Source organism: Pseudonaja textilis, chromosome 2, assembly GCF_049901715.1.
Source record: "Pseudonaja textilis isolate UNSWEBS1 chromosome 2, rPseTex1.2, whole genome shotgun sequence".
Classification (NCBI taxonomy): domain Eukaryota; kingdom Metazoa; phylum Chordata; class Lepidosauria; order Squamata; family Elapidae; genus Pseudonaja; species Pseudonaja textilis.
In genome coordinates, this window is record NC_141991.1 from 147,263,123 (window position 1) to 147,392,388 (window position 129,266).

General features: G+C 40.3%; 3 protein-coding genes and 1 long non-coding RNA gene across 10 annotated transcripts; 1 reads left to right on the top strand and 3 right to left on the bottom strand.

The window, feature by feature from the left end:
• Window positions 1-4,695: 4,695 nt before the first annotated feature.
• On the bottom strand, window positions 4,696-12,165 carry LOC148127154 (uncharacterized). Of its 2 annotated transcripts, none has more exons than XR_015741986.1 (3): window positions 12,028-12,165; window positions 6,883-6,948; window positions 4,696-4,768 (listed from the first exon to the last, which is right to left on the bottom strand). It is a non-coding gene; the product is annotated as an uncharacterized LOC148127154 (long non-coding RNA). The 2 variants fall into 2 exon arrangements; XR_015741987.1 differs by lacking the exon at window positions 4,696-4,768 and adding an exon at window positions 5,465-6,129.
• A 10,403-nt stretch (window positions 12,166-22,568) lies between these two features.
• On the bottom strand, window positions 22,569-78,009 carry CACNA1F (calcium voltage-gated channel subunit alpha1 F). Of its 5 annotated transcripts, none has more exons than XM_087925807.1 (46): window positions 77,749-78,009; window positions 77,555-77,660; window positions 75,825-75,964; window positions 74,374-74,516; window positions 73,755-73,907; window positions 72,910-73,106; window positions 72,680-72,783; window positions 71,892-72,058; window positions 70,235-70,315; window positions 68,880-68,970; window positions 67,200-67,226; window positions 66,958-67,118; window positions 62,752-62,977; window positions 61,718-61,925; window positions 60,220-60,340; window positions 59,708-59,789; window positions 58,934-58,988; window positions 57,172-57,235; window positions 54,944-55,073; window positions 54,084-54,213; window positions 53,866-53,925; window positions 52,624-52,730; window positions 52,367-52,454; window positions 51,944-52,051; window positions 49,547-49,599; window positions 48,847-48,993; window positions 47,237-47,438; window positions 45,292-45,450; window positions 44,735-44,845; window positions 43,568-43,651; window positions 39,736-39,864; window positions 39,455-39,520; window positions 38,845-38,936; window positions 37,513-37,672; window positions 36,236-36,363; window positions 35,197-35,293; window positions 35,002-35,104; window positions 34,294-34,395; window positions 33,768-33,898; window positions 33,396-33,536; window positions 28,394-28,605; window positions 28,136-28,267; window positions 26,958-27,121; window positions 26,282-26,394; window positions 24,654-24,968; window positions 22,569-23,976 (listed from the first exon to the last, which is right to left on the bottom strand). In XM_087925807.1, exons 2-46 carry the CDS (start codon window positions 77,636-77,638, stop codon window positions 23,665-23,667), a joined length of 5,880 nt encoding a protein of 1,959 aa, XP_087781933.1. In that variant the 5' UTR covers window positions 77,639-77,660; window positions 77,749-78,009; the 3' UTR covers window positions 22,569-23,664. The 5 variants fall into 5 exon arrangements, with proteins under 5 accessions (XP_087781933.1, XP_087781931.1, XP_087781932.1 ...); XM_087925805.1 differs by having other exon boundaries at window positions 57,187-57,235; window positions 77,749-77,846; XM_087925806.1 differs by lacking the exon at window positions 70,235-70,315 and having other exon boundaries at window positions 77,749-77,846.
• Window positions 78,010-81,524: 3,515 nt separating this feature from the next.
• On the top strand, window positions 81,525-103,129 carry CCDC22 (CCC complex scaffolding subunit CCDC22). Of its 2 annotated transcripts, XM_026711654.2 has the most exons (18): window positions 81,525-82,032; window positions 87,187-87,266; window positions 88,960-89,137; window positions 89,486-89,618; window positions 89,715-89,821; window positions 90,421-90,505; window positions 91,230-91,399; window positions 92,606-92,815; window positions 93,027-93,083; window positions 94,984-95,103; window positions 95,550-95,669; window positions 96,237-96,353; window positions 96,458-96,559; window positions 97,147-97,254; window positions 99,344-99,439; window positions 99,524-99,583; window positions 101,002-101,076; window positions 102,703-103,129. In XM_026711654.2, exons 2-18 carry the CDS (start codon window positions 87,217-87,219, stop codon window positions 102,814-102,816), a joined length of 1,902 nt encoding a protein of 633 aa, XP_026567439.1. In that variant the 5' UTR covers window positions 81,525-82,032; window positions 87,187-87,216; the 3' UTR covers window positions 102,817-103,129. The 2 variants fall into 2 exon arrangements, with proteins under 2 accessions (XP_026567439.1, XP_087781937.1); XM_087925811.1 differs by lacking the exons at window positions 101,002-101,076; window positions 102,703-103,129 and adding an exon at window positions 100,493-100,701 and having other exon boundaries at window positions 81,889-82,032.
• Window positions 103,130-103,161: 32 nt separating this feature from the next.
• On the bottom strand, window positions 103,162-120,123 carry LOC113443443 (forkhead box protein P3-like). The gene is made up of 9 exons (XM_026711655.2): window positions 120,050-120,123; window positions 113,971-114,106; window positions 111,762-111,867; window positions 111,550-111,676; window positions 106,398-106,476; window positions 105,637-105,805; window positions 104,906-104,982; window positions 104,399-104,497; window positions 103,162-103,543 (listed from the first exon to the last, which is right to left on the bottom strand). The coding sequence occupies exons 2-9, from the start codon at window positions 114,088-114,090 to the stop codon at window positions 103,304-103,306; spliced, it is 1,017 nt and encodes a 338-aa protein (XP_026567440.2). The 5' UTR covers window positions 114,091-114,106; window positions 120,050-120,123; the 3' UTR covers window positions 103,162-103,303.
• Between the last annotated feature and the right edge of the window lie 9,143 nt (window positions 120,124-129,266).

The window sequence follows — 129,266 nt, forward strand, 5'->3', positions numbered from 1 at the left end:
AACATTTGTGATGTTGAATTCCCTGCCACCCAAATATTTTAAAGACCTTTCTCATAAACATGCCAATTAATTTCTGGCCCAGTCATCTAAGTAAAAATATTAGAACCTGGAGGTGGAGGTCTTCTCATTGGTACCTTATCCTAGTTCCTTAGAGTAATAGGTTAAAATGAGTTCATGTTTTGTTAGCTCTGTTGGATAGTTAGATAATGATTGATTGATACGCAAGGACATGATTTGGCTGCTGGCATTTGTCCTCCATGATTGGTCAACTGAATAGTCCATTAATAGCTCATGTTATAGAAAAGAACGGAGTGGGGTGAGGAGAATAAAATTTCCTGAGATTTTTTTTTGTTTGCAAGAATTTGGGTGGTGAAAATGGTGAAATTGCTCTTAGATACAATCAATTTTTTACTATTGCATATTTAAATATTTTAGTTCTTTAGTATGTTTTTTTTTAAACCAATCAGCTGGGTTGACTATCACAGGGATCTGAAGGACAAACTATTACAATAAAAATGCATGCAATATTTTTCCCAAAGAAACCTTAAAAAAAAAACAGATTTAGCAGGCTTCAGACTAGAGTGGATGGTACTTAACCTTTTTTTCTATAATCCTTTTTTCCCTAGTCAGAATCCTCTCAAACTACTTTCTCCCCTCAATAAGGATTAGCACAAGGGTCTTCAAACTTGGCAAGTTGAAGACTTCCGGACTTCAACTCCCAGAATTCCTGAGCTAACATGACTGGAGGAGGAATTCTGGGAGTTGGTCCACGTTTGAAGACCCCTGGATTAGCATCTAATTTGAATTTTTATTTTAAAAGGACCACATTTTGAACAATGATTGCAGTTCAGCTAAAAAATAACATTGAAAAGTTACAGGCAGTTGCTCTACTATATTGCAAACATTCATCAAATTTATACAATTAAAAAAATATAGATTCCAATGAAGGAATCTGGGAATTTTAATTTGGTGAAGGCTATATTGTCTAGGTTTAATAATATATGAAAGGACTGCGGTAGTTGTGGATTCATCCTCATACAATGTAATTTTTTTCTTTGAAGAGTTTTATATAAATTTAATCACTATATTTTATTGTATATCATTGTTTTATTTTTGTCTGTTAAATGAGACGGACATTTAAAAGCATTAAAAAATGTTAGTCTCCTATGATTCTAGAGATCTCTTAGCTTATAACTTCCACTCTAAATATGGGAATTCCCAGGTTCATAATGAAGAAATACATGTTAAACTAGTTATATGTTTTTTACGGGATTAGAAATGAATCATAATCCATGGGTGGAGTTTGTAGAATTCAGAAGAGTTTAATCTCATCTCAATTTTTTTTCATCCTATGTTATACAGCTTCCGCTGTTATGCCTATGAGAAGTTTTGGTGTACAGAAATTGCCTAATGTGGCACTGTCCAGTTGTAAAAGGTACAAGCCAGTTGCAGATTTCCTACCTCAATGAAAACTAGGGACTTGAAAAGAAAACTAGTAGGCATTTAGCACCCATAATTTCTCCAAGCCAATTTGAAGTATATTTGAGCTGAGGCATATGACGCTGCATTCTGCTGAACCTTGTGCCGCTTTGTGTGGAAATATCTATTTGAAACGCTTTATGACCCCAATGTGGCTTCAAAAGATTTTATATTTCTACAAAGCACATCTTTTCTCATAGGTGGCCCTTTCTCTCAGTTGATGCCAACACATCTCCATTTCTAGCAAGACAACCTCTCGATAATGAGCAATGCCTGCACCCATATGAGTCACAGGGCTATTTCAGTCTTCCAGAGCAGTAGAGCGCGGGGGTTGGGGAAGTAAATGCTGTTGGGTTCACTTGGGCCAGCAGGGGGCACTCTAGGAAGAAAACCAGCTGATGAAGGGATCATCTTAGCCTTTGCTCAGGATGGCGGGGCCAGGGGTACTGGTGGTGGCAGGAGGCATTTGGTTTATTGTCATCGTGGATCAGCTGAGAAATCACTGTGTGATCATAGATATTTTTAGAGCAAAATTTGCCATAGGAAGAGCTGGAGAATGAGGGTAGGCGAGAGCGTGCCTTATCCCTCTCTTAATCTCTTCCTCCCAGCATCTAATCAGGGAGGGACCAGATATTAACCCAGCCCTGACCCACTTTGCTGCCTACCACCCAGGAAGCCACCATTTCCTGCCTGGGCTCAGCCCACAGAACAGAAGAGACAGCAGAGATGCCTGCTTTAAAGACCTGCTATATACAGTGATTGCTATTGGAAGGCTTTTAAATTATGCTGCTATGAAGTAGATTGTGAGGAGCTTAAATCCCTTTAATGAAATGGCTTCTAAAGGCAGAGGGCAAGTAAAGAACTATAATAAAAAGGAACAGCATGCTATTCAGGGTTCCAGCCAGCTGGCTGGGGTTATTTCTCCTGGATCCTCCATTCCACGGTACGGCATTCGGTGTCTATTGGATGTGTGCAGTCCTCGTTAATCTGATTTGAAATCCCCCCCCCCCCACCAGAATTCCCTTCCCCCAGATGGTTTTGTGCTGGGGATAACATGCTCCCTTGGAATACTGATAGGGCAGAAGGGCCCTTGCAACAGAACAAGCTTACTAGAGGTCCCACAGACAAATAAATACAAATGGTGATAAATTAATCTGGTTCAAGATTAATGCAGAGCTCATCTTTTTGTGCGTGCATGTGTGTGGACCCCTGAGTTTCTAAGTTATTTGTGTGGCTTGGTGTGAAGTTCATGTATCAAGGTAGTTCAAGTTTACTAACTCAGGGATGTTTTCAACTAAGCTAGCAATTCAAGCTTGGGGCACAAGTGGAAGATTGTGCCGTTTGAAAGTAATATGTCAACCTTTTTTTTTTTCAACACGCCCCACTGCAGCCAACTGTGAGGCTGACTAGGAAAAGCAGCTTCGCAGCCACAGTCAAGACACATGACTCCTGAGTTTGCAAGTGCCACGGAAAGCTTTACCTAGAAAAATGTGGGGTGCACCACTGCAAAATAGTGAAGTAATGCATCTAAGGAAACAAAATAGAGCCTTTTTGGTCTGAGAACAAATCTGTTCCAAAGGCTGATCCCCTTCTCTGTGGAAAGCTCTGGAGACACAAGAGGAAAATTTGCTGGGGTCTCCAAAGGCAGGACTTCGCAGCACTTCACAAATCACAGTGCAAATGTTCTTCCAGACTAGTCTTTGCAAAATGCGTAATAAAAAGTGGATTAATAAGTGCTGGTGAACCTGACAGATAAAGGGATTTAGGATTTATTTAAAGCCTTTGAGGCCAGGATATGCATCTAAGAAAGAACAACCAGAGGAAACCGGCTTTGAGGCCTTGGTATGCTGCAGGCTATGCTGGAAGAAGGGTTTAGTTCCAATCCATCCCTGTGTCTTTTTACTACACGTTCTGTAAGATGTCCAGGAGGCAGCAATCTGCACAAGATACTTTTTTGAGCCCAGCAAGCTATTACATTTAACCTTTTTTTAAAATCCATTATCTTTTTTTTTCAAAATAGGAAGCCTGTATGTTGCAGAGCAAAGCATGCCTTAAGCATAACCCGTATTTGCAGTGACAGAGGCATTCTTAGAAAATGGGATGGTGAATAGGGCTGAAGGCAAGTTCTTCATTTGATTTTTAGTAAATAGAAGTGTTTGAGTCTGGCCACATCTCCCATGGCAACCATTGTTGCAAAAATACCTGCATATCCAAACATGCCCATTGGCTGGAATCTTTGCTCTACCCTACTCTACAAGGGTCCTTTTATGACTTGTGGACTCCAACTCCCAGAATTCCTGAGCCAGCCAAATCATAAAAAGGCCATCATTTCCCACCTCTACACTACCCAGTTAGGAATAACTGACCTCCAAAATTTCCCAGGAAAAGATATCCCAAACTGTCAAGGTCAGGTGGAATCATATTTTTCAGCTTCCAAAATCCAGGATGGCTTCAGCCACAAGGGTTTTATATTTGCAGTTGTGTCTCATCCCATCAGTGGCTTCCCGGTTCAAAATTCTGTACATAAATTTTCTTTTTGTGTGTGTGACTTAATGATGATACCAAAAGAAAATGTTTATAATGGGTATGTTCTTTTGCAGGAATTGAAATAATTAGGTTAAGTTTAATAACCAAAATACAAAGCAATTTTCATGAGCCTGGAGTTCTCCAGATACATTATAACACGAGGCCCATAATCACCAGGCACTGTGAGAACTGTAGCCTAACCTATTGGGAAGGCAGTAGGGAGAAAGCTATTTTAATGTGCTTACCTATGGGGGTTTGGGGGAAAGTAAACCACCCTGAGAGAATAAGAAGTTTAACCCTTGGCTGCCATCCAATGGTTATCTGAGATATTACAGCCCATGTATGATGGAGGGGAGGTTCTAAAGCTCCTCATCTTGACACCCCCTCCCCAATCTATCTATGGGGCACTCTTTTTTCTCCTTCCTTTCTCTTCAATCCTCCAAACTCAATTTTTTAAATTGGGTATTGTTTTGTGTGTGTGTGTGTTGTTTTGTTTAACTGACTACTGTGTTTACCCTACATTCTTGGTGGTTAAACTACAGTTTATAAAAATAATAACTGGACTGTCTTAATATTTCAGGTAAGGGCTGTATTTCTTCTGAATTTCAGCTGGACTTACTTTTGAGGAGCTCCACCACTGCACTGGAAGTATAATTCCTATTGGCTCAGTGTTAGTTTTCACTGGTATCTTGATGATACCATATAGTAGCAGATAAGTTCTTTTCCAAATCAGTTTGGCTCATTGTGACTTCGGGGACACATTCTGGAGACAGAAATACAGAAGTGTATTTGTGCCTCTTACAGAGTGTTTTAATTTTTCACTCTAGCCTGCCGCCCTGGGCATTCCTCGAAATCTCTAATTTGAATACTAATGAGGCCTAAACCCTGTTTACCAGGTTTCAGAGGCACAGAGATATAGAGAACTTATTCTGGGCACCAACAAATGTTCCTGCACATATTCCAGTTCTTGTTGTGTTCTAATATAGCTACCAACATTGCAATAAAACAGGCAAATTCCCTATGGCGTGCGCTCTCAGTTAATTAGGGGAAGCACCTGAATTTTCCATCTCAAGTGCCCTGATTGCTCCTGAGTTTTCTAAAGTCTGTTTTTATTTTAGATTTCATTGTGTGTGCTCTAAAATACTTGCTGTTTCTTACAACAGAATTAAATGAAAGGGGGGGGGGAAGGGCACTCACATCATTAGGGCCAAAAAGATATTTGAAACTGTTGGCTTGTTTGCCTGTATGTTTGAATATTATTCTCTATATTCTGTTTCAATGGTCTAGAATCATCCCTTCAACTTCCAATGTAGAGCACTACTTTTTCCAACTCCAGTTCACTCTCAGATTTATGCCATGTTGACATTTATTTATTTGTTATAGTTATATCCTACTTTTCCGTAGGGTTGTGTATTCAACATTATCTTCTCCTGATTCTCCTAACAACAACCTGTGAGGTTGAGTTGAGAGAACGTGACCTGAAGTCAATCAAGGAGGTTCTTTGCCTGAAGTTAGAGTAGCCCTGAGTGTCTCCAATCCCAACAGTTTAACTGCTATACAACTCTGGCTTTTATGATTATTGCTTAATATGCATTCATTCTGGCAACTGTGGATTTGTAATGAGGTCTAAAGTGATATCAGACCAGGACTGGGGAACAATTGGAAAAGCTTCCTCAAGTTGTGTTCAACTCCTGATGTCTTGTATAACCATATCCACAACTGTACAGTTTTCTTGCCAGCAAAATGGAAGTGGTTCACATTGCCCTATTTTTAGATTTCTTAATGGCCTCTTTTCCAAGGAGTGACCAGTTTCAGTCTGGCTTAATTGTGTATGCGTGTTTGTGTGGGAAGCAATGGTCAGACAGGATAGGAAAGTTGCAGATTCGACCATTTAGTCAGCAGCCAAGCATTTTCAAGCATTTCTCCTAGTTTCTGTAACAGGTGACATGAAGGCACCTGCACAGCAAGCACATTTTAATGCTGTATCATCATCTACAAAATCACTTACTTCAGCAAGAACTCAAGGACAGTAAGTTCTTAACTGCTGGGTGATATTTCTTTCCACGAGCGTTGGGTGAGAAACTGTCCATGCATCCATTTTATCTCACTATCTTTCCCAATTACCTAGTTGTTGGAATACATTTAAATTAGATAGACAGATGATAGGAGAGCGAGAGAGAGAGAGAGAGAGAGAGCATTTTGCCTCTCAGGTTGGACTTTCGTTCTGCTCCTGGCAGAGCACCCTTTTTGGCCAATTTTCTATCTGAGGTAGGGAGTCTCTCTCTTGCACCATCTTTTCTGATTCTGGCATCATCAGTAGCAAATCCCAGCCCTACAGTATCATCGTAGCACTTTCGCCATTTCCCTGCCTTCCATCCTGCTAGGTTGCCATGGTCACAGTGGTTGTGACAGGGAGAATTTCCAGATGATTGGAAGAATAGTTTTCCTGACCTGGTTCAATGCTTCAGCAAACAGGCTGTGTTCCAACCTATTATTGTAAGGTCTAGGTTAGGAATGGTTGGCAACCCCAGTAATTCTGGAGATAGCACAGTGGGGGGAGTGAGACACTTCATCCACATGTGAGACCATCACATTTAAGCAGTAAAATCCTGCTGGGAACAGCACCCAGGAGCTTATCTCTCAACCCTAGTCCTGACTTCATATGCAGCTGGAGCCCAGCCAGGGCTCAGGAGCAGACTATAACTGACCAGATGCCAAAGTAAGCAAAGCTTCTCCACTTTTAAGAGGTGGAGAAGGAGAGAAGGAACAAGCAAAGCCTGTCATCTCTGGAGCATCTGTCTTCATTCTAAGCAGAATGAAGACAGGAGTTAGACAGACTCCTCTTGGCTTGTAGGGGTGCTGCTATGGTGGACTCACCCATTCTAGCAACTTTACAAAACCCAGGGGCTCCTTGAGGATCCGGAACTGTCCAACTGCCACAAGCTGTAGAAAGAGAAAGGAAAATTGATTTAGAAACCTGTGGAATATATACATCTTAAGATGCTGCATTAAGCAGAAACCTGTGCTGGTCCAAAATCGCAGACCTTTTGACATCTTTCAGCTGAAGGTGAATCTGAAATCTAATGAGCACCAAGGATAGGTATGGCCATGAAGCTCCCCCTCCCCCTGGTCCTGTCTTCTTTTGTCTCATTCCATCCCCCACACTCCACTGCTTAGATCAGTTGGGATCCATCAAACATGTTCAAGCCAAGCAAACATGCTAAGGAACAGAAGCTGTAGCTGGAAGCTTTCTGCCACACTTCTTAGAATCATTTATTTAGTTTGGGGTTTTTTGTCTAAGCACCATGACAAAAAAGAGATATAATAACCTTGGAATCACACAGGGAAATGCCCCAGAGTGTCTTCTGAAAATTTCCAGCTTCCCTAGCCTGACATCATCTGGAGATGTTAGAAGGAATTTCCAAGAATCATGGGAATTCTGGCAATTCCAGCCCCAACATATCCAGAGGATGCCAAGTGGAAGAAAGGTCTAATTGGATTTCCTTTAGCTTCCCTTGTAACCAATAATCATACCACAATCCTATATAATGTGATTGAAATAGAGTAAGCTATATGACATTTTTCTGGGCTGCTTTTTTGCTCTTAAAAAAGAGGTTGGCTCAAATGTGTGTGTGTTTTTTAAAAGCAATTATAAATAACGAACTGATAAAACCACAGCAGGAGGAGCAGTGAAGAGAAAGAAAAATTGTTCAACACTGTTGACAGCAAAGATAACTAGCTTAGAAATCCCCCCTTTCCCCCATTTGCTAGGGTATCTTAATGGAGATAACTGAAAGAAGCACATTCAGTAATTTGTGGTTGTGATGGCCTCTCTTCCTCACAAAGCACCTTCCCAGGGAAGTGAGGGCTAACTTATTCTCAGCATCAGGTAGGTTTGGGATTGCATCAGGTCAGGGAAGGCTGTTCAATTCTTCTACCAATGTTTTGGAAGGCGGAGACTGTCCTAGAAAGAGGTCAAAAACGATGCATAATCTAATGTGGCTTTTCTCTTAGATAGATCTGTTCCTGTACTACAGGCAGCAAACTCAACAAAGGAAAAATGTATCAGAGATTTTAAAAGGCTCATACACCTCGTGTGTGGTGCACATGAATGCTGCAGTTTTCTGAATGCTAAAATCTCCCATCTATGTATAAATATTAGGTAGCATTTTCAAGAATCAAAACTGCTTCCTATAGCTAATCATATAGATTAACTCAGTAAAGTCAACACACTAGATATTATTATCTCCATGGTGTCCTTGGTTTCATGATATATGCCAAAAATATGCCTTATGACAACAGACTGGCACGATAGTCATTATATCCTCTGGTGCACTTTGAGACAGACATAGGATTGCCAAGGCACATTGAGTGACACAGATCCTTTCTTCATATACATCTATGAGTAGTTACATCTGCCTATACTGCACATCATTCCACAGTTTTCCACCATTCTAGATGATCCCATAACCATTTTGTCCCACATTTGTCCATCTTATGCTGATATACAACTGAAAGCCCTGTTCTCTTATGACACACACATCTCTGACTTGCATAGCCTCACACAGGCAATGTGATACCACTGACTACGCGCACCATCCAGTAGCTGAACTGTCCTGCAGGCAATAGAGCAAAACCTCTTATCTTGTTCACAAGCAGCTTGGACTAATTCTGTTTCCCAGCATCTCCTGCCTTGCGTGAAAACATGCCTCGAGATAATTCACTTATCACCAGTGAAAAAGCCAGGATGTTCAAAAGCATTGGTAGCAGCAACAACATTCCCCTCTCTGAGAAAGTGGATTGATTTGCATTTATAATTTGATCTGTTCTGGAAGAAATGGAGAGCTCCACATCTAAAATATATAAAATATACAATCATTACATTCAACTGAAAAAGAAAGAAAGAGTTAAAAGCCAACAGAATCAAACACATTTTGTCTTGAAGCTCACAAAAGCCAAATAAATGACCACTATTTGCTGGTCAAACACCCATTGGGGTTGGATGGAAACATCATCACCAGAAGCCCTCTCATATTTTTAATCATGTTTTTGTCCTTTCTTCTTGTTAAGTTCCAAGGTAAGAAACAAGGATTGAGAGAGTCTGCAGTCCTAAGTTTCCTTATTACCCAAGGGGACTTACTTTTGAGCAACCATTTTAAAATTGAGCAAGAAGTAATGTCATGTGACAATCTTATCTGGAATATCCCCAAGATAAGGGGATATCTTCTCTCAAGAGCCTTAGTTAGGGCTCTTCCTCATATGCCCCTAATCAGGAAACACATATAGCCTCCTAGTCTTTCCCATGCCACTTGTCGGTGTCTCATTTCCAGCTCAGAGCAGAGGCAGCTTAAAGTCGACATCAGCAGTTGAAATGTAATTGAAATTTAACATTGTGTTTTCCCTCTATCCCACCACACATTTTTGCTAAGGACACAACCTAGCACATTTGATCAATAGGAAGCTGATGATGTGGTCAGGCATTGGGATGTGCCCAGTTCCTAGCCACTTTGGACTGCTGTGATCACCCCAACCCCCCTCCCTCCCCAAAATCACTGAATGCTGCTCAGTATGGCCATATCAGTTTGGGCTGAAGGAGACACCAGAGATGTCGCTGCTGCAGAGGCATCTGCTTGTCTAATTCTTGGCTAGCACTTTCTGAGGTTCTTATCGGTCTTAGGCAGGATCTTTATGTGTACAGGTCTAATGCTCTTTTGAAAGGGCGCCGGGTATGTGTACAAAAATAGCCTGGCTGACAGGTACAGACGTGAGAATACCCGTTCCTGACCCCATAGAGGCAGCTGACTAAGCCTACCATTCAAAGGACCTCATCTACACTAATTCAGTTATGCTGAGAACAATTAGTGGCTGGGTTTCCTGCTGGCAGGTGGTCCCAGTGAGAGGGGAAATGTAAACGGGAGAATCCACCCATCACTTTCCTTATCTTGTCCTGCATGAAAGCTGTAAGGACATTCACGAGCCTTTTGAGTGAGACTGAACAGGGCTTGGCCATTGGGACAGTAAACCGTAGGGATGTTTTCCCACTGGCTGGTGGACGGCACTTTAACATGGACATCCGGCTGTTCTCTTAATGCTTCTTCTTATGCAAAGAACAGCTCAAAATTCAATGTAAAAAAAAAAAAAATCTGCATTTCTCCCTACCATCTTTCTGGTCTGTTTAAAGAACTCTGCCCTCAAGGTACTTCAGGTCCCCAATGACACTTCATCCCAAAAAAGGGGAATAGGGAACACAAAGTCCATGCCAGTCCTTGGGTCTCCCTCAAAGAAAACTTCCACTGCGTTGAAATATGAATCTCACAGCCTGTGCAACAACGTTGCTTCACTGAACCTCCTCCATCAGGGCAGAGAATTAGAAGCCACCTTCATTCCCAAGGGGGAAATCACTTCCTTTTGCAAGTCGTCCCCTCCGCCTGGTGCATCTTGCTGCAGTTGCTCTAGGGAGCAGGAATAATTAGAAACTGCCCCTAAGCGACAAATCTTATTTTGCCTGCTCTCCATTTCTTCTACTCTAGTATCTATAACTACCTCTCTCTGACTCACCCCTTTTACCTACTGACATCCTTCAAAATATGATCCAATAAAACCTCATCTCATGCCCGCCCCCCTCCTTCCTCGCTCTTCTTCTCCCTCCTCCTTTCTCTGGCTTGGGGTTATTCCGCAGCCATACCAACAGCCTCCCTTCCATCCATCATCTCCTGCACCCCACCAAGGGAAGGGCTGCCCCCTTTACCCTCTGTGTTCACTTGCATTGCCTGCCTGGCCACCCTCCTTTGGGTAGGAAGCACCATCGTTGATTTATTCATTCATTTGGTAGAGCTCCAAGGAAAAGAGAATTGTGCATAGAGTTCCGTATTATTATCCGGTTAATCTGTTTTTCTCTTCCCTGCAAATCACCTTGCCCAATTCCAACGACATGCCCAGCTCCAACTCTGCCAATCCTCCTTTCTCCAATTCCCAGCTATGGTATTGCGACTAAGCCCACCCACTTCTTCAGTACTTGCAGACACTTTCTGCATGCACCGGATTCCCGACCAACTTCAGTGCAGTGATATTGATTGCCATCACTACCCCACCCCCCACCGTCTGTTTACTGTTGTGGCGCTTTCTCTTTGCTAACCCTCCTCCCTCCCCCTCCCAAAAGATCCCCCACTTCTCCCCATGCCCTTTGGCTCCCTAAATGCAGCCTAAAGAGCCTATTTTATATTGCGCAGCTTTATTGCATCACCCCAGCCATTTTGGTTGGCTGCTCTTCCTTCTCACCCACCTTCCTCCACAGTCTGCTGCAGTGGCAGCGGGCAGAATGCTGCTGTGCCTGTTAGATTACCTAGGGGTGTCAGCTACAGTCTAGAGCTGCTGTATCAAGTTATAAATGGAAAAGGATTGGGGTGGGGTGGGGGGAGGAAATACGAATGACCTCCATCTCTGCCAACAGAAATCTGTCTGTCTGTCTGTCTGTCTGTCTGTGTCTGTCTGTCTGTCATCCATCCATCCATCCATCCATCCATTTAGATCATCTTGAATCTACTTTGGCACCTGCCTTCTCCAGAGTCCCCATTTCCCGCTGCCTCACTGCAGCAATTTCACAGCCTCCTCTCCTCTTCCCTCCCTTCCACCCAGGATGGGCTCGGTGCAGCTCCTACAAATCGCTGCAGTGGGTGATGTGAACTCCCCGCGGTTCCCTTGGTCTGCATCCCTCCCCCCCCCCGCCCCCACTTTGGGAGGCTGCTCGCCTAACTAAACGTCCTTCCAACCCCGACCCCGTTCCTCTCAAAACGGAGGCTCTTGTCTTGCTGCACCTCGCAGATGGTGCTGCTGCCGCCACCCGCCGCATCTTCTTGCTGCCTTTAAGAATCAACCTCGGATCCAGGCAGGATGGGAATAAAGCGGGGGAAGCGGCCACTGGAAGAGTGGGAGCCAGCTTAGCCGACCAACATCCCAATGTGGGGGTGCGCGCTAAGGAGGCTGTGGGGAGCTGTTCCCGGTGTTGAAATCCTCAGCGCTTACCTGATTGACGACTTCCATCTTTGCTTGGGGAAAGCGAGGGCGACGCAGCAGAGCGCAGGGGAGGTTGGGGCCGGTGGGGGGGGGATTTTATCTGGAGCAGCCTTAGAGGGAGGGGCGAAGAGCGTGAGAGGGGGGAGAGTAATAGCGGTGGGGAGAGATTGGAAGAGCCGGGAGGGATGACGTCAAAGCTACTGGCAGGCGAAGCTAGGATGAGAGCCATGTTCTTTCTGGGCAAATGGAGAATACTTTTAGAGTGGGAAATGGAGGTTAAGTTAATGCTAAAGCTAAAATTGCTTTTCTGCTCTGGTTTTTGCTCATGTTTTGCTATTGCAATCCGCAATAAATAGAATTCCCATTTTGTGTGTGTGGATTTCCATAGTATATGTGTCATACTAGACTTAATTTTGAGATGTGCGGACTTCAGTTCCCAGAATCCATACCTTCTGCATGCTGACTAGGGAATCCTGGGAGTTGGTCCATACAACTCATATTTCCTAATATTGAGAAAGACTGCTCTACATAGTAAAAGTAATGCTAGGCCTCTATGCCTAAAATACAGGAATGCGACTGAAAGTGAATGGAATATAAAGGGAACACTTATCACAATGTAACTCCAAGTCAATCACACTTCTGTGAAATCAAACTGTCCACTTAGGTGGCAACACTGATTGACAATCAATTTCACATGCTGTTGTGCAAATGGAATAGACAACAGGTGGAAAGCAGAGGCACTTAGCAAGACATCCCCACTAAAGGAGTGGTTCTGCAGGTGGTGACCACAGACCACTTCTCAGTTCCTATGCTTTCTGGCTGATGGTTTGGTCACTTTTGAATGCTGGCGGTGCTTTCACTCTAGTGGTAGCATGAGACGGAGTCTACAACCCACACAAGTGGCTCAGGTAGTGCAGCTCATCTAGGATGGCACATCAATGCAAGCTGTGGCAAGAAGGTTTGCTGTGTCTGTCAGCGTAGTGTCCAGAGCATGGAGGCACTACCAGGAAACAGGCCAGTACATCAGGAGATGTGGAGGAGGCCCTAGGAGGGCAACAACCCAGCATCAGGACCGCTACCTCTGCCTTTGTGCAAGGAGGTACAGGAGGAGCACTGCCAGAGCCCTGCAAAATGACCTCCAGCAGGCCATAAATGTGCATGTGGCTGCTCAAATGGTCAGGAACAGACTTCATGAGGGTAGTATGAAGGCCCGACGTCCACAGGTGGGGGTTGTGCTTACAGCCCAACACCGTGCAGGATGTTTGGCATTTGCCAGAGAACACCAACACTGGCAAATTCACCACTGGTGCCCTATACTCTTCACAGATGAAAGCAGGTTCACACTGAGCACATGTGATAGACGTGACAGGGTCTGGAGACGCCGTGGAGAATGTTCTGCTGCCTGCAACATCCTCCAGCTTGACCGGTTTGGCAGTGGGTCAGTAATGGTGTGAGGTGGCATTTCTTTAGGGGGCCGCACAGCCCTCCATGTGCTCCCCAGAGGTAGCCTGACTGCGATTAGGTACCAAGATGAGATCCTCAGACCCCTTGTGAGACCATATGCTGGTGCGGTTGGCCCTGGGTTCCTCCTAATGCACGACAATGCTAGATCTCATGTGGCTGGAATGTGTCAGCAGTTCCTGCAAGACAAAGGCATTGATGCTATGGACTGGCCCGCCCGTTCCCCAGACCTGAATCCAATTGAGCACATCTGGGACATCATGTCTTGCTCCATCCACCAATGCCACGTTGCACTACGAACTGTCCAGGAGTTGGGGGATGCTTTAATCCAGGTGTGGGAGGAGACCATCTGCCACCTCATCAGGAGCATGCCCAGACATTGTAGGGAGGTCAAACAGGCACGTGGAGGCCACACACACTACTGAGCCTCATTTTGACTTGTTTTAAGGACATTACATCAAAGTTGGATCAGCCTGTAGTGTTTTTTTTCCACTTTCATTTTGAGTGTAACTCCAAATCCAAACCTCCATGGGTTGCTAACTTTGATTTCCATTGATAATTTTTGTGTGATTTTGCTGTCAGCACATTCAACTATGTAATAAACGAAGTATTTAATAAGAATATTTCATTCATTCAGATCTAGGATGTCTTGCTTTTGTGTTCCCTTTATTTTTTTGAGCAGTGTATTTCATCATAACATAGAAGATGGCAATTGCAGTGTCTTCCTCAAATGGGGAAATGGCTCGTTTTAAGCCACTTTTCTGGGAGGGCTTTAGATTTAAAATCAGATACAGACAGGTAGCCCTTCAAGAAGATGCTGCCTTCAAACAGAAAAGTGCTCTGATGTTCTTAGAACAAAGGACTGTCTTCTTATTGTAGCCTCAATGGTTTTGTGTATGATTTTAAAAAGTCTACAGAAAAATTGTTTTAATTATGTGCCACTTTTCAAAATCAGAGGATTATAGAAAAAAAGAAAAGGCGGTGGGTGGGTATGTTGCTTTTTTAGAATGTGACATGAGATGAGTGCAATCCATAATTTTGATGAACTGCGATTTTAAAATATAGCTTCTGTTAATTGAACAGTAACTTCCATTTTTCCCCATAGAAAGGGGAGAACATAGAATAAGAGTTTGAAGAGACCTTGAGACATTCTTTGGGCTTGGGTGGGGGTCTGGATTGGAAGACTTTCAGCATCCCTTTCAACTCTTATGATTCTGTTCCATTATTGTTATTTTTTCCTACAATCACACAGAAAGAAGTGTATCCATGGGATGGATGCAGTGCTCTAGAAAGGATAACAATAACAAAACAGAATAATTAAGAGTTGGAAGGGGCACTGAAGGTGCTCCAGTCCAGACCCCCACCCAAGCAGGGAACCCTACATTATTTCAGACAAATGGCTGTACAATCTCTCCTTAAAAATCTCCATTGATGGAGCACCCACAAGTTCTGGAGACAAGTTGTTCCACTGGTTGATTGTTCTCACTGTTAGGAAATTAATTCTAGGTTGCTTCTCTCCTTGATTAATTTCCATCCATTGTTTTTAGTCTCATCTTCTGTGCTTTGGAGAATAGATTGACTCCCTCTTTGTGGCAGCCCCTCAAATGTTGGAACACTCCTATCATGTGACCCCATAGTCCTTCAGCTTCAACCATAACAATACAAGAGCATGCAATAGATACAAACTCAAGGTAAACCACACCAAACTCGATTGCAGGAAATACGACTTCAGCAACAGAGTGGTCAATGCCTGGAATACTCTACCTGACTCTGTGGTTTCTTCCCCAAACCCCAAAAACTTTAACCTTAGACTGTCTTCTATTGACCTCACCCCTTTCCTAAGAGGTCTGTAGGAGGCGCGCATAAGTGCACCAATCGTGCCTACCGTCCCTGTCCTATTGTTTCTTTTTATTTTTCTTATATGTATCCATTTCATGTATTCATAACTATGTTTATACATACCTGTTATCTTATAATCGCTTGACAAAATAAATAAAATAAATAAAACATATCCAATTCCTGCAACCGTTCATGTCCAGCCCCTTAACTCTATTTTTTGCTCTTCTCTGCACTTTTTTTTCTAGAGTCTCAACATTTCTTTTTATATTGAAGTGACCAAAACTGGATGCAGTATTCTAAGTATCGTCTTACCAAGATATTATAAAATGATACTAACACTTCACATGGTCTCTATCCCTCTGTTAATGCAGGCAAGGACTGCACTGGCTTTTTTTGGAGGCGGGGTGGCTGCAGGAAACTGCTGGCTCATATTCAGGGGTGTCAAACTCAATTTCATTGAGGGATGCATCAGGGTTGTGTTTGACCTGGGGTGGGTGGGTGTGGCCAGGATGGGCGTGGCCAGCATGATGTCACTTCTATTGGGGGGCACCTGTGGTGGCCCCGGTGCTCTGCCAGTGAAAACGGGCTCCCGAACTCCATTTTCAGCTGTGACTGCCTCCTACAACCCTCTGCCAGTGAAACGGAGCTCGGGGGGGGCACACATGGCCCTCGTGAGCCCCATTTTCGGCTGGGACAGCCTCCTGCAACCCTCTGCCAGTGAAAACGGAGCTCAGCAGGGCCGTGTACATCCCTCCTAAGCTCAGTTTTCGCTGGCAGAGGCACCATGGGCTGGTCCATTGCTATTTCCAGGGGGCCCCCATGGGCCAGACTGAAGTATCCTATGGGCCAGATCTGGACCCCAGGCCTTGAGTTTGACACCCCTGCTTAAGTGATTGACCAATAGGAATCCTAGATCTTTTTGAAGTTACTGCTTTTGAGCTGGATTCCACCTGTTCTATACCTGTGCATTTGGTTTTTCTTGCTTAAATGTAAAACCTTACTTTTCTCACCATTGAATTTCTTATTTTAGACAGGGCCCAGTGTTCATCCATTGAGATTCTTCTGGATCTTCAGCCTATGTTCTGGGGTGTTGGCTATTTCTGTCAGCTTGGTGTGAGCTGCAGATTTGGTAAGTTCCCCTTCTATTCCCTCATCTAAGAGCTAATACTTAATTCAATAGAATTCTAGACATTCTTCTAACTAAACTAAACCAGCTAGTGGTATCTGAACCCACTTGAAATGATCCAGTAACAACTCCCAAAACCAGGAAAAACAGATTACCCATAACAATAAGGAAGCTTCAATCCAAAAAGAAATCACTTTGGCGGAAAAATAAATCTGGTCACATTGTCAACTTCAAAAGCCGATACAAAAATTTATGCCATCAGATAAAGACTGAATGCATCAATTATCACATTAAACAAGAGGAAAACCTTCTACGCACCAATTCCACCTGTGCTTTCTACAATTTTGTAAACAACTAAAAGACTCAATTCCACCCCTGAAAGGACCTAATGGTAAAGACTGCAATGATGACACCATTAAAGCCAACCTCTTTAACACATTCTTTGGCTCAGTATTTGTAAACAGCAATGGATCATGCCCAGTATTTCCTAGTCAAACCACAGACAACTAGAGTGATCTAATGCATATCGATTTTACAGAAGACAATGTTGAAAAAGCACTATGCAATCTAAAACCATCTCTATCTATTGGACCGGGTGGAATATGTGCCTACTTCTTGAAAAAGCTATCCACTGCCATAGCTGAACCTCTAAGCATAATCTTTGAAAAATCTTTCAGGACCAGCTCCTTGCCAAACCTATGGTCATTAGCCACGGTCATTCCCATCTTCAAAGCCTAGTCGAAAATTACAGACCAATCTCTTTATGCTGCGTCACCTGTAAAGTCATGGAATCAATTATTAACCAATCTGTTATCCTTCACTTAGAGACAAACAACTTACTCTCTAATAAACAATTCGAGTTTAGCAACTCTTACACTGCAAAAACGTATGAACTACACAACTCAATCAGTGCAAAGCAATAGACGCAATTTACATAGACTTCTGTAAAGCCTTTGATTCAGTGGTGCACAACAAACTACTCCTAAAACTAAAATCTTATGGTATCTCTGGACACCTGCATAACTGGATAGAAGCATTCCTGTCAAACAGACAACAAATGGTCAAAATTGGGAGCGTCCTATCAAATTCTGTACCTGTCAACAGTGGTGTCCCCCAAGGCAGTGTTCTAGGACCAATTCTCTTCATACTCTACATATATGACCTCTACATATATGACCTCTGCAACTGCATTCTCTTTGCTGATGATGTAAAGCTATTCAACACCACCGACAATACTGCTATTCTTCAAAAAGACCCCGACTATGTATCAGAATAGTCAAACAAATGGCAACTTCAAATCTCAACAAATAAATGCTCTGTCTTACATATTGGCAAAAAAAATCAGAAAATAAAATACAAGCTGAATAGTCAAGACCTTGTTGATGATCCAAACTCTGTCAAGGTTCTTGGAGTATTCATCTCTAATGATCTAAGTGCTAGAGCCCACTGTAACTACATAGCCAAAAGGGCATTAAGAGTTGTTAACCTAATCCTGTGTAGCTTTTTCTCTGGTAATATCACACTACTAACTAGAGCAGTGATGGCTAACCTATGACACGCGTGTCACTCGTGACACGCCGAGGCACTTTGACTGACACGCATGTTGGTGTGGGGAAAACCTGCACATTTAGAGGCTGCCTGTGCTCTGCTCCAATCCCTGCTCCCTGCTTGTTGTGTGTGGGCATGGTGTCACCGCTGCCGCGAGATCTTTGCAGCAGAGAACCAGTTTTAACCGCCATAAACTGAGGTTTGTCAGTTTCATTACCTCAGGAACGCTACAGGAGGAAAGGAGATCCATGAGGTTCACAGCCCTGTAAGGTGGCCTTCCAATCCCCACATCCTGCACCTGCAGCCCTGAGACCAGGGAGACGAGTTTCACAGCCCTGTGTGATCACCCCAGCCCAGTCCGTCATAAACATCGCAGGAGGACTGCACCACAACAACCAGACACAGTGCTCACGATAAGCAGCATCAGGTGGCTGTCCTGTAAGTGCAATTAATACTAAAATCTACATTTCTGTCTTTGTGGCTCTCCCTTCTTCTCTCACACTGTAAAACGCTTGGATGTCTAGTCTGCAGCATTCAGCCCCTCTCCAGCTCCTCTAAGCTTTAATTGCCTCCATAGCACCTCTTGCAGTTCTTGCTTCTCACCATCATCACAGAGCACCATGCAAACCCTCCAAAAAAAATCTCCAAAACTTTTAACTTTTTGAACTAATAAATATAATATATTAAAAATATAACTCTTTCTTTATTAGGGCTGCAAATATTACCAAATTATTGATATTTCTTGAAGTGACACACGACCCGAGGAAGGCTACACTTTTTCCCGATTTTCGACACACCAAGCTGAAAAGGTTAGTCATCACTGAACTAGAGCATACAAAACATTTGCTAGACCAAGACTTGAATACAGCTCATCAGTCTGGAACCCACATTACGTATCTGATATTAGTACAGTTGAGAAAGTCCAGAAATATTTCACAAGAAGAGTTCTCCACTCCTCTACTCGTTGCAGAATACCTTATGCCACCAGACTTGAAATTCTAGACCTAGACAACCTAGAACTACACCACTTCGGTCTGATTTATAGTACATAAAATTATATATTGCAATGTCCTACCTGTCATTGAGTACTTCAGCTTCAACCATAACCATACAAGAGCACACAATAGATACAAACTCAAGATAAACTGCACCAAACTTGATTGCAGGAAATACGACTTCAGCAACAGAGTGGTCAATGTCTGGAATACTCTTCCTGACTCTGTGGTTTCTTCCCCAAACCCCAAAAACTTTAACCTTAAACTGTCTACTATTGACCTCACCCCTTTCCTAAGAGCTCTGTAGGGGGCATGCATAAGCACACCAATATGTCTACCGCCCCTGTCCTTTTGTTTCTTTTTTTTCTTATATGTATCCATTTCATGTATTCATAACTATGTTTATTCTTATACCTGTTATCTTATAATCGCTTGACAAAATAAAATAAAAAAATAAATCATAAGCTTCCTAACAGACAGGAAGCAGCAGGTTAAGCTAGGCAGAATCACATCTGATACCTGTACAATTAGCACAGGGCCCCCCCCAGGCTGTGTGCTTTCTCCACTTCTCTTCTCCCTATATACCAATGACTGCATCTCAAACAATCCATCTGTTAAAATACTGAAGTTTGCAGATGATGGAACAGTGATTCATCTCATTCGAGACAATGATGAATCCGCATACAGACAGGAGTTAAAGTTCTCCAGGAGTGAGAACCACACCATCCTCGTTGGGCGATAGATGATAGACGCTATAGAGCACTGCACACCAGAACATCAAAAACATCCTCAAAAAAGCACAACAAAGAATGTTCTTCCTGCGCCAACTCAGAAAGCTCAAACTGCCCAAGGAGCTGCTGATACAGTTCTACAGAGGAATTACTGACTCTGTCATCTGCACCTCTATAACTGTCTGGTTAGGTTCTGCAACCCAACAAGACAGACATAGACTTCAGAGGATAATTAGGACTGCAGAAAAAAACAATTACTACCAACCTGCCTTCCATAGAGGACCTGTATACTGCATGAGTCAAAAAGAGGGCTGTGAAAATATTTACAGACCGCTCACATCCCGGACATAAACTGTTTCAACTCCTTCCCTCAAAAAGACGCTATAGAGCACTGCACACCCAAACAACTAGACACAAGAACAGTTTTTTCCCAAACACCATCACTCTGCTTAACAAATAATTCCCTCAACACTGTCCAACTATTTACAAAGTCTGCACTACTATTACTATTAATCTTGTCATCACTCCTTATCACCCATCCCCTCCCACTTGTGACTGTATGACTGTAACTTCGTTGCTTGTATCCTACAATTTATATTGTTTCCCAGTATGATTTGATTGCTTATTGTACTCTATGACTATTATTAAGTGTTGTATCTTATGATTCTTGACTCTTGATGAATGTATTTATGCATTTGCACCAAGACAAATTCCTTGTGTGTCCAAGCACACTTGGCCAATAAATAATTCTATTCTATTCTATTCTATTCTATTCTATTCTATTCTATTCTATTCTATTCTATTCTATTCTATTCTATTCTATTCATTTGATATCCCTTTAAATTTTAGCTCAAACTCTAGTGGTTCTATATAGAAAACTTATTTAAAATGTTACCCACATAATTTTGTAAATTTCAAGGGATAGTTAGCATTACTTATGAACATATTTTGGATCTTTGATAGGTTTATGTGAACTAAATATGCACTAAAACTGGTCTTTGTTCTTGGGTAGCAAACTTATGCCAGAATAAATAATTTTTAATGTCAGTACTCTCCTTCCCTCATAAGTCATCCATTAGAAAGGGCCCTGTGTGGGTAAGTCCAAAGCTAATATAGGTTCGATTGAATTCAAAATGGGATCATACTGCCTCTACCTTTCTCTTCTGTGTCTCTGCCTATCTTGCTACCTTGGAAAGGACCTCTCAAACATTTGAATTGAGGGCTTTTAAACCTGGGTCGGGGCCTTCATACAACACCCATGTTATCCATATGCCTTTTGATGGTAATACAAAAGCTATTTAGCTCAAAGGCCCTCTGGGATCTGTTGGTACAAGACATTGGCTCATCAATTAAACATTGCAAAAAGCCAGCTCAGCCGGAGGACTTCCTCTCACCCAGGGATACCAGAAGTCTTCCAAAAGGAAGGAATATCCTCCTTTTTGTCCTCAAGCATAGCCTTAAAATCAAATATTGTCTAGCTTTCTGAGTATCTTGGTTTTTACAAAACATTTGTTTTCACAATAGTAGTCATCCAAAATTTGATCCATTTTGACCATGTACATTGTTTGCTTCTTGGCTTGCCTTGTCTGTTAACATAGTGGCCCCCAACCTTTTTTGTACCACGGCCTGGCACCGGCACCACAAAATGATCCACAGACCGGTACCGGCATCAGCACGCACGACCAAGGCAAGGCGAGCCGAGCGACCGGCCAGCCAGCCGTCCCCCGCTTCTCCCCGCCACCTTCAACTCCTCCTTTGTACCTTATCGTGGTCGATGGGCTTTTCAGGCTCTTTCTTAATCTCCTCCTGAGTAACACGAGACTTCACTACCATTGGGACGGCTCTTCGTTCGAAGCCGCCCCCCCCTTCGACGAAACTAAGGCGCAAGGATTCCTTCAGCACCCAAATGCCACTTTCCAACCGACAACTGACAAGCTCACCCGGAAGCACTTTCTCAAGCGCTGTCGAAACAAGATGGTGGCGCCCAAGCAAAATAGGTGGCCCGATACAAAATGATCCAGGGACCGGTACCGGTCCGGGGCCCGGTGGTTGGGGACCACTGTGTTAACAGACTTGGTAGCCTATATTTACGTTATGCACTCACTGATCTCTGCAGTTGGCTTCAATTGAGACCCTTCAAATCCACAATCACCATAGTCAGAAAATCTCATAACCAGTCATACATTTTTATGGTGAAATTTGAAAATGTGTTGTCAATTCTAAATTATCACTAGATAATAATGTTCTTGAAAATAAAGATTGGTTAGAAAAACATTTCAATTTAAAAACTGGCCTGTCTGATGCTGGGAAAGAATAATTCCATATACATGTAGGCCTAAATAGCTACTTTCCTCCAGATTTCCTTTTTCATGATTTAAGATGCAAATAGGCAAGAAATTCGAATATACCTGCCCCCATCAGTGCTGTCAAACTAAATCCAATAGCCGCAGCTAGCTTGGGCAATAGTGATTGATGCCGAGAATTATAATGGTTGAGTTATAATCTGTGGAGGAACAGGTTTTCCCACTGTAGGCGAAAGAAGAAATTCCATCCAGCTACAGCAGGGGGGAAAAAGGGAAGCAAATCCACCCTTCCTCAGCTTTACTGGCATGTTTGTTCCTTTTTCTTCATCCTCTCCCGGAACTGTTTCCATCCTGCTTGATCATTAAAAACATTCTGTATTTTGCAGAGCTTTCCTTCTCCTCTTTCTCCTTAGAAGTAAAATAATGATAAGGAGAAAAAAAAAAATCTGATTCAGGTGAAATATTATGGCCTGTCTTTCAGTTTTAAGGCTATGCACTCTATAAAAATATTCAGGGGGCCTTTTGAAATGAATAGGGAGATAAAATAGTATTTTAAGTATGTATATTTTTTAATAATACAAATGTGTGTTTTCAGGGGACCCTTGGTCTTAAGAAGGTAATTCTACTTTGTTTCGCCTTGCAAGGAGGACGTATATTTATTAACAAAGACCAACAGCCTCATCTCCTTCTTCTTTTGCATCCCTTTCTGCAAATGCAGAAAATTACATCACCTTTATTCAGTTAGCTGGCTGTTGAATATGGGTAACTTGGACAGCTTCAGGAAATTAGATGAAAAGTTACCCATTTTTAATTTAGGGAAACCATAGGATTTCCTGGATTGGGAGGTTAGTCTGCTATGTATGGCAATAGACATACGAAAATCTTCTATGACCAATAGATTGGATCAAGTAACATCTCACACAGTTTCATCATGACGGTCTTCTCTTTAATACTTTGGATTCCCACCCGCAGATAACTTCCCCCAAATCATTCACATTCTTTTAATTCAACTGAATATACTAGGAGGAACTCCAGAGGTTGTTCTGGATTCTTTATTATATAAAGCCCAGGATACCAATATCATTTGTGGGATGTTGACCTCATTTATGATTATGGGAAGCTGGGAGAATACAGTATAAAAGCTGAAATCCAAAGTATCTGGAAGGTACCAGGTTGGAAAAGCAACTATAAAAGAACTGGTTGTAATTAATATCAGGGAAAAGATGTTAGAGAACAATTTACTTTTTCTCTCTCTTTTTAATATGATCTAGCAAAATAACTTCCCATCCCAGATCATTTAAACAATATCTATTGTTTTTGATGAAAAAATACAACTAATTGTATGGGAATGACTGTTCAATTCCAGAACCCTTCCTTAGAAGAAAAGGGTCAAGGCTGCTGTTTCTGTACCATTTTTGGAAGAGCCAAAGCCTGGAAGACAAAGAGCAGACTCCCTAAATCAGGAAAGCTTATTGTCCAGTCTTTCTAATAATTGTTTCTGCTACAGTCAATGTGGGGATGGCGTTTGATTTTTTAACCCTGAACTCCATTGTTTTTTTAAACAACTACAACCACCACAGTAATGTTCTGAACAGTTCTGCAGCCACTAACTCTTTGTGCCCTGCTGGGAGGGCATTTCTTGGTCAATAAGTGGTGATGCAGATCATCTCATCAGCCAAGTCCTCTTCCTCATGGGAACGGAAGCTTTCTTCATCACTATAAACAAGGCCTAGACTCTCAGCTCCACTGTGTTCCCCATCGCTGCTATACAGAAGGTGGCTTCCACCACCTCGGCTGCTGCTATCGCCACCAGCAGACTTGCGACTCAACAAGTCCGTGGCAGCACTTTCCATTTCATCCAGAGTCATGTGGCATGCATCAGCAATCTCCCGCTTGGTAAAGGCCACAAAATTTGGGTCCTGGGCGTACTCGCCTAGGCCTTCGGAGATGAGCACCTAGGAGAAAAAGAAGAAAGGTGAGTTTATGAATATGGTCCACTGAGAGGTCAAATAAGATGAGAAAGATCGCACTGCTCCACCCTGGTCCTGCCACTGCTCATCCATAAGGCAGATCAATATGATCCCGGCATTATACCTGAAACCTGAGACATGAAAAAGGATAATTTACTTGCAGATAATTTATTCCAAGGTTTCTCAACAAGTGGAGATCTAGAATGGAAGACTGGTAATTGTTTGACTATTCCCTAAAATACTTTGATCAAGCATTCTGTCCTATATTCAGTTCTGGATGCTGGAAGTGTACCGAACTATGACTCAGTGAAATCTGTCACTTCTCAGCCTTTGAAAGACTTTATGTAGCAGAAAAGGCTACATAAAATTTATTTGTAACAATTTGAATAAGTTTAATATAACGCAACTACTGATTAACATTGTTATTTTTCTTTACTTTTTCATTTGCTTTTGATTTTTCTCTCCACTCTCTTAAGTTTAATTTCTTCCTGTTTAATTTTTTGAGGCTGTATAATTTACATAATGAGAGTTTAAACAGAAAGAGGTACAGTCTTTTTATTTGTGTTACTACTTGTGTTATTGCTCATACAACTTGTATCTTTAACTGTGTTAGTCTAAATTACAGTACTTGAAGGAAACAAGGAGACCTGTCCCAGACTCACCGCCTCCACCAGACTGTCTGCGCTGCCAGATCTGCCACCGGAGCTGTGCCGGAGTGGGCTTGGAACCTTGAGGCTTCCATAGGTGTGGCAGGTCAGCTCGGCTTCATTCCTGTACCAGTGAGCCTGCGACATGGGTGGAAGGCTGCTGCTATTTTTTTCCCAGCTGTATCCTGGCACCCTCTCCTCCTCCACTAGGATGAGCGGAGCATAGAGCAGCCGGCCCCGTTTTGGAGGTGTGGCCCATGATTGCGAGGAAGATGTTGAAGTGCGGCTGCCACTGTGCCATGAGCTATACTTGCCGTAGCCCTGGTGGGACTGAAAGAGAAGGGAGATGCAGTCAGCCTAATGACAATAATGCTGCTGTGCTTTTTAACAGCCTTTCCATTTACAAAGTAAAAGGCCAGTTCAGTCTTTTGACAGCTTGAAATCCAGAATCATTGTGGACACGGCAAGGCCATCTCAAGTTGACACGGTCTTTTCCTGCCCTGCCCACAATGATTCAGGGTCTGGAACTGTATCTGGGGAGCTTTTCCCAATCAGTGAACAATTTGAAGCTAGGTGAAGAAATGCTCCAAGGAAAAGCAGAAGCAGCTCGGTGTGCTTCCTGATAGGAGAGCAGAGTGGGAGAGAAGAGCCATGGAAATTCCTGGGATACCCCAGATAGATAAACCGTGTGTGTTCCCTTTTTTCCAGGTTGGAGATCTCAAGTTGTTTGGAACCAACCTGCAACAATTTTTAGCCAGCATCTGGCAAGATATTTGGGGATTATATCCTGTGGACATGAGATTGGAAAGAATGGGTATAAATAGTTTGATGCATGGTACAATCAAATAATGGAACAGTCAACAATAGGAACAATGTTAACCTGGTTTGATCATAAAACAACCATATTACAAGTTCAATTACTGTCATGTATTATCTGTGAAGAAAGGCGAACCATTACAGAAGAGCATCCTGAAGCGTTCAGTTGAGTGACATACAACATGACTGTTAAAATGGACACAGCATTTCTTTCAGCTAGGAGAGGTCAAACTCAGGGGCGGGATTCTACTGGTTCTGTCTGGCTCTGTAGAACTGGTAGCTTTGAAGAGCAACAGACATAGAACCAGTTCTGTGTCTGCTTCTATTTTGGCCCGTCCGGCCTTTTACTTGACCTTTATTTCCTGCTTTTTCAACCTCACTGTTTTGTGCGGCACAGCTGCGGTTGAAAAAGCAGGAAAAAAGTGCTTTTTCAAACGCTGCGCACCCGCATGCAGCGCTGCTCAGCTGTCCAGGCAGCAAGCTGATGTTTCACACGTGTGCGCAGCGCTCATCAGGTGTGTGCGCGCAAAATGTAAATCACCAAACCGGTAGTTACACCAGTCGGATCCCACCCCTGGTCAAACTGGTGTGGGATGTGTGTGTGTGTGTGTGTGTGTGTGAGGGAGGGAGGGGGGGGAGAGAGAGACCTACACCAGTTTTCAGAGTTCAGGTTCATCCCTACAACACATGAAGCAATCTTACTAGAATGTCTGTCTCATAAACAGTCCTCACATACTGAGAAAAATAGGGAAGGAACTCAAAGAGCGAAATAATACTGTTTTCTAAGTCTCTCTTTTAAAAAGAAGGCTCTGTCCACGTTCTTTTACCTGCACGTGTGTTCGGCCCAGTGGTGCCTTTTGGTGGTAGGTGCCTGGGATGGGGATGTCATCACAGCTGTCTTGACGCTGCAGGCACTGGATGCTAAAGGCTGGTTTGCGGTCTGCCCAAAGAAGGAAAGTGATGGAAGTGAATGGCAAGCAGGTATTAAGTGGCCATTGGCGCAGGACCACCTTCTACTAGTCCCGTTTAGCTTAGCCAAATCTCCTAGTATTTATTCATTCACTAAATGTGTAACAGTTCCCTATCATAATTTTAAAAAAAGCTAAACATAGCATGATTACACACTTTTCTAAGACCACAAGAAAGAATGCAAGTGAAAACAGAGTGGATAAAGTAACTCTATAGTTGTTTATAGCTATCCTAACCCATAGACTATTCAACTGAATTTAGTTCTTCACTTAAAAGCCTGTGTTTTCAAAATTTCCCCATACGTTTTGAAACTGTACTGTTTCCAAATTTAATACTATCTCCTGTTCTTGTCCCCAGCCTGTCATCATTCATTGGTCCTAAAGAGACTGAATAGACATTGTTGCTTCATTTGTAGATACTGTACACATTTTGTGGTGTGATAGATAAATATTCCTGCAACTGACAGGTTTGCATAGTTTCTCCCTCCCTCTTCCAGCTACTCTCCACCTGACACCAAATCCCCATCATCCTGACCTGCGGGAGTGGCTGGCAAGAGGCGCCGGCGCTTGGTTTGCCTGCCATCCAGTACTCCTTTGATGAGTCTGCTGTTGACCCGATGGGAGAGCAGAGGCACAGTGCCCCCGTAGCCACTCTGCCAGTGATGCTGGTGGGACTGAGGGTTGTGCCGCTGAGACTGCCTGTGTGAGAAATGCAACCACATAGTTCAGCCCATTATGTGGATTATTCCCAATAATTGGGAGCGAATTAAGTGAATGTGTGAAAGATCACCATGAACGTTTCTCAGATGAGACAACTGGGCATTTTTATCTGAGTGGCAAACTCACCTGCTCAGTTCCAAGGTAGTTGAGTCAAGTCTGCAAAGCATAAACTGCGATAGCAAAAATAACCCCTTCATCTGCATAAAGTGTCTAGAAACAAACTGTCCTGGATAAAGGACACAGTCTGGTAAACTAAGGTCAGGGATTATGATGTCCTGACCATGAAGAGAAAACAGCTTGGACTTTATCCAAGTCCAGTCCAGGTACAAAAATAGGAGGGCCAAAGCCTGCTATTCAGAAAAGCAGGTAAGGTGAATAGTTCAGTCTATCTGAGCAAGTCAAGCAAGATTTGGGATACACAGATGAGAAACATAGCTCCCAGTATTTGTTATATTGAAGATTTTCATGCAGAAGCAGTGGAGTACTTCTCCCAGATCACATTTATTAGCTCTTAGGGGAGATATTCATGCCTCCTGAGTACAACTTTGCAGACACAGTAGCTGATCTTGCAAGACTTGTACTTTTGCATTGCCCTTCTGCTTCACAAAGTTATTTTCAGGAATCTGGGGATTATGAGGTATCCTCCAAGTCAGACGTAGGTTTGGAAGAACGAGAAGGCTTAGTTTTCCCCCGACTCCATGCTCAAGATCTGCTCTTCCAGGTGAGAGGACATCCTCAGAGTGTCCTGCTCATCTGACCTTTCGTCTCTTCTGGTGAAAATATCCAGAGGGACCATGATAAGAGTGCAGACATGGCATTGGAAGAGACATAATTCATCTACTGGATAGTTAACTAAAAACATGGAAGTGGAATACCAAGAAGCAAATCCAGTTTCCTTGTCATTACTTGCAAACAGAACCAATGCTGCGGTACAATACTGCACTACTATGCCTCAATACTTACTTGTTGAGTAACACAACAAGTAACACTTACTTGTCATGGGGGGGCAGGTTTTCAGAGTCTTCCTCCCGGCTATTGCTTCCCTGCTCAGCTGAGGTGTCCTCTATACAAAGTTCAGTTTGGTTAACTACTTCTTCTGCTGTTGGTGGGAAACTGGAGCGTTGCCTGGATAGAAATATATGGTTGGGAAGAATGATAGTCTCCAAACTCTTTCCCCTCCCGCAATTTACGGGAGCCCCACTGAATTTACAACTACCTTCTTTCCTCCCCTGTCATTCAACCCTTCTGCACCTGTTTATCCTGCGTTGAATGGAAACAACAGGCAAGTCAGCAGGCTCATCGCTGCCACTAAGGTTCTCTTCATAGGGCTTCAGCCCATTTAATGCATGGGAGGAGCTGGTCTTAGAGAGGTGCTGAGAGGCCATAGTCTTGCCTTCTTGTTCTGTTGGAGTCTCAGCAACTGAGGTACGGCGGTCAGGGGCTGCACTATACAACTCAGAACTCTGTAAGAAGGAAGAAAGGAAGGAAGTCTTGGAAGTCTTGGAAATCAATAATTTTCCTGTTGTGCATTGCTTTTCCTGGATAGCTTAGTACGTTATACGTGTGATCTAGCTAGATATTTTAAACTGGGCCTGTTCTTTCAAATCTATGTGTCAACCTCAGTCTTACGTTCAGAGCTTCTTTTCCTTTGTCGAATCTGCACACCTGCAGCTTTCCAGTCTTTGGTGTTTACTTGTACATATTGTATATCATTCTCAAAATAGCAGTCCTAATTATCACTTCTGTCATCAGACCAAACTGATTCCCCATCCTGACTGTCAAAGTAAAATCAATATCAGTTACACCACTGGGAAACCCAGGCCTTCAGAAAAAAATCATTTATTTACACTTATGAAGAATTGTGGTTAATGGCATCTTTTCAATTCATATGTATTTGTATGTTTCGCCCATGCCCTTATGACCACTCCCAGCTTCATCTGCTCTGTTTAAACTACTCTGGCAGCAAGCACCATCTTCCACAATCTTACACGCATTTAGATTTTTTGGGGAGGGGGGCATGAAGTGTAATTCTGGAAGGCTGCATTTTTTCATGGATTTAGCCACTGTACTTCAGGTTTCCCTGTATTTTCTTTGTACTGTTAACAATCCTCAGATGAAAGATAGTGACACAACAAGAGAAAACGTACGAGAACCCTTTTATACATTGCCCTTTGGGTGCCCAGATCTGAGATGTGACCAAAGAAACAACAAGACTTTTCAGAATGGTTGATTCCAGGTGTTCCGACTCATCCAACAGGATAGGAATGAAATTGTAAGGCATGACCCTTCTGGCATATGAATGTTTGTTTCATGGCTTTGGGGAGGAAAAGATCATGGAGCCCAGCTGGTATTTTCCCAATCAATGCTTCCCAATGATAGCAAACATTCTTTAAGAGAAAGGACTTTTTAGTAATTATCAGTTAAAGAAGAAGAAAAGAAATGCAGGGAGGTCGAAACAGGGAATCTAATCAATTATCGTAAATGTCCCTACCTTAATACATAAAGGATGAGCAACGTCAGTCAGGCATCATAGGACAGAAAGGCAGGCATGATAAAAGAATGATTACAGAAACACAGTGGGATGGCTTGCCTCAGAGGAACAGCCAACCTCAGAGAGAAGGCAGGATAGTGCTGTGTAAAAGGAGTGAACTTCCCTATAGTTGGTCTAATGGACTGATGGTAATACAAGTGTTGAGAGCATCTGAGTTAATATAGCAGGGCAAGCTAGTAGAAACAATAACTTGCTATAAATCATCAAACTAGCCCGAAGAGGAAAAAGATTCACCGAAATCCCAATACCCCTTGATGTAGTTCTGAAGGGAGGTTTCAACTACTTATAGGTTTCTATTGGGAGATAAATTCTACCAAACGTTAAGATGTCACATACTTTCTTTACTCATCCTTAGTGATAATTTCTTTTCTCAAATGATTGAGGTAGGCATTAAGGGATCTGCTATTTGGGATTAACCAGGACGAGATGATTAAGGATATTAAAGTGGTAGGAACTTTGGGAGCAAGTAACCATGCATTCCTACAGTTTTAATTAAAAAAAAAGTTTCATTAAAAAAAACAACTCCAACCATGGATAATAGAAAGGCAAATTTTAATGAACCAAAAGAAATGATAAGAAAGGTGCTATAGAAATAAAACCTTAAAAGCAAAAAATGTAGGTGGCTGTGACTTTTTGAAAAGGAAATTAAGAATTGCATAGCCTCCAACAATACTAGTAGGGAAGAAAACTAGGAAACATCTAAAGATGCCAATAGCCAAGCTATAGAATTCAAGAAGGAACTGATAATAAAAAAGGATACTTATTGGAAATCAAAGGAACAGCTAACAAGCAAGGATCATTTACAATATTTCAAATGAGAAGTGTAGGAATTCAGATCACTGGAAGGTGTCTTGAAGGCAGTGCTATGGTTGCTAAAAGTTAGTAAGTATATGTCAAAAATAGGTCCTGCATTTCTTGCAAATCTTGCATTTCTTGGCAAGGTAACAATGCTGAGGATGTGAGCTTCCCATCTTTCAGCAACCTTTTTGACAAGGTTCCACACAATGTTTTCACTGATAAACCAATAAAAGGTTGTTTAGATAGATGACACAGTAGGAAGGTGGCCCAGGAAATGCAACCACATAGTTCAACCCATTATGTGGATTATTCCCAATAATTGGGAGCAAATTTAATTGAATGTGTGAAAGATCACCATGAGCATGATGGTGGTTAAATGGCTGGCTAACTATAACAATAAGCATGAAATGACATGAACACTTGATCTGGAAATTGGAAAGCAGTAACCTATGGAGTCCCATAAAGATCAGTCTTTCGGACAGTATTATACAATATCTTTATTAATGACCTGGATAATAGGTGGATGAATCAAAATTGGAAGGTTTGGTCTCTATACTCAAAAATACAGAATGTTAGAAATCTGAACTGAGAGAAACAAGATGTCTTCCAAAAGGGAGAATTGCAATGGATAACATTAGGAAATTTATGGCTGTGCAAGATTTGTGGCTTTGCAAAAACTTCATAGAAGGAAAAGGGCTCAGTCACTGAGAACAAGCTAACATGAACCAGCAGTGTGAGACAGCTGCTAAAAGAGCAAACATAGTTATGGGCTTCATCAAAAGAAGCACTGCACAAAAGGTACATCAAGTCCCTATCTTATTCTACTCCAAACTGGAGTACTGTGTAGCAACAAAGATAATATAGGAATTTGAGGATATGTCTACAATAACAGATTAAAGAAGTTTGGAGAAAAGATTAAATGGGAGACTTGATGCTGATTCAATATGTTAAAAGGTACCATAGGGAACTTGTTACTATCCACAGAAAGTAGAACAAAAATAATGGCTACAAGCCGCACCAACCTAGATTTCTTTTAGATACAAACAAAAACTTCCAAATGGTAAGATCTGTACAACAGTGGAACTGTCTCCTTATGGGTTGAGGGTTCTCTATTTTGGGAGATTTTTAAGAGTATGGACCCCCTTGAGACTAATTTAATAAGTTCTAATACAAATTGCAGAGGAATTATTTAAAAGTGCTTGTAGTGGCTTCCAATTCCACAAGTCAATGATAATCCAGTATTCTAGGCTTTGAAGCTGGAGAAGAAATTGTAATGCCCAAGCTCAGAACTCATAAACTGAATATGAAGCAATGCGATCATGAAAAAGAGAATGAATAATGGGTGTCCACAACGAGGGTCTCAAAAAAGTATAAATGGGAGCCACAATCATACAATCACATGCTTTTTACATGTATGGTTGTGGCCATCATTTTGACTTTTTTAAACCCCTTTCTGTGAACAACCTTGGAATAATCTGAAATAAATGCAGACTTTGCTCATTCACAAAAAAATAATTGCTGTATATTCTTTAGCTGCAAACCTGCAAGGAAAAGAGGACTTCAGTCTTAAGGGAATAATTTGAGCCATATTACTTTTTTTAGAAATCAGCCATTAGTATGCCATGTAATAGAAATTGCCTCCTGGTTTGTGTGGGAGGGGAACTAGGCAAGAAATCTTCAGAGGAATGTCTTCAAAAAATGATCTCCAAATTCTTTTGGGGGCTTCATGCAAAATAAGAACCGTAGTCTCTGGCTTTCTAGCCCTATCAAGCTAGAGACACATTATAAATCTGCAGACAGAATTATTATTCCCTTTCTCCAACTATCTCAAATTCTCTTCCCTTCTGCAGTTCATAACACCATATTGTACGTGCATCTGCTCTCCTAGAAACTTAGCAGCAACCTTTTTCAATTTCAGCACAGAAGAGTAGGTGTGGAAAAACAGAACTGGCTAAGCTGAATTATCTCGTTTGCAATTAGCTTGAGGGGCACTAGGATTTGACTTTCAAAATAATTCATCTTTTAAAATCTATTCATGTTAATTCCATGTTGAAATCTGTCTTAACTTAGATAACAATATTGAACCAAATCACAGCCAAAGGAAAATCAATGAGCAACTAGTGCTCCAGGGATTACAGATCCCATGCTCTAGAGTGGGTTTTGACTTTTGAGGTATGCTTGGCTATAATTCTCAGCTTATCAGAACTTTTAGTCCATACATTAGAGGTGTGCCATGGGAAGCTGTGCTAAAACTAGCTGTATGGTTAAAGAAAAAGCTGGACCACCCAAACCAGAAAAGAAAGTTAAGCATTTTTTTTAACCCCGGTTCCAACAAAATTCTTCTCAAACGGAACATTTGATTATTTACTACATTTATATCCTGCTTTCTTTTTGTAGAAATATTATCTTTTAGAATAGAAAACTCTGTGTGATGGATTGAGTTGAGAGAGATCACCAAGCCAATTTTCATGACTTAAGGGAGAACTCATGATTTCCCAGCACCTTCTATGTCAAACATAGCAAAACATAGGTTTTACTATGAATATGAAGCTAATTATACTCCACTCCAAAGAAGGTTCCAATAAACAGCAGTCTTGTTCTAGGTTAATAGATAATAGCAATCCATACAGTGGAGACCTTGTTCTTACTAAACTGGCAAAAAATGTTTTCTCACTTCAGAGGTAACAGAGTCACATGACTGGATTCACATGAGTAAAAGTTCCTCCATGCAAAAATATCTTCTGTAAATAAAAATTTAAAAACCTAATGTGTCAGAAAGTGTTCCAACCTAGCATTCTTCCTAATCTATTTTCTTTTCTTTGAAGAAAAATCAATAAAGTGCCACGTAACCTTTTCACAACTACAAATTGGCTTCCTTAAATCCAACTGGAACAAAGGCTTTACCTTGTAAATGGCTGTCTCTTCCTCAATGATTTTCTCCTCAACTTCTTCTTCTTCTTCCTCCACCTCCTCTTTTCCTTCCAGGTCACAGGACATTGCTCTGCGGATCTCAGGCCCTAGAACTTGTAAGCAGCTCAGTCCAGCCTTAATGGGGAGAGGTCCCAAAACAAAAGGATCAGCTATCTGTGTTTCAGGGCCTCTTCATCTGACCATTTAAGGCAGGGGTCTCCAACCTTGGCAACTTTTAAGACTTCTACACTTCAACTCCCAGAATTCTGGCGGAGGAATTCTAGGAGTTGAAGTCCACAAGTCTTAAAGTTGCCAAGGTTGGAGACCCCTGATTTAAGGGATTCGTCTTAAAAGTGGTAGAGTTACCTGCAAGGCGGAGGAGTTGCTTGGGGACCCATCTGGTCCAAACAGTCCCTTTTCTTTCCGCTTACGGAATTTACGGAAATAATCTTGGATCAGAAATGTGGCATAGAATTTTCCTACAGTTATCTCTTCCCCTGCCAGTGGAAGATGCAAGCGTTTAGGAACCTGTGATTAAGTTCAAAGCATTCATGTTCCCCTAAAAACTTTCAGATGATGTTACAGAAATGTTTCACTTTTTTTTAAACTACAAGAGAATAGCACCACTGTTCTTGTAGTGCTGAGTGCATTTTGTTGTTTTCAAGGATGACTTCATTTTGCATCGAGAACAGTCATCAGCAAAATTTTGTTTTTGTTACACCTGCAGAATCTTAACTAGTGCAGCACCAAACAAGGCTTAACAGCTGTTCAACTCCTGTGAATATTTAAGTGGCCCATTAAGCTAACGTAATGTTTAATCTTCCCTCCTCTCTTGACTTTCTGGAGACTTGACAAGATAGTGATTTGACAGAAAAGACAAAGGAACACTAACCTTCTGCAACAGGTAACACCTCATCCAGTAATTTGGGCTTGGTCCGTTTCCAGATCTTTTTGATGACAGAACGGAGTTCCCTATTGGCCATATCCAGGTCTCCTATAAGAGAAAAGGAGAATGAGATTTTATTCCTGATTCTTCTACTAAGCAATCTAAAACTATCCCAAGTAGCCTTTGGAATGAAGAAAAATGAATAGTGGGAATACAGTCAGATGGAAGTGAAATGAATTAGGGAAGAAAAGAAAATGAGGAAAAAAACAAATACTTCTGGTTTATATATATGATATATAGCAGTCCCAGCCTTATTCCCATTGTAGCCCAAAACTTCTGGAGAAAACCAATTTAAATGGCAGGCATAAAGCCTTGGGAAAGCTGTCATTATCATTTGTGTTAGTAAAACAGGAATGCTGGCTCTTGAAAATAGCATATTAGGACAGCCTTAAAACATATGATTCTAAAACAGCTGTATTATTTTACAGTATCACATATTCATCTCATTTCTTTTTCACTACTCCAGCAAAACAAAAGCAAGAGAAAAAGGTGAAGAGAAGGGTGGAGTCTTTCTGCTAATCATGGGGGATAGAGTAGGACATAGGAGGAGCTGTTGAGAACAGAGAAAAGGCTTGTGGAAGCTTAACTAGAAGCCTGAAAACAGGAACTATCTTCATGTACAAAATGCTTCCCTGCTTTAAATTAGCGCTTTACCTTCTGTCTTGATCTTTAGTGATGTACGCACCAGAGCAAAGAGGGTGGCATTGAAAGTGACAGTTCCATCTGAGTTCAATGGCATGTTCATGGCCACCAGCCTCTAAAAGACAGGCAAATTAAATCAAGAATCCTTGTAATCTCCTCCCTGTTAGTGGTCACAATAGTCCAGACAAATCTGATTTTTTCACTTACTTTGCAGGCCACTCGGTGGGGACAGAGCTTCCCAAAACCCAGAGGTGGCTGTATCCGGCGCAATAGAGTCACCACATCCAGATGCTTGATGTAACCTCTGGAAGAGAAACCTTTCTTTATTTGAGCCTTCCTCTACCTGATCTCCTTTAGTTTTGATGGACTATTCCCATCACCTCCAGTTCCCATGGTGAATGGGAAAATGTGAAACACATATCATTAAAGGCTGCAGGTACTCTAAATTAATCTGCATGAAGATAAATTGCATTTTCACATGTATTAAGCACACGAATAGCCATTATAAAGGAACAGAATTTAAAAAGTATAGATTTAAAGTATAGATTTAAACCAGAGGCCTATTAATTCAAATGTTTACCAAACAGCAGCATAGAAAGTAATAATCATAGAAAACACATTTCAAAGACCATTTTAAATCAGAAAGATATAGGAAATGGACAATGTTGCTACTAGGAAAACACACTTTGCCTTGTCTCCATGATGTTGCTATTATTTTGTCTGAAATCCATGAGGGAAACAGACTTAATCATCCTCTGCTGTTAAAGGTGTGTAGAATCTTTTAGGCCTTGTCGGCACTCAGCATCCTGGTGAGAAATCAACTGACTGGGACAGGAGAGGGTCAGCAACTGGGATATCCGATGTCACAATTACAGGCCTGTGCCAATTTCAGATGGATGGAGAGTCATCCAACTCAGCACTGAGGAAGGACCCTCAAATAGTAAAATCATGATCCAGAAATGATACAGTATAAGCTCCTCAGGCAGGATTACCACTTATATTTCACTTTCAAAATATTAACTCAATATATAATCTACAATGCCTTTTGTGGTATGCATCAAAACTATCGAAAGAAAGTAATATTCTTCTAGTGTCTCTGGTAACAGTAGAACACTAGAAATTGTGCAGCTTAAGAGAAGTTAAAGATTCTCCTTATTGTCTGTGATGGGAAATTCTGGAAGATACTGCTACTATTTCCAAAAGCACTTGCTGAAACGATTTCAATGAATGGAATCAAGTTTCTTACTTGGCAGCTGGATCATATTCCGACCAGATCCTCTTGAACTCATCCAGGTGGTGGGGACCCAGAATGGACCAGTCCCGAGTGAGATAGTCAAAATTGTCCATGATGACAGCAACAAAGAGGTTAATGATCTAGTAGACAAAATGAGTAAGAGCAAAACATCAGAAGCAAGGAGCTTGATACTGTGAAGGTTATTTAGAAATAAGTCCTGTTGGGCTCAGCAAGTGTTCATAAAACTGTAATCAAGTTGAAGAAAAGGAATGGATGCCAGAGGGACTTAGTGAGAGTCAGCAGCTCTTTCTAAGGGTCCTTGCTTTGATTTAGGCTTGGAACATATGCAATAACACAACAGAAAGTGTGCCTTGGAATAGCTGTCATCTCAGTATTCTGGTCCGTAATTTGCCTCCCCTTTGGCTGGGGATGAGGGGAGCTATAGTCCACTGTATTACATTTGACTGAAAGACATTTAGTTAGAGAACATTGCTTGCCCACAGTGTGCTTTCTTTTCAACAAGGATAGTATGCCCCAGTGATGGGATCGAAATTGGGTGTGGCTTGGTGGGTGTGACAGGGGAAAGGATACTGTAAAACCTCCAGTCAGAGGTGGTATTTGCCGTTCTCCGAACTACTCAAAATTTCCGCTACTGGTTCTCCAGAACTGGTCAGAACTGCTGAATACCATCTCTACTATGCCCCATACTTGGGATAGGAGGTCTTTTTGTCAGGAAATGTTCGTGAGCATCAATCCTCCTCATTTTAGCAATTAAGCCTGGCCCAGTGGGGAAAGGAAATGGGATAAGCCACATACAGAACATTGGTCTGAGCTTCAGTAATGATGCAAGAGCCACATGAGAGGCTGAAATGGCACATGACAGTGCTGTTGCTCCTGCTGCTATTGAGTAAGCAGAGAAACAGGAGAAGCACATTACAGGATCCTCTCTGTGAGACAGAGATGAAACAGGAGCCAGCGCAGGAGAGCAATTTTAAAGAGACAAATTGCAGGAATAGAGATAGCTAAGCTGCACCCACTCTGGCTCCCAGCTGTTCCCTTGCTTCCAATTGCAGAAACAACTTCAAAGATGACACATATGTTCTCTGAGTTAAGTCTATTTTCAGGTAGCACAACCGGTGCATCAAAACGGACATGCGTGGTGGGAACCAATGTTTTAGTTTGTCAGTTATGAGATGGATCTTGGCTCTAAAGAAGAGGGGCTGGGTTGATAATCTAGAATCCAGGTGCTAAATCGGAAGAACAGAGGGTACTTTATGTCAGGAACTCACCAGGAAGGCACACAGCATGAAGAAGCTGATGAAATAGACAATAGCAAAGTTGCTACCACAAGTGAATTCCTCCCCAGGTTCAAAATCAGACTCAGGGTCACAGCGCTTGCCAGGCAAGCTGGCTAGCATGATCTCCTGCCAGGCTTCCCCTGTGGCACACCTGGAGGGACAAGATGGGGGGAAAAAACAGGTTGAATTCATCCTGCCAGAACAGAAAGAATGTAAGAAAGTACGGAGCGAAAAGACAAAAACAGCCCTCTTTAAATTTGTTTGGGGGACAATTTAGGAGACACACCCGATGGAAGTGCAATGCTGGAGGAAAAAAAGACTAAACCGAGTCAAATGCCATTAGATCTAAGATAGGAGACAAGTAGGAAATCCGAGGGCTGGAAGTTAGCCTGGGAGAGTATGGCAAGCTCTTCCGTTCCATGACAATAAATGTGCCCATCTGGAGCAGTCAAGCTAATACTGATGGAATCTATTTTTATTACATTTTAGGAGAAAAGACAGGAAAACTGATACAACAGATGTAATAATAGACTTGTTAGAAATAACCTGTGATGCTTTGAAGCACTGTATGTTTTGGTAAACTCACTGACTGCATCCACTGAATCACCATTCTAGAAAAAGGAGCACAACTACATTCCTACTATTTATATATTATTATGTATATTTGAAAAGTTCCTTTGGTGCCTATTCAACTTGTTCTCCCCATACCATTCTTATTTTTGTGGTATTAAAGGGGGAATAACCAGCTTGCCGGGATAAAGTAATGCTTTGATAAATGTTGTCTATCCCTGCTTCCAAATACCAAAAGCTTGCTTTTAATTTTGATTTATTATAAACCTGAATTGGACCAAACACTCAGCTGGGAGTTCTTCTGACATTAGAGCAATTAATCAGTGGAACAACTTGCCTCCAGAAGTTGTGAATGCTCCAACACTGGAAATATTTAAGAAAAGATTGGATAACAATTTGTCTGAAATGGTATAGGTTTCCTGCCTAAGCAAGCGGTTGGACGAGAAGACCTCCAAGGTCCCTTGCAACTATTCTATTCTATTCTATTCTATTCTATTCTATTCTATTCTATTCTATTCTATTCTATTCTATTCTATTCTATTCCATTCCATTCCATTCCATTCCATTCCATTCCATTCCATTCCACTCCACTCCACTCCACTCCACTCCACTCCACTGTGTAGTCATAATTTGTGAGTTAGAATTTAATTTGTGAATTGGCCCAGATTCTGTCAGCCCTTTGGAAACAAGGAAGGAAGAAGTCATTTGCTTATTTTCTCCCAAATTAAGAAGGAACAGGAGAAACAGAAATACCTGAAAAGCAGCAACACAGCTTGTGGAAAGGTCTGGAAATTATTGTTGCGATTGATGGCTGTACCATCTTGCATAGCTATTTTGCCAAAGGTCTGAAAGACAAGGAAGCCAATTTCAGGTCGTGACAAGACACAACAAATAAAAACTCTAATGTAAAATGTTTCCAGGTGCACATAATTCAGGCTTCCTTGCATTCTGTCTCCTTTATAAGATCAGAGAATAAAAACTTTATTTCTGCTATGTTGCTAGAAGTGCAGCTGGATGATGCTTCTAGAATATAGCAAAAGCTAATTTTCTGGCTCCAACCTATTAAGCTCTACCTTAGATGGCAGTAAATGTTTCTTGGGGACATTATTTAATCTGCATGCTGTAGAAACATAGGTAGTACTTAGCCTGATTGGAACACCTACACACATCCAAATATCTGTTGCATGCACATCGTTGCCTTGCACAAAGAAAAGAATCAAATCTTTCAGTTCTGATAATACAGGGCCTCATACAAAGGTGCAGAATTCTAGCTCCTACCCCCATGAAATGCCTACAAGTCACTCAGGTTTGTTCAAAGATTCATTTGCAAGAAAAAATGCAGCGAGGAAGATTCTCGGCTCACCTGCATGCCAATGACAGCGTAGATAAAGAAAATCATGGCAATAAGGAGGGCCACATACGGCAAAGCCTGGATGGGAAAAAAAACCAGTAGTGAATTTGGAGAAATAAGTCTGCAGCCGGGGCTAGATCCTCCTGGTTTGACGCAAAACCAGTGTTTAATGCTCCTGTTAGCACGTTTCCCAAGCATGTTCTTTCCTTCCTACCCCGCTAGAACAAAGTATGCAGCAGTTTTAAGTCTTAGATTTAAGGCAACGGTTACTTTCTCATCATTCCCCTTCTGACCTGGAAAGATTTGATGAAAGTCCAGAGGAGGGTACGGATACCCTCACCTTTGCTGAGGAGCTTGACCAGGCGCATGACACGGAAGAGGCGGAAGAAGGTGATAGAGATGCGGGAACTGTCCTCTGAGCTCTGTGGAGTTGAGGGGAATGGGCTCAGCAAGAGGTTAGAACAAGCAGCCCCGTAATAGAAACACATGTGTACACATCCCATAGGGCAACATACTAAATCCACCCCACCATCTTGCTGAATCTGTACAGCTTCATCTAGTCCTGTAATCAGCTTTCAACTGGGAGCAGCAGCCATGACAGTGATGGCCTTCTCCTGTATTCTGCTCCAAACAGTAGAGTTTAGAGGTATGACGTTGCCATTGTACATGAGGCTCCCGTTTAGTTATCATAATCAACACATGCATTTTGTCAGACAAACATAGTTATATATCTGCAAATACATGGGAAGTAAGCTCCATTCCCTGGGCCACCAGCATCTACCTCCAGGAAAGTCTGAGCAGCCCACAATCCCACAGTATATTGGGTATAGCTATGACTCCCCCTGCTTGCACAGCTAGCTGCCTGTTCTGTTCTTAGTCCAGACAGTTCTCTGGTCTAGGATTAACAGAACAGAGCTGAGTAGTTGCTAGGCAACTGTGCCACTTTCCTTTTTCCTGCCTCCATCTGCAGCAAAGATGGAGGTCCCAGAAAAAAAAGAAAGATGAAAGGAAATCCTTAGCTATAACTTGAGGCAATGGTACCAGTGGAGCCAAATTGCCATTATTCAAGACCAACCTAAAAAATAATAACATTGCATGTATTGTTGGCAAGACCAAAATGATACCCCCATACTATTTATTTAGTTATCTTTGCCCAACAACGCCTTGCATTCTTTCCCAAGCCCTCCACCACTTTTCTTCAGTTTGGTCCATTTAGATTCCCCAGCCAGTGCGATCCCAATGGGAACTTCACATCTGGGAGGCACAAAGTTATACGATACAGTGGCTAGGAATGATTTCTCTGCCATGTATATGCTTATTTGCTTATTTTATATGGAGTGCCCCAAAATACATATTTACAACACACATTGATACATAGCATCTACTAAACCCTGCCTGAATTTAAAGACATTTATTTTATACAGTAATTTACAATCCCTATAATAGGCTTGTCACATCAACATTTATAACTTCATGCTTTATCACAGGCCTGTTTCATTCCTTCTAGCCCAGGCGTTCCCAACCCCCGGGCCACAGCCCACTACCGGGCCGTGGCCTATTAGGAACTGGGCTGCATGAGTGGTGGGCTGGCCTGCGCATGCACATGCAGCTTGACTTGTGTGAGCAGTGGGCCAGTGTGCACTTGTGTGCCCATGCACATGCCAGCCCGCTGCTCCCGCAAGTCAAGCTGCATGTGCATGCGCTGTCCTGTCCCTTGTGTGACCTGGTTTCCCTTCATCCTGCCCCTGTAGCCAGGCCACCAAGGTTGGGGACCACTGTTCTAGCCTACATCTCTGGCATACATCTCTGGCATCTCCAAGGAGCTTAGAGCAAGATCTTACTTTCACAACCCTTGAAATAAAGCAAGTAAGAATGACCCTGTGAACTGAATGAGGATTTGAACCTATGCCTTTCTTCTTGTAATTTGGCAGTCTAACCACAATACCAAATCGACCCCACTGTGGATTTTGTCACAGTCATTGCTTCTATAAATACATAACTCAACTTTTCGGATTCATGGGGTAATATCTCACACTATAGCTTCCTTTCTGTTGGAGGGAAGGAATCACAACATGATTGAAGATATGGTGGAGGTACATAAGATCAAGCCAATTTTGTGTCTCATAATATCTAGTGCATGAAAGCAGCAATGCAGACAATATACGAAGGAAAAAAGAAATAGGAGGATAGAATCCAGAGATAGAATCCAGAGATGAGTAAATAAAAGACAACAAATTCAGAAAATAAAAGAACTTTGGAACATATTATACACTGTATATCCCCAAAACGTATTCATTTCTTGCATAAAGAATAACTACAACAAAACATGGAATAAAAGCTCTGAAGAAAATTGATTTTTGTTTGCTTTGTGATTTCAAGGTTCAAATCTAGCCTCAGTTATGAAAAATGAATGGTTAATGTTGGTCAGTCATTCTCTCTTGCTGATCATTGTATACTGAGAGAGAATTGTTGATTATTTGGAGAATAAAAGGAAAGGGGACCTGTGTAAGCTTTGTTAAACTCCTACAGAAAAGGCAGGCTATCCATCCAACAAATAATATAGTAAATAAATAACAAAAGCAAATTCTTAGCCTTTGTGACAGCCAGGAGCTATATTTGAATTACATAATCAGGGGAAAAAATATCAGGTGTAATAGTCCTTTCAGTAAATAACCACTCAACATGGGGCTGCTCTTGAAAAGTATCTGGAAGAGTCAGCTGGCGGAAAATGCAGTGGCATGGGCAGTTAGCAGGGGTGGGATTCTACCAGTTCACACCTATTTGCTCGAACTGGTTGTTAATATTCTAAGCAGTTTGGAGAACCGGTTGTTAGAAGAAATCACTGGCCTAATCCTGTAAGGAAGGCAGGAAGGAAACATTCTGGTGTTGCTTACAGAAATTGCCTCTCCATTAACTCTTATTACATTCTTGGCACGACTAGACTTCCTGTCCCAGGAACATCTCTGAAGTTTTTTTTCCCCTTCTTTGCTGGTACTTTGCTTGTGTGGAGTGACCATTCAAAGTTACAATGGCACTGAAAAAAGTGATTTATGACTGTTTTTCACACTTATGACTATTGCAGCATCCCCACAGTCACGAGAGGCCAGGTGAGGAGATGCGTGCCTCGATGTGAGTGATATTGAGTTGGCCACGCCCAGCCAGTCATATTACCACCAAGCTACGCCCACTAACTAAGCCATGCCTACAGAAATGGTTGTTGAATTGAATCCCACCCCTGGCAGTTAGGAATGCCCCAATGGTGGGATTCAAACATTTTTACCACTGATTTGGTGGGTGTGACTTGGAAGGTGCGCTTTGCACACGTGCACACACTTTGCGTGCATGCACACACGAAACATGCACCTTGTGCAGGCGCAGAGGCATTTGCGCAGATGCAGAGGTTTTCCAACTCACCTCCTGCAAGCCTGCACTCTCACAGTCATTTCAGCAGCTGCCGCGCAGCACTCTGCTGTGCCGCACAAAGCAGCTGTGCTTCAAAAGCAGGGGATAAAGGTGAGTATGAGAGCCCGGGTGGGTGGGTGGGTGGTGGGTGGGCCCAACAGCAGAGTGGCAGAAAGAACCGGATCAGTCTCTGCTGCTCATCGGTGCTACCGGCTCAGCAGAACCGAGTCGAACCGGTAGAATACCACCACTGGTATGCCTCCATCCCATCAGGCCTGGCAGAGGTAAGGTCAAGTTACATTAGCCAAGGAGTTTTGTTGGGTAGGACCTAGAGAGAGCACCTTTTCTGCCATGGCAGCCGCCCTTCAGAACATCATTCCTCCTGAAGTGAGATTGGCCCCCAATGCTGTTCACCTCCTCTAAACTGGGTTTTGCCATCAGGCCTCGGGATTCCATGGAAGTGAGGAGCCTATTAAATGGGCATTATAATTTTAGACTGTGTTTTTCTCCCCTGTTTTTTGTTAGTTTTTACATTGTTTTAACAGATAAACTATGTTGATTGTTTATCTTTTAACTGTGTACATAGTCCAAAATTCAATCAATCAATAAAATAAGCATGCGGTTATGACATATTTTGACTTTTTCAACAGCTGTTCTGCAAATGAACTTCAACACTGCTCAGATAGCTTCTGTGGGACACATATCATATTGGGAATCACTCACGTTGATTTCAGTAACAGCAATGTCTACTATACTCCCAACCACGATCAAAGCATCAAAGGTATTCCATGCGTCAACAAAGTAGTGCTGCAAGAAAACAACAGAGAAAAGCTCCAGAAAGAGCCAGTCAGAACTAATTTACATCCACTGACCTACCCACACCTATTTTATCTGAGCAAAAATAGCATGGGCCTGTCCTATTCAAGCGGTTGGTCCCCTGCTTTCCCTTGGGCAAAATTCAAGGTAGAGTTTGGGTTATATAACGTCAAAATAACCGAAGCCCAATCTTGGGCAGAGCCTCTGCTTTCTACACATTTCTACACATTTTTCAGATGTGTAGTGATCCTGCTTCAGATTATTATTGATGTCACCGAGTAACCAGAAAGGGCATGCAACAAGGAAACACAACCCTCCCTTTCCAGAAGCTCTTTACCATCTTAACAAAGTTCAAACCTCAACAGTTCAATTTTGTCCTTTGGGGCTCAAGACTGAGAAGTGGGGGAAGGCACAGGCACAATATCTTATTCAGCATTAACCAACCTGAGTTGTTGTTATGGGTTGGCCTAAAAATCAAAATGCATTGATCACACATTTTTCACCGCCAGCACCATCACCACCTATTCTGCTTGAAAGTGTGATCTTAAAGGATAAAAAGTGTGTGTTGAGAGAAGGCTCCTGTGCTGCAATATTAAACGCTTCAGAACTTAATGCAAAGATGTAGGTCTGTCTAGAAGGATATCCTAAATTCCTGAAGACAATACACACCAAATAAAGGCATTTTTACAGGCAAGGTTTAAAAGTGGAGGGGCTCCACAGATCGGCAAAACCATATATTTAACAGAACCTGAAAGTTTGACAAAACCTCCCCTCCCTTCTCACATTACAACAGTAACTGAGCATACTGGAAAGAATGTGAGAATTTTCTTGAACACTGCACCATCAGGAATAAGGAGATCCTCCAAAGGGAGTTCTATTGAAAAACTTGAAACAAGAGTTCCTCTCAACAAACAAATTGTTATATATGACGCAGAAGACTGACGTAAGAACTCTTAAGTATCTTAAAGAAAATCCTTCAAGATGTAATTAGTGACAACCTGGTGTTAATCAAAGTGTTCTGGAGTTATGGGAAACAGTTCTCTATGTGTTTTTACTTTTGCAAAACTCCCAAACCTTGGGCTTGAAGGCAATAATCTTCAGAAACATTTCAACAGTGAAGAGGCCTGTGAACACCATATTGAGCAGATCCATCACGTTATTAAAAGGCTCTGATTGTTCATAGTGCTGAAAGAAGAGATGAGACATGAATAATACAGGAGAATTTTGCAAATCTTGGTGATTCAAGTGGGGTTTGTTGAGAATCTCCTTATAATGAGAATGAATGCTGAACTCAAATGTATCTTTCCTAGGTTCTTTAGGATTTTTTTTCTTCTTGTTCCCACTCATATAGGCTTGTGCAAATTATTCTATGGCCTTATCTTTCTCATCTATTTTGCCGCTCTGCAGCTGAATCCCCAACTTCTGTGACACCTCCAGCATCTTCATTTTCTTCATATGGCCTGGAGTGAATTTTCTCATAGTTTACCAATTCATTACACTCACCACTGAGGCCCCAAATATTAGTGTGACATATTTATTTTAGAACTATGTTTGTCTATTCACCTTCTCTTAAAGAGGAAATAACTGAGCAGTGCCTTTTGATATGTGGCACTACAAATTATGCTTCTCACCTGTACAGCCAAAGCAATAGTGTTCAGCAAGATCAGCACAAACATGATGTATTCAAAACAAGTGGAATTGACCATATACCAGAATTTGTACTGATATTTGTTCTTTGGAATATAGCGTCGTAAGGGTTGAGCCTTCAAGGCATATTCCACACATTGCCGCTACGGGAAAAGAAAAAGAAAGCAATTCAGCTGAGCAGTAAGAGAGAACTCCGCCCCCCACTGCATCTTTTGCACATTTTTTCAGCAACACCCTGAACTGCTGCCTGCAACAGTTTTCACATCATAAAGCAACATTTTCTAATTTTGTAAACCAAAGCCCCAATACACATGAAGAAGACTCGTGGAATATGTCATATTCCACGAGTACTGAAATTCCTGATGCCATTTCCTTCTGCATATCCACTGTCAAAATTCCAAATTCCTGCACCTTTCCTGTTTTCCTGTTTTTTATTCTGTTATGAGGGGTTTTATTTAGCTTATGGCGAATACATGGACTTATAGTGGTTCAAATGTTAATCTCCAGTCCACCCACCCAGGGTGGTCTATGTTGAAAAAAATCAGGCATCAGGTTGGTATAAGCTCTTGATGGACATTTGGATACAATGTGACGGACATTTTGTTGAGGAGCACCACACTGAGGGGTAGAGACAAGACCCCACTTAAATGATGAGTCCTGGCAGGCACCATGTTGGGTACGGATCCTGTTCAGAGTTGACCAATGCTGGCAAGGAAGATCAAAACCTGGCACCTTTTGTGTAGGGTCATCTATGTAACTGCTGTATCTAGGTGTGTTCAGCAGCCCATTTGGCTTTCCACTGTGTGTTGATGTCAAAGTTGTTAGACAGCTGTTGAGCGAGTGCCAGAGAGGGCTTCCTGGATTTAAGCCTGCCAACTGATAGATGAGGAAGATTGGCATGCACAGGGAGAAGTGGGATTCTCAAAATTTTGTTGTGTTCCTTCACTAAGGCTTCCTGCCTTCGTAGAGCTGGTGGTGCAATGTGGCTCAAGATGGGGAGGCAGCAAGTAGTAGTAGATTTTATGCAACTACTTATGAGAGTTGTTAATGTTAATGCTATGAGGGGTGTTAATGCTGGATAAGTGTTGTTTGGATCTGAATTATTACTAGGTGATCTGGTTATAAGCAATTCATGGGAAACATAGACAAAAGACTCGGATCAGACCTCATACCAAAAAGTTCTTGCAAAAATAATTATTTATTACTTTCAAAAATCTCAAGAGCTAAACTATAGTGTTTTTCCCTTTGTTCTGCCTTTGTTTTTAAATAAAAGGAACCCAAAATGGCTCACATGACTGCCACTTTTTCCAATTTGCTATGGCTGCATATTCTCCCTCAATAAATAAATACAAATAATAAAACATACATGACTTTTAAAACTCCATCTCCTTTTCCCCGTGATAACACTTTTGTACTGATGTATATTATTAGAATGCATCCTAAACTTGATGAATAATGGATTGTATTTATTAAGGAGTGCTCTCAGAACAAAAACAATTAATAAATAGGGTAAAACAATACTTCAGAAATGAAAATCAATCTTTTATTCAGCATTGAAAATCTGGAAGAGAACTATCTCATTCTTCTCAGTATAAAGGGCAAAACTGAGAGGGGAAATAATTTGATTCCCATTAAAGATAGGCAAAAGGGATATACAGTAGCAAAGTCCTTGATCGCTGATGTGAATGAGTAATTATGGGAGTAAGCTAATCTTCCCTAATCCGAGACTTTCTAATTATGACGGAACTGTGTGATATCAGGAATTCTCAGCCAATGTGGCTTTCTTACAGTTGCAATCCCAACACAACGTGAAGATTACTAAGTTGGGGAAAGGTGGACTAAGCTAATGTCATTTGGAGAAGGAAAAAAAAAGGAATTTGAAATGTTATTTCAAAAGCAAATACAAGGAGTTGGGTATTGGAATGCTACCTGGTTCTTGTCCAGCTCACAGTTTTTGTATTCCTGCTCTCCTTGGGCCCGGAAAGTGATGATGACAAAGCCCACAAAAATATTCATCATGAAGAAGGCAATAATGATGATGTAGACAATGAAGAAGATGGAGATCTCCACCCGGTAATTGTATATTGGTCCTTGGTTTTCTGCATAGGCATCAATAGCTTTGTACAAGAGCCTGGCATAGGTTAGATAGTGGCAAAGAAAGTGTAAGAGGGTGCATAGCGGGAATGGAGAAATAGAAATTGGGGTTTTTTTTAAGACCTTCAATCAATGCCACAGTAAGAATACTCCTGAGAACTGGACACTGGGGATTCAGAGGAAAACATTCTGCCCTGCTTGTAATACTTTGCGGAAGCACTTAGCAACTGATTTGGATACAACACTCCAAATTGGGGTCATGACTTGTCAAACTTGCTAGAACCCAGATGAATTTCTGTCATCTGAAGAATGGTCTGGACAAAGCATGATGGTTGACTACTGCAATCAATGAGAACATACTTGAAGTCCCAAAAGACTTGAGCATTTTCTCTCTTCAGAAAAGATTCAAACCAATAATTACAGAAATCAGGGTTATCTGCTGGTTTGTGACCAAATAAAGATGGATTGATTGAATTCAAGGTTCCAAATAAGTTCAAAATGTAAGATCTTTTTCAGATATTCTATATTACATGTCCCCCATCTGAGTCAGCATATCTGCTCAAGAAACAGAGGAAACCAATGCAATTCCATCAAGTTCTGTTGAAGTCTCATCCTGCAACCTAATTTTCAGCCTGAACAGAATCACATTACTCTTATTGCTGCTTTTTCGTGATGACCCACTTCCTCTGGATTCAGATTGTCAGGAAAATAAATAAATACTTATATACATACTCACCCTGGGATAAGCAATATTATAAAAAGCACAGAAAAGAATTATTTATAAAAATAATAGGCTGGATTTATTTTAAAAAAATCAGCCAAGATTCAATTAAATTCTTAAATCCTCTAGCACTTTGTCTATTTCTATCTGCTATCTCTATCTAAGAGCCACAGTGGAGCAGTGTTTATAGTGCAGTACTGCAGGCTACTTCTGCTGCCTGCCAATTTGAAATTTGGCAGTTCCAATCTCACCAGGCTCAAGGTTGACTCAGCCTTCCATCCTTCTGAGGTGGATAAAATGAGGACCCAAATTGTTGGGGGCAAAGCACTGCAAAGTGGTATATAAATCTAAGTGCTATTGCTATTGCTTTTTGAAACCTGGAATACCACCATGAAACCCAATGGGGCGCTTCCACTCCCTTGGTTTAATCAAACACACTCTTTTTATAAGTATTCAAAAGGCAAAAGGAGAAGGAAAGAGAGGAGAGAATTTTTTTGTCGTTTTTGTAGTCATACATCTATCTCTGTTCCTGAAAAGAGGATGAGAAAACACCAAGTACCCTTCATTTTGGGGCTAGCGGGACATATTCTCTTACTACACTTCTGAGCTAAGCAAGAAGAATCTAAACAGCTGCTTAAAGCAAAAAAAATTAAGACATCTGGGAATGGCAAACATCAAATAGACATGCATGCACTCCGAGCACAACTTCTACAGAGTAACTCACGCTGGCCATCCTTCAAAAGTGGAGACAGTGAAGAGAGCCATCATGCCTGACAGCACATTGTCAAAGTTGAAGTCACTGTTGAGCCACATGCGCTCACGCACCATTGGGTGAGCCACATCTCCATCCTTGTACACAATGAATGTGCCTCTGGATTTGGAAGGAAGGGAAGGAATGGAAAATGGACAAAAGAAGGAATATGATAATTTTGAATCAATTGGATAGTAGATTATCCGTATCTATTGAATTTGCATATGTACATTTAAAATTACTGATAACTGCTTTTTTAAGCAGTTTAAATATGTCAAACAAACAAACAAGCAAGTATTTATGTAATAGAGCTACAAAGAATCTGTAATTATCTGGCAATTACTGGTAAATCATGCTAATCCCAAATTTTACCTTTCAGCTCTGATCTCACTAGAACCACACCTGGGGACCAATCATTAATGTAAGCATGAATAGAGTTTTTGTCATTCTGCTACTAGTAGTAAACAGTAGCACAGTTGGAAAACTGGAATCAGCAGTGTTCACAAAGGGCCTAAAATGAATCAAGGAAACATGGCAGGGACCATAGGACCAGGATCAAATCCATTTTTTTCTATTCCGTTATTTCAGTGCAAAGCTACAACACTGATGCTACAGGGAATTATTTATCTGTCTTCTACTTATGTACTCTCATTAGAGCAGATTTTTTACTTACTTGCACTCAATTGGGGTATGCTTGGCCTCATCTGTGCAGCTATAGAATTTGCCCTGAAGATACAAGGATAAAAAAGGTAGGCAGTCACACGGATTTTTCTTGGAAAACTATCTGTCTAGTCTCTTGGAGCTTACTGAAATTCAGAGGAAATGCTTTATATATCAGTTCAAATAGGAAAAGCCTTCAAACAGAAGACTAAAGTTCTTCATTTTGAGCAGTTGTGAGGTCCTTTCAATCTATGGACTAGGTATTGAGGTGAGTGCCTCCCCATTCAGTCCAAAGAATCCCTTATGTATTTCCATTTGTGCCACTATCATTATATATATCACCAACTCTTTATATTATAATATTGTCTTTGGTAAATATTCCCAATAATACTGTGAATCTTAGGGAGATGGCTGCTTAAGAAGGATGAAATATAAATTATTTTAATATCCTAATTTATACAGTCAATCAATCTACCTATCTACTTACCTACCTATCTACCTACCATATATACCACTAGAATCCCAAGATCCTAGCAATTTTCAATAGTAAAAAACCACTATGATGCAACATAGATAAAAACTTGTTTAATTAGGATCAAATCAGTTATGGATATAATTTCAACCATCAGGCAAAAATATCAGTAGAAGGCAACTTCCATTTGCAAAGATTTGTACAGTATCTCTAACTTTGCAGCTTTTTACAAATATGCTAAGAATATCACTATTATAATCTCCACTGGAAGACATTTCCCTAAGTTGGTTACCTTAACCAGGAAACATTATCCCTGGGCCACACCAATTTTACTTCATGTGCAACATTTCCATCCAGGTCAAATATACTGAACTGGTTGTTTCTGCCTGGAGAAGAAAGTTATGCTTTGCCCTGTACCCAGAAGCCTACTGGCAGATAGGCCATGCGGCATTCAACATACAGATGCAATTCTGCCATAATAACTTTCAACCTTCAGCATGGGTGCTGCTGCATTCTGAACTAGCTGCAGCTTCTGAGTAATCTTCAAAGATAGCCCTTTGTCATGCATAGTATCCGTAGATGGAGAAGAGGCATGAATTTCTGTTGCCAGATCCTCCTGTTCCCGGGCCATGAATGATTCATCAGGTAAAGCTAGACCAAGGCACCTCTGGCCACAGCTCTTACCTGGCCATCAAGCAGCAGCTATGAATTCAGGAGAACGCTCAGCTCATGGCTCTGCTCCTTTTATTCCATCTACAGCAACTATTGCAGCAGACATAGGCAGATGGTCTCGTTTTGTTTTGATTGAAGCTGTTCTGGCTTCATTTCATGAAAATCTCCAGCACCGAGTCAGGATCTTAACATTTCCCATTTAATTCGGCATGGCAATGTGTAACTGGATATCTCCAGCTTAATGATACCTCATAATGAACCAATGGATGTACACTCTCATGGGCCTTATAAAGATTTATCAAAGGCCACTGGAAGGGTATGTGCAACTACAAAGGGGAAGAGGAAGGTTTATTCTAAAGTTCTTCTTGTTGTCACGGGACCGCTGTTGAAAATCAGCAGGTCTGTGTGAGGAAGGCTTCTTTCCCTCCATTAAATTTAGATCCACGAAGTTGTACTATGAAAGCTATTATCCCATTGTGTCCATATCCCACTAATTGTTGCTGAGCTGTGGCTGGTAGGGGCAAGAAAATAACATGCATGAGCATAAGTATAAGAATGCTGAGTTACGAGGAAGAGCAGTCCGATGTCAAGCAGTAAGACTAATAACTCTTTCTACATTTTTATTTTTCATTCATCTCCCTACTTCTCAGTCTATCTAGTTGATTCCTTCCTTTTTCTTATTTTCAATTCTTACTCTCCTGCCCTCTGCCCCTCAACTGGGCCCAGCATGTTGCTAATCTCTGCTTAGGCCAAATCCCAAACTTCCATATAGGATTACAAAAATCGGGAGTGAAAGGACCATCGAGGTCATTCAATTTATCTTCCTCTTTACTGCAGAAATCCAAATTAATTGCTGACATGGCTGTTCAGCCACCGGAGGGAGAGACCATTTAAAAATTCTTAAATGCTCTCTGTCTTAAAAGAGTTCTAAGAAATGTATTACAAAAACTGGTAAGTTTCCTGTGTAGCTAACTATGGTGTTTGTTATTGTGTTCCCTTTAATTTCACTTGAGTCTTAGGTTTTTCTTGGTGACATCTGTAACTGCAGATAAATCAAGAAGCTGCTTTTTCCCGTCACAGGATTTGTTGCTAAGGTGATGTGTTTGGAAACGTGTTTAGGCAAAATCTAAAGAAGCCCACCCACACATGCTCCATGAGTTCGGTTATCACTCAGTATATTCTTGATGGTTCCAAGAACACATATCTATTTTCAATGCTCACTTCACCTCAGTCACCTGTTGAAATGCTAAATACTGTATGTCTTACCTTGAATAATTGAACACCAATGCAAGCAAACATGAACTGCAGCAAGGTGGTGACAATCATGATATTTCCAATGGTGCGGATTGCTACGAACACACATTGTACCACGTGCTGTTTGGGAAAGGAGGCACACGGGGAGAGGAAGAAATAGTTGAAAATACACTTTTCAGCCCTTGTGTCATCTGAAAAACCAAAGAGGGAATGGGACAGAGAGAGGGCCCACCCCTTCACAGCTTACATGCACCCGTATGTGAAGCAAGAAATGGATGGGTCCATCCAGTTCTGCATTTTAGGACAGCTTTCCCCAGCCCAGTGCCTCCTAGATGCATTGGGCTGCATTTCCAACTTAGCACGGCCATATCTAGAAAGCACCATATTGGGAACATCGCTCAAGAACCAGCATCTGTTTTTCAGATAAGTCCTCACCTTCAGCCCTTTGGCTCGGTTGATGGCTCGGAGAGGACGGAGTACCCTCAGTACTCGCAAGATCTTCACCACAGAGATGGCACTGGAGCTGAGGCAGAAACAGATAGGCAGATGTAAAAGCCAATACGCCCACACCCAGCCATTTGGGCCCACTTTTCAGATGGGATGCCTGGAGTTTAATGTTGCTCCTTCTTAATCCGTTTGGTTCTTTGTCAGGGAGCATACTTATCCTTTGCATAGCCTGCTTTCCAACTTACTGGATGCCAAAAGAGATGAGTGAGACACTGACAACCAGCAGATCCAGGAGATTAAACCAGTTCCGGCAGAATGAGCCCTTGTGCAGGAAGGCACCATATGAAGTCATCTGTAATGTAAAGATGTTAAAGCAGCTGTGTGTCTCTCTCTTCCTCCCATAGGTGTTGTGAGAATGAAGCAACTTGGAAATTAATGCCTGGTTATTTTGCTGTAAGTGACTCTGCTTCATAAATCAAGTCAGCTATATGCAAGAAGCTACCGTCAGTACAGATCTCTCCCCTCCTTCAAGGTCCATAAAGGCATTTTTGTTCGTTCTAAAGGCTGTGCTGGTTGGTATGTTTTTCTGTCCCTTAACAGATGGTATATGCCAACACTGTATTAGAACAGACCGACATCACACCCATATATAGAGAACACAAAAATAGATGCAATCTCATGGATATTGCAATTATATTTTTAAGAAAAGTTACATATTTGCAATTATGTTTTAAAGAAGACAGATTACTTATGATTAGGCTTATAAAGATATGCGTTACAAAGTTATGAGCAATAAACTCTGAGAACTACAGGGATGCCTTAATATGACTTCCGGAATCAGATGGACTTCCATGCCTTGTACACCCGTAGCTCTTTCCAAATAGAGAGCAAGATAAAAATATATATGTAGATAAATACAGTGGCTTAGGATGGTATTTTAGTCTAGAAATAGTGGCCTAAATGCAACATTGAACATACATTAAATAAAGATTTAATCTCTTCTGATATTTCTGCCCACCTCTCATGGCACACCAGACACGTTCTACCCTAGAGGTAAACTGATTTCAATACTGAGTTATCTGTTACAATTATAAACAAGAGGATATTCTCAAGTTCTCAAATCGTGCAACTCAGACTTAAGAATACAAACATGTCTTCTACGTCCAGAATTATTTATAAACACATGCTAAATAGCAAGAGGAATAAGCATTTGGATACTTAGTACAGAAACAGAGAGTTCTCATGCCTTGACATTTATTCTTGGAAGCTCTGGATCTCTATCCCAATTATATTTACATTTTATGGTCTCTTGCAGTTCATTCTGTAGTTTTCTTTAACCCACTCATCTGCTTCCTACCCTATAGTTTTAGCATCCCCAAGGCTATATGAGTGATATTGTGGCCTCTAGGATGTAGGTTTCATTTCTGAGTTGACAGGCTTTCCCCTTTCTTTACTCCCTTTGCCCTTACTCTACTTAGTCTCAGTACCTTGAGCAAGATCTCAACAGTGAAGATAGATGTGAAGGCATAGTCAAAGTAGCCCAAAATCTGAGTAATGGGAGAAAAAAAGAAAAAAAAAGCTGAAATATAAAAGCCAAAGAGCAGAGCGAGCAAGACAAACAAGTGTGTGGATGAAGGAAAAGGAGGCACTTTTTTTGCCTCCACCTCCTTTCTTCCATTCTTTGACAACATGGGTCATAGCTTACATTGTTGCGGAAGGAGTGTGCTCGGATGGGATCTTCAGCTGCCAAAGAGATGCTGCTAAGAATGATGAAGACAAGGATGAGATTGGTGAAGATGTGATGGTGGATCAGCTTGTGGCACCCAACACGAAGGCTAGTGGAAAAAGGGAAGGCAAGTAAGCTAATAACGTAAGGCAGAACTGATCTGAGATCCAAATTCCAAAAATCAGGAGGTGATGCTCTGGTGCTAAAAAAAATGTGTGACAGAACACATATGGAATTTATTCAAATAAGGGCAAAATATGCATGGTAAATTTGGAGAAAACCCTGTGACCACAGAAGCAGCCCCGACATATAGCAAAGCCACTGGAGGGATATACATTAAAATACGTTGGTGGTATAGCAATCTCCTGAAATATCAAATGCCAGGAAATGTGAACCTAGATCAGAAGCAAAGGACTTGGTGCCTTTTCTTGCACTAACAGGAAAGCCGTTGAAGGAAACTGGGCTGTGCAACAAGATAACCTGGGAAACCACAAAAGAAGGGGACTGCAGTTCATCAGCCCAGCCAGACTTGAAGGCAGTAAGGGGTCTGGCTGACTTTGTTTCAATGGTGCTTCAGACTGGTTCCTCAGTCTGAGCAACTGGTCACTAGAAAAGCCATCCAGGCCCTTCCTCCAATCTACATGCTGTTAACTTGGCTTCTGTCTGCCTCAAACACAGTAGTTGGATTTTGACTAATTGACAAATTGCAGCCCTAATCCCACAGGCTCTGACAGTAGAAGAGGGGAAATCTTGACCTCACTCTACAATTCTTATAGGCTGAACTCACATTCCCATAGAGCCAAAAGATATTCCCCTTATTTTCCACTTCGTATACTCACGGGTTTGTTTGACTAAGGCAAAAAAAGGCACTTCCCTCAGGAATTGGTACAACTTTCTCCGTAGGAGTGTCTTCCAGTTTGTCTAGGTGGGACTCTGCCAAACTCTGCTGATCTGCCACCTCTTCCTCTCCTAAAGCAAAGGAGACTTCAGTTTTGGATGACCAATTACATAACGATAGACATGTGCACAGTGCATTAGAGTAGGTCAGATAAATTTCTGTCCCCAAAGAGCTTATAGCTTAAAGTACAACATCAGAGGAAGCAGTAATTAAAAAGGTGGAAGTAGTCAGGTGGGGATGGGTGAGAATGGTTCAGTTAGGCTGAACAAGGAAGAGATCCAAGGAGTTATGCAAAGAATTAATGCAAAATATAAGATTGGAAAGGATCATGTTAAAATTCTAGAAAAGCAGTCCTAGTCACAGCAGGAAGCACGAAAGAGCAGAGTCCTTGAAATGAACAGAGATCTTTGGATATATCATGATTTACTAATATTCAAGTTAAAACCAACTTGATACTATCACCCAAAATAGCTGCAGCCTTGAGTTCAGCAGATGGCAGTTTCTAGACAGGAATCTTAGCTTATTTATCTATATATTTTATATAGTTGCTGGCCCTTCCAGAAAGCCCATTTTCCAAGGCAGGCATTGGACTTAAAATGCCTCTTATGTAAGAGGCAATAAAGATGAGATTACAGAGCAGAGTTGTATCATTATGCTTTTCATAAAGTACAGAGGAGGTATAGTACCAAGATAAGTTATCTGTGTGAGCTGTCCAAGGTCCTGCAACTTTAACTGTGGCATGTTTTTATTCTCCTGCCAAATAATCTCCTTCCTGGAACCAGCAGAGCAGGTGAAACTAATGAAGCCTCAATAAGTGAAATCAGGAGAGATATATCAACAGAGGATGGTGGACAGTTGTAGCAAAACTATATAGGTATGAAAAGTTTGTTCCCAATCAAGAATGGATAGAAAGCTAGTTTGATATAACCGATCCATGTTCCTAGTCAGGCATCCAAGTCCTGTAGTGTATGCAACTGCTTAAAAAGCATTATTTTTTCCTGGAATGGTCAATGGCCAAAGAAACTATAAAAGTTATCAGCAACAAAAACATCAACTATTCATATTTACTAGGGCCAGCTTTTCTCTTCCAGCTTTTACTTCTCTTAAATAAAAGACTACTTTAACTTTGCCTCTAAAGAGACTTTCCAAAACATAGTTAATGGGTATATACACCCTGAGTATCTACATTTCATGTTTGAGGTCCTTCTGCCAGATTTCTAGTAGCAAATTTGCACATTTAGATAAAAGAAAGATACATCTTTATTCTTGTTTAGTATAAATGCAGAAAAAGAAGCACAGACAAGGGAAATAAAGCATCAGCCTGTCAGGCAGTGACCCTTAGTGGAAGAAAAGAAGTCCTACAGGAGGAATTCTTCATCTGTGATGTTTTGTAAAGGATGAAAATGTGTTATAATTGTGCCATCTGAAACAATTACATGGTTCAAGGTTGGAGCAATTATGGGTATCTGCCTGTGCCTCCTAACTTACATGTCTCTCCATTATTCTAGGATGCTATTGGTATATATATAAAATTGCTAAGTAACAGCAAAAAGGGAGGTCTGTGAATTTCAATCCATAATCAATGCACCTAATTTCTCTTCCTTTTTTCCTTGCAGTTAGTGGCTGTTAAATAGCCCAGAGAAACTGAAAAATAGTGGGTGTTACTGTCTGTTTGAAAGTTGTTTTATGTGGAAAAGAGCATACAGAAAAAGAAGCTGAATTATTAATCTGGCCAGTTGTAAATTTTCTACTCAGTTTCAATCCTGGCTAAAGTTTTTTTCAAGTTTCCTCTGTGGAAAACATAAATAGCTCTATTTCAGTTTAGTAGAAAACCACAGTCAACCATTGAAGCAATTTGGCTGAAGTCTAATTGCAAAATCTCATTGCAAACCATCAGTTTAGGTCTCTGTTAAGAGCTATCTGTTTTTCCCTTGAATTATTTTATTTGGAAGAGAGAAAATAAGAATTTAGAATGAAAGAGGGGAAAAAGAGAGTGAATATCTCCAGGGCCTTCAATCGTGACTCTTTCCACTTCTTTCTTCAACCTGCCTACCAAATGGCTTCCAATAGACTATCAATAAGAGAATGCAATGTTCACCCACAAAAATCCCCACCCTTGTATAGGAGTCAGTCATTATGACTCTCATAGTACTACAATCCCTTTCTTACCTGCTCCTTCATTACCTTCTCCCACAGCCTCCTCCTCTTCCACCTCTTCCTCACCACCTTCTACCTATAAAGAAAGAAATCAGGGAGGTCCAATGTGGAGAGGTATTTTAATGAAAGAGGGACTCATCCCCAAAGTTTCCCAATTATTTCCTGTAGCATTCAAGGAAAGGCATAAGAACAACTTGTGCAAACATGGAAGGACACAACAAACAATGAAAAATGAGTATACTTTTCTCCTACAAATCTTCCCCTTGCTGCCAGATATACTAGATGTTTCTTATTCACATATATGCTATACCTGCATATAAAGCAGGAGATGGGGATATAAATTGTAGGTGAAATGAGACATTTGGGTGAAGGGAGGCTGAAAAAAGAGTCTGAGACAATAAATGCAATGAGCTAAAGGCAAGGCCTTAGTTCACCACTGCAAGTTCTTACTTGAAAATTAGTTGTTTCTAACTTACTCCATCTGGATAGCATAATATCAAAGACTGAAGTATGCCCTATCATGTAATAAATATGGTTGTGTTGAATTTGGTTAAAGGTGGAAATTTTGCCAACAATAAGGCTGATTTTAGATTGTGGAAGGCACACAGAAATTGTCCAAAATACACACACAGACCAACAATGCAGAAATGTCTTTGGAGAAAGGAGAGATGCCCACAGAACACATGAAAGCCACAGGTCATAGCATCGACTTCAATGGCACCAAAACCCTAGCCATTATAGAAAACCCCAGCTGCAGAATTATCAGAGAAGCCATAGAGATTGAAAAAAGACCTGAAAGCATGAATAGATGACTCCACCAGACTGTCAATTATCTGGAAGCCTGCACTCACAAACAAAAAAATCTCCACACCACAAGCCAAGCAAACACCTGGGCACAAACAGACCGCCCCCCCATACCTCCAGCTCAAACACACCCCAATCAGCCACCCAGATGAAACCTAGCTTCCTAATAAATGATAGTCGTCCATTTACTCGAAGCCAAGCCACACTAAAAGCCAATACAGGAAACACAATGTTGCCAGCCAATCAAGACAAAAAAAGCTACAAAACAGACAGAAGATATTAGAAACACCAATCAAGCAGAACACAGCAAACTCCAAGACCAATAAACACAGACCAAGACTCCCAACCAATCAGGATGAAGAAAAAACCATTCTAACACAGCAGTAGGCTAGCACCAAATTTAAAACAGAAACGGCTGTGAAAGCCTGACTCACAGATGAACACAATACAGAACCCTGATGATGGCAGATGAGATTCTGCCGAAATGTCGCTACAACTTTAAAAGCACAACTATAATGACGTGGGAAAATACCCGAAACTAACAAAATCTGAGAAGGTATCTGTTGCAATGCTGCTGTTTCCAACCAGATGTAGTTGACACCTGTGCCTAACATTAAAATGTATTATTATGTCTTATAATTTCTAGGCTGCCTGGAGTCCATACTTCTAGAGGGAACCACATTGGGGAAAAAAACATTAAAATGTGAAACACTTCCCTTATTGATATTTATAGCTACTGTATCAGAGGTGGAATTCAGCAGATTCTGACCAGTTCTGGAGAACCGGTAGTATCAATTTGGGGTAGTTCAGAGAACCGGCAAATACCACCTCTAACTGGAGATTTTACAGCATCCTTCCCCTGCCATGGCCACCAAGCCACGCCCACAGAACAGGTAGTAAAAAAAACTGAATCCCACCACTGTACTGTATCCAGGGAACTTGAATCAGAACCTAAGTTTGGACCTCTCACCTTCAGTGTTTTCTTCTCTTCCTCTTCCTTCTGTTCTCCCTCTGCTGGTGCCTGTCTGCATTACAACAAGAAAGGCATTGGTGGGAAAAATGTTAGAGGACAAAAAGGAAAGGAAAGGAAGTCGTTAGATTTTATCTTGCATTTGCCATCTGAGCTTCTCAGTATTCTTCTATATTCGAACCTCATTTAATGAAACACTTCTTGTATGTATTGCCTTCTTAAATTGGAGAAATGTACATTCCAAACTTTTACTTAAACAATCCTACTGCAGTATAAATGTCCTTACATGATGGTCCCCAAACCCTGGACCACAGCCACTACTGGGCTGTGGCCTATTTGGAATCAGGCCACAGAAGCGCTGGGCCAATGTGCATATATGCAGCTCAGTTTGCACAACTGGTGGGCTGCCGTGCATGCACGTGTGTGCACCGGCCCACCTCTCGCGCAAGTCAAGTTGTACGCACACGTATGCATGCTGGCCCGCCACTCATGCGGCCCAGTTCCTCCCTCTCCCCACCTTCCCCAGCCAGGCTGCCAAGCCACAAAGGTTGGGGACCACTGGTTTATAGCAGTAAAACAAACAATTTTACAAAGTTACAAATCAAACAGCTATTATCTAGTCCAGAGGTCTCCAAACTTGGCAACTTTAAGACTTGTGGACTTTAACTGAGGAATTCTGGGAGTTGAAGTCCACAAGTCTTAAAGTTGCCAAGTTTGGGGACCCCTGAAAGTTGAATTTCTTTCCCATCCTGCCCTCACTTAGGTTATGCTCACTTCTCTTCTTTGGAGGAATTAATATCGTCTCCATCAGCAAGATTGTCCACTGCAATAGCCAAGAAGACATTGAGTAAGATATCTGAGGTGAGAAGTTTAGAGAAAACAATCTGATATAAGAGGAAACAGTCCTAATTCAATTTGAAGACACCCGAAGAACAGTTTTGTAGTCTTCTCTTTCTTTCTCAAATAGGGACTTCCAAATTAAAGATGGATTGCTCCTTCAAAGAACTAAATTGATTGCTAACAAAAGGCTTGAGCATTTAAGCCACAAGGCCCATAAAAGTTGAGCCTAGGACTTTATGTAGCCATCCTTTGTTATAGTGGAACTCAATATAAGCTCTTAAAAGGTGATCAACATTTTGATCTGCTTCCCAAAGAGAATTAAGGGTGGGTGAGACTAACATATAGTAAGTAATTTATATATTAATTAGCACTAGAGAAACCTCTCATAATTCTCCTGGCCTTAACATGCAAATAATATCACTGCCAACAGCAGGGTCAAAGGATACAGTTGCCGCAAATAAAGAGAATGATGAAATAGATGCAGACCAGCATGCCGGGAAAATAGGGGCCACCGTAGGCCATGATCCCATCATACATCACTGCATTCCAATCTTCCCCTGTCAGTATCTATATTTCACAGTTGGACAGGGAAAAGAGCAACAGCAGATTAGACAATTCTATAACCCCCTCCCCAATAAGAACTTCTCACAATCTTGTAGTGAACAAATACTAGTCTTGATCCAGTGAGGAGGGATTTTGGAATCCTGGTTCTGTTTGGTATAAATTCACAATTTAAAGATGATTGTGAAGGGCAGGAGGTAATTCCGAGCTATTTCAGTCACATACTCTCCTGGCTCACTTGGATTATTAGCAACTATCTGTTAGCGGTTCCACACGTTAACATTTGAACGGTGGGTATATAACACAAACTTTAATTATATCCTCAGACCCAGGAAAACAATATTCTCTTAAGCATAATCAGCTTTGCTTTCTTCATATTAAAATCCATTAAGAAATCAGGACAAATAATTACTTCTGGCAGCAAAATGTTGTTTTTTCATATTTAATGTTGCCAAGCATGAGAGGAAAAAAAAGAACTTTAATTTCTTTACGTTTACACATTTCAGGTTTGAAGCAGAGATGACAAAGGCAGGGCCAGCTTGGGTGAGTATATAGAAGAGACAGAACTTTATGTAAGCAGAGTTAATAGAGCTGCCTCCACATATTTTGCTCTGAAATGTTTATGTTCCAAGTGGTGTTTTTTTTTTTCTTTCGGGATTTAATTTCAGTTCTGGACTACATCAAGGAGAAGCCAATTGGATTATAATACTTTTAAAGAGAACTTCCTGGACTTACCTAGGTGTAAGCAAGTATACTCCTCCATCCAAAATGTACACTTATTAAAATTCTAACATGCAACGCTGAGTATTTATACCTGAGGTTGATTACAATGTCAGTAACCTATGCAGTGTTGTTTCCTTGACTATTCTCTTAAGCTTTTTTCAAGAGCTAGGCTTCAACCGTACAGAAATTTGAAGTTGCTCCTAAAATGATTCATAAGTCTAGGGAACCATTTTCCTAAAAGCCATTGCTATTTCCCAAACCTTGAGATAGTGCTAATTCTTGAATAGCTTTAAGAATAATATTTTCTCAGCCTAAAATTTAGAGGCAAGTATTACTAGCAGCCGGATGCCTGGAATCTATTTCTTGAAAGTCATTCACAAAATAACTAATCATATGAATCACGTGTCATATATTTTTTCATTAAGAATCAGGACCAGAGAAAGTGTTTTCACTAACTCTGGGAAGTACATGAGTCATTCAGGCTCTAAGTCAGAACACGGAATGTCAACTCCCCAAAGCACCAGGTAGCATGGCCAATAGCAACAGTCTGTGAGAGCTGTAACTGAAAACATCTTAGAACGCCACCTAGATATGGTGGTACTAGCCCTTAATCATCTTCTTAAAGGTTCTGGTCCACTGGCATAATGTGTAGCCTTTTACCTGGAAGACAGTGAGCAAGGCTTGGGGGAAAGTGTCAAAGGTGCTGCGTTTGGTCTGAGTCTCATCAAAGTTAAATTTGCCACCAAAGAGTTGCATGCCTAGCAAGGAGAAGATGATAATGAAGAGGAACAGCAGTAGAAGTAAGGAGGCAATGGACTTCATGGAATTCAGCAAAGAAGCCACAAGGTTGCTCAGGGAGGCCCAATGCCTAGAAGGTAAGCCATGGAAAAGTAAGCAAGCTGAGTAGCATGGAACATCTTTAGAAGTCAAGGGTTAAGTCAGAATTATAGAATAGCTTTTGAGAACCACTGTGACAGGGAAGTCACAGAAATAAAACAGTGTTGTAAACTGCCTGGATATCAGGCAGCTAGGAAAAGGTTTAGCTATCCATGTATTACTAAATTATCAACATCTCTCGCTACTTCTCCACAGTAGTTCTGCTAGCTAGAATTACAATATAGCAGCTGTCAAAAAACTGTATATTGGTGACATGGGTCTTTCAATTATTTAATTTTTTTCTTAGGGCATTACTGAACAATGGTTAAGTGTTACATAAAAATTGGCAAGTTATTTTCTACATAATTATTTCCTATTTCAGGTTCAAATTATCTACCTTTTATGCATCTTTTTTTAAAAAAATCTTGATATCTTTTTCTACAAGAAAGAGTGACTCAGGCTAAAATCTCTACTTGTTTTCTTGAAAGTAAGTCTCAGACTTAGTGGGGTTGAATTCAACATGCTTTGTGCTTAATCTTGCATGCTATAGACTTGACACTGATGGTTCAAGGTCCCTTCATGTTTCCAATTTTCATATCCTCTAGAAAGCCAGACAATCCCACTTAGTATATCATCTGTCAGCTGCATTTAACTATAAAGGAACTGGAAGAATAGTAGTAGCAGCAGCAGCAGTAGCAGCAATAGCATATTCAAATAATCTCCTCCGATGGAAATTTCACTATATATCATAAGTAAATGTTATTAAGTCAAGCAATTTGAGTGAATGCCTTATCCCTGGCTAAAGGCACTTTCCTTACCTGGTTACTTTGAAGATTCGCAGGAGGCGGACACAACGGAGCACGGAGATTCCAAGGGCTTGCATGATCTCGAATTCTACCAGGACAGTCTCCAAAATCCCACCACATACCACAAAACAGTCAAAACGATTGAAGAAGCTGACAAAATAGGCTTGAAGGCCTAGGCTGTACATCTTCAGCAGCATCTCCAGGGTGAACAGTGACAACAATACTTTGTTAGCATAAGCTGCAGGAACAAAAGGTATGGGGCAGAAATTCTCAAACTGTGCTGTGGATCATTTCAGTCTGTGGAAAAGCTGCAGAACAATTAAAAGTTTCTGCTTCTAATACAGGAGATTAAGGTATTTTATTTAAGACTGAGTTTCAAAAAAGGCTACACTCACCTATGGCTATGATAATTGTATAGTCCTCGACTTACAACAGTTCATTTAGTGACTGTTTGAAGTTCAATGGCACTGAAAAAAAGTGACTTATGTCCATTTTCCACATTTATGACCATTGCAGCATCCCCGTGGTCACATGCTATTTGGATGCTTGACAACTGACTCCAATTTATGATGGTTACAGTGCCCTGGGGTCACATGACCTTTTGCAACCTTCTGACAAGCAAAGTCAACGGGGAAAACAGATTCATTTAGCAACTATGTTACTAATTTAATGAATGCAGTGATTCAGTTAACAAATGTGACAAGAAAAGTCATAAAATGGGACAAAATTCATTTAAGAAATTTCTCGCTTAGCAACATAATTTTGGGGCTCAATTGTGGTCATAACTGTACAATAGTTGTATTATTTTTACCACGTTAAGGGGCCTTCCTCAGCCATCTGGCTAAGACCATACTGTATCTAGTACTGATTTTGATGAAAATTCTAGCGTCAAAAATAAAAGTTTTAAAGGACAATCTCTGACAAAGACTGAAGAAATAATAAAAGTACAGAGTCACTATATGGAACGCAACAGAGCATATTTTCTGGGAGAGGACTAATCAAACCTTTGCTCCTATTGTGTAATATTTCATCTGAAGTCTCACAATACACTAGATAAGATATCATACTGCTTGTTCTCAGCTCTGCATATTTAAAGAACAATAACATAAAAATAAAAAATATGAGTAATCCTCATATAACAACTATTTGAAGTTACAACAGCTCCGAACAGATATATTTCCACTTAATTCTCAAAGTTACAGCTGTTGGAGTGCCGCTACGGTGACATGATGAAAATCTGGACCCTTGGCAGCTCACCTATATTTACAACTGCAAGGTGCACTTCAACAGTCACTTCCCCACTGCTTTTCTCCACAATCTCTGCCTTTTTGGCCTGCTGCACTCCACTACTCCTAGCTGACCTTCACTGTCTTACTCCTGCTGCTGACAAAGCAGGTCTGACATGGCCATTCGTGAGGCAGCTTTTTGCTGCAGAAGGCCTACTTTTCTCCAGAAGTTACCTCATAACACTATAAGAAGTGGGCCTCCTGTAGCCAACAGCTGCCTCGTGAAGGGCCAGGCTGGATGTGTCTCATTATCAGCAGGAGCAAGTAGATATCAAAGAGCAGCTAGCACAGCCTATGGGCCACAGTGCAAAGTACCAGCCATAGCCACCCTGGCAGAACACAGGGTGGCTATGACTGGTTCCTTGCACTGTGGGGTAGGCTTGGGGCAATTGGGATTTTGTGCCACAGTGGTAGGCTTGGGGCAGCCGGGGCGTCATACCAGCCTTGGCCCCTGCTTGTGCACCCTCCCATCCCCAGCAGCAGTCACCCCAGCCTAGAACCTTATGAGGAAATGTACAGAGGGAGAGGATTTTGCCAGAACGCTCCCAAAAGGAGATCTGATCAAGAGACTGTGCAATCCCAAGTTGGAAGGGGGAAGGGAAAAGAAGTTCAGGGCAACCACACCCTAGAATTTCTCAGGATGAAGCTTAGAAAATCATACCTTTAGTTTGGCAAGATTCTACAAGCAAGTAAAGAACTGGACTCAGTTGGATCTCACCATCTCATTTCTGGACTTGATCCTGAGATACTGTACCTCCTTGCAACTTCCAGCTGGCTTCCCCATTGACTTTGCTCGTTGGAAGCCAACAAGAAGTTGCAAGGAGGGCCTTGCTTAATGACCTGTGACTCTCATTTAATGATGGCAATGGGGACTGCCAGGATTGCTGTCACCAAGTGATATGGTCACACGATGTTGTATTGACAACTGCCTGACTTAGCAATGGAAATTCCAGTCCCACTTACCATTGTTAATCGGGACTGTCTATATTTCACTAGGGTAAAGAAAAAAAGAAGAGGAGAGAGGATATTTTCCCAACCTTCCCCATGATCTTGACAGCTGAGAATAGCATATGTCTACATGTGCTATAATTTAGGGCAGACTGGAATTAAATCTATTGCCCTTAATGCATTTTTGTCAAGCCTACAGGGAGAAATAATCGACACAGAGAAATGGCCAACTGGCAATTTGTCAGACAGGTTGGCATGGCAGCTTCAGCAGGAAGGGGCAAATTAATACATAGCTTCTTCAATTTGGGATCTAACAAACAGCAGAACTATATTTGCAGGAAATGCAGGGGATTCCTGTACAGATGCATTAAACCACAGAAGGGAAATGATAATAGTGCTTAGAGTCTGTCTCACATCATATAAGAGTTTCAAAGTGATTCACATGGGAAGTTTTGTTCTTTACCCCCCACCTCACCCTACTTAAGATGGCAAGCAACTTTGCGCAACCCATATGCATATAGGTGGGTTCTTTGGCTCATAAAGAAAAGCAAAATTGCTTTTTTTCAGACATAATGAATACCACCAGAAAAGTGCATTTCACATACTAGCTATATACAAAAGGAGTGAAGTGGAAAATAACAACACCTGACATGATAGCAGAATTTCTGTCTTATGCACTATATACTGTCTCCTTGCCCTCTGTCATAAGACATGGAACAATTTATAATGGGACAATATAACATAAGAGGAAAGGAAATTTTTAGGGGTAAACCTGCTCAGTTATAAGACCAATTGGCAGCCTGCAATAAATTCAGGGTCTGGATATGGAGAAACAAACTTCAAATTAACCCTGGAAAGATGGAGAGGCTCTGGGATTTTGGTCTTCGAGGCCTGGGTGATAGTCCTTCTTTAACTATAGATGGGCTGGCCCTTCCCCAACTGAACTTGTGCACAATCTGGAGATTGTCCTGGACTCACGGCACCTGCTTGTGGGTAGCAGCTGTGGCTAGGGAGACCTTTTCACCAATTTGTCTTGTGTGTCAATTGAGCCCTTTGCTGGACCAGAAGGCCTTGCTGCTGGTCACTTATGACTTAGTCACTTCCCATTTGGATAACTGCAACGTATTGTACATGGGGCTGTCCTTTTAGAGCATCCAGAATTTGCAAGTGGCCCAGAATGCAGCAATGATGGATGCCCCTATATTTACCCACATTTCATCCTTGTTGCATGAGCTGCACTGGCTCCCAGTTTCTTTCAAGATGCAATTCAAGATGCTGGTTATTACCTTTAAAGCCTTATATGGTGCAGGACTAAGTTATCTGCGGAACCACCTCTCCCTAAAGACATTTGACCGCCCTACCAGATTTGCACACTCCTAGTCCCTGTCTTTAAGTATTGCCATCTTATGAAAACTACGGAGCATGCCTTTTCTGTGGCAGCCACTGTCCTATGGACATCCTTCCCCCTGAAGCTAGCAGGCCCCCACCCATTCAACCTTCCAAAAAGCACTTAAGACTTGGCTTTCCCTCAGCAAGCACTGGGATAGGGTGAGATTGAGAAGATGAATTTATTGTGGGCTGCTATAGGCTTTGTTTTGTTTTGAATATTTTTTTATTTTACACAGATGTCGCTTTATCTTTTGGTTGTGAGCCACCCAAAGTTTAGTACAAGATGGGGTGCTATATAAATGTTACAAATAAATAAATAAACTTTATAATTAATACTAAAATTGTTTTTAAAAAGAGGATGATGAAAATCTGCAGTTTATATCTGTAATTGGGGATAAAATATGTGTAATCTGCTACAGGTATTCCTCCCTCCAATCAACTGTGTCTCAAACTGAATTGAAAACAGTGAATTCCTGCTTCTCAGCCCTGTGTTGAAAAATTCATTTCCCGTATGACTATCCAAAGCAGCTCCAATCCCTCTGGACAAATCTCACTTGTTTAAGGTTGTCTCTATTTACTATGTCTTGTATGTCACCTTGGATTTGGGTGAGCCAATAAGGCTGCCTGTAATGTTCAGAAGCAATGGTGAGGGTATTCAGAAACACAAGGAGTAGAACCATCCAGTAGAAAGAGACAGATTTGACAGCCAAACGACATTTCTTCCGAAAAAGTCGGTTGATGCGCTGTACATGGCGGCTGGGGCACAAAAAGAAGAACGAAAATTATTGAACAGCCTTGGGCCCAGGCAAGAATGAAAAACCAAGCTGTTATACTCACCCAAATTTGGTCTTGGAAAGCTTTCCTCTGTGAAAAATAGAAATGTAATAAAAACTCAAAATGAATTCTTCAGTTAAAGCTGAAAGACTCAAAGAGAAGTTACAAATCTATCTGGGATGCTATGGAAATGGTTCCAAATGAAATTCCACAAATCATTAATACACCCTAGAACATCTTTTCAAAATACAGAATCAAGAACCATTTTTAAAAAAAGTGGCTGTCATCCCACAGGGGTGGCAATCCATGACCACATGCAGCTCCTCTGTCATCTAAGACCCCTTAAAATTTGTTAGCAGAATGGTGATTTTCAGCTGCACATTTTGGATGGCAAAGTTTTGGATGGCAAAGTATGGATGGCCTAAGGCAGGGGTGTCCAACCTTGGCAACTTTAAGACTTGTGGACTTCAACTCCCAGAATTCCTCAGCCAGCTTTGCTGGCTGAGGAATTCTGGGAGTTGAAGTCCACAAGTCTTAAAGTTGCCAAGGTTGGACACCCCTGGCCTAAGGTCTCTATATGGTAAAATATTTCAATTTCCTTCCCCCTTTTCTCTCCAACCCAGAGCCTTCCACAAAAGGCTGAACATTTGAGCCTACTCCTTTCAGTGGAATGAGTGAAAGGTCTTCTACAGGTTGCCATCTGTCCAGCAGGATGAGCTGCTGCCTTGCCTCCCCTTCCTATTTAAAGAGGTTACTGACCTTTGGCTTGCAGGTAGAAAAATGCAGTTTGACAAAGACATTTTAATGACATGAATAGAGACTTAAATTTTTCCCATTATCATATATGCAGGCTACTTTTCTAGAAGTCAGTATGCTATTAAAAAAAATAGGAAAGAACAAAACAAAGTGACACCTCTAAGATAGAAACTTTGGACAGAGATTTTTCACAAGTAGGCTTCAGCAAGGAGGCCATATATTCAGCATGTCCATTTGCTCAGCAAATTTGCTTAACTAGTCTATTAGTTAATAGAGGGAGGAGTTCAGTCTGCAGTAAGAAGTGCTTATTGAAGCAGGATTTAATCAGAGACATGAGATGCAAGCTTAGGAGAAATTAGCATTCTCTAGAGGATTTCTTCAAGGCAGACAAGAATATTAAAAATAGTAACAACTAAAATCAATTTAAAATTAAAATTAAAAATTAATATATCTGATCAGTTATCAGATATAAAGTCAAACAATCTGTCACTTAAAGAATCATCTTCTAAATCAGGTGTGTCCAAGCTTGGCAACTTTAAGGACATCAACACCCAGAATTCCCCAGCCAGCTAGATGGTAAATTCTGGGAGTTTAAGTCTTCAAGTTGCCAAGGTTGGACACCTCTGTTTTAGACGTTGGTTGCTTATCTTATTCTGACTAGAGTGGAACCTAAACACTTGATCTTAAAATTTAGAGCATCTCTGAAGGACTTAGGTGGGCTTGGTCTGACAATGGAAGACTGAAAACAGATTAGGGACTTTGCTTTCTCAGTCCATCACTCTGATATCCTTTCAATTGGAAATGCCAGGAACCCAATCCCCAAAACTCTTACCCCAGCAGAGAATATACTCAAATGGGGCGGCGGGGAGGGCAGGAGGCAACAGGAGGCAACCTTTTGGATCCCCCATTAGCTTGGTCTGTAGAACACTAATAATTAACATTGTCCTGCAGCTCCCAGCCCTCCTCTCTGTGGCCAGGCAAACTCACAAACACACATCATAGCAGTGGCTCTGAAGGCGCTCTTCATCTTCAACGTTCTCCGTGTTGACTGAGGTACTTTCGCTGGCAGGAAGACTGGCTGAGGAGAAAAAAGCAGATGAGGTTTTTTTGGGCGGGAGGGGAATAATCCCAAGTTCTCCCTGCAGTATTTCTGTTCCCAAAGACACCTGCCACCATTGAAACTGCAGGACTGACTCTTCCTCAGACCATCAGTTTCATGCCTTTACGATATGCAGAAGGGAGACAGTAAATACACTGACCTTCTATGAACAGACTTTTCAGATTTTTTTAAAAATTGCAAAATTTTCAAGGCAACATAAACAATCAGCTTAAATTCTCTTTCAAATGACATTATAATTTTCCAGATATTTAGGAATGAATGCAGCTATAATATCTTATATGCTTAATACAGGTAGTCCTCGACATATGACCACAATTGGCATCAGAATTTCCAATGCTAACCAAAGCATTGCTAGGGGAGTTGTGCCGAATTTTACAACTTGTGCCATGATTAATCACTATAGTTGTTAAGCAGTTGTTAAGCAAATCCAGCTTCCTCCATTGACTCACTGGGAATATCACAAATGGTGATCCCATGACCCTGAGAACATTGCAATCATCACAAATACATGCCGGTAGTCATAAGTGCAAGGACTGGTTGTAAGTCACTTTTCAGTGCCATTTTACCTTTGGGCATTAAATGGATGGATATAAGTAGAGGATTTCATCAGCTTTTACAATGTTACTTCTGCAATGGAAGTACAGTACATACCTACTAATTTTAATTATTGAAAGAGTCAAAAGCCTTTTTATCCCTTCATCTGTTCCTCTATTACCTTTTTGAATTAAAAAATGTAATCAGAAACTTTATAAATAATAGATCACAACTCTGTGAAGATTGGATGAGCCCGAGTTTCTTAAATGAGATACTGCAGATTGAACCAGGGACTGTGATATCACCCTCCTATTAATCATGGATCCTGTTTGGCCAGCAGACCTGGAAACTGGCAAAGAGTATCCTATTGCTGCAATTGTGCCATAGGGAAAGGAAAGACACGTTGTGGCAATTGGAAATAGATAGGGAAATACAGTCAGAGAGAAAAACATTTGGATAAAGAATTGCCATAAGGGCATACAGTAAGAAAAATCCAATAATCAACCAAAAACAAAGAAATAAAAATAAAATTCCTCAGCGTAATTACCAAATAGGCATGTGAAATCAACAGACTTCATTCTATAGAATGAGGAATGAGGTGGAAACAGACTATCGAGGGCTTTCTCTGCTTAGCCCTTACAGAAAACTAAGCATGGACACAAAGGAGTAAGAAAACATTGAAAATTACTGTGGCTGTCGGTGGAATGACTGCTATGCTTGAACCATTTCTTCTTCTTCTTCTTTTCCATCAGGTCGGCCACAGTAATGTCTTCCACAAAGAAGGCACAGATGAGAGAAAGATTGGAAAAACATGAAGGGAGGGATCAATAGGAAAGGGAATTATTTAGGAACAAAATGTGTGGGAATGGATGGAGGACAATAAACGATGAGAGCCAGGTGACAGAAAAAAAGAAATGTGGTGAACCCTCCTTACAAATGCCTTGTCCATTTCTTTCCAAGCCATTAGAACTAAAAGAGCTTGGAATTTCAAGACTAGAAGCAGCTGTCATTACCCAAAGTCTCTTCCCATTTGGGTAGTGATAACTAGAGGTCTTCAAAGGGAGAATGAATTTGGATCCTGAACTAAACAAGGCTTTGACTAGATAACATTTAAGGTCTCTTGCAACTCTATGATTCCATTTGTTTTGTGTCTATTCCTCTAAATTCTATACATATTGATTAGCATAATATAAAATGGGAGGTGCATGCTGCTTAAATGTGCCTTTTAAAAAATGTATTACATATTTAATCAACTTTTGATTAAATGTAATAAAACATATTTTATTACTTAAAGAAGAAAGAGCCTGTGCTGTTCTTCTTTTGAAAGTTGCTGAAGAAATTTATTTCATTGTAAACTTTTTTCATTATAACTTTTTTTTAAAAAAATCTCCTTAAAAAGACACAGTAAGTAGCACTGAAAAGAATTATGCTTGAGACAACTGTACTATTGTCTGTTTGTTAAGAAAAATATTTCCATTTTACTAAAAATATTTTCTAAATGCCCTGTAAAAAGTGAGTGAGGAACTTTAGCAATTTCTCTGTATTGTGGGACCACTATGCAACATATTAGCGTTCATTTTTGGAATGAGATCCAGAAACTTTTTTCAATGGAGAGAAATGCAATCTGATGGGCTGAACGGAAAAAGTAACCTTCGTTTCTCTCCACTGCTCTCAACACTTGTTCAATGAACCCAAAGCAGCTGATACAGCTCCAGTGAATTAATTAGCACCAGGAGATGGATTCTTGGAATTGAATGCCATTTTCTCAGGCTACAAATTATAGCTGCAGGAAATTAAAGCTGCCACTAATTGGCCAGTTCTGGGCTCTGCCAAAGGGAAGAGCACAACCACTGTGTCTCTTACTGCAACCGAACTGCCATTAGGGTGAGATTGATGCAACATGAAGAAACAGAAACCACCAAGCTATCAGCCTGTTCTGTCCTATTCTCCACTAACTCTATTCCTGGGACTAAGCTGGCATGTGCCGCTCACAGTGAACTTGCTGCATGCTATTTACTGTACAATCACACAACCGAAGCAGCACAAAAGCATTCAGAATAAATAAGTAAATGACAATCTCAACTATGTATCCCAACACATTCACATTGGAGTCCCCTGCCCTCCTCATCCCAATCAGAATTCCTTTCCAAGCTGGCAGTTCAGTTGGTTTTTCCGCTAATCTTGCATTGCTGTGGCTTGGATTGATTCCTCTCTAATCCCCTCATATAGAGCTGTTACAGATGGTAACATCCAGGCTGCTAACTAAACCATTTCTAGAACAGCGAAGTACAGACTCTGGCAAAGAAGGGAGGGAGCTTGGCAAGAAGGGTCCTGAAAGCTCTTACAAGTATGCTTTTCACTTCTCTCATCTTTTTCTTCATCGGGTTCAATGTCTCCTGCTTGCATGAGCCAATCCAGGTAGCCCTTCAGATCTTCTTCCATCTGTTGTTTCTCTCGTAGCTTTTGGAAGTCTCCCCGGGCTTTTGCCTTCTCTCGTTCCTTAGAGAATTCCCTTTGGATGGAAAGAGGTCAAATTAGTTGACTGTTTGGACAACATCTGAAAATTTCTATGAAGGCCCTCCTTGCCTTTGATGCAGCTAGCTATTACGTGCAGAGTATTAACTTTGGACCTTGTTTCCTGAACCTGTTTTATAATTCAAATGTCCTAGCTGTAGTCCAATTATTTTTCCTGACTTCTTCCTTCACGTGTCTCATGTTTAATTGGATGATGAGAACATGGACATTACCTGTTACTTTTTTCTACTGTTTTTCCTTTTTATTCTAGATCCTTTAGGGTTTTTCTAATGAGAAAGAAGGCTGTTTTAAAAATGCAAAAGTACACAGAACCACATTATAGCCCCCATAGCTAGACTTGAAAATGTGTAAGCCGTATTTGCTGAAATCTGAAAAAGATTTCAAAAGACAAGAGTTCCAGACATTGCTTACTGCAGTTCTTTGCCCTTGATTCATATTTAACAAAAGTAGGATAAATTAGGCAAAGCAGGCACAAATGTGAAAAAAATGTTTGCGTAATTTAAGCAGATGTGAAAACTTTAGTTTGGATGCTTTTTTTCTCTATCAAGGAAGATAAATACATTCTAGTCACATGTCCAATGTTCCAAATCTGACTTACCCACTTAACACACCCAAAACCAAATTAAGCACAAAGAAAGAGCCAAAGATGACAAGGCTGACAAAATAAACCCACGGCAGTTCATGACCCACTGCATCTTGCATCTGGAATAATCAAACAAAAAATACTTAAGGAATCATACATCAAGAGAGGCTGAATTGTATGAATTACTACAAGGAAGTATGAACAGAGGAGCCTTCTATTCCTTTGCCCAGAAGGACTTAGCTTACCCAGTAGAGAACATCAGTCCAACCTTCCATGGTAATGCATTGGAAGACAGTAAGCATGGCAAAAAAGAAGTTGTCAAAATTGGTGATTCCACCATTGGGTCCATCCCACTTGCCACGACATTCGCTATTGTTCACTGTGCATTCCCGACCGTGTCCAGAAAACGCACAAGGTGACGGGTCTTCCTCAGCCTCCAGATCTGCAACAAGTAGAAGATGAATCACAGTGATGAGAGAAACAGGATCATCTAACAAATTTATTGCTCAGCTGAATCAACTTCCAAAGTATGCTAAGATCTCTTATAAATCTCCCCACCATACTTTTAGCCCTAGACCACCCAAAGGAGGCACATGAATAAAACTGACTCACAATTTCTGTAATTTCGTTAAACCCAACATAAAAACATATTAGCATACCACTTTTAAAATCTAGACACGTGATTAGGACATATGACTTATCTTGAAATGATCTTTCAATTGAAGTGGAAAATTATTTAAACAAGTAGGAAAAGATGTGTTACAGAAATCTTTCATACTCTTCAAAATGATTACTTTCCAATCAAAACTTGCATTTCAGAAAATTTAGCCAAATACTGTACCCTATTCTACAAGGATGAAACAGAACTGTTTCCTTCAGTTATTTCATATTTGAACAGAACTAACTTTCAATTGTGCTACTTTTGGAAGCGGAATTGTCTTGCCTAGGGCTACTGTACAGTAAAAATACGGATTACCACTGGATGCAAACAAGGGTATTCTGAAAACTACATCTTTGCTGTCCTTTTATATAATCTGAAGTTTTTAAAATATAGCTCTGACAGCCTTGTGCTATACTTGGTGAATTATACCTGAATCAATGATGAAGCAGGTCTTATGCATGCGACCAATGAAGAGCTCCAAGCCAATGATGGCATAGATGATGATGACAAAAAGAACAAGTAGTGCTATGTGCAGAAGGGGCACCATGGCTTTCATGATAGAATTCAAGACAATATGCAGACCTATGAGACAGAAATGTTTAGGATACAATAACAGCTTTTCAGAGCACAAGAATATCATCCAGCATAAAGGATACAATTTCAACTGGCCCATCCCAGGAATACAGTGCTGAACAGAGAAATTTCTCTTTTCCCCTAGCACAGTGTTTACTAACTTTGACAACTTTAAGATGGGTGGACCTCAACTCCCAGAATTCCCCTGTTAAAATCCACCCATGTTAAAGTTGGGAAATACTGCCCTAGCACAATATAGATTTGTAGAAAACATGGAATTCAATTGTTTCCATATCACCTAATTAAACTTCATATATAATTATGTTCATAAGGTGTAGTCATATAAGAGACAGTCAGCATGTCAGCAGAGTTTGGCATCACAACATATACATGCATACTAAGAGACTTTTTTTTTCTATTCAGCCTTTCCCTCACAGGGCTATATCTGAGAAGCATGAGTACAGGAGATGCTTACTAGGGACGCCAGAGACCAGACGCAGAGGTCGCAGGACACGAAAAGCTCGCAGGGCTTTGACATCAAAGCCGCCTGGCTTCCCACTCATGTGATGGGCCTCCCCAGGCTTGTGGGAGACTTGTTCCAGAATGACACTGAAGAGACTACAGGGGGAAAAAAAGGACAAGACAAAGCAGGGAAGATTGATTTCAGGATGATGGACCAAGTTTCCTTTCACCAGCATTCTGAAATCACTAGGATACCTTATACAAACTTCCACCTAGGTAACTCAAGATCTGTTAACTTTAAACTCCAGGATTCCTACCAATGGCTTTGCTCACTAAATAATTTTGGGAGCTAAGGCCACATTTAAGAGACATTTCAAGTAGGGGAAAATTAGGTTAAGAGTAGGTGTTGGTGTATTTCTGTCAGAATCAATTCATTTTTAAATGATTCTATCATCTAAACAATTGAGTGTTAGAAATGTTTGACAAGCTACTGTATTAATTTATTTAGCGTATGGTATATCATACATGGACTTGCAATATAAACATGTTGCCTAGATTATAAAAAACACAATAGAGTATGATTGTTAAAAAGATCCATATTCAGATTCTAATGTCTAGGGCCATCTAACCACTGAAGTGCACCACTGTTTACATGAAAAAAACTGGTATTTGCCCCCAGCTTACATCCAGTTATGATGTGGGACCCTGCCTCCAGTGAAGAATTTCACAGTGAAGCTATACTATAAATTTTTCCAGTTCTACTTTCTCCCACCCTTTAAAATTTTTTATAAACCTAATGACAAAATGACAATCCTAAATGCCCCTTTTTACATTAGTTCCCAACGATTTGGTTCTCTTGGTGTATGCCCATGTTTTAATACAGTTCAACAGACAATTTGCTTCAGAGTCTGTTAAACAAGATGTATGCAAAATATACACATGTGTCAACTCAGTTTCAAGAAGCAAGGAATATGGTGTATATGTAGTGTTAGGATTTATGCTCATGCATAAATCTAATTTCAGTATTACAAGTAATAAAAGGTGATAGAGATGTCTTCTTTTTAAATTAAAGCCATTATACTATTTAAATTAAAGCCACTCTGTGGCCTTCACCAGAAGAAAAATTCAGACAGCTCTATTGCCTCTTATGAAATAATGGAATGACTTACTCTGAAAATGTAAGGAGGAAAAATTATGTTAGCTGCATTTTTCTAATTATAATACTCTGATAACAAACAAATTTTCCTCTGCAACTCTTTAAGTCACAAGAAGTTGCTCAGGACTTGCACTGCCTTCTGTATGTCTTTCCACTTAAGCTAAAGCTAGGTTTTTTCAATGTATCCGTAGATTTTTCTTTCTTTTTTATTAACAGATGTTTCACTTGGAAATTATATTGACCAATCAGACCACTGTGAGTTAAACTCATATATTCAGCTAAAATAAATATTGTTTTTAAAAACTTACCCCACTACAACAATGACAAAATCAAGAAGATTCCAGCCATTGCGAATATAGGCGCTAGGATGCATGACCAGACCATAGGCAAGGATCTTGAGGAAAGTTTCCACTGTGAAGATGATGAGAAAAATATATTCCACTTGCTCCTGTAGTTTTGGGAGGAATAGCACCAATTTATACTTGCATACTGTAGTTGTTGTGTTGACAAATAGTCCAAAATCAGAGCCGTCCCTAAGAAATCAATTTATAAGATCCAAACTGTAGATTCCAGGAAACCCACACTAAAAAGGATTGAAAATTCCAGACAGGGGGAAATGACGAGGATTTCTCTGGAATATTTCAGTTCAACACCACCACGAGTGTTCTACAGAACTTGCTAGGAAAGAAGAGAGGGATATACTGAAGATACAAATGACAGAAGCGCAGCATCCTGGATATCTGTCACACATAAATACACCTTGCAAAAATTGCCCAGATCCTACCATCCAAAATTAGGAAAGCATAACACACAGCAAAAAAGAAGCATAGAAGCTTCTATGAACACTGCCCATTCTTTCCATATTCTTTTTCCATCCTAGTTCTTCCAAGTGCTGGAAAAAGAATATAGTCTCAGCACAGTCTTCTGTACCAGCTAATGTTCACTTTTCATTTAGTACCAACTAAATGGTTAAAACAACTCTGCCTCGACCTCAGAATTTATGAAATACTTCTTTCACCAAATGTAATTTCAGTTGCACAACTTTCCATGCTTAAGTCTCACACACTCACACACAACAAAACAGACTAGGAAATTGGATGATGTCTGACCTTACAGGTATTTTTGAATTTCTGTCAATGGATTATTTGGGATTTATTCCAAGGAAGTTGAGCTCCAACTCTAGTCTTGACCCCAGCTGCAATTAGCAGATGAACAGCTGTATTTGAGAGCTTTTGGTCAGAGCGACTAGAAATAAAGTGGTATGTGCAGTGGGGTCAAATCAAATAAAAATATTTATTACACTCATAAAAAAGACCAGCATAAAAATATAATTTTTTAAAAAATGATATGCACAAGGTTAAAAACATTTTTAAAATGACATTATAAAAATAAAATCTTTAAAAATCTATAAAAGGGATAAAAACTTTACATACAAAAATTGTTTTGTAGATACTTGCGTATCTAAAACCATATGTTCGTTTTAAAAATTGTATTTTTATGCTAATCTATGACCATAATTAAAATTTTGATTTGATTTGATCTGATTTGGCAGTGGAGAGGGGGAAATCGTCACATCAGCTGCCATGAGTCACATGGGTAGATTAATGCCTATTAGGAGATAATAGTTTTAATTAGCATTAAGGTATTGCCTTGGGCAGAAATCAAGAGGTAAAGATGGAACCATTAAGAAAGGAGGGAAGAGGCTGTTATGCAGGATTTTTGGGAAGAAAGTATAGTAACGCAGTAGCATTAGAACCAGGAAGCAGAAGTCAAAGTCAGGTTTCCAAAATTTGCAGGAATCTGTCTTTTGGTGCCTATTGAACCCTCTAACACAGTACTGTCTGCTTAGCAGCAATTTTTCAGGCTCCAGAGGCCTTCCAGAGGCACATTTCAATTCTACACTTTAAACCGTTGTAAAGGAACTCAGATCTTCAATCTGATATGCAAAGTCCATGTTTCATTAATGAAGTTCACACAGTCTTCTCACTGCTCATACATCTACTTTGTTTCCACCCATAACGTGAGGAAAGGCACTCACCAAGTTGTGGTTGGAGACATTGGAATCATCTTCTGGAAAGGGAATATAGACTCCTAAGGCCACACAATTAGCAAAGATTGTCATAAGGATGAGGATGTCAAAAGGTCTGGAAGACATTCAAGTTAAGGTATCAAACAGGAATTTTTTCTCCCACCCTCCTCCCTTCCTTTTCCTAATTTGCACATTTAGGATACTTCCACTCTACAATGCTGATAGCAGCTCTGCGGATGGGATTGTTCAAACGTAGACAGAAGAGGGCTCGTGGTGAACGGTGCACCACATTGGAGCCCTGGGTCTTATGCTTGTTCTGCTGCTGACGCTTCTTCTGAGCAAGGCTGCCAGTAGAGCCCAAAGTATCTGAACCTCCACTCGTAAGCGTCCATGCTATGGCCTGGCCTGATGCTTCCACAAAAGCCTCGGCTGCTGATCGGGGTGGTGCCTCTGGAGAGCCCAATGATGCAAAGAAAGAGTATGGTGACAAGAGACAGAAGGAATTAATTAGCACCCCATCCTCTTGTTTAAAATTTGCGTGTGTGAGTGTGAGTGAAGGGGCAAAATAACTATCTCCTCTTTTAAAAAAAAATCTGCAAAAAGAGAAGTGGTTAATGTAAAATACAATACAGCATGCTTCAGCTTGGAAAACTAATCCAAGCTGAAGGCCTCTATGAGGTCAATCTATTTATAAGTTTCTCTTGCATTTCTATCCCAGTGTATATCCCCTATTGATTTTACTATCAAATCTATACACTCCTGTAATTCTGGTACTGTTCCAATTTTAAACTATATCATAAATGCCTTACTTTAACTTCTTTTCTAGAGTGACAGGACTTTATTTCAAACAGCCATTCTAACAGCAAAGTTCTGTCCAATCTTCTAACAGTAGGACTGCAAGCTGCCCATCGTTTATTGAGTCCTATTTGAACACCCACTACTAATCAGTTCTACTAATTTTTGGAACAAGCCCCAGAGGATACAGTCCAATACATGCTTCTAATTTGATATGCGTAGGCTGCCCTATAAAATCTCCATCTGTCCATACTCTTACTCCTATAACCAAATATATCAACGTAGGGTTACTCACGTCCTCCGTTGCACTCCGAATTAGACATCTTGCAAGTTGGTTGTGTAAAGGGGAAGGAGATGTGTAAATTTCCAAAATAATTCTAACAGTTCAGATTGATTATCTCTTCACAGTGCAAGGAGGGATCTCCATTATTTTAGTATTTCTCCCCAGATGGGGAGGGAGGGCCAAGTTAAAAGCTAATGGCCTCATGAAAAGGGAGCACCAGTCCCCAGATGCATCTCTTGCTTTCAGTATAGGGGCTTTTCAGAAAGTAACCAGATTTCCCCCTTGTGTCTGCTTCGTGCTCATTTGCTCTCTCTCCGTCATTCTCCCTCCTTTCCCTTACTGGGTTGAGGATTAAGGCAGATTGCCTACTTTAAAGGGCAGCGCAAGAGGAAGGGAGGAGGGAGCTCACAGCTGGTTAGGTCACAGTTTGTGGAGAGGTGAGACATCCTTATCAAACAACAGGATGTGGCCCAGAGAGTAGTCATGATCCTCTATAACATTAGAAGAAGGGATACAGCCTTATCCCAATGCAAGACAGCACAACGAAGTATGTTGAGGACAGAATAGTTGAACGTTTGCATATAAAATTCTTCCATGACCAAAAATTGAACAGATGGCCTAGCTATGCTCGCACATCATAGTTTATCAATTAATTCACTTGTTTAGGTTTGCACAACACACTGAACTAACCACATAGACTGAATTCACCCCAATACACACTGGGCTAAAATATAGTTGGCCAATTTGTGGGTCAGAACATGGATAAACACAGCTCAAGTCTATTATATTAGTCCAGTGCACCTACCCTTCCTTTTCCAAGTAGCTTTGCTTGAACTTATTTGCTTCGCTGATTTTCTAAAACAGTGCATTCTGGAATTCAAACTCAAAGGTAGAATCTGTATGACCTGCTTGCCTCTTGTTAACTTAGTCATGGCTTACTGAATGGATTTGCATAATATCCTAAACCATAAACTAATTACATGGGCTGATTTTCTATGTTAGGTTAAAGGGCATTTAGCTAGTTTATAGTTCCATACCTGGTACAAACACCATTCAAACCTTGTTTATCTACTTCAGGGTTCATTTACCTGGAAGACCATCTTGCCCATATCTAAATCTTGCACTTGGAGGCCTTCTCCAAGTGCCCCTAAAAAATGAAAGTAGATGAGTGCTTGCCAGGAAGAGGGCATTTTACAGAGGAAGCTGTTCCAAAAATACCTACAAAGATTTATTCAACCAACTTCACCTTTACACAAATACCTACAACAGGCTTAGACACAGTAAAAAAAATAAAAATTAATTAGAAGTTAGATTACATAACATCAATGACACATTTACAATCACAATAAAGTGACACTAAGCAATTATAAAATTTTAAATGACTTACACTACCTAGTATTTGCAGATTCAAGCTACAACCCTTGTATCCCTCAAAGTCTTACAAATTTAAATTTTTAATTAGTTGCAGTCTGCTCTGTTTAATGATTATAGTGTAACTGTTTGTTTTTATAACCAGAGAACATCTCAGAAAGATGGGTGGTTAAGAAATAGTAAATATAAACAAGCAAAATACTTTATCAACTTGCCATAAACATATCGTTAATAAATAAATGAATTATTTTTTCTTCAGTGGGTACTCTTAGGATTCTTCCAGGTAAAGTTGCAGCAATGAGAAATATTGTGCACCTACTCGGGCAAAAGAATAATCAGGGTTTCTCTGTGCTCCCAGCCAATAAAATGCTGCAAAGGTACGTTTGTATGAAAAACAAACTTCACCTTGAAATATTCTTATAAGTATTGTATGATTAAAATAAAGCATAGAAATGTCCAATACTTCTTTGCAAGTGAAGAATGAATTTCCTCCAGGAACTTTTCTCTAACGAGAAAAGATTGGTTGGTTGGCTTAATGGAGGTTTGCTATTCCATTAAATGAGCAAGAGAAACTCCATGTTAAAATCCCTACCTTCAGCAGTTTATTTTCCAGCTTGAGGCATCAACTTATTTCAAGAGGGTTGTTTTAAACTGCCTTGGCTTTCACTCTCCATCCCAGTCTGTAATGTATGTGTGTCATACACAGTATGCCAGGTTTGATAGCTGGCCAATATTTGCATTTTTAAATTAAATTGCAATACTGCCCGATCGCATATAAGCGATCATCACCTTTTTAGCAGTCAGGGCGCGTTTAATTTACTTCTCATAAGTGGTAGAAGATTATAACCTGATGCAGTTGAGGGAAAATGTTTCAACCTAAGGCAGATTTGGCTGACATAACGAGGATTCAGTTGCTAGGAGACAGCTGCTCCTAATTGCCCGCTTTCTAGACGCTCCTCCTTCCCGAGTCTTGCCGCGGAAAGACTACAACCCCCGGCATGCTCTGCCTTCCCGCTTGCTTTAGAAAGGCCTTGCAAAACCATAAATATCATGTAGAGAGACCAATGCTTCTAACTTCTGCGTTCATTGACGTTTTCCTTTGTTTCGCCCCCTCCCCCCCCCGAAAAGAAAGTGAGGTATTAATAAGAATCATTGCAGAAATTTTAATGCAGCAAAAACGCGGATGCTCGTGTTGTTTCGTGGGAGTAAAACTTGGAAAGAACGCGCGTGCTTTTAACCTTGAGATATCGGACTGGGACAATAGCACTCAGATGCAGGTCACCATTTGACCATAAAGCTCAGTGGGTTAGCCTTAAGAGAGTTGCTTTCCCTTAATCCAAGCTACACTATGAGGTTGCCGTGAGGATACATTGGGGATTCCTCTCACGTTTTGCTCCTAGAAGAAAGCCAGGATATGAATTAAGTGCATCTAAATTGGGAAGTGAATTTAAGAGGAAAGGCGCTTGATCATTGTGGCTACCCGAGAGGGTTTTATCAATGGGAGCGTTTATCAAAGAACATTTGCTACTTCTTTTAATTCGTAATAATGGACTATATTGCACGTAAATTAATGTCTCCAACAAAACAGCCCTCAATCAGAGATAAATAAATTGGTATTTGTAGGACAATTCTTAAAAGCAGCAGCAGTAGTAACAGCAGTAGCGCAAATCACACTTTTCACATGAAATAAAATCAGCATGAAAAAGGGGGAAAATCTGCTGGCAAAACTGCTTTGAAAAGAGAGGTGCCGCTTGCCCACCATAGGCTCTCTAAAGAGCTTGTATTTCTCCGCGGGCTTTAATAAATCCGTCGGAACAAAGACGTTTGCAGCGAGCGCGGAAATGTCCTCTCCGACCGTGTTAGTCTATCTATAATATCTCTGCTCCACGGCCGGGATTGCAAACGCTTTTGCCGCCGGGCCCGCACTACAAATCCCAACGTGCAAGGCGCAGGGGGAGGCCACTAGGAGATTTGCACTACACTTCCCATCGTACTTGTGGTGGGTCCTGTGACTGAGTGCCTGGCCCACCTCGGAGCGGTGAGTATTCGATCTTTTCCTCCCGCAGCCTCTTTGGTTTCCTTTCCTTGCAGAACCTTCTGAAATTCGGAAATGCCTGCTAGGTTTCATTTCAACCCGTCTAAAAACGGTAGCAACCTCTGGGGCTGAAAGCCTCCGCTTCCTCTTCCTTTTCGAAGACTTCGGACGCCTTTTAAGAGTGGACATGGTGCTCTGGGTTGCTTACTGGAGTCTTTGGACCGCGGTAGGCGAATGCCTTACCGTCTGGCATGAGAACGGCGGAGCCCAAAACGTTTGGGGGTGAAACACAGGTTGAAAAAGCTATCCCGCAGCTTTCTGATATATTTATTTTAATCGATTTCTGCGACCGCCTACCCTACTGAAGTGATTCGAGAATGCTGACAAAGACTAAAAGATACAATATAATTACAGTACAGAAAATAAATTTCACAACCAACTGAAACACAAAGTAGCTAGTCCATACACTAAGAGTGTGGGTTCAGTAACTCTCCCAATGTCCATGCCTGGGAAAATAACCTAGTCTTCAGAGCTTTCGGAAAGGTGAGCAGACTGAGGCCCAATGTAACCTCAGTTATTTGGTGTTTAGAGGGCAGGTTTAGTCATAGAGAATGCACATTTCCTGGATCCTCTTAGATGACAGTCTTTGATCAACAGGGTCCAGGGCATGCTACTTCTGCCCAACCTAATGGGATGAATAGAAACAGTGAGAATAAGACACACCCATAATTGACCAGGCCATTGCATTTTGGACCAGCTGAAATCTCTGAATGTTCTTCCAAGGGCAGCTCCGTGCAGGCAGGGGTGTCAAACTGGCAGCCAAAAGGCTGGATGTGTCACACCCAGGCCACACCCACCCCAGCTCCGCAAAGGCAAAAAAGTCACGATATGTTGTGATCTCACATGACGCAGTCGAGTTTGACGCCTGTGAGGTAAAGTATATTGCAGTAATCCACTTGGGAGGTAATCAGAACATGAGTGACTGTGCAGTACCTCTTGATCCACAATTGAGGTACAACCCAAAACTGCAACTGCTCCCCATCCCTGGTCATGACTGCCACCTGCTTGTTGTACAGGAGCTAGGATTCCAAGAGAACAACCAAATTGCAGACATTGTTCTATCTGTAGCAGCACAACCCCATCCAGAACTAAAAATGAAAAATCACCAGATCCAGGAAGCATAAAACCAAATGCGGTTCCATCTTGTTAGGGCCTGTTCTTCCCCATTCATTGCCTCATAGCCTCCAGGCATTGAGACAGAAGCTCCAAAGCAGGGGCCTTCAAACTTGACAGCTTGAAGACTTGTGGATTTCAATTCCCAGAATTCCTCCTCCAGTCATGTTAGCTCAGGAATTCTGGGAGTTGAAGTCCACAAGTCTTAAACTTACCAAGTTTGAAGACCCTTGCTCCAAAGCATCACTTGGCCATCCAGGGGTGGAGATATTGCAGTTGGGTATTGTCATGTATTGATATCTTACTCCATGCTTTCAAATGACATCACCCAGCAGCTTCATGTAGATGTTAAACAAGAATGAAGAGAGAATTGAGCCCTGAGGCAACCTATGCAAGAGAAGCCATTAAGCAGATTTTTCTCCTCCCCCCACATCAGTGACTACAACTGATTTTGGAAAAATGTGGATAATGAACATAACACTATTCCTCCAACTCCTAACTCCTGGAGCCAGTTGTTTCAATCCCATACCTCCTCATCCCTAAGCTCCACTGGAAAGGGTACTGGTGTTGGCTTACAGTACCATGGTATGGTCTGCAAGGACAAAACAAAAAGCTGCCTGCCAAAATGTATTTTCCATTTCTAAAAAAAAATCCTACATATTTTTGGAAGTGGGAATAGTGTGTCGTTGTCAGAGAGCAACCCAGAAAATGTTACCAAGCAGCAGAGTAGGAGTGTTGCCCACTCCAAGTTTGTCTGCTGCTGGCCTGATTGCAAAACCAACATCATGTTTGAAAACCAGGGGCTGGGTTCCTGCACTGTGATAGCCCAAGCTAAACAAGCCACTTGTACAGACTGTGTGAACTACATTATATTGTTCCTGGGTCTCATTGCTTATTTTATAGCTGTTTGTACATTGAAGAAGTTGGGCTTTGTTAGTGATGCCATGGCTGAAAGAAGAGGAAGGGATTTAAAAAATAATAATCTTTGAGCCAGTTTAGTCTAGTGGTTAGGCACCAGACTAGAAATTGGGAGACTGTTTGCCTTGCCTTGGGCATGAAAAATGTCTGAATGTCTTTAGGCAGGTCACGCTCAATTTACAAGTTTTTGATGTGGGAAAAATAGGAAGAAGTATTAGATAATATTTCCTACCTTGAGTTTATAAAAATGATAAAGGTGGATATAAATAACAAAACATGGAAGATGAGCTGATTGTAAGCTGTACTGATAAGCTCTATCACAGTAGCAACACAGGAAAGTTTACAATGCTACTTTGGCAGCCTTATGCATCAGTCTTTCCTTTCTGGTGAGTTCTAAAGTATATTGCATTTGCAGCTCTCAAAATTTTCAGCCATCAAGAATGTGCTAGATTGTGGAAGATCTCTTTCCATCTATATGTCTTGTAGTGTAATTGTGCAATTCAAAATTGCAATTTTTGAACATTTCAAAATATTTCTTCCCTTTTTTAAAAAATGATTTATTCAGAACTTTTACCAAAAATGTAACAAAAAGACCAGCCAAAAGCAGCAACTTTTCCCCAAAACATCTCACTATTTGTGAATAAGCAAAACTCAAATGTCTAAAAGGAAATTGCTTTACTCCCTGGTAGATCATAGATAATAGATAAAGTCAAAGATGGCCATGGGCCTAGGATAGAGAACTCTATATGGTGTGAAAAGGTCCTTTTTAAAAACATAGCCGGCCGTTGTTTCTCTGGAGGCAGCAACAGATGCACTTGGTACAGGAGTGTCATGTTTCTTGAGCCTAGCCTTAACTTAGAAGAGGATTCCTGTCTCAAACCAGATTTTGAACATCATATGAAAAAAAAGAACAAGGTGGATGCCTGTCATGGCCACCTTTTTCTGAGTTTCTCCCATTTTGGCAGTGCATTCCTCTGACCTTTTGGGTTGAACAGGACTTCCATCTCCTCAACACAGTCTATCATGACGGTTGAGGGTTTTGGTATTTACAATTCACAAAATACTCAAATATTGTTTGTTTTTGCTATAACATTAGGTATAAACTCACCCATATTGTACAAACACAATTAAGCAATGGTTTATTTAATAAATCATATTACCCGTGTATTTGAAAGGTGTTACATTGATGAAGGCTGCCCTAGGGAGTCAAGACTACCAATAAGGGGAAAGTTTATAATAAGATATAACCTGGGGTTTTGGTGTTCTAATCTGTTTCACCTATAATGTCTTTTATTCTCAGTTGCTAAGATTTTGGCCGCTTCATCCATTCCACATGTAGCTGAACAGTTATATGAAGGTTTTTCATCCATCCAAACTTCCCATAGTCTGCCCTTTTTTCTTTCACAGGCAGATACATTATTGGCTGAGTATACGCACAATACCATGTTCTGCTTTGTTTAACCATGATTTGTAGAACAAGCCATTATTCCCATGGTTACATGATCAACATTCAGGCACTTGGCAACTGCCATGTATTTATGACAATTGTACTGTCCCAGGGACATGTGATCACCATTGTAAACTTCCCAGCTGGCTTTCATCAAGCAAAGTTAATGGGGGAGTCCAGATTCACTTAATGACCGCATGATTCGCTTAACAACTTCAGTGGTTCACTTAACTGGCAAAAATGTAAAATAGGGCAAAACTCACTTAACAACTGTCTTATTTAGCAACAAAAATTTTGGCTCAATTGCAGTCATGAATCAAGGACTACCTGTATTGATTAGTGTGACATGTGAACTAGACCACTGTCCAGACCTGGTTGTATTTTTTTTTCTTTCAAGTCAATATGAGCCCCTAGCGACTGCTTGAACTATTCTGTGCAATTTACTTAACACAATTTTTGGAAATGACTTGCCATTGCCTCTGAGGGATGAGGCAAAAGAATGACTGAAACTCAAAGTTACCCAGTTGGCTTTGTGGCTTGAACAGGTGTAGAAATCTTTGTCTCTAGTTTTCATCTTCTGCCTTAGCTACCCTACTAAGCTGGCTTTCTTGGGTTTATATAGTTTGGTATTTTTAGGGGGGCAGGAAAACAGCGAAGAGTAGGTGAGAATGAAAGCTCAATAAAATTATGAATGGTGTGGCAAGATACAGTCTCCTACTAGGTCAATCAATAAAATGATACGGATAATGAAATGGGAGAAACAAATATTTCAGTAACACATAAGATATGGAACTCACTGCTACTATCATAGGGTTTGTGGTTGCTCTTGGCTTAGATGCTTTAAAAGAGCAAATAGAAGGAAAGGGTATTAGCAGGAAAGCTGTATGGACATTCATAAAAGAAAGTTTAATAGTGAATTTGAGACTCTAGCAACAAATATTGAGAGCCACAATCACCTGTGAGTCCTGTTTTTGATTTTTTGAAAGATCCATTGGACATTATTGTAGCAAAGGAGGCTATTTACATTTCTTGAGCTAATTCAGGGTGGTAGCACTTATATACTCTTGTGTATAAGAGAATCTTGTGTATTAGAAAACCAGAAACCATTGTTCTAAATCATGGGTGTCAAACTCGATCATGTCATATGATGTATTGCGATATTTTTTTTGCCTTTGCAGAGCCGAGGTGGGTATGGTCTGTGCGTGATGCATCGAGCCCACAGGCCTCCAGTTTCATACATCTGTAAATTTTGGCTACAATCTAGGCTGGCTCACCATAGCAAGAATTAGCTGAATTAACTGAGCAGTAACATTTTTTCAATTAGAAATGCTTAGTTTTTTCTTTCTTTTTTAGGTCATTGAGTGCCAGAAATTATGTAAAAGGTTATGTATAGAGCACCAGAGAAGTAAAAACAGTTGGTAGATGAGTAACATTCGAGAATTTACTCATGAGTTCTCAATCAGCAAGATGAAATGCAGTTGGGAAATAGAGCTAAGGAGAAATAAAGAATTCTGCCTATCCCCAAGGACACGAAGTGGTTGCTTGAAAACTCCTTGTTTGAGTTTTGCTGCTATAAATTATTGGCTCTCTTGTAACACTAGGTCATCCTTTTCTACCAGGCATTCCTTTGTCCTAGATGTCCCGGCATCATGGAAGAAGTAGACAAGATCCTGATACATTCCCTCCGCCTCTCTGGGACGTAAGGCCATCTTTATGTGTGCCGTGTTGGGTATGCAGGGGGTTTGCTGGATGGGAATGGCAAGAGAGTGATTTGATATGGGAGCTTTGTTTTTGCTTAAATGCAAAGACATCTTTAAGTTTTGGTTGATGGATGATGACTTCATGGACACATGAAGTGCTTTCTTGGCCGCAGTGAAGAAATGGCTTACCATTGCTTCTTATAATCTACACGTAACACGCCCATCTAAAGATAAATTCCGTCTTCTTAACTTTTATGCAATGGAGATGAGATGCTGCTCCCAATTTAAATTTTGCTTTCTGTTAAAGAACACAAAAAAAATCTTCAGGTGCCTAGAAAATCGAACTAGAGCTCTAATATCATGAGCTGTAATAAAATAAAACCCATGAAACATATAATGAATTGAAATTATCCAGGGGATCTGATTTACTGCCTTTATGGAAAAGTTTTCTCTGAGTTCTGGCAAATATAAGTGATGAAGGTTGCATGTCCAAGGTGCTTACTCTGTCCCTCTGGTTTCTAGCCTTAGAAACTTGGCTGGAGAACTTGGCTGTCTTGCAAATATCCTGGCTATGTACCCAACTAGGTATTTCACTGCTTCTGAATGCTGTGTGGGAGGAAGCAACTGACAGTTGCTTAGCAACTATGAATAGCTTAATCTTTAGAGTGCAAACCTTTATTGGCAATCCCATGATTCCCTTTGAATAGCAATGATAATTAGCATGAAAGAGCAGATCCATAAGAGTAATAATCCCACTGATTGAAGATAAACCCCCATCAGGTATAATGTTCCACTAAGAGTTTGGAGATCATCTTACCTTCGCAGTTCCAAGATTTATGTTCAGTTCTTCCTAAGTTGTCCTTATGTGCCTACATGCAGCACTTGACTGGTGAGTCATGAGTTGTGCAGGCCTGCTAGAAAGCAATAAATCCAGCAAAATATGAAATGGGCATGCAAACATTTAAAAGATGCGGAACCACAGTAGTTCTTAAAACAACCAGCATTTTTTGCAGAATCCCAGTGCTGTCACTACATTCTCTTTCAAACAAGAATCCATATTGATCTTTCATTAAGCACTCAGTATTTCTGGAGCACAAATGAGGGTCCAGGGGACTGAGAAAAGTTGCAGCTTGGCTCACAGCTGTGGACCCCACTGTAAAGGCATGCCTGGGATCATAACCTGACTCACTACACTGAATAAGCAGTGGCACTCTGAAGAAATTGTTAGCTATAGCGAGTTACTCCTGTTCAGTTGCAGTGGAGCTGTGGAGATGTGAAAACCAGGAGGTAGGAAAATGCTTCAACATACAAGGAAGAGCAATTATTCCTCATTTTCCAGTTTTTCTTCCCTTGGTTTTCTGCCTGTTACCTTTATTCGGCATCCTCCACAACTGGGCAGCTTGAACAGATAACTGACTGAGTGAAATCCTATTAAGATTCAACAGAACTAAAAGGTTTGGTGGTTGGCGTTCTGTTAGCTTATGCACATTTTATTTTTTAGCTCAGAGGCCACCTTTGAGTGTGATATTGGACAGATGTGTGCTGCCTAGTGTCATTTCTTTTGCAGTTTAATAATTGGGTGTGAGAAAAAGCGCAGGCTTTCCTCTCCCAGCAAAGGAGATGTATAGGTGAGTTCATACTGAGTATAATCCTTGCTCTACCATTCTCCCCGCCCCTCCCCTTCTCACCTAGGGATATTCCAGAGGAAGTTCAGAGCATCCGTGAGTTCACTACTGAACTGATAGTTGAATCTGTGGTACGCTGCCTGCGGGTCATCAATCCTTCTGTGGGAGCAAATCTGAGCCACATTCTCCCTCCAGGCATGTCTGCCCGTTTTCGGATAGGCATGAGCCTGGCCCAGGCTTGTCAGGTAAGTGAGTCCTGATGCATGAAGGATGAAATGTTGTCCCCTGAAGTAATTTTATTCTGGAAACATCTCCTGGTCTCTAGTACAATAGGTTGCTCTTTTTAAACTTGAGGTCCTTGCTGTGCAGAACTGGTATATAAAGTAGTCCTTCCTCTAATATTATTTCCCATCAGATGTGTGAGGTAACCAAAAAATATCCTAATATTAGACCTGACAGATTAGGAACCAATGATAATTAGCACTCTTGTTCTTCAAACCCATGTATTTTCAGTGGTTGGTACTTCAAAGCTGAGACACAAAAAACCTTATTTCTAATCCTAGCTCATCCTGCTTCACTTTTCTGTCGTCTAGGACTTGGGATATCAAGGGGAAGTGGGCTATCAGACATTCTTGTACAGCAATGAGCCTGAAATCCGACGCCTTCTCCTTTTCCTGGTAGAGAAGTTTCCACGAGATGCCTCAGAAGATGCCAACCAGCCTGTGGGTATGGAGGACTCGGGGGGTTTTAAAGAAAAATCAGGACACATCAAGGCCAAATCTACAAATTGTAATTGTGTGTTTAAACTGCTTTTCCTTGCAGGCAAGTCTGCCACTCTTCACAGAGCCATTGCTGCCACTATCAAGGGGCAACTGGCCATCCCATGGGTACCCCCTGCCTGCCGTACTCCTGGCTTGCAGCTTTTGCAGGTTTGTTTCCCCCTCCTCAGCTTAAGCTGGTAGCTTGATGAGCAAAATCTGGCACAGCACTTTTACTCCCGAGAACCAAAACTTTTGAAAGAAGTTTCTAGCCCTCATGAATCCCTAAAGCTCCTTTGCAGAAATGCAGGAAGATTTTGCAGATGCCCATGGTGACTCTTGAATCTTTTCTTTAACTCCCGGATCAACCATCTTCTTTTCCCAGTATTTTTTCATTCATTTTTTGTTTCACAACAATACCTATCATCTTCTTTGATAATAGTTCCTCAATGTCTACAGCCACCCAGTTATAGCATTCTGAACAAAACATGCTGACCGATACTAAATTAAGCAAACATATATTCATTGATTTGCAAATGCAAGCAAAAAAGACAGGGATATTCTCTCCTGAAGTGCACACTCCACTGGGTAATTTGTTTTCCCCTCTCCCTCTGCTTTGACGGTTTATTTATTTATTTCCAGCCTTAATTTTACATTTTTGTCCTTATACAACCCTTTTCTCTCTATGGGTGTTCTTGATATTTTCTGTTTTTAAAAGACAATAATTCGTTCTTCAGACCTCCCCCCCACCCCGCTTTCATTCTTGCCAGGGTTCACGCTTGATGAAACAATTCCAGGCGCAACGATTGATCCTGCCACAGGAGTCGGACCCATTTTCTGGGAAAGTATCACCAGGTGGGTTCTGCTTCTTGACTCAGGAAAAAGGAATGCTTCCTAGAGATTGAATTGTTCTCTTTGATGTAGCCTGTACATTTCATATCCTTGAAAGAAAACAATGGGCAGGCAGGGAGAGGGTGGTTTACAAAGTTCCCTACATGATGCTATACAAATGAGAGGGGAAAGAGTGCGCCTCAAGGAGTTTACAACGTTCAGACATGGGAGACAACAGAAGAAGAGCAGGAAGATGGTCAACAAAGTGAAATATTATGCATTCTCTATAGTTACACAAACTTGGGTTTAGTGTGCTGGTTTGTGGAACTGAGAATTGTGGAAAAGAATATAACCTAGACAGTGTGTTCCTGCTCGGACAGCTTGTGGTTTTTAATCTGAGATTTCCAGTTTTCTGGGGTTCTTTGCTTAGAAGGCATTGTGTGCTGCTTATGTAGGTGATATTCTTGTCTCGCCTTATCAGTTTTTTAAAAAGAGATAGAGTGAAATTCCAGAATGCTCACACCGGCAATGTATGCACATTACTCTTGAAATATGACAAAGGTATTTTCTTTTTTTAAAAAAAAACTCATCTCCCAGGAGGTGGTCATGTATGCAAAACTTCAGGATGTGCACAATATTGTGGAAACTTCTCATTTGTGTACTTAATAGCTATCTGTCCACTTGGGATTTTGGAAGAAATATTAACCAGCTTGAGTAAATGTGACTGGCGTTGTTTTCTTCTCCCTAGAGAGGAGAGAATTCTTTGTCAAATTCCTGCCTCCTGTGTCAGCCCAGCTTCCTCAGCCTGCATCCTTGGTGCCATCCTTGTTGGAGCTTAATATGGCTGAGCTGAGTGCAGCACAAGAGTGGGACAGCGAGTGGAAGAGCCAGGGGCTTGGTTCCCGCATGACCCCAGAGGTGGGCAGTAAGGAGTGAATGGAAGCTGCCTGCCTACCACTTCATGGCCACTGGTGGTAGGATTAACAGCAACTAGTAGTGATTCTCACATTTTTGTCTCACAAAACCTCAGCGCCCTTATGGATTAGCCTTATATGCCAGAAGAAAGATTTACTCAATTAAGCTTAATGTATTAAACTTACTTAGTGAACTTGTCTGCTGCCTAACTCTCAATGACTTTGGATGGTTCGCAACAGTGAAACACAAGGGAGAATCAACAAAATAGGGCAGGTGGAGCAGGCCGGATGGGGTGAAGCCAGGGCTGTCCCTCTTTCTTGCCAAAGGCCTGGGTAAAGAACCAGGTCTTCCCTGCTCTTCTGAACAGTAGCAGAGTGAGGGCCATCCAGATCTCAGGGAGCACTTCATTCCAGAGTATACTGTAGGTGCTTGTGGAGAGAAGGAACCCTTCCAAGGTTGCAATAGATAAAATTGTTGAATCAAATGTACCAGGAGTATGCCAACCCTGCAAGGTTGAATCGACAGGGCAGATACTATGGGAGACAGGTGGTCCCTCAAGTAACCAGGCCCTGTGCTATGTAGGGCTTTAAAGGTCATGACCTTTACCTGGAATTACAACCAGAAGCAAATCGACAAGCAGTACAGCAAAGCGGAGTTGTAACCTGGGCATACTTAATACATCCTTGGCTTGCTGCCCTTCTGATGTGGGGAAGTCCAAATTCTCTTTTTCCTGCCTGCTTTCAGAGGTTGCCCAAGAAGTAAAGAGGCCAATCTCCTCTCTTCTTTTTCTCAGGTTGCACCTTTCCACAAGTTCTTAGTAATGCTTTTTCAGAGTATGCAGGATACCTTGCTAGAGGTTGGGTTTTCTCTGCAGATAAATATTCAATGTTTTCTGTTATTTGATTTCCAGAACTCTGAATCTAACCAAAATTTGAACCTCTGGGCTGGGAACCACCATCCATCAAATATTATTGAAGTGAACACTTCGGCAGCTTTCTTAATTGACTGTGCTGGCGAAGACTATCGGGTGTTGCAGCTCAGCAATATTTGAAGGACATAGCTACTCTGCTACTGCAATAAAGGAATAAAATTAACTTGCAGCAAACACAGTGTGGGTGGTTACTATTTCCAGAGATGTTGCTCATAACTTCCCACTCTTATTCTTATACCTTGCGTCCCCACCCACCCCCCGTATTGCCCCTTCCTCAGGAATATCGCCAATGGAAGCATCAACGACTGCACCATCGACTCTTGGACCAGCTGCGCCAAGCTTCTCCTCGTGCTGGCCCATCTCAACAAGGGACAGCCAGCCGAGAGCTGCTGCAGGTGCTAGAGACCTTCGGTGCTGGCCACGAGCAAGCCGGTGCACTAGCCAAGGGCTCTCGCTTCACCCACACTCAGCATTTGGCCTACAAGCAGGTATGATTGTAATTTGGGGCAGGGAAATTAGGATTTTAAACAAGGGTACATGTGAGAGAGCTACTGCTTTGCTCTGGGTAGATCAGTGTGACTTGAATTCTTCAGTAGATATCAGTTGGAGAAGTCTATTGGTCAAAGCAAATTTGGTGGGGAAGGACAGAAGTAGTAAAATACCTGAAGTTGACCTTCCATTTCAATTGACCCCCAACAGGATGCAGAAATCCCAACACAGGTGGAGACTTTGCCAAACTCTCGGACATCAGAACAGGTAAACATGGGCACTTTAAGATGCAGGAGAGGGAGGTTCAACCCATTTTCTTTAGCTCATTCTATGCATACTTTGGAAAAAGACTGCTTATGTATTGTAGAAGAGGGGTCCCCAACCACCGGTCCCCGGACCGGTACCGGTCCGTGGATCATTTTTTACCGGGCCGCAAAGCTTGGGCACCGTGAGGGAGAGGGAGAAAAGAGCGCTACGGTATGCCCAGCGCTAGCCTCCCTTTTCCTCTCCTTCTCCCCCGTCAACCACGCACACGCACGCGTGCAGATAAAGCTGTTGCTGTTGCTGTTGCTGCTGCTGCTGCTGCTGCACCACGACCCGGAGGAACAGATTGAGCACAGGTGCTGAAGGAGCGCCACGGCGTCGGTCGCCAGAGCGCAAGGAAGCAGCAGCAACTGTGGCGGCGGCGGCGGCAGCGGCTGCGCCTCCGACTTTCCCGGGAAAGGTCATTCCCTGACCAGTCGCACTTCCCGGCCCACGCTTGCACCCCTCGTCCCCCCTGCCACCCACTTCCTCGCAGGCGGAGGCGGGAAGCTGCGAGGAATTTGGGCGTGCTTTCTAGCCGGCTGTGCCAAGTCTTTTTTTTTTTTTTTGCCCAAGGCTGGAAAGAAGAAGGGTGACGGGTCACTGAGGAAGGTGAGAGAGACTGGGAAGGGGGAGAGAAGCCCGGCTAAAGCAGCTCACGCTGCTTAGGGACTAATAGTAGAAGGCGGTGGTTGGCAGCACTTGCCACCAGGCGATGCTTCCGGGTTTTCGGTTGGAAAGCGGCAGTTGGGTGCTCGCTCCTTAGTTTCGTCGAAGGGGGGGGCGGCTTCGAACGAAGAGCCGTCCCGATGGCGGTGGAGTCTTGCGTTACTCAGGTACCGGTCCGTGGAAGAATAAATAATCGTGAAACCGGTCCCAAAAAAGGTTGGGGGTCACTGTTGTAGAATGTTTCAGGAGAGCAAGTTAGAGAGCATATTTTAATTGGGTGGCCTACTGTGACTTTGGCTTCTCCTACCGTTCACTGCATAGAATTTTAGTAGGTATCCTTCACTACTGACCACAACATGTGAGGCATCTTATTTTGCATCTTAATATTCTAATCAAAGGTGCTCCATTTTCAGGTTTGTTTATATATTGCTTGCCTTAAATTGCTGATTTCACACTTAGCTACCAAACTCAGGGAGTGTCCTTCCTCTTCACAAGTTATGATTTATACATACTTCAAATAACAAAACAGAAACTCTGATGCAGAATTTTAAAATGGTGTGAAAGCAAATGAATAATATTGTGGCTGCAGGAAAGGCTCCCTAATAACACAAGGAGGGATCCTGCTAAATGCTTTGAAGTGCTATTGCATACGGCTTTTAATGCACCCTCGGCTTTCCTTATTCCAAAGGTTTGGAACACAAATACATGAAACTATGAAACTTTCAGCAAAAGTGAATGAAAGCTCTGACCACATTAAGTTAACAGTACAGCCCTGTTCCTCTGCTGACTGTACCCTATAAGCCAATCTGAACTCTGAATGATAAACTGCAGCTAAAGATAGTTACAAAATTGGGGGAGGGAGAAGTAAGAAATGTGCTGGAAGACATTGGTTGCAATCTCCAAAGCTTATTGAGCCCAAGCTGACTTATTTCCTGAGCTTCTAATTGCTTGTTGTCCTATGAAACCTAGTTTCCCTTTGGGTTGTTTATGTCCAAAGGAAAAATAGGGAGCCCAGTTACACAAAATCAGTTTCTTAGATAAAGCTGTTTAAAGTCTATGATACTCACTGACAGAGACATTGTCTGTTTGACAGAATGCAAACAAGGATAAGAATAGAATGCCTGAACAGAAAAATTCCAGAAAATCACTGTTTTTAATTTTTTTTTTATTTTTCTCCTCTTTCTTGTTGTCCCAGGAGTTCCGGGAAAGCCAGGCAGCAGAACTGGAAAATTTGGAAAGTGAACTGAGCCATCTCATAGCACAGATTGAGGAACTGGAGGGTCAGATGTCCACACTGGGGCTGACCCTCACACAGGTGAGAACGTAGCAATGTTATTGTCACCTGGTTGGACCATACTAACTCAAAGGAAGAATTGCCAGGTGTCCTTTGTACCCCGTGACCTTGCTGCAGGGAAAAGGCTGGTGGATTTTAGTAAAACCCATGATGCAGGATGGCAATGGGATGATTTAGGGCAGGGGTCCCCAAACTTGGCAACTTTAAGACTTGTGGACTTCAACTCCCAGAATTCTGGGAGTTGAAGTCCACAACTCTTAAAGTTGCCAAGTTTGGAGACCTCTGATTTAGGGAGACTTTATGGGGAGATGTGGGAGTCAGCAGTGATCCACATCACTAAAAAAATTCCTATGGAAATCCCTCTGAAATAAATGGGATTTTCCAGGGGTTTGTAGTTATGTTACCGTGAGAGTGCTATCTGAGCTTCCTTCGGAATTTGTTTTGAGAGGAATCCATTCTTTCCTCAGGTGGAAGGGGAAGTACGGCAGCAGCAGATGGCAGTGACGGAGCAGGAACAGGTCCTGCATGTGAAAGGCCGTACGGTGGAACTATTGCCTGACGCTGAGAACAACATGGCCAAGTTACAGGTAACAACAGGAGGTGGGGAAGTGATAGAGGAGCTGGGCCAAAAAGAGAAAACAGTCCTTGGAAGTACAAATAATCAGGAAGGAAAAATACAGTGAAAAGTGGAAATGGTTCTAAAGTAATTGTAAATGGAGCCATTGGAAAGGGAGATCAAAACCTTTTCTATGGCTTGCTCACAGTGGCTGTAGCAAAGGGCAGACAATTGATGGATATGGATTGCAGAGAATGTGGAAGAAAAGCTTGTCCTTGTAGATAGAATGGGGAAAGGGGATGCTTGAATTGTGTTTGGTACAAGCTTTTATTAAGATGAGTTTGCTACGACCTTCCCAGTTAGTTATTCTCAGTATTGCTAGCTGGCCGTTCCAAAGAGTGGAATTGTCCACTTGAAGAGAATAGAACGTCTCACCTTTCCCTGTAATTGTGGAGGAAAAAGAGCTTTAAGTGCATGCAGACAAGCAGCCTATCTCTGTTTCTTTTCCTTCTTTTCTATGAATGGAAGAGAACATTGTGTAGCAAATATCTGGAATGAGGTGGTACTATGGATCCCACCATCTTGTTTCGTCCTTCAGGTGCTGGTTGAGAGCAGTGCGCAAAGAGTCATCCAGCTGGCAGCCCAATGGGAGAAACACCGGGTGCCACTCATCCAGGAGTTTCGAGAACTGAAGGCTCTCCATGATTCCAAGGAGGTGATACAAGCAAAGGGGGGCGAGGGAAACCCTTCTTCAGAAGAGAGACTCGATGGTGATGATGCCGACCTTCTGATGATACTGACCCTCTCCTCCCGTTTCAGCTGGAATCATCACAGCGCTTGTTGGAGATCAGGGAGCTGCACGAGCGGATCCGATTGGCCGCTGATGAAGCTAAGCGCAAGGATGACCTCTACAAACAACTGGTTGGTGATGTGTCTCACCGGTTTGCTGCAGTTGGATCCTTGCTAAAACATAGTTTGCCATACATAGGAGAGTGATTGGGACAATGGTTCCTTCCATGACTGATTGTTTAAATCAGGGGTCTCCAACCTTGGCAACTTTAAGACTTGTGGACTTCTGGGAGTTGAAGTCCACAAGTCTTTAAGTTGCCAAGGTTGGAGAGTCCTGGTTTAAATTAGAGTTAGAATGCTTCTATCGAGTTTACTGCTTCCAAGTCCTTTGTGATTAGAGCATATTACCTAATGATTGATCTAATTTTTCTAATTGGGAAATTACAAAATATTTGGTATGGGGTATATTAGATAGAACCTTCTCTAGAAGTATTGTAGGTCCTATAAGTGTTATTAACTATAAAACAATGATTTCCTAGGATACAATACTATTCATATCTAATAACTCTGCTTGCCCAATATAGCTAAATTTTAAATATTCCAAGGTTCAATTTCTGCTCAGCGAAATTGTGATAGTGCACTGTGTGAGGAATACTTAATTCCTTCAGAACAACAGACAGACCCTTATGCTCCTCTGCCCATTTTCTCTTCATGTGCAGCTTGTAGAGGTGGAATCTCTTCCAAAAGATATCTCTCGCTCTGCCTATACCCAGCGCATCCTGGAGATTGTTGGAAATATCTGTAAGCAGAAGGAAGAGATCACAAAGGTAAAGCACTCGAGCGCCTGTACCCGGGAAGTGTTTTCCCCAGTGCCAAATGAGCGTGCTGTGAATCCGCTGCACAGGTAGTTTTTGACCAGAATTGGGACCAGAATTTCCATTGCTAAGCAAGGAGATTGTTGAGTTGTGCCTGATTTTACAACCTTTTTTTTTGCCACGTTCAATAAATCACTGCAGCCGTTAAGTGAATCTGACTTCCCCCGTTGACTTTGCTTGTTGGAAGCCAACTGGGAAGGTTGCAAATGACAATCATGTGACCCCAGGTTGTTGCAACCATTGTCAATACATGCTGATTGCCAAGTGCCTATATTTTGACCATGTGACCATGGGGATGTTGTGACACTTGTAAGTGGGAGGATCATTTGTAAATCACTTCCTTCAGTGCTGTTGTAACTTTAGACAGTTGCTAAACCAATAGTTGTAAGTCGAGGACTAACTATGATATGTTCAGGGTTGATAGCAATGGGGAGTAATATGGGCAACTAAGTGATCTTCCTGTCACTTGGATCTTCAAGCACTATACTGTAAATTCCACATCCATCACCCAAGCTGCCTGGGGAATTTTGGGAATTGAAGTCCACTCATCTTAAAGTTGCAAAGGTTGAGAAACACTAGTCTAAGCAGTACTGTTGTGGACAGTACTCTCCACAGTACTCTCAGGAGACCGAGAGAGGAATAAAAAATTCCTGCCAAGAGATTATTACAGTAATCTAAGCATAAAACAGTCAAAAGCATGAACCAAAAAGGCCAACCTTGCAGCATATTTTATTCTGCATTTAGTCTGCCAACAACGATCATCTTCTGGTTGGTGACTTGTTGGCCAGCCCAATTTAGAGACAAGGATGATGTAATGGTAAAATGAGTCCTTAGTAACTTCCTGCTTCTTGCACACTGCTATACTGGTTTTTTATAGGAGTACACTATTGTTTTAGATTTAAGAGCTATGCCAAGATCTGCTCTTAACAGTAGGTGATAATAGGACACAAAGTATACCTTTTTTTTTGTTGGGGTGGGATAAAAATTGCCCTTTAAAATTACCCCCGTTTTAAAACAAAGCACCTTATTGGAAACATTTATTTTTGGGGTTTTGGGAGCTTCAAAGCAGGGGTGGGATGCTTCTGGTTCTGCCGGCTCTATAGAACTGGTAGCTCCAAAGAGCAAACACTGAACCAGTTCTGTGTTTGCTGCTGTTTGGCCCACCCGCCTGCCCGGGCTCTTACCTGTCCTTTAGTACCTGCTTTTTCAACCAGAGCCGAGCTTGAAAAAGCAGTAAAAAAGTGCCTTTTCAAGTGCTGCGCACCTACTCACAGCGCTTTTCAGGTGTCCAGACAGCACAGCTAAAGGTTTTTTTTACACACGTGCGAAGTGCACATGCACACGCAAAATGTAGTCACCGAACTGGTAGTAATACCGGTTGAATCCCACCACTGCTTCAAAGGCTGTGCTGATGAATTCCAGACATGGATTGCTAGCTTCTTGTTGGGTTTTTTTTTTTTGCCCTCTAGCATGTCTTTTATTCAACATATGAGTTCAGCCAGATGCTAACGTGCCGAGCTGCCACAAGAGCAGCTCTACTCATTGCAGAATACCTTATGCCACCAGACTTGAAACTGTAGACCTAGAAAACCTAGAACTACGCCGCCTCCGGTCCGATCTAAGTATAGTATATAAAATCACACATTGCAATGTCCTACTTGCAAATGAATACTTCAGCTTCAATCATCAACAATACAAGAGCAAACAATAGATACAAACTCAAGGTTAACCGCACCAAACTTGATTGGCCATCTGACCACTATGTAAAATGAGGGGAGTTTCCCCATAGATGCATTCTCAGAGCAAAAATGGAATTTTAATGCAGTAAATTAATTAGTTGTCTATCTTCCTAGAAGTTTGGACTCTTCAGTGAGCTTTAATGATTAGGAAGACTCTTCACTTAACAGTGTTTACAATAATTGCTGCTATTATTTTAGAGTTGTTCAAAGATTTCTAATTGGCAATTAATAAATCTGTTAAATCCTCACTTGCAAAACTTTGCTACTATTTTATGTGTGGCTACTTGGTTTTCCTTCCCAAGATCTTACATGATACCAAGGAGCTCCAAAAGGAGATTAATAGCCTTGCTGGGAAGCTGGACCGGACTTTTGCTGTCACTGATGAGCTGGTTTTTAAGGTAATGGCTGTGGGTTGGAAGAGGGTAGAGCGCTGAAGGGGCACTTTGAAGAAGTTAATTTCTTCCCCTTGTCTCTTTCCACAGGATGCCAAGCGGGATGAGGCTGTGAGAAAGGCGTACAAGTATTTGGCAGCTTTGCATGAGGTGAGAGGTTTCCTGTCACAATAATATGCAGTAGATGTTTGTGAGTATGTGTGTGAGAGAAATGGATTATTTTTATGCTGCCTTTTAAAGGGAAATAATCAAAAGCCAAAAACAATACAAGGCTTACTTTAGAATATTAGAATTACAATGGAAACGTTAGAAGGAAAGAAGATGAAGCCAGGGGTGGGATTCAAAAATCCCAGCAACTGGTTCACTGCCCAGTTGCTGGGTGAGTGTGGCCATGGTGGGTGTAGCCTACTGGAACCTCTGAGAGGGCCGTTTTTTGCCTTCCCAAGGGTCTGGAGGATTCCCCCAGGCCTCTGGTGGGGCAAAAGCAGCCTCCCCCAGTCTTTGGAGGCCCACCAGAAGCCGGAAACAGGCCTGTTTCCAGACTGCTGGTATTTCTGGGAGGGCTGTTTTTCGCCTTCCCAAGGGTCCGGAGGCCTCCGAGCCTCTGGGAGGGCAAAAACGGACTTCCGGAAGGCCTGTTTTTCCCCCTCCCAGAGCCTCCGTACAGACCCTGCACTTACCTGTATCACATGGAGACTCCTGGGAGAGGAGGAGGGGTGGGGCCAGCCAGTTGGTTGAAATACCGGTTCGGCAAACCAGATGAAAACACCCGGTTCACCTGAACCGGTCCGAACCAGTAGAATCCCACCCCTGGATGAATCTCAATGTCTTTTGACATTGAGCCTGGAGAAGAGAAATTCCTGCAAGAGAACAACAACTTTTTTTTGTTAAGGGCTACATTTTGTAGAGATAGGGCATAATTTATTGGGAGGCACAAAGGGGGAACAATGTGCATAATGAATAGAAGGTACCTTTCTACTCTGATACCCTTCTTTTTCTTTTCCCTGCACTCCTTTTTTTTTTTTTCCTTCCCTGTAATCTTTCAAACTCCCTCTTCAGTTTTCCTCCAGGAGGCTGCTAGGGAAGGGTCTGATATCTTTTAGAGATGGCTTGCTTGTAAAAGGCACTTGAAAATAAGCCAAGAGCCACAGGTTGCCATGTTCATGCCATTCCTCCAGGAAAGTCCTGCCATTATTTGAAGACAATGCAGAAGAGGTGTCTTGGCTACAGACCGTACAAGTGAGCTTGATCTTCCCATCTGGGAGGGTTGATATACTGGAATTTGTATACTGAGTACCGCTTAGCATCCTAGTGGGGATGTTTTGCATCAGTCATATTTCTGGACAGTTTGATAGATAGGCCTACGAAACACAACATAATCATGGTATGAGGGCAGATGTGTGATGTGGGTATATAATCTTATTAGGGTACTTCACATAAGTGCCGTTGTAAATGTAATCCTACCTTTGTTAAGAGTTAACTTGTCATATACCCAAGACGGTCCACACTGTATTATATCTACTTGGGACCCTTCCCAGTTGAAGCTGTCGTTTCTGCCTCTCTCTTAGAATTGCAGTCAACTAATCCAGACTATTGAGGACACAGGTACTATCTTGCGAGAAATTCGGGATCTTGAGGAGCAGGTGAGTCTGACTTGAAATATAGGTGGCAGAAGAAACTATTATGGCTTTCACACAGTTATCACTATTTGAATGTATTTGAAATGTGTAAGTTTCTGTCCATTGCCAGCTGTTCAATTCATTCCTTGAAATTGAATAGCTCTTGAACAGTTGGCTCTTCTGTGTAGAGATACCTGCCCCTCTGCCTTTCTGATAGCTTTCTCATGATGCTCTATCCCTCCTTCCTCATTGTTTTGTGAGAGAATATGTGTGAAAGCCTCTCTAAACTCTGTATAAAATATGATGGAGTTCGCTAATAATTTGTGTTGCTTTCTGATTCTGCAGTCCCCTAATATATTCAGCTGAAATTGGGAATAATGTTCAATATCCTTGGTTATTTTTAATGAAAAGCCCAGTCTCTTATTAATAGAGGCAGCTATTCAAAAGCCCTCTAATTAGAAGTACAATCTCAACTGCCTACTCAGTTTCCCTTTTCTGTCCGTTAAGCAGGAATAAGATTATGACCCTAGGAATCTGGTCATGTATCTTGTAGTGTACCAGTATATTGTCTGCTTCTTGAGTAATCAAGATTCCTGTGCAGTGTTATGCAACAAAGCCTATTAATTTGTTTATGTTTGTCTAGGGTAGATAGTCTCAGACATTTTTTGGTGCATGGCATTCTTAGCAGTTCTATATTGGGTGCTGCAGTGTCCCAGGGCACCACAGCAAATTCATTAATAGATTCATTTATTTAGTAGTAAAACATCTCACGGTGCCCTATGAGTTTGCTTTGTGGCCTGGTGATGCTATGGGGCACAGTTTGGGAACCTCAAATGTAAGGTCTTGGTGTGGGTTCTTAGCATAACCTGATTTAGCCACACACACCCTCCCCCCCAAAAAAAAACCAGCCCTAGGAATAAAAGTGAAATCATTTTTTTAAATAATTTTGTTAACCCTTGATTAGAAAAGTAGAAGTAAAGTAAGCATTATTCTTTTTCCTGATAAGCAATTTTAGATGCATAATTAGTCTGGCAGTATCAAAGCAGACCTTCCCAGACAGGCATGGGCAAATCACAGTATCCCTTAAAAAAAACAACAACTCCTGCCGCGCCCCCCCATCCCCCATCTCCCAAATTCAATCCACTGAATTTTGATGGCAAACTACCGAAAGGTTTTTATGCTGGTGTCAAAGTTATATTGAAAAGCTATGGAAATCACCTTAGGGCTATAAGACCACCAAAACCTACAACACCCTCCTCAATAGTTTGGAAATGCTGGTGCACTGCCGTTTGGATATTTAATCATTCTGTGATGGAAGCACTTGATAGTGGAAGATAATCATGCCATAAAAATAAAGTTTAAATGAAGTTCCCCCATCAACTAAAAGGTTTCCCACCTCCTGTTGGAAAACGGTTCAAAATCTTCTCCAGATATCCCTGTCTCTTTTACAGTTAAAGCTATAATAATTAAGGATAAATTTTAGAAAAGGTGTGCGCTAGTGTGAAAGTGATAATTTGCGAACTGAATGCCATTATTTTCAGTTTCTTTTTTCCTGTTTGATGGATTAATTCAGCATGATGGATTGCAGAATGTGCAGGCATGCCTCCTGTCTAAAATAATGGCCCCCATTTGTTTGTTTCCCCTTTCCAGATTGAGAGTGAAACCAGCAAGAAAACCCTGAGCAACTTGGAGAGGATCCTTGGAGATTATCGGGCCATAAAGCAGGAAAATGTATCACTGCTCAGCCGTTCCCGAGAGACATGAAGATCCCATCTCGATACACAGTTCTAGATGGTTCAAGGGCCCAACCAAGCACGTTTCATTAAGACTCTACTGTGCCTCTAGCCAGAAAAAGTGGGGAGACTGAGCAGGGCTCATTCTTCCAGACTCTGCCTAGATTGCAGAAACCAGTCAAAGTGCAGCACATTTTGGGCACAGTGTGAAGCCTTTGTGTCTATACTGGAGAAACAGATATGCAATGGGGACATTCCTTCCTCCCTTTATTATTTCAAACAAGGCCCTTGTACCTTTTCTCCTAAAAACACAATAAAATCCCCTTTTCCCCTTTTCTCTATTCAGAATACTAGGACTGCTGCTATGAATTAACAGAACACTGCAGCGTGGGGCCGGTTTAGGCTGCCTCTCCTTCAAAATGTTCTGCCTCCAAATTTGGTGCTTCTGCATCCATAGCTTGGAAACAGGATCTTCAACACTGATGCCTTTGTGTATGATGGGGGAGAGTCAGCTCAGCTCACAGGGGTTCCTGGGAAACCAGAAAAGTGGGGAGATGTGTTCTTGGCTGGTCAGTGGGTTCCAGTGGTGCAACAGAGCCACCGACTCCTTGGTTTGACAGAACTGGGTATGGATAAGTAGCACAACGCTGGCTTCTTTTCTTCTGGTACTCAAGTTCATCCACTGTCCAAACAGCTCCCTTGACGTTCTCCACTCGCACAAAGCATTTGTGCAAGCTCAGGTTGTGTCGAATAGCATTCTGTGGATTGAAGAAAGGCAGTGATGGTTAAACTTGCATTCTTCGTAGCCAGAGTCTTCATTCAGGTTGCCTTCCAAAATCTCTCCCCTTTCTCATGCTTTCAACAGGCAGATATGCCAATGCTCTTTTTACAGTCTGGTCTTAATGCTCCTTTATTTGCTCTTCAACCCCTTAACTATGGTCTGTTCTGAAGTTAATTTCTAAACTAAATCTTCTATAAATTGTTGGCAAGAGTATGTTTAGGTATTATTACAGAACTAAGTAACATTCTAAAGCATCTGCCTCTTACTGAATCAGATCACTGGTCTCCCTATCCCAGTATATTCCATTTGGATTGTTTATAGTTGTTTAAAGCAAAACGTGGGTTTGCTTAGCAGGGATGTTGTCTAAGACCTCTGTATCTAGCACCATCTGCATGCAAATGAGATCTTTCATTCTTACACAGGGTGGAATCAATTATCTTCAGTATTTCTGAAGTTTTTTTTCTGTACAGTCTTGCCCAATTATTTTGGGGTATTATTCCTTCCTCTCATGTTTTTATATTCAATTTCCAACTCTATTTTTATTTATTATTATACTTGTATGCTGCCCATCTTGCCTAGTGGTGACTAACTCTGATCCTAACCAGTTGTGTTTCTGTGATTGGTTTACATTTTGAACTGAAATAACTTAGGAGAGGCTTATTTCCAAATTCTGAAGTTAATTCACACACATTTTCTTAACTATAATCCACTTATTTCTTTCTCTTTTCTGTTACTTTGTTTTTTCCTGCTAATTTCATATGGAAGCACCTCTTTTCCCACAAACTTCAGTTTCATCTTTCCTCATTTGAGTTCAAACCTGAGTTCAGCTCACCTTCCAGGTAGGAGTGCTGTGTCTGAAGTAGCCAAAATTGTTGAACCAACGGTAAATTTCACTCAGGCTGAGTTGTTTCTTGGGAGATTCTAGGATGGCCTGCAAATCATAGCATCAGTACTTCATAGCATGGCTGCTTATTGAAAGGGATATTGGTGTGTTTGTGTACAAAGGAAAACCAGCAGCTTCTTTGCCGCAATATTATTTTTACCATACCCAAACAACATATTTAAAGAGAGTTTTGCAGTTCTGTAGAACATCTGAAGATGCTGCTTACAAAAATAGCTATTGGTAAAATATAGAGAATAAGTATTTGTGGATATGGGACACTGCTGTAGCTAGGAAGAGAAAATGTGTACGGCAAGAGCATGGGAAACATAGCATCATCTGCATTCAGTACTCTAAGAAAGTAGGATGGGAAGAGAATGAGTTTGCAAAAGTATGCATCCTGTTTTAAAATAATCTCTTGCTATTTGTGTGAAGTTGGCATATTTTGCAGTAACTTACCCAACAAATCAGGGCAGCATATGTGAAGGGTGGGCGGTTTGTGGTATGCCAGTAATAGTCCATGCTGGGGGTTTTCACTGTGGTGACAAAAGTAATTAGTCAGGCAATCTTCTACTTTCTGGAGTCTTCCGGTCCTATTTCCTTCCTGCTTTCTTGAAGGCATTTGCTTTCTAAATATTAGAAACCTAATACTGCTTCTATACATGTAAAAGCTGACCAACAACTTGTAGCAGGTCTTCAAGTACAGCAAATAAAAATTCATTACTGTATCCATCCAGAAGCTGATTAGCACTCTATTGGCTCTAACCATCATGCCGAGCAGTCTCATAAAGCACAGAAACTTGTTTATCAATGGACTTAAGCTGTTAAGTGGCACTGCCTCTATATTAAGCAAATAAATTGTTCTTATTTGTAAAAGTAAGTAAAAACCTAGAACACAGATTGCATTCCAGTTTGCCAGAGTATTTCTGAAACTAGAATTTTGAAGCAGAACTTAGAAAGTAGGTCTAGCTGTTCTCACTCAAAATGGCTCAACTTCCACCCACATCATTCTGCTTTTTTTATGCTTGCTCTTCAACCTTAAGCATCCCAGGTGGGTTTTTGCAATCGTTGTCCTGTTCTAGACAAATAGCAGACCTTGATCCTTCATCCGGATGCAAACTCTTGTAATCTTAATATTTGAAATTTAGAAATTGAGTCCTGCCTTCAGTCTCCCACAATGCACTTCTCACCTGAATTGCTGTAGAACCCGTGGTGATTGGAAACACAGATCCCATTCACAAGTTCACTCCTTGGCCCTTTGGTCTGCGGTGAGATGAGCCCTGAATATGGAAGCTGTGAATGGGAAGTCAATGCTAGCTCTGCCCTCATAACAGCCAATTTCTGCTTTTCTTGTGCCAGCTGCGTCACAGAACAAAGATGGGAAAACTACAGTCAGTTTCTAGATGAACGGTTCAACTTTATTGAAAATATGCAGGAAACATCATGCATATTCCCACTTATCATGTTAACTAACCCCATGTTAAAGGAAAATTCTTCATATAGTTAATGATGGAGCCCAGAGCTTGGGAATATAAGGATGTCTTTAAATTGTACTTCTGCCTTCATTTGTATTTGCAGTAACTCCAGTCTATTCTTTCCAACTTTTTAGGGATTGAACAATAAGTGTAAACACATTTAAACTATATTTGGCTATTTGGGGGGTTCCTGCTTTGAGGTTTTTCCCCATTTGGAAGTGCTAGGTTTGTTAACTTAAGGGTTGCCCTGAAATTGTTCATAATATCTCGTTATTATGTTTGGTTATGGAAGTGACATAACTTGGAGAATTAATTTGATTTAGATCTTCTCAGGTACTTCAGTTTTATGGGCTTTATCTCCCAGAATTTCCCCACTAGCATAGCCGTAACTAGGAATTGCAGAAGATGGTCTAGGCTAGGTGCAGTTAGACTAGTCAGAGGAATGTGATGTCCTTTTCTTTTAAGCTTGCACTCACCCGATCTTCTAATTTGCGCACCAACTCCTCTTGTATTTGCCACTGAGTATTATCTGCTCTGCATTCCCTGTATGTGACTCTGCAAACGACAATAGCCACAGGCCATTTTTGTCATATCGCCCAACTACCACTTTTTTCAAACCATATTGATCAGTGACCCTCAGAGGGTTGCTTTTTCAAATATATGTTTTATTAATACATTTTCTTTTTATATCACATAAAAAATCCCATATCAATCTGAACAGCATGTTATCTGGACATAATTAATTTTAAGTGGAAATACAATGTTAACATAAATTATAATAGTAAGCATAATAAACATATCAGTAATAGTCGCAAAACAATAACACAGTTTATCCATCTTATAAAATCCTCAATACAAAAGTTTTTATTAATTTTAATTTCTAATCTCTGATTCTATGTCTAATAGCCATTGATAAAACAGGTCCCATGTCAAGAAATATTCTGTTTCTTCCTTGTCTTTTATTTTAAGTGTTAATCCATCTCAGCATATTCTAATATTTTTTTTAATAACATTTTCATCTGTAGGGTTATCTTCATTTTTCCATTGCTGTGAGAACACAATTCTTGCTGCTGTTAGTACATGTAAAATTAAATAAGTTTTCCCTTTCTCATACTGATCTGGTAATATACCCAACAAAAATATCCCTGGCTTCAAATCTATATGTTTTTTCATTTTAGTCCAATATTTTTTTGCTTTTGGGCATGTCCACCACATATGATAATATGAACCTGGTATCTGATTACACTTCCAACATTTAACTGATAATTTTTCATATATCTTTGCTAATTTCACTGGTGGTAGATGCCACCTATAAAACATTTTATGTAAGTTCTCCTTATAGGCCATTGATATTGTTAATTTACAATTTCTATCCCACAGTTTCTGCCATTTCTCTAATTCTATTGAATAGTCAAAAGTTTTTAGCCCATCTTATCATTGTTTCTTTCACTTGTTCTTTTTCCAATTTAATACTCAGTAGATAATTGTACATTTTTATTAGTTTTTCATCTGTCCCTAGTAATATTTGATCTAATTCTGTTATGAAAGCCCTGCATTCTTGCATCTTTCTCATATCTTGATTGTATTTGCACATATGACCACCATGCTAATTCCTTGATCGGTCAGTTCTTGCTTAGATTTAAGTTCCCCTTTTTCATTTAAATATCCTTATATCTTACATTTTTTTCCACATCAATTACATTAGGATGTATTGGTGGAAAGCCAGACTGGTATTTTCATATAATGTCTTACTTTAATTTTCCCCCATACTAACAATAATACATTTCTAACAAAATGTCTTTGAAAGTATCCATGCATTTTAGTTTTGCCATACCATAAAAAGTGTACCACCCCAATTGGAGATCATGCCCCTCCAAATTTTATAATCTTTTATGTCTCAAATTTACTCATTCTTTCACCCAAACAAGTGCAGAGGCCTGGTAATATAAGCTGGCAACCCCAAGCCCCCTTTATATTTATTATCTTGTAGCAGTTTCAATCTTATTCTTTTTTTCCCTTGCCAAATATATTTTAGTATCAATTTGTTTAGTTAGTTGTTTAGTTTTACTATAAATAGTAAAGGGGACAGAGGGCATCCTTGCCTTGTGCCTTTCCTTATGTTAAAATCCTCTGTCATGGTCCCATTAACCATCACTTTTGCAGTTTGTTTAGAGTATACTGCCTTTATCATGTTATAAATTTCTCCCCAAAATCCATATACTTTATTGCCAATTTATGTTATCAGATGCTTTCTGTGCATCTAAAAATATCAATGCCATTTATTTTTTGGAATGTACTTCATAATACTCCCAACGTATTCAAGATAATTCTCATTTTTGATTTCCCTTTTTGGTAAAAATCCATTCTGGTCTGGGTGTATAAAATTATTCAGGAATCTTTTTAATCTTTCTGCAATTATTGAAGCATATATCTTATATCTTTTTTTGTTTTTGTCATTCTCTGGTGATGTTTCACTGTTGAGTCACCTGTGCACATTAGGCAAGATGGACCACCGTCATAACTACTTTGTGCAGAATATAGACAGCTTGGTTGTGTTCATCCAGGCACGTGAAACTGAAACTACTATCCTATGATTGCTTCTTATCAGTGCCAACTTCAAGAAATTGAGAATCCTGAAGAAGCAGTAAGGCAACATTTTGTTTTGCTTGGTGGATGTGAATGATTGCATTCAACTTAGAATCCTCCTTCCATCCACTGAATACAGAAACAGGAGTTGCCAGAGTCATCACCAGTCATAGGTTTTTCCCTTCAAAGTTGATATAAGTACAAGGCATTTCAAGAAGCTGAGAAATTCAGAAGCAAGACTGAAAGAGTTGGGCTCTCTTTTTGTGGTGATCATTAATCGGAACTGGGATTAGAGCTCTGTGTCTTAATCTGTAGTGAATTCATAAGATTGCAATTATGATTTAGAGGTGGAATCTAAACTAAAATAACATGATCTGAGGTTGGAAACAGAACTGTTCTTATGTCTTTCCCAATTAAATTTATGTGCTGCAAATCTGTGTAGCTATTACAATAATAGACCAGAAATGCAGAGGTGTGAAATTCTAATAGAGGGATGGGTAAGATTTTCAGCAGCGACTAAGAACTGCTTTTGGTACTGTTCAGATTAGACTGCAAAAAGAAAATGCATTATAAAAATAGCCACTTTGTGCATTTAAAATTGATACTACAGGTAATCCTCAACATGACTACAATCAAGCCAATAATTTTTGATGCTAAGTGAGACAACTGTTAAGTAAATTTTGCTCTATATTATGACCTTTCTTGCCCTAGTTGTTAAGAGAATCACTACAGTTAAGTTAGTAACATGATTGTTAAGTGGACTTTGCTAGTCAGAAGGTCCCAAAAGATGATCACATGACCCTGGGACTCTGCAACCATCATAAATATGTCAATTGCCAAGCATCTGAATTTTGATAATGACTATAGAAATGCTGCAATGGTTGTTAACTCTGAAAAACTGTCATAAGTCTCTTTTCAGTGCCATTGTAACTTTGAACAACCTCTAAATGAACTGTTGCACATTGAGAATTACCTGTACAGTAATCAATATTGCTAGTTCCTAATGTTCTGTCCCTGACCCTCAAATTAGAGGTGAATACTTAGAAGTTCTGATATTGGAGCTTTGGGTGGGGCATCATGGTAACAATGTTTGCTTGGATCAAAGAGGGACCTGTCTGAATGTGGCAGTTCAGGAATTGAGCTTATTTGGACCCAGAGCAGAGCGAAAAGCCACCCAAGCCAAGGAGAATGCCTCATTCATTGCACAATTCGAGTTATTATTTTGGTCAATCTGCAAACAGCCCATAATTTGCACCCTAAGGCCAACTTTTTCATTGAAAAGGCTGCCCTTGTTGTCCATGAACAGAGAAGAGGGGCCACACCAGGCTGGCAGAATCTGATGGGAGAAGAGTGGAATTAGGGCAGAATCTAGTAAATACTAACAGCCCAATATGTCTAGATAGTTTTCAGACATCAGTATCTCTTATCTCAGGTGGTCTCAACATAATTACATTTGTTTAACCATACTGGCTGGTTAGCATCCTAAAAATGTTTAGAATTCATCCCCAGCAACTTTTTTAAAAAAGCAATACATGCCTTTGTTGTATTTGTGGTATGGAGTCCACATAGTGCCATGTTATTAATGAATGTAAGTAAGAAATGAGCATGCATGAAGCAGTAAACTCAGCTCTCCAAATCAGGTTATCTATACAGATTTTTTTGTGTGTATAATTAGAGAACTTCTTTATGCAACAGCCTAGACTCTAGCCTGCATGTGCAATATTTTCATTATTTTATTAAATTATAAAGTTCCAACTCTTCAAAAGCTTCGATGATATAAAATACCATTTAAAAATCTTAACCCTGAGGGGGGAAAAACATAAATTAAGAAAAAAAAACAATGAAGCGCAAATAAGACACAATACACATTCTAATCCAAGGTCTGAGGAAAAACATGGTTTTCAAAAACATGGCCAGGGAAGGGCCAGACATAACTTGGGGGCGGGGGGGGGGTTTGTTCTAAGGGAACGTACCATGAGAAAGAAAGCATGCTTCTTAGGTCCAATTGGGTGGTACACCTTAATGAATAGGATCTGGAGCATTCCAACTCTGTCGGATCTTACAAACAGAAGCCCCTGAAGCCTGATGGTCCTTTAGATTTCCATTCAGACAAGAGTTGTGCGGATAATGTTTGGGTCACTTGCTCCATTCTAGCCTCTTTCAAATGTGTTGGATCATATCTCTCAGAATTCCCTCCCTGTGTTTTGGATGAGAAATCTGAAAGCTATAGTGAAACTGCAGATGTGGGTTTGGTGGTAGCAGGGCTAGTTGCCTTAACTAGCTAATTGTTAGTTGCACCAGTGCCCTGTCTGTACAGCATGCTACTGTGCACAAGTGATTGTATGATATGTGAATGAACAGAAAGAACTATATATGAACACCAGTGTAGAAGTTCCTATTAAGTAAGCTGAATGTAGAAAATGGTCTGGCACCTTTTTTTCCCTGCCAGAGGACAAGATAAAATCACCACAGAGAGCTCACTTTCCCTATATAAAACAAGTAGACTGACAACTGAATATTGACTATTGACAATGAGCCTTTCAGTTTTGACTCCTGGCAACTGCCTGGACTAATCCCTGCAGCTTTCTTAGCAAGGGTTTTTTTTTTGGAAGTGGTTTGCCACTGTCTGTGTCATAGAACTGAGAGACAGTGACTTTTCTGAGGTCTCTCAACTGGTTTTGTGCCTAAGACAGAATTGGAACTCATGGTCTCCCAGTTTCTAGCTTGATGCCTTAAGCACTACCCCAAACTGGTTTTTGCCCATAACATATGGAACAATTCAAATGATACATCCAGTCAGCTTGATTCCCCAGGAATCATCTCACCTTGTTGGCAGAGTTGGCCTATAATTCCATCTGTAGCATTCATCTTCTGCTATTCAAAGGATTAGCAAAACTTTCTGAACACTGAGAAGAATTGTAGCAGAGATAAAAAATGGAATGGGAAATAGCAAAACCTCTGCTTTAATATTTGTAGACATATCTGGGAGGGATGTGTTTGGTGGAAGAAGTAGGCAGAGGTAGTGAAGATGGACTGGCTCACCTTTCCTGGTACTGGTGCAAGCAAGAGGTGGCATCTGAGCGAGGCTGCTTTCCTTGAGCATTTTCTCTGGTGGGTGATGTAGTAAGAGCAGCATGATGACCCCAGTCTTTTTTCCCAATGTTAATCCCTGAAATGAAACTGGTTAGAAAGAAGAGGAAGGCAGGGAAGCAGCTCCAGGCTACGTGTGCCCTGTTTTCCCAGCTTCTACTTACGAGATGCTACGTCATGGTTTGAGCTTGCTGGCTGAAGATTTCGTGGCAAAACTGAGCCAGAAAGTGGAAGGAGTTGCAACTGCTGACTACTATCCACATGGGTGTTCTGAGGAGAGTAAAAAATGTGTGGAATAAAAACTGAATATTGGAACGGCAAGCCCCAAATCCTGAAGCGCTTCTATTTTCTGATGGCAAACCAGTGCCTACCCAACTGGCAGTCAGAGCCCCAACACATCTGGATTTGTAAAGGATGTCCAATGAGCATAAAACAGAACTGTCCTGAACCTTTCTCCTTATATCCAGGACACATGCTCAGCACTCATTTTTAAACCATACCCTTTACTGCTGGATCCAGACAGCTCTTATGATTCTCAACATTTCACAAGGCATATATCTGCCACTTGATGTCCCCAAAAGTATAGAATTGGTTCACATGTCACTCTAAAGGCTTTGAGCATATAGGTAACCCATTAGTTTTCACAGTTCAGTGAATTGTGCAGAAAATTTTGTGCTAATGAGCTAAAAGTGCAAAGATGAAGAAATACAAAGTTATATTTTGATCCTTTATTATCTGGTGAACTAACATTCTGCATATATTTATGTTCAGTGTGTTAACAATGGGTGCTTTTACATTCATATCTATGTTATTTATTAGAAAACAAATATTGCCAAGACAGGTAGCATTAAAAATATTGTTGGTAAATTACATGCACACCCAAATCAAGCTACTATCTCTGGAGAATCAGAATTCAAATCTAGATGTTTAGAGAGCCAGTTTGGTATAGCGATTAAATCATCAGGCTAAAAATTGGGAGACTGTTCTGCCTTAGGCACAAAACCAGCTGGATGGTCTTAGTGATGGGATTCAAATAATTTAACAACCGGTTCTCTGCCCTAATGACTGGCTGGGTAGCCGTGGCTGGGAGGTCATGTGATTGGGTGGGTGTGGCTAGGTGGGCATGACACAGGACATGTGTGATGTTAAAGCAGGACTTCCCTGAGACCCTCCTTCACTCTCATTATGCAGGGAATCCTCCACTTACAAATGTAATAAGGTAGAGCCTGCCGATTACATTTGTAACCTGAGTATTCATTTGATTGGATCATGTTAAATGAACATGATCACTCCCTGCTTTCCCCAATGCATTTGTTAATTGAATGTGCAAGTGATTAAATGCACATGAGGTATCTCAGGCTGGGAAAGAGCATGTGGGGCCTAGTGCTGGAGCAGGCCATCCCATCCACTGAGATACCTCATGCTCCCCTGGGGGTCCCCCCATCCCACCCCTCTGGGTCTCCACAGATGCTTTGCTAGCATCACAGATTCCACGTACTCCTCCCCACCCCATTTCCCATGGATTACTTACTTTTTGAAGATCTCCAGAGGTCCAGAAAAGGCTGACCCACTGGCAGAGAAGCCAAAGTGTTTTATTCAGCAGATGGCAAAGCTGTAAGGACGTGAAATCTAAGAAAAACATTTTCACCAGCTTCTGAGTAAAAGACTTTTGCTTAGGACCAGCAGGCTTCCTGCTTTAGGACAACTTCAGGATTGAGTAGCAACAGTAGCCAATCAACGAGAAGCTCCCTTCCTTCATCTCATTGGGCTGAACTGCAAGCCCCTTGTTGCACACCCCAATCCCTGAAGCTGTTCATTCAAACTAAACAGTCAGTAGCAAGCAGGAGGCTGCTCCAAGCCGGCCAAACTAAATTTGCAGGCCCTCATGGCAGAGAAGCCGGTCTTTTATTCAGATGAGGAAAGCTGTTTTCCTTACATCTCACTTCTTACAGCTTCACCAGCTTCTGAATAAAAGACTTTGGCTTTTCTGCCATGTGGCTCAGCCTCTTCTGCAGCTCTTCGAAAAGTGAGTACAGTAAAGCCATTGGAAATGAGATGGGGAGGAATAAGTGGGCCCATGGAGGCTCCATTTTGGCCTATAACAGGCTGTGGGAGACCTCCGGAGGCCTGAATGGGGCAAGGCTTCAGCTGGTTCATCAAACTGACCAGTTAACAACCAATTCTAGTGAACCAGTCCGAAACAGCTGAATCCCACCACTGGATGGTCTCCCTCAGCTCTAAAGAAGCAGGCACGGGTAAACCACTTCCACAAAAACCTTGTCTGAAAGCAAACAACAGAAATGGATGGATTTCTCAGGAAGCCTCATCAGTTAGATGACAGGCCCACCTTCACTGTCACATACAATGACTTACTGGTTGCTTATATGATGCAGTCCGTATCACCACAGATGGCCGATTCTGGTTAGTTATTCTCAGGCTAGGCTGAAATACTATCTTGGAATTTTGCGAACAGGGTGCCTTGGGACCAGGCATTGAGAATTGGTAATATCTGGAATAAAATTTAATCAAATTAACATATACTTCAACCATCTTTTTTCTATATGGTCAAAACTGAAGTTTTAAAAGTGCCTGGGAAAAAAAAAGCAATGTCAGTGAATGCTGTGGACTCTTCCTCTCTCTGTTCCTGACATAAAAATTAAAAAACACACTTAATTGTATTCTAGCAGAGAAACAAGAGAAGGGCAAATGTATTTCCATTTTTCTAAAAACAATATACATATACTTTCAACATGTGTCACAACCTCTCAATTCCATTATTGTTATTATTCCCAAGGAAGTCTTATGGTATTACCTGAAATATTTTGCAAAAACAGAGGGTAGTTCCATTATAGACTACTATCTATGTACAATCTAGTATCTACATACAATCTAAAACTCTCCTCAAACTGGAAAGCAGTGTTTCCTATTGCCTTAAAAGGAATACTGTACTGTACAACTTACTCATGTAAGATGCCCAGAGTCACTTACAGTGAGAGGGTGGCACATAAAAGTACAGCACAATATTACTTTTCCAGAAAGGGGGTGAGTCAAAGAAGCTGTGGCTCTTTTCTGCATAGCCTTCTGGGAGTTGTAGGCAGTTTCTCGTTTGCTGTATCTCCTCTTCTACAAAGGAAATGGCAGCTTAGCCTAATATAGGAGACTGTGAGGCATGCTAGAAGTTGTAGTTTTATCCTAGTGTGTATGTGCGTTGTTAAGGAGTCTCGATCTTTCGAAAATAATTCATTTTAACTGTAGAAGTCATTTTAACTGTAGAACAATTACTTTCCCTATTTTAAACCAGCTGTGCAATATAAATTTCAGCCAAATTTGCAATTTCGTAGGCAACCATTCTACTTGCTTTTGCTATTATCAAACCTCGAAAACCCCAAAATAGTTGAAATCCTAATTTATTACAAGAATAAAAAAACCTTGACATAGAATTTGATGCTACCTCATTGAGGTTTCCAAATTAAGACTGATTTGAAAGTCTTGTTAAATTAGCCTTTTAAACTGCATCATAAACTATTGTTTTTCATTTAAAAAAAATATGATTCATTTTTTGCCATCCAAAATTCCTTCTGATAGATCCATACCCATATAATCTTGTTTAATAAATAAAACAAACTAGTTGCCTTATTTCTTTATACTTTGTCTACAATATAAAATACTTAAGAGACTCTTAAAACATACCATAGTCTTTACTGATGGCCAAATGTAACTATAAAGTCCGTCCTAACAGTCTTGGTACTGTTAATATGATTTTGAAATGTGCTACACTTCTTTTTTTTAAAGAATTCTGCAATCTGTATTTCATTACTAGGATTATAGATCTGTATAAAGAATATACTGTGCTGCAATAGAAAAACAGAGTTCCTAGTAAATAACATCAATAAATAGAAAGCTTGGCAAGTAAAATATCCATGTACACGTGTTTTTAAACATCCACGTATATTCATTGAGAAGCTTGCTCCACTTTGATTTTATAAATGAGTGTGCATATCTGCTTAGAACATACGTTTGTGCACATTTTCCACAACCTCGCCTATTTTCTACAGAAAAAATAATTTTTCTCAGGGATCCAAATATGCATTAACCACAGGGAATTGATGGCCAGTGGCATATGAATGTGTTTTGCCTTGTCAGGTGATAAAATAGAGCTAAAAAGGATCACAGTGCAACCTTCATTTTTAATGAAGTGAAATTCTTTTTAATATAGTGAAATTCTTTTGAAATAATAAATATCAATCATTAAAATAAAATAAATAAAATAAAGGTTTTTGGAAATACAAATTATTCACAGGCATACCTCCTGAATGTGTATCTGCAGAATTTCTGAATGAAATAGACTTTCTAAAAAAAATATTGCACCTAAATACATACAGTTTCCAAAAATACGTGAAATTTATTGGTAGGAAACAAATCCTTTTGAAAAATGAATGTTCTTGAAAAAGAAATTATCATGGGAAAAATAACTCTCCCTCAATAATCAGATCTGCCATAGTGGATTTATATAAAAATAAATAGGGAGGGAGGAAAAATAACTTCAAAATAATAAAGAAGTATTCATGGATAAAATCTATTCATACATCACGAAGAGTCATCACTGACTTGATGCACATAATCAATCAAATGTAGAAGTATCAGGTCATACTAAATACATTATACTATGATCCTGTCCTATATGTAGTTCCATACGCCTCAAGCAGAAATGTAGGCTATAACGTGTATTCATCTTACAAGGTTTACCATTATTTTATGAATTATGACTTGTTTCTCAATCTCAAAACAATCACTGAAGTTACAGAAAAGCCTTTGTTAGAAATCTCACTATAACTTAGGGAACTATAGTAGATCCTATAACTGATTCAGTAACAAATGCAATAATTAAAAATGTCTATTAAATTAATTTATTTCAAGTGACTCTTTTGAATATTTGCTTGGCAGGTTACAATTTGGAATTTATGTAGTCATGACTTTCATACTTTCTAAGGACTATATGAAAAAAGTAGCATATTAGTTAGCAGTGGAAAGTATTGCACACCGGAAACTAAAGGGAGTCATCTAAATGTAAATCTATCCCCTCCTATAATCCCAAACTTCGATATAATATTTCTGTTCCTGGCCTATAACTTCATCCTAAGTAATACTCATTTGCCTCCCCAAATTTTAAAGTAATCTTGTTTCTTATCAGCATTCTTTGCAAACCCAGACCCTATGCTTATTTTGTAGAAATGAGAAGAAAATGTTTTCACACACTGGGTTGCAAATCACTGATCCACATTCCCCGAAAATGTATGTCACAAGCGGCTGGTACCATATATAAAAACTTTCCTATACGTCAACCACTTTCCATATCGAACCACTTCTATGGGGTTAAAAATTCCCCTCTTGGCAAATGGATGAGCCAGAAATGCCTAACTTAAACCATGTGTTCTCAAGTTCACCAAACATGGAACAGGGTCTTCAGTTTCTACAGATTAGAATTATCTATAAACATTGTTAAATTTATTGACTAGATTGTGTATGCCTCTCAGTCAAAGGGATTCTAAGCTACTTACATTTCCCTCTTGCAGTAAAAAGGCTAAAACACCAAAATAAACAACAATTCAGTTATAATTGCAATTACAGAAACATTGATACCTGAAAAACAAAACAAAAGCCTGTTATTTATAGGAGTTCCACTTCTTGACTTCTCTTTTTAAAAGACACATTTGAATGGGTATCATAAAATTAATAGGCTGGAAGTTATCTGCTAAATGTTGAATGTTGCTACAAAAAGAGCCAAAGAGAAACCTGGACTTTGTGAGAATGATAATCCTTAAATGAATTTTCCCTTCTAATTTTCTTGGACAAGTGTCAGTAGGAAGCCTTGGGAGGCTATGAAAATCCATTTTAACCATTTGTTTTCAAACGCTTTCATTCCAAAGGTGTAAAAATATCCCCATTAAAAAGATATATGCATGATGTCCATGTTGATTATTATATAATAGTATTAGGGAAATTGAACAACTCATTTTTCATTGTTATATCGTATGCAATGCTGTTTACCTTATAAGTCCAAACATGATCCAGAAATTACAACTCACTGACCATTAAATTGACAGATTAAGCCCAGGGTTGGATTACTTTGCATAAATGCATGTATCCAAAACTTTACATAAAGTGTAAATATTACACAGTGATTTTAACAGATTCGTTGGCATACAACCACAAAAAAAACAGAAGTACCAAGAACACAGAACAATTACTTTGATCCACCTAAACCTCATCTGCAATTTTTCACATCCGTAAAACAGGGAAGTACAGAATCTGAAACTCACTGGGAAAAAAATAGAGTGGAAACATATTAAGCAAAGGAAAAGACAAAAGTTAAACTCCTGTCTCTCATCTACATTTCTCCTCAAAAATTATCCTAATTTTTATGTAATATGTGATACTGCTTTCAACCTCTCAGTTATAGTTGTAAAACAGTAAAATCTATTATCACGGCATTGATCTCCAAAAGTTTAGGGAATCCTGCAAATATTACTTGATTACAAAATAGATCCTGAACTGATTTAGTATATGAGTTCTGGAAACCCATTTGTGATCCATACGGTTACTAAATTATCTCATATAATTTAAATTAAGTCAAATTTATTTCTTATATAAATTATAAATTATATATAAATTATGACTGACATTGACATTATGCCCATCGCATAATTGCTCCACGTTCATGAAGTGGAAGTTTTCTTGTATCCACAGCTGACAGATGAACCAAAAGTCCAAACATGAGATTGGAAGATGTTTTTTATTTTCTTTCTTGCAAACCATTTATATATCCTAGTTTTACCTTTTCAGATTGCAATGGTTTAGAGCTATAACGTCTTGGATAACTGGTCCTCCATCATTTTCTGTGAAACTTTTAATATTTTTAATGCAAATAAATAAGACACTTTTACCATTTCAAAAACAAAAAATGTTTTCTACATGTATTATATTTAATTTTTTCTATATTGGCACATATATTTGAACAAGAATGTTGGCTTAGCATTAGAAGTGGGTAACTGCTTTAAATAATACATAAACAGAAAAGCATATTTAGATTTCATGGCAAGTAAAAATTCAGAATTTAAACATTCATAGAGAGTGAATTGTTTCAGTGATAATTCAGATTTACAGATACACCTCAAAGTGCTACTTGCATATTTTGAGTTTTTCATCATGGAACTTTCTCTGGTATTTTCAGTGGAAGGACAAACACTGCATTATCTTTCTTTTATAGAAGAGATGCCTCCATATCTGTTACTGTTGTGAAGACTATTTTATGAGAATCCACAAAAAGATATGCTTTCCATTTTTTTCAGTCATTGGTTTCACCACTGTCCAGCCAGAGTCTTTTATGAAACAAACAAGCCCAACATAAAAGTACAAGCCATTATGTTTATGTCCAACATCTAATCTTTAGGTATCCTGCCTCCAAATACAAAAATTCCACATAGCCAAACTAACAGGTTTTAATAACTCGATCCGATTATTTTAAGTAGCTGTTTGAATTAATCACTTCATCATCACTGTATTACATTGACAGTGGTTTTTCCCAAATTAAACCCACCCTGTCAGAAGAAATTATTTCTTTCGTGACCCTAAACCTATAGACAAGCAATTTAATTGGAGGAGCCCATGCTCCTATAAACAACCAAAAAAGAATAGTTATGTTTGCTTTAGAAATCTGGGAGCATGTTTTCTATCAACAAATTTCATAAACTGCATAAGCTTTTGTGAACTGTAGCTCATTTCTTCAGATGCATAGAGTGCTGGAAATTCTGCATTCTTTAAAATCACTACAACTTTAAAACAGCTATTATTCATATAGGAATGCTCAGTCAAAATACAGTCTTTGTTAACATTGACTTTTAGAATACCACCCAGCACATCTCAGTTAAAATAAATGCATTTAAGAGGACATTTTTCGTATTTCATATATCAAGGCATTGAGCTTATTCAGAAAATCTGAATATATTTTAAATAATTGAAATCCCCCAATACATATTTCATACTACAATATTTAAGAAGCCAGGATTTAGATAATTATTATTACAAGTCAATTCCTTTGCAATGCTCATTGGGATCCTGTTGCAAAATACCATTTCAAGTTGGTATTGGTATCAGAAGTGTCAGCATTTATGCCATCTCAATTTGCACGTCTAATTGGCATATACAAAATTTGCACACATCCTGAATTTTGGACCAAACATTATATCAAATTTATATTGGTTTTTATAAAATCCATGGAATTGAGTAAAGCATGTTTTGTGAAAATCTAAATATCCCCTCAAGTGTTATGAGATAATATTTTGAGTTGGACAGAATACAGTTGGTGATGTAGATAATCCATTTTTTTAAAAAATAGTATAAAATCTTTGATAGTTTGATTTTTCAGAGTAATTGGAAAACCAAGTGAACTTACCGCCTGGGGCTTTGCTTTTCAGATCAGATGAGGTCAGTGGATGGATATATAGTGAAGAATCCTCAAAAACAAATCAGTATTTATATTGTGAGGGAGCCACCTGCCAAAGCCACAGGAGTTGTCACAGCCCAAACTGCTTACCAGGGGTATTTCTTTTTCTGCTTTTTTTGACTATACTATATGGAAAATGTGAAAAATTTAATCTTTTTTCTTTGTTTTATCAACCTACCCTTTTACGCATAATGACTTAATTTTTTCTTTCCTCTTTTGAGACATAAAAACATGTCATAGTATATCAGACTGACTTTTATGTTAAACCACATGAAGTATATTTCATGTATATTCATGCCATCTATGCACTTGTATCTACACATGTGATAAATCCCAAAAGACAATATCAAAAAAGAATAATTATAAAAAGGGCAAATTGGTGTGCTTGTTGTTTAATGATATTCCTATAGAAATTTCCAAATATATTTCAAATTCTTTCATATTTTTCCAGTATTTCTTAGGTATATATTTCTAACACACTCATCTAGGTGCATCAATCAGTGAAAGCTGTCCTCTCTCTCCATTTCTTTTGTAGTTCTGATCAACTGAAAGCAGAGAAAGCTTTTTAACAGCACAATCTTACCACTTTTTAAAAAAAGTCCTACTGACTTTGGTGAATTAACTTCCTCTTATGTGGATTACAACCATGGACCACACGGAAAAAAATTCCATTAAGTTCTATGAAGTTTACTCCCTAATTAATTGGTATAAAGCCCAATTTACCTCACAGGGATGTTGTGGAGAAGTGTTTAATGTGTTTAACATTAATGTGTTTGCTCCCTCGAGTTGTAAACAAAAAAAAAAGGCAGGATAATTTTTTTTTAAAAAAACTGCCCTACAATATTTGACAAGCTGTTCAGAATGAAACTCTCATGTGTAGTGAATACCAATCAGTCCATACAGGGTTAATGTTCAATTGTTTATATGCAGCACATTATATCCATGAAACATCCATCTTAGAAACATCTCCATCTTAGTATTTTAGTTCTAGAGAATTTTAGTTTTGGTAGCATGTCTAACAAATAAAAATAGTCCCTTATTGAAAGGTAAAATTGAAATATATATTAACTTTGTTTTTGCATTTATTCAGAAGAAAAACAATGAAGAATAGAGTTATTACACCTATAAAAATAAGGGTAAAATAAATGTCAGGATCTTTTTTCTACATAACTTTATATAGTTATTGGCATCCCCTTTTCTTAAATTAGTACTTGAATGGGAAATCACCTTTTACACAACTTAATTAAAATTAAATATGTTTATTTTTTTAAATATTTACGCAGGTGTTCTCAGGCAGATCTCACAATGAGAAAATCTATTTTTTTCAGTAATAAAAAAATCAGTAGCATATTAGTTTTCCTGTTTTTGTTGAAATTCTGAGATGGCAATTCAGAAATGATAAGCACAACCTTGAGTCAGGTTCAGATCCTGAAATCACCATGGGTGCATTCCTGTAGTTTTCTTGTCAGCAATATGGAATTAATTTATTATTGTGTTCCTTGGATTTCCCAGTTTTTCCTGGGGGGATCTCCCATTTGAATCTAAATTTAAGGAAAGGAGATGCCAATAAATACCAAGATACATGGAGTTTTCTTTCATCAAAACAAAATTTGTGTCTTTTTTATGCACTTTTTTTCAATGTTTTGTTTATTTTTATTTTGTTTTTGTGAAAAAAAATCCCTTTTTTAACTTTTTGAATAAAAATATAACATTGATAACAAAAAGAGAACAAGAGTCTCCAGCCTTTCCTGGATAGCCTTAGCAGTTAGAAATGTATTTATTTAAATAATTTTATATGGTGGTCATTGGTCAATTTCACAAAGCCAACCCTGGACAGCCAAGAAGGATTTTTAAAAATACAATATAAACATAATCTTACAGGAACCTTGAGGTTCTTTCAGAAAATAGGTTTCTTTTACGTAACTTTTTCTCCCTCCCACATTTAGTTGCTTCTTGAACTGAATACACAATCCACACAATTTGCATCTATAGTATAATAATTAGAAAAAAAATCTTAGTTTTTCTAAAATATATTGCTTATTGTAGACACATACACAATTATTTTATACAGTTTATCACACTTGATCAGAAACCCATACATACAATGTCTAGATAATCCAAAGTTCTGAAATTAGCTGCATTGAATGGAAAGAAACCTAAAACACCTTGTCCTGGAAAGTAAGTTTTGTTTCATATTCACAGATACCAACTCTTTGCCCCTGTGTTGGACTACCCCGAACGTCAGCTCCAGGCAAATGCAAAATATCTCAGAGACCAAAATGACTGACTCATCATCACTCTAGAATTTTCCTTTATCCAACCCAGCATTATACCATTTCAGTCATAAAGATCCAAATGCAGATATTTCAGATGTTATCAATGTATTCAGTTTTTCAGTGTAAAGAGCAAGTCATACAATGCAGAGAACCCAGATAAGAAACAAAGAGAAGGAAGAAATCGGGCCTTAATAATGCTCCCAGTTTATTTCAGTACCTAATTTAGAAGAGGCTGGCTTCATCTTTAGGCCATGCATGAGAATTGCCTTAGGAGATGGTAGTTGATGTAGTACCTAGATGGTGAGTAGCAGCAGCAGTCTCCTTAAGTCCATTTCTGTTCTGGGGGACAGAACCTCCAGAAGCCTACCCCACTGCCTTCATGTTTCATGAAGGATTCAGTTCCTTTATAATCATTCAACTGTTAGTCTTTCCAGCTTGTATACATAGGATGAAGAAGTGGGTCCATCTTATTTTTCTTTTCAGGTTGCAAAGTTTCATAAGCCATCCTTCTTTAATTATTCTGACTCTCTCTGTTTTCGTTTTCAAGTGCTTCACAAGCAAAGATCAAAGCCTTTACTGGTCTTCAGCTATATAGTATTTTGGGGTTGTGTGTGTGTGAGTGTGTCTGAAGAAGAGGCTGTTGTTATCCTGCCATGTCATTTATCTGATTGTTTTCCCCATAGGTATTCACCTTCCACTTATAATCCACGCATGTTTTATATTCAGAGGAGGACCCATTTTTCTTCTAGTAGAGTGAGACTTCAGAAGCCTCATATAGTGATGAAGAAGGTAGAAATGTTAGAGAAGTCAGGGGAATTAAAGAATCTGAGTTTCAGTCATATTAATCCTACAAAGTAAAAATCACAGAAAAATACAGGATAACATCATAAGATACCAGTTTAGAAGAAAAACGAATTGTTCTTTACAACTAACTTTGGAAATGTAGTCATGCCATCATACTCTGCTTCTTTTCATAGAATCTGGTGAGGTTTCAGACTGTAACCTTCCACTTACAATTATCCAATATTTTCTTACTGTTTGTTCTATAATTTCTCTTCTTCAGTTTTTTTTTAATGAATGAGCAATGAACTCGTATGCTGGAAGGCTCCAAACCTAACAGTGTCCCTCACACCCATCCGCCAGCATTCTCTCTCTCTCTCTCTCTCACACACACACACACACACACACACACAGAGTGACTTCTGGATCATTGTGAATGAGCTGTATGTAGTTCTCCACTGCTTAATCACTCCTGTCTGGGGAATTCTGAGAGTTGAAGTCTGCACATCTTAAAGTTGTTAAACTTTAGAAATACCAATTTAATGTAACATATAAATTGGAAATATCTTGCTAGGCAGTCAAATATTTTTTAAAAAATATTAGTTCTTGGTTTCAACTCAAATATTATAGGAGTGCAAGCTAGAAGTCTACCTTCATGAATCTAACTGAATCAGGCTTGTGGGAACTAAGTTACCAAGGAAGCATGGGGTGTCTTCAGAATGCCCCTTCATTTGATTGTTTGCAGTCCTTCACCTGCCACAATTAGCCAAGACTGATGGTAAAATTTCAGGGCAATATAAGACAGAAAATTGACAAAAGCCAAAATCCCTAGTTTAAATTCCAAAAATGTTCTAACATTGTTTGAAAAACAAATGGTGGGATATAATTTCCTACCATTTTGTGGCAAAAACCAGACATGATATAAACTGTGGTGAAAGCCCTCAATAAACCTAAAAATCAGGCATCCATATCTGGACTGCAAAATTCAAGAAGAACCTTACAAATTAGCAAAACTGTGTTCTATTGAGCGACCATACAGACTTCTGAATCCCAGATATGGTAGTTCTTACCACAGTTTTTAAAGAATTGTATTTTTTGAAATTGATGCAGAACCCAGGGAACAAACATACAATTCTACCCTGCTCACATGAGCTACCCATGTCATTTTTCATCTTGCCCACTTGGCCTTGGGCTATTATAAAATGTGTTGCCCAGCCCTAAATAAACTATGAAAGTAACTCCTCTGGTTTGTTGAGTTCATTGACACTGAGTGAGATATGCAAACATAGCTATGCATACTCAAAACATTTTGCTTCCTGAAAACAGTAAATAACACCACTCCCTTCCCAGACAACTGATATCAGATAGTCAAATTATTTTGGCTGGCACCTGAGGCAGAAAATCCTGCAAGTTTTTGCCCTCCCTTCCAATAATAAAAATATACAGAAAACAAATTGCCAATCCCTGACACCCAAATTAGCCAGCCAGTAATTCTTGCTTTAGTCTAATTCAAGGGGTGACCTTTGGAAAAATGCAGTCAACACCAAGGAATATACTGGTATGATTCCTCAATATGAAATATGAGCTAAATACTAGCTCTCTTATACTAATGATAAAGGGTAACATGAACGGTCCGTATATAATTCTGACTTCAGTGAAACATCTTTCACTAAAATAATAGTAATTTTTCCACAAAGAACAATCTTAAATGGATGTAGTTATGATCAGAAAAGTACCAATAAAGGAAAATATTTGCACAGAAAATTTACATCACCAGAGCATGGATGATGTTACCTAATTTGGGTAATGAAATGTCTGCAAGAAAACAACCAAGTTCAGAGAGCACCAAAGATCAGAAAAGTAAAATGAGAAAGAGGAGTTTAACTTTCTCTTCAGACTTGAGGGACTTTCAGTTCAGTCTTTCTGAAAATACCGTGTGCTTTTGTAATTATAATTATACACCAAGAAAGTCACAAAGTAAATAGTGATTTTCAGCAGAAAAAAATGATACACACACAAAAAAGGTCACCTCTTTCACTGTTCGTTCACTCCCCTTCTAAAAAAAGCTTGATTTAAAAAAAAAGTTCATAGTTTGTTACACACAATTACCAAACATGTAATTTTCGGTTAATCTGTTATGGATTCTGAAAGATACAAATTCCCAACAAAATTTGAAAAAGGAAGTCACTTTAATAATTGAATTCATGTTATCTATCCTCCTACCTAGCTGTGAACTTTCTATTTTATAATATAATTATTATTTTTTATATTTTTTCTACTACTAGTAGCTCATTGTTTAATGGCATTGCTATCTACCCAGAAAGGTTGCACCTGTTTCAGTTATACAGTATTTATCTTGGTTTCCTGGCCTGAATATATTTCAAACATATTGCAGGTTCTTTTTAGTTTTTACCTGAAGCTGCATGGAAAATGGAACGAGGGAGAAGGGTAAATAAAAATATAGCTGTTTTTGTTACTCTTAATCAATTGAGATCCCTTTGAGATGCTCAGAAGAGCATAATCTAAGCAAATAGTTCATTACTTGTTTGTCTACACGGTTTAAATATGTGTCTGATAACTATCATATACATTGACAATAACTGACACAATTATTGCATGCACTCAGGCATTTTTATTTTCTCTGGGAAATCTGAAAGTAACACATTAATTCATGACTGATTGTGTGTGCAAATGGATAGGTACAAAAACCGTATCATCAAGTTGTGGTCTGTTGTACTTAGCTGTTAAGGATTTGTCCTTCCTAGTTTCTAATCCACTGCTTACATAAACACACAAAAATATATCCCCAAGAGCATTTTGAATATGTATTGCTTTAGGCTGTGTGTGTGTGTGTGTGTGTGTGTGTTGGTCTGAGAAAGTTGATTGTTAGGTATGGCCCTATCACACTTCAGACAACTTAAGAAGTGAACAATTAACAATTTCTTCCCACTACCATCATTTTTAAAATATCCAATTCATGTTTTAAGTAAGAAACACTCCAGTCTTTCCTACCTTCCTCACCTTAGGATATTTTGGTGGTCTCATCCTCTTGGGACCTCCAGCAAGTATGCTGGTGACTTGATAGATGCTTATAGACATGGAACTTGCTCTGAACTAGCACACCTATGCCTATTTCTTTTTATTGATGTTGCTTCTTGCGTCATCCTCCAAAGTCCCTCCCCAGACATCTGGGGCACCCCCTCCTTAGAGGAAGGGGGGATGCTGTTGTAAGGAGAGGGAAAGTCCTAGAGTCCTCAGTTTTTCTTTTTCTATAGGGCAATTTCCAATCTGACATTGAAGATAAATAAATACAAATACCTGAGGTAAGCCACCCTCCCTCTATAAGCTTTCACTAACTCTTGTTTTCTTTATTTTCTATAACCCTGTCTGAGAAAGTGAAATTTGCCTGCCACTTGCACTACAGGAACTGACAGAGCAACTGGACTGGTAGATCCTTTGGAATTTTAATTAAAAGATTGTTCTCTCTACAGAATATGGACTCTACATAAAGGGCTAAATTATGGTAGGAATGAATTATGGCTTTAAGATCACTTGGGTGGGTAATGAATTAATAGCTATCATACTAACCTTCACAACAAATCCTATGATAACAATGTTCTAATGGTATAATTTTTGTAGACTAGAGACAGTCAAGTTAGATGTCTGATTCAATAAAATTGTTAAATTTGTAAGTATTATTTTCTTGTAACAGATTAACATGAATATCCCTCTGGAATCTTGAGTTTCACTGAAAACACAACAAAAAAGGAAATTAATAGGAACAACATATTAGCATTCTAAGGCACAGTGAAATAATATTGAAGTAAATACAATGATTGGCATGTTAATGTGTGTCATGACATACAAAGCATGCGTTACTTTCTAACCACTCCAGAAGTGTAAGTTTTCTATTTCAATAATCTTCAGCCAGTATGCAAATTATAAATAAAGCTGGTCAGCAGAAGAATAAATGAGACTGAAACTTTAGAGTTATCAACCATGTTTCCATTTCTTAAAAAGGTAAAATTAGTGTATAAGATATTATTCAACCCGAAATTAAGCAAGACTAGAAGCAAACTGTTAGAGAAAGATGAAAGAAAGATTTATGCTAGATGAAGCAGGGTATGAGCAAAGCACCAAGCACCACCACACTGAACAAACATATTTTATGAGGCCTGTGACCTTCTAAACCTCATTAATGAACATCCTGTTATTAAATATTCTTCTAATGGGGTTTTTGAAATCTGGATGCAAGTGGGATCTTTTTTTATAGATAGGAACTACTTTATAATTGAGCATTACCCGTATTCATTAGGCTAAAACCCAATGCTGCTTGGGTATAAATATAAACCCACCCTTTGTTAAAATGTTTCTCCTTTGAGTCAATTCAACTTTACAACTTTTAAAAAAACGCATATAGTGTTTCATGGCCCCAATTGACACAATCAAGGCATTCCTATTCAAAACAAAGCAATGCTATCTAGTACTTAGAGATACAATGTGTAGTGATTATAATTTCTCTTACTTTATTTAGAATTTTCTTATTAAAATTTGGTAAGTATGGCATTGCTTATGTTATAAACACAAATATTACAATACGGTATGCTTAATATATGACCAAAGAAGAGTAATTCTCATTGAAAATTTATATATATATATATATATATATATATATATATATATATATCTAGGTATATATATATATATATATATGTGTGTGTGTGTGTGTGTGTGTGTGTGTGTGTGTGTGTGTTCTTAAGTTTTCGCGGGTACTTACATGTATGGCATTCGGCTTTGTTCAGGTATTTTTCCACGTCATTGTAGTTGTGCTTTTAAAGTTGTAGCAACGTTTCGGCAGAATCTCATCTGCCATCGTCAGGTTTCTGTATAGCGTTCATCTGTGAGTCAGACTTTTACAGTGGTTTCAGATTTAAATTTGGGGCAGCCTATTATATATAAAAGTTTCCTTGGCATGGTTTTTAGAAGTGGCATGCCCTTGCCTCATGTCTCGGGCTGAGAGAGAGGGATTGACTCAAGTCACCCAACTGGCTTCAGGCTTAAGATTGGACTAGAACTCATGGTCTCTAGCCTGATGTTTTAATCACTACACTAAATTGGTTTTCTCTGTGTGATTAACTATGAAAAAAGGTTGTTTAAGAAAAATATTTGCAGCAGTTTAAATACACAGAATTGCATCATTGTATTTAAAAAAACCCTAAGTTTGAGTAATTACATTCCACAGGGTCCAAATTAAATGTACAACCACAAACTTGGAAAAGAATTTCCACTTTACATAAATACTGTGTGTATTAAAAGGCACAGTATAACTTATAGTGTGGTAGCCCCCACCTGCAGCTCTCTCTGTTTATCTAGAAGTCTCACTCGTCGAATTAACTGTGTTGGCTCTATTTTACTTAACAGTAAACTTGAATCTGCCCTGTTAGAAAGGAAAAAAACACTGAATCCTCAAATCTAATAAAATTATCAGAAGTGCTATGCAAGAATGGGGAGTCAGCAACTTTTATCTGATATTTTCCAGTCTTGGCTTTTGATTTTCATTAACTGAAAATCAATATGTACCATCAAGTGATCTCTAAAAGTTAAATGTTCAGGTTTCCCAATAAAGCACTCATCAACGCTGTAACTGGGTCCTCCCATTTTGCTACTGGCCTTCCTATTCCTCTCTTTTCTTTTATCTTTCTTGGCATCAAAGCCTTCTTCAGAGAATTAGGTCTTCCTATAATGTCCAAAATATGATAATTTGATGTTGGTAATGTGTGCTTCAAATGAGAATTCTGAGTTGGTTTGTTCAATGATCCATTTGCTTTCTCAGCTGTCTATGTTAATCTGACAGTTCAAAAGTGTCAATACTCTCCTTATTCTGTTTCTTCCAACTTTCACTTCCATAAAGGTCACAGGGAAATACTATCGCCTGCATGATTCTGATTTCTGTAAACCCAGCTGCATCACAACACCTGAAAATCTCTTCCAAGGCGTTCTTTCTTTTCAAAAAAAGTTTTTTATTTTATATATACAATAATTCCATTCCATTTCAAATTTGTGCCAACTAGATATATATTTCGTGTGCTTACAATTATAATGAATACTTT

Bases quoted from the DNA above. Each gene is read 5' to 3' on its own strand.
- CACNA1F (XM_087925807.1), bottom strand. From the start codon at position 77,638: ATGACAATCTTTGCTAATTGTGTGGCCTTAGGAGTCTATATTCCCTTT. The intron at 62,978-66,957 runs GTGACATACAAG...TTGTTCCTGCAG, and splicing joins TTGGCTCACCCAAATCCAAG to CTTATGCTAACAAAGTATTG. The intron at 37,673-38,844 runs GTATTTCTGTTT...TTGTCCCTCCAG, and splicing joins GCTGTGTTGCTGCTTTTCAG to GTGTGCCACAGGGGAAGCCT.
- LOC113443443 (XM_026711655.2), bottom strand. From the start codon at position 114,090: ATGCCTGGTCCCAAGGCACCCTGTTCGCAAAATTCCAAGATAGTATTT. The intron at 106,477-111,549 runs GTGAGCCAGTCC...TGTCGTTTGCAG, and splicing joins TTGCACCAGTACCAGGAAAG to AGTCACATACAGGGAATGCA. The intron at 105,806-106,397 runs GTGAGTGCAAGC...TCTGTGACGCAG, and splicing joins TGCGCAAATTAGAAGATCGG to CTGGCACAAGAAAAGCAGAA.
- CCDC22 (XM_026711654.2), top strand. From the start codon at position 87,217: ATGGAAGAAGTAGACAAGATCCTGATACATTCCCTCCGCCTCTCTGGG. The intron at 91,400-92,605 runs GTGGGCAGTAAG...CCCCTTCCTCAG, and splicing joins GTTCCCGCATGACCCCAGAG to GAATATCGCCAATGGAAGCA. The intron at 99,440-99,523 runs GTAATGGCTGTG...CTCTTTCCACAG, and splicing joins CTGATGAGCTGGTTTTTAAG to GATGCCAAGCGGGATGAGGC.